General features: G+C 51.9%; 2 protein-coding genes across 2 annotated transcripts; both read left to right on the top strand.

Annotated features, from left to right (window-relative positions):
• The first annotated feature begins 64,045 nt into the window (after nucleotides 1-64,045).
• PRMT8 (protein arginine methyltransferase 8) lies at nucleotides 64,046-142,180 on the top strand. The gene is given in 13 exon segments (XM_032645543.1): nucleotides 64,046-64,162; nucleotides 64,256-64,388; nucleotides 97,201-97,386; nucleotides 104,669-104,824; nucleotides 106,820-106,883; nucleotides 119,958-120,100; nucleotides 120,670-120,757; nucleotides 127,969-128,055; nucleotides 128,058-128,083; nucleotides 133,260-133,409; nucleotide 133,575; nucleotides 141,212-141,333; nucleotides 142,097-142,180. Coding segments are annotated over 12 exon segments (1,182 nt in total). The 5' UTR covers nucleotides 64,046-64,162; nucleotides 64,256-64,313.
• Nucleotides 117,834-118,460, top strand: LOC116760442 (forkhead box protein R1-like). The gene has a single exon (XM_032645292.1). It carries the CDS (start codon nucleotides 117,834-117,836, stop codon nucleotides 118,458-118,460), a length of 627 nt encoding a protein of 208 aa, XP_032501183.1.
• Nucleotides 142,181-142,404: the final 224 nt, after the last annotated feature.

Here is a 142,404-nt window from a genome sequence, read left to right as displayed (position 1 = left end):
GATTTTTGGGGTCCATTTGTCAGCTACTGAGAGAGATGTATTAAACTCTCTCGCTACGAATGTGGATTTGTTGTCTCTCCTTTAATTCTGTCAAGTTTTGCTTTAAATATTTTACAGTTATGTTATTGCATGCATATAGATCTAGTAGCTTTCTGGTGAACTGACCGCTTTGAAAGGATGAAATCTTTATCAAGCAATGTTTTGCCTTAAGGTCTACTTTCTCTGATATTAGAATAGCTACACTAGCTTTCATTTGGTAATGTCTGCACGTATTTTCCACTCTTTCCTTTTCATCCTACTTGTGCACTTAAAGAGTGTCTCTTATAAGCAGCACTTAGTTGGATTTTAAAAATCCATTTTTACAACCTTAGTACCTTTATATTTGCATTTAATCTATTTATATTTACTATTCTGCCTATTTGTGTGTAATGCAATTGCTAACGTATTTGGGTTCACGTGTACCATTTACTATATTTGTGTTCTATGTGAGCTACCTGTTTTCTATTCCCTTTTCTTTCCTTTTATGCCGTCTCTTTTGAGGACATAAATATCTTGATTATTTCATTTTTTTTCTCTGCTTTAACCTGATAGCTATACATTCTTTTATGTCCTTTTAGTGGTTACTCTAAAATATGCATCCTTGACTTACAGTCTAACACAAACTATTATTTTCACCACTCTTCTAATACCGCTAAACTTTATAATATTTTATCTTCATTTACTCTTTCCTACCTTTTGTGTCATTGTCTTCATGTATTTTAATTCTACGTATACTTTAAACCCCATATTATGTTCATATTATTATTTTTTGTAAAGCCAATATTCATTTATATTTTCCCACATTTTTACCTTTTCTTTTATTCTTCTTTTCTTCTTACATTTCTGTATTTCCATCTGGGCTCCTTTCTCTTGCCTAAATAAATTCCTTTTATATTTCTTTCAAGGCAGGTCTGATGGTAACAAACTCTCTGTTTCTGTCTGAAATGTCTTTATATTGCCTTCGTTTCTGAGGACAAGTTATGGTGTGTATGGATGGTAGGTTGCCAGTTATTTCATTGTAACACGTTAAAGCCAGCTTTCCATGCTCTGTGGCTTCCATCATCTCTGTGGGAAGTCATGTGTAAGTCTTATCATTCCTCCTTCGAAGGTAATGTGCCTGCTTTTCTCTGAATATCTGAATTCCTCTGAATTACCTGAGATTTTTTCTCTTTTGTTTCCAGTAGCTGTCCTGTGCTGCACCTCGATGAGATTCTGTTTATACAGGCACACCTTGTTTTATTGTGCTGTGCTTTGTTGCAACTTGCAGATATCACGCTTTTACAAATGGAAAGTTTGTGGCAAACTGGCATGAGCGAATCTGCTGACACCATTTTACTAACAGCATTTGCTCGCTTCATGTCTCTGTGTCACATTTTGGTAATTCTTGCAATATTTAAAATTTTTCATTATTATTATATTTGTTATGATGATCTGTGATCAGTAATGTTACTATTACAAAAAGTGTTTTTAGCAATAAAGTATTTTTAAATTAATGTATGGACATTTTATAGACATAATGCTATCTGGACATAATGCATACTTAGTAGACTACAGGGTAGTGTGAGCATAAGTTTCACATGTGCTGGGAAACCAAAAAATTTGTGTGACTTGCTTTATGTGGTATTTGTTTTATTGCAGTAGCCTGATACTGAACCTACAATGGCTCTGAGATCTGCCTGGACTTATATAAATACTTCTTGGGATTCACATATCTTCTGGAGTCTGTGAGTTGACATCCTTTAACCATTATCTTTTCAAAAATTGTTTCTTCTTTTTTTCTTCGTGGGACTTCATTTTCATGTATGTTAAATCTTCTAACTGTAACTCCCAGTTGTTTTGTGCTCTTTTGTATGTTTTCCCATTTAAAAATTATCTTATTTGGCATATTTTTTAATTGCTGTGTTTTTAAAAAATTCATTTATGTATGTATTTGTTTATTTTTGGCTGTGTTGGGTCTTCACTGCCGTGTGTAGGCTTTTTCTCTAGTTGTGGTGAGCGGGGGCTACTCTTCGTGGCGGTGCACGGGCTTCTCATTGCGGTGGCTTCTCTTGTTGCGGAGCACGAGCTCTAGGCGTGCGGGCTTCAGTAGTTGTGGCACTCGGGCTCAGTAGTTGTGGCACGCGGGCTCTAGAGTGCAGGCTCAGTACTTGTGATGCACAGGCTTAGTTGCTCCGCGGCATGTGGGATCTTCCCAGACTAGGGCTCGAACGTGTCCCCTGCATTGGCAGGCGGATTCTTAACCACTGCGCCACCAGGGAAGTCCCTATTGCTGTGTTTTTAAGTTCATTACCTCAATCTTCTCCTGTGTCTAAGTTGCTGTGAAAAAGTTTGGTGAGGTCTTCATGTCAGGTATTGAGTCCATAATTTCAGATATTATATTTTTTCAATATAATGTTTTAGAGTTTCTATTTGATTCTTTAAAAAAATAGATTCTATTTCTCAGTTGAAGTTCTTTATCCTTTCATTTATTTTCACCATCTTCGCCTCTGTTTTCCTAAAAGACACTAATTATTCTTATTTTGTGGTCGTTGTTGGTTAACTTCAGTCTCTGGGTAGCTGTAGTTCTGTTTCTTTCATTTGTTTTTATTCATGGTTTTTGGCCCTCTGGTCCTATTTCTTGGCATGCCTTATAATTTTTTATTGAATTCTGGACTATTATGTATAACATTTTTTTAGAGACACCAGAAGTTGTTATCAACATTAGAGGGGGTTCACCCTTTCGTCTCTTAGATGGATAGAGTGGGAGCTGATCACCTTGGTCTCTTCAGGGACTCGGCTGAGTCAGGACTGTGCAGCTCTGGAAGGCTACGTCTACCTCTGGTTCCCTCCAGACACTGGGGCACAGACCTCCAAGATTTTCTCTTGAGTCTCTGGAATGTTCACTGGGCCCCCTTTCCCTGGCAGGTCCCAAACGCTAATCTCTGTCTCCTCTGCACCACAAAACTACCAGAAATTACCTACTTGGAATTTTGGCCTCCTGCCCTGTGCAGTTACAGAATCTGGCAAAGGTACTGAGGCAAAAGCCAGGCGTATTTTTAAGGCTTCTCAGGTCTCCAGTTTTTGTCACTTAAATCCCATGAGACTTCTGAAGCTCTGTGAGGTTTCTCAGTCCCCTGGCGGTGACGCACCGCCTGGGCAAAGCATCCTCAGCCTTTTTCCTGCTCGCAGGATTGACAAAGGCCCCCAAGGAGCAGTAGCTGTGGGTCCTCAGCTTCCTCTGCATTTCTCCCCTCCCTGGAATCACATCCTGTAGGGTCCTGCCTAGCCAACAGGCTCTCTGATGCCCTTATGCAAGGTGTTTGCATTTTATCTGCTTTGTTAATTGCACTCTTTGGTGCCTTGGTCGGCCATGTCTACTCCATCCCACTCGCTACTAAAAGTCCTCTAGGCCTCACTGTCCAACATTGTGCTTTGAAAAAATTATAGAGATAATTTGAGGAGAGGGAGAGGTTACCTTCCTCCAGAGAGGACGGAGGCTTGCTGGTAGTTAGCTAGTATCGGGGTAGGTCATGTTGATTCCATCAGGAACTGATACCGTTTAAAACTGGGCTTTACTCTTTAGTCTGGTTAACTCTTGCGACCAGAGCCTAGCCCTTTGGGGTCCCATCTGAATTCCTGTGGTATTTACTGGACCCCCTCCTCCCTGGAGCTGCATTCAGGTTATACTGACCCCATGAGACTGCAGAAAGCTCACGGGTCGCTCAGCCTCTTCGTAAATGCCTGGTTTATGGGATCCAGCTTCTGCTTTGAGGGGTAGAGAGGCGCCCGACTCTGGGTTAATTTCTCTTGGTTTCCTTCCTCTTTTAGATCATGGCAGCACAAAATTTCACATCTTTGACGGCTCGCATTGGGTGCCTGAGCAGAGGTGTGTAACTGAACGGGGAGTCGGGAGACTTGTAGGCCAAGGATGTTTGAATGAGAGATTTGGAGTGCATGCATCTTGGGGTCTCTTCTTTGCAGCACTGAGGTTTCTTTGGGGGAAAGGGTTTGGAGTCCATCACGTTAGGATTAGCTGATGCAACAATCAAAAGCCAGACAGTAGTGCAGGGATGGGGCGAGAGAGGGACTCTGGTTTTTGCCTTGGCCGGGGGTGTTGACAGATTCCCGGAGGCGAGGCTCAAAGGAGTAAACTTTCAGGAAGCTCATCGTTAAGGCAACATCAGCTAATTCCAGGAATTAGGGAATGCAGACCATCCAGTGCTCACGTAATTTACAAATAAGGACTCTGTGGGTTTTGGAAGTAGCTTTCAAAGGGGCTCTTTAAATGTCTCATTTTGGATATAAATGTTTGGGGAGGGTGGGGGAAGAAGCGCTAGAGCAGGATGAACTGTATGTGCCACTGAAGTAGCATCATAGACCTTAAAGGGGCTGATGATCTGACCCCAGCTTAAAACACACCTGTGCTCAGAAGCCACGAGCTTGGAGACTTTACCACCAGGCGTTCACTCCACCTTCTCATTCCTGCTCTGCTCGAGAGAGGCTTACGGGATCCTCTTCCCATCACTGCAGGGGCTTCGAACAGCACCTGCTGGGGAGAGGTGGGACGAGGAGACAGAAACTCCACCCACATGACTTCTTTGGCCCTGGACGTAGACCCCCAGGTGTGTTTGTCTCCAGAGAGGCCCTGGTAGAAGCCGCCTGCCTGGTTTCAAATCCGGGCTCTGCCGCTTCTACCTCGGGGATTGGGGGCTGGTGCTTTAACCTCTTGTGCTTTGATTTCCCATCTGTAAGATGAAGGTGATAAGAGTATTTACCTCATAGCGTTCTTGCAATGCATGTAGCTCACTCCGAACAGCTGCTGGCACCCAGGAAGGGCTCAGTCCCCACTCTGTCATTATTCTTCTTAGCTTTCTGGATGCGGGCAGCTGCTGTCCTGAGGGACAGAGCCTGGGCGAGGCTGCAGGTTCCCTCTGCTTCTCAACTGCAGACATTCGAAATGCTCTGCGGCCCTTGTGATTGGTAAAACAAAAGGGGGACTTGGGGAAGGTAGTCAGAAGGGGGAAGGAAAATGAAATCCACAAACAGGTCGCAGGAGAAGGGAAACCCGGGCTGAGTGTTCTTTAAGAGAAACCTCGTTGGAACAAAATCTTACACGTTGGATTCGGTCGTCCGTTAGGAGGGGTTGTTGAACCTCTGCTCTGCGGTCCCCTTCACGGCTCACCCTGCAATGCCGTGGCGTTGCTGGACGTTTTAGAGGCAGTCTCTGCTCAAAAAAAAAAAAAAAAAAAAGCAAGTCGTGCAGATTGAGGGAGGCATTTCCTGATGAGCTTCTGGTCCAAATGAACAATAGGATGGGCTGGGACTCCAGGCTGGCCCAGCCCCACTGCTGATGGTGCCAGTGGTCTAGCCAGTGACCAGAAGGGCTCGAGATGGATGCTGACACTGAGACCTTCCCTGATCCTGCAGCTTCAAGGGGACTCGTGTGTGTGTATGTGTGTGTGTGTGTGTGTGTGTGTGTTTACTTGGTCCAGTGTGAATCTAACTACCCCACCCCTCCCTTCATTAGGTCCTAACTTCTCCTTGCCTCCCCCGCCCATGGTCTTTTTCTTTTAGATGCTCTGCTGGTTTCTCTTTTGGGCGGTGGCTGGGCAGACCCAGCGAGGCAGTGTGTCTGGTGGCTTTTGTCTCCTGTGGAGGGAGGATGGGTGGTGCTGGGCTCCTTGCTTGAAGAGGAAAGGGATGAGGATGTGCTGGGGCAATAGGTGATGCAGAGATGGTGCCGTGGTATGGAAGACGGAGGAATTAAATGTTAAGCGGTGGGTATAAAATGTGACAAGACATTTTGAGGGCTAGATTTGTTCCACAAGTTAAATGCATAGGATGTGATGCATTGGAAGAACAAGAGCCACTTATGATTTTTAAAGCTGTTGGGTTGCCCAGGCGATACGTAGACGTTTTGTGGACGGTGTGTCATTAGCAGAAAACATTTACGTGGCACTTCACCTCCTGGAATATTCATCCATGAAACCCTGGAGTGTTAGCGATGGCCAGGAGGACAAACAATTTGCTCAAGGTCATAAGTCGAGTTTGTGGCAGAGCTGCTGGGAGACCCCAGGTCCCCCTGCACCGCGTGGCTATCTGCAGGGACTGTCACTTGGCTCCGTCCACTTGCCTGTCGATGCCCCGTGCAGGGCGCTGAAGCCACCACAGCCTTCAGACACTAGACCCGAGAGGCCGGCAGGGGAGCGACCCACGCGGACCAAGAGGCTGTATTTGACCTTCAAGCTTCCAGCTTCCTGCCTGGATTCTCAGCTCTGAGCCTCACAGCACACTTTCACCTGCTTGTCCTGGAGAGGGCCACCATGGACCACCCACTTGCCTGAGCAACTGGCTTTTCCCTTTTCCCCCCTCCCCACCCACCCTGTGTTTAATCCATCACTGAAACCTTTCAATTCCACGTTTTAAAAATTCCCAAATCCCTCCATTTCTCTCCATCCCACTCCGAACACCCGTAGCCACATCAGCCTACTGCTTGGCCTCCTTGCACCCGCTCTTTATTCCCTCTGATTCCCCTGCTGCCTGGAATGTCACCATGTCTCTCTCCTGCTGGAAACCCCTCTGAGGCTTCTGAAGCCCTTATCGCAGGCCCTGCCAGTCTCTCCAGACCTGGCTATGCTCTGCCTCGCATTCTGCTCGCCAGCCAGAATGCGCTTCTGTCCGCTGAGCACATTGTGCTACGGGCACTCTGGCGAGGGGGCTGGAAAGGGGACAGAGAAAGGTCACAGGAACCTGTAGGGAGACAGAGAGAGGATGGCCTGGACCCTGGCTCCAGTCTCTGCTGAACCACTGGACAGCATGAAACCATCCCTTCGCGTGGGGTATTCTCAGCCTATAGAGCACCGCCATTGGGCTCGGAGGTGGGTAGGATCTACCACAGGGAGGCTGCAAACTCAAAGCCCAGTCTCTCCAGGCAGCATGTCCTGATTCGGTGAGTAGACCACAGGGACCCTTAAGAGTCTGGACATTTCTCCCCGGCCGTGTGACACCGAGCTAGTCACTTAATGTGATGAGGCTGTGAGCCTCAGTTTCCTCATCTGGGAAATGGGACTGATAGCTGTCCTGTTGTGTGGATGTCTTTTTCTCCTTTCTATTTGGGGGAATCCTCCTCTGTGTGAGCCTCTGCCTCTCCCTGGGAAGCTGAAAAGGCCGTTTACTGTGACCGACCCCCGGCAGCAAGGGAGCGAGATGCTCCTGCCTTGGTCTTTGGATCTCGAGAATAATGCAAAGATGCAGGTCCAGTTGAGGTAGTGGAGTAGCAGTGACAATGACAGCGGAGGCTGCCACTGGGGTGTCCAGGTCAGACTCTCCCTGCGACGGGAACTTAGTTCTTTTCTTCCCTGCCTTCTATAACGGTGTGGGAGCGGCACCGTCACCTCCCAGTAAACCCCATTCATGCTCTTCTGTTGGCCAGTCTGTTTCTGGAGATGGAACCAAGAGTCTTGGCTGAAAACCCCACGTCCTTCATAGGTGGCTGGGATCGAGCAGGACGTTTCAGTGGAGCTGCCTCAGTGACCTCGAAGTGCAGCTCAGCGGGAAGGGGCGGGGGCCTGGGATTACAGCGCACGTGCTTGACAGAAAGCTGAAATCGTAACGGTCAAAATCATATCAAATATCAGGCATCCTTTGGGAGGTGGAGGTATTGTGAAAATGCTCTGTACGCCCAAGGAAAATGTAAGACGTTCTCCTCATCTTACCAATTGAGGGCCCTCCCACTCCTCTGTGCCTTCAGTTTAGCTTAAAAACATAATTGTTCCAAAAAAAAAAAAAAATGCAGAGTGGTACGGGTCCCTCTCAGTAGACCATTAGCACCCAGGAGCAGGGATTTATTTCTGCACCGTGTCTCACAGGTTTGGGTCCAGTGTGGCCGTCTCTGTGTCACTTTTCTGTAGCAGAGTACAGGCCGGAAAGACAGTCCTGCAATCAGCGGGGCCCGGCTTCCCCCAGTGCTGGAGCCTTAGAAGCTGCCCACCACGGCTTGGGCTTCACCTGGGGGGCAGCCCCCTATGCACTTGATCTCAGCCCTCCCCACACCCAGGGAGGGTCCTGAGCTCCCTCGGTTCAGTTCCTGGGTCCTCAGAAAGCAGGGCTATTGTTTCTTCCCCTTTGGACAAGGTTGGGCACAAGAGCCAGAAACCCGCCCCGGGGGACAGAAAGGACACGCCGTTGAGCCCTCCCCCAGGGACCCATGCCCCTTAACTCACCTCGAGGAAAGAGGCACTTTGAAGGCACAGTGCTTGATTACAGTATTTCCAGACTTTTTACATTTTGAAAGAGCAAGTTGTCAGGCAGATGGATGTGAAAGCGGAGACTAACATCACAGAGAAGGAAGGGAGTAGCCCAGGGACCCAGGCCCAGGCTGCTGCTGGGAGGCTGGCCCACGTCTCTGCCTCTGTGGGAGGCGTGGCCTCTGCCGGCCTCTGCCGGCCTCGCCGGGGTGGTGCTTTTGCCCAGGGCATCTTGGCTGCGTCCTCAGCGCTTGAAGTCTGCGTGGAGCCTTCGGGCCCTTTGCGGGCAGAGGGTTGGTGGGGCTATGGGGACATGGGCTCTGAGCTGGGGCGCTGGAGGGGGCGTGTGGCTGCCTGGGGGTGCAAGCAGCTCGTAACCGGCTCTCCCTTTAGCTTTGTGGGGCTCAGTTTCCACATCTGTAAGACGAGGGGACAAGATGCAAAGATGGCTTGTGGTCTATATTTCCCATGATCCTCTGAGGGGTCAGACTGCCGGGCTGCGGTTCTGGGGTTTGGGCCAGAGCCAGTCTCTCCGTTATCAACCGTTGGAAAGAACAAAAGCTGCGCCATCCCCTGCCCCACCACTGGACAGAGGCCTCCTCCCTGGAATCGCCTGGGTTTATCTCAGTGATAAACAAGGGGAGATGGGGAAGCAGGTCCTTGTGTCCTACCTGGAAATGAACTGGCCACCCGCTGTGAGCTGAGATCAAATGGATAAGAGGAGCTGGGCCAGGTCACTGCCTGTGCATCCCAGACATCAGACCATCCAAGGGCGAGGCAGACAGTGAGCACAGCTGGATGGCTTAAAATAATTAGTCAATAAGAGCAGAAGCAAAAACCCTAGAAGTGGGCTTCCCTGGTGGTGCAGTGGTTGAGAGTCCGCCTGCCGATGCAGGGGACACGGGTTCGTGTCCCGGTCCGGGAGGATCCCACATGCCGCGGAGCGGCTGGGCCCGTGAACCATGGCCGCTGAGCCTGCGCGTCCGGAGCCTGTGCTCCGCAGCGGGAGAGGCCACAACAGTGAGAGGCCCGCATACCGCAAAAAAAAAAAAAAAAAAACCCAAAACAGACAAACAAACAAAAAACCCTAGAAGCTGTCCCCAAAATGTTCCGTTTTAACCAAATAAGTTTATCTGATTACACACAGGGTACCACTGAATTTAAAGGAAGTTAATACGATAGTTTGCATGTTTCCTTCCAAGCAAAAAACCAGACAATATAAAGTGGGTTGTTGGAGCCGCGTGGTGAAGGGGGAGGGAGTCAGGGCCATACGTGCCTGTGAGCTGGAAGTTCCACTTGTAGGTCCTTCCTCTCCACCTGCAGTAAGCCCCGTCCTCGTACCCCTGTGCAGGTTGAGGGAAAGCTGAAGAGACAGCGCTGTTTTCCCAACCCCTTCAGCACCTGTTGGAGTGGATCAGAGCCACGGCTTCAAGGGCGTTCCCTTCAGGCCCCACCTTATTGACCCTTGTGCCCACCATCCCCTGTGTCCCTGCCAAAGGGCCCTGAGCCCGTGTCCGTCACCCTCCACTTCTGTCCCCTTTCGTCCCGGCCAGAGAGTCCGTCCTTGTAGAGAGCAGGAATCTGACTCCTGTCATGTCGCTCTGAAGGTCACAGAAAACAGATCTTTCTCTGCTGGGACACCTTCGTCCGTCCAGTTGCCCCAGAAATCATGTCCACTCTCCGCTCTCTCGTCCGCGTGTCCAACTGAGCATGACGCTGTGTGATGCTCCTTCGAGGGAGCCTTTAAATCCGCATCCGTCTCCGAATTCCCACGGTCACTGTGCTGGTACATCCGTCTCCGAATTCCCACGGTCACTGTGCTGGTTCATCCGTCTCCGAATTCCCACGGTCACTGTGCTGGTTCGTCCGTCTCCGAATTCCCACGGTCACTGTGCTGGTACGTCCGTCTCCGAATTCCCACGGTCACTGTGCTGGTACGTCCGTCTCCGAATTCCCACGGTCACTGTGCTGGTTCGTCCGTCTCCGAATTCCCACGGTCACTGTGCTGGTTCGTCCGTCTCCGAATTCCCACGGTCACTGTGCTGGTACGTCCGTCTCCGAATTCCCACGGTCACTGTGCTGGTTCATCCGTCTCCGAATTCCCACGGTCACTGTGCTGGTTCATCCGTCTCTGAATTCCCACGGTCACTGTGCTGGTACGTCCGTCTCCGAATTCCCACGGTCACTGTGCTGGTTCAGGTGGTTGGCGTCTTTCACCAGGACACTCACCGCAGTCTTGTCATTGGTCCCCACCTCCTCCCCCCTCATTCCAACCTTCACTGTTGTCTGGGCAGATCTTGGTGGAGAGAACACAGGATTTGGAATGAAACGGAGACCTGCATTTCAGTTCGGATTTTCCCACTTAGATGTGTAGCCTCCGTCATGTTGATGTTTCTGTGCCTTAACTCCGGATCTGAAAAAGGAACATGAGATTGCTTTCAGGTTATTCTTGTGGTGATTAAATGAGATCACATTTTAAAAAGTGCCCACTAAGAAGCCATAAGTAGCTACTCAATAAATATTAGGTCCCTTTCCCTTACCCCACTTCCACCCCTCTAAAAATCTTAAGTGACATAGCTTCAAGTCACTTCATTGCACTGGTTGACTTTATCTGAACCTGTCCATTTTGGTACCAAGAACCAACCATAATATAATATACTTGAGGCAGGGTTTGACCCACAGAGAGTAGAACATTTTGCATCCAGCTACCTGTCCATCCACCCAACGTTTCCGGAACAACCGCTGGGGCCCAGGCACTGGAAAACACAGAAGCAAAAGGTGAGGTGTTTATAGCCTAGTGGAGGGGGCGCGGATAATCCCACACAGCACCAGGAGTGGTGGGAGGTCGAGGAAAGAGAACCCAGCCGGGAGCAGGGGCGTGGGTGCAGGGAAGGTGCCCGGGGGTGGGTTGCTGAATCCTGAGGGATGAGGGGAGTTAGAGAGACTTAGGGCCTTAGAGACCAGGCCTGGCCAGATCCTGCAGGGCCCTGGGCGCCACGCTGAGGAATTTAGACTTGGTTTTGAAGTCCGTGGGACTGACTTAGATTTCTATTCTAGAAACATCCCTCCGCCTGCATTTCAGAGAACGAGTTGGGACAAAGTCAGACCAGAAGCAAGGCCAGTTGGGAGGCTCAGCTTGAAAAGGATGGGGGCCTGGTCAAAGCAGCACCTGCCCGTGGGCAGGGGGCCAGGGCCGACCTCAGAGAGGGTGCAGAGGTGGAATCACCAGCTCTGGTGACCCTCTGAATGTGGGGCTTAAGGAGGAGCAAAGACCCAGACAGAGTTCCAGGAGGCAGAGGCCTCTGAGTCAGGGTGGCAGGTGATGTCATTCACCGCAGGGGGTGGAGTGGGGGTGGGGATGACGGTGTCGCGGGGGAGGGAAAGGGGAAGCCGTGGAGGTCAGGCTCAGAGAATCAGAGGGGCCAGGGGCAAGTTTGGGACTTGGGGAACACTCCAGTTTAAAGGTTGGCGGAGGGGAGCGGACCCCAGAGGATTAAAACCACGAGGGAATGGAGTCCCAGCGATCAGGGAAAGATGAGGCCTCAAGAAGGAGGGGTACGTAGAATCAAAGGCTGCAATCAAGCAAGATTAGGGCTGAAAGATGTTAATTAAATGAGCAAAGTCAAGGTCACTAGTGATATTGGCAAGAACGGTTTCCCTTGAGAGTCTGAACCACGGGACAGGGAGTGGTTGGGGATGAGCAGGTGGAGGATTTGTAGTCTGCTGTTTCCAGGAGCTCAAGGGAGAGAGAGGCACAGGGTCACAGTCGGGGGGCTGGCTAGGTGGCGGGGGGGGGGGTGCTTTAGCGCGTTGGTACACCTGGGGGACAACTGGGAGAAATGAGGGACCTTACGCACGACAATGACCATTGTCTGTCTTGACCTGGAGCACGACAAACTCTGTGTCCCAGAGGTCCAGATCGTAAAAAAGTAAACCACCACTGTTAAAACCCATTCGGGACGGGAGGAGAAGGCTGACACCGACGTGCCCCAGAGAGACCCCTACATTGACGCCACTCAGCAAGGAAAGATCGTAGGGAAACGAAGAGTTTTGTCAAGTAGCATATTCACTTTGTAGTTTCTCACGTGCGCAAAATGAAAAGCAGGCCCGTGTTCTCCTTGCCATTTCCCGGATAGACTAATTTTAACATAACCTGAGCGAAAGCTCCCCCTCCCAGCACACACACCCACACCCACTCATGCCCACACATACACCATAAAGTAGCACTGCGTCCAGATTCTCGGTGGTTTCATCCGTGTTTTCCCCTCTCACAATGGGACAGGTCACAAAGGAGCTTCCAAGAAAATTTAGCTGAAGGAATTTCCAGACACTGAAGCATAGAAGCAGGTGTTCAGGTGTGGCATGGTGTGTGTGTGTGTGTGTGTGTGTGTGTGTGTGTGTGTGTGTGTGTTGGGGGGATGGTGAGCATGGATGAATCTCTGTCTTTTTTTTTTGTTTAATAACTCACTTTCCAGCTGCGATTTCCGCAGGGTCTGGAGGTTTACGTGATCCATGATGAAAAGGCAGGACCAGCTGGGGGGTCCTGGGGAAGCGCCCCAGCTCAGCTGTGGCTGGTGGGATTCCTCGCTCTGGGGCAGGGCCGAGGTGTCCCAGGGAGAGGCATGTCTGGAGAGGTTTTCTTTACTTTGCTCTGTAAATGGTTCAGAAAGCGAGCCGGGCCAAGGGGTAGCAGAGTCCCTGGTCTGGGCTCTGCCTCCTCCCCGCTGCGCCAATGTCCTCCTGTATTAAATGGGGATAATTAGGCCAGTCCTGCCACCCAACAGGGGAGGGGCTTGTCATACAAGGTTCATGAGGTTCCACCTGCAGAATGCTTTCAAAACCGCACAGTGCTGTATGGCTGAAGAGGATGAGTTTTTCCTTCCTGTGATAACATCACATGTTTTCATCTGCACCTTCTCGAACCTCACAGACTTGTGGGTTCTTTCCGTGTCCTAGCTGTGGGATTCAGCTTGTTACGTGTCACCTGTAGGGAACCCAGTGCTTGGTCTCAGATACCACTCAGTGTCAGAAAGGCAACAGAGGCCCAGATCTGACTGATTCCTTCTTAGGAGGAGTGATGGTGGTTGGAAGGAGGGGCGGGGACGGGATGGGTCCGGGACCAGGGTCCACACCGTGCTGAGGTTGGTCTAAGGCGAGGCCGTCGCTGCCCTATGACTTTGAGTGAAGGTTATTGGGCTCCTTGGGTCCCCTTTACCCACCTGTAAAAAGTCACGAATTGGTGAGGATGGGCGTGATCCGGCTACGCGGTGAGTTCGCCTGGAGTCCTGAGATATACTAGGCTTTCCTTGCCTCACGGCTCTGTCACATTTGTCATTGACACTCACTTGCTTTTAAAACACCTTAATACGGTTTCCACAGGAACGCTGGGTAACTTTCAAGTTCATGCCTTTGAAAGGCAAAAGCTCTCCATCTTTTCAACGCTGGCAGCCCCAGGTAAGCCGGGGGCTGAGCCACTGTGACAAAATTCCGGTTTCATCCATTGGAACCCATGTATCGGCTTTCTCTTTTTATGAGCTGCTACTGTCAGAGTGCGGGAGATCTCTATTAATAGACTAAAAGATTTCAGGCTGCCGGTGGTTTTTCTAAGAGGAGGCAATGATGCAGGCCAGGCTCGGCTGTCCCATTTTGCACAAAGTTTTGGCTGGGTGCGTGGCCGTAATTGGGTTATGAGGCTGCTCATGTGATCAAGCGGCCTGGAAATGCAAAAGCCATGAGTCAGTTAGACATCAAGCGGACGTTATTTCCAGCTGATGGGTTGCAGCATTGAGGCCCGGGTGATGGAGAGAAGGATTCAGCAGGTGGGGCTGCCCGCGCTCTCCACCGCTGCCCTAGCCTCTGTCTCTGGGAGTACAGCTTCCCTGTTCCTGATCTGAGCCACCTGCCTCACTGGTGGGGGGTCCAGCAGACTGGAGGGTTCAATCCTTGATCCAATTCAGCAAACATTTACTCAGCTCCTACTGTGTCCAAAGTACACAAAAACAGGGGTCTTCCTTTTGCTTCTAAATTATGGACCTTAAATATTCGTGTTCTAACAATTCAAATGGTAAACATCCTCTTCCCCTTCAACCACCTCCTTGAGGTAGCCAAGGTTCCTTTGCACCGTATACTTCCGTAGGGTTTCTGTGCCTCTGCAAACATAGCCACACGTGTAGGAATGTCATCAAAACAAAAATGGCAAAATACAATATGTATTTTCTGTAACTTCCTTTTCCCCCTCTTAACCATATAACAAAGCGTCTAGGTTAATACATAAATATCTGGCTCACTTCTGTTCAACAGCTGCATACAATCACATACTATTTTTACTGAACCAAGCTTGGGTCCACTCCCCCGAGGGAGCAGTAAAGCCAGTCTGCTGACACCAGGTTTTGGTGAAGGAGAGTGCAATGTTTATTGTAGGCGCCAAGCAAGGAGTCCAGGTAGTTAGTGTTTAAAAGACCGGAAATCCCCACAGGCTTTCAGGGAAAGGTTTTTAAAGACAGGGTGAGGGAAGGGTGTTGTGGGATGTGTCATTGGCTCGTGGACATTCTTCTGATTGGTTGGTGGTGAGGTAATCGGGAGTCAGCATCTTCAGGCTTCTGGTTCCAACCGGTCTGGGGTCTATGTGCTTGTGGGCAGCATACCGTTAACTTCTCCCGCCCAGTGGGGGCTTCAGTATCTGCAAAACAGCTCGAAGGTCTTGGTTCAGGATGTTGTCTATAGCCCTTGAGGAGGAGCTAAAGGTCCTTGACTTTGTTTAATGGCTAAACTATTACTATTTTGTCTTGCTTGACTGTTTTTCTTTCTTTCTGCATTTTCTCATTTCTCTGATCAGATTTACTCTTTGGAACGCAGGAAAGGCCTAGGAGGGTAAAGGTTTTCTACAGACAAGAGGCAGGTGGAGGACATAGGGGGTGGGTATCTGGTCCGGGAAGGCCCCATAGCATCCTGCTCTGTTACACTCTGGGGACTGCACGGTTTCTTTAACCATTCTCCTTCTAATCTACTTTCAGGTTATTTTTAGCTTTTACTCGCAGAAACACTTTTTGGGAGTGTTTATGCCTAAAACAGGGGTTTTGGGAGTAGACAGACCTGGGTGTGAATCTCAGCTTTGCTGTTTACTGTGTGAGCTTTCGAACTGTCTCTGAGCTCTTCTAACCTCAGTGTCATCTGCTGCAAAATGGGGCTAGTGAACAGCCTGAAGTGATTCGGTGAGGTTCACAGGACGTGCTCCAGATCAAGTGCTTACGTGAAGGGCCTGACACGTGTGGGTGCTCAGAATATGTCAGGGGTACCTGTGGGTTTGGAGGTCTTGGTCTGTCTTGCCTGATTTCTTACTGCTGTCATCAAAGGCTAGGACTCTCCAGGGTCTGGGAAATGCAGAGCTAGCTATGCCAACCCTTTAATACCTGCAGATAAAGACACAGCATCCCCTGGGGGAGTGGAGCCTGGGGACACCCCAGGGAGGAGCTGGGCCTTCTGCCTCTGCTCCGTGAACTGAACACCTTTGAGGCTCCCTATCACCCCGGGTGAGTATGTTGTGTCCAGAGAAGTAGAGGGGGTCTCACACAAGTTCCCTCCCCTGCTTCAGCCCCGGTGCTGGGCACCCACGTGGCAGGCGAGATCCTTCAGCTGCAGTAGTGACTCCCACCACCTGTGTGAATGTCACTGGTACTTCTCCCCAAGGGCTGTTGTTGTTTATCTAGATTTATCTCAATTCTCAGTGGCTGCAGCTGACAAGTGCCATAAAGCTGGTCTTGAACCGTCAGCCTCCTGTGATGAAAAACTGAGGAAACACAGGGTCTGGATGTCAGCCCCTTGTGTCCAACAAACAGGTCTCAAGGCAGAACATTCTCCTGACCACACCTGCGTTCATGGGCTGCCCCCCCGCTGCCCGCCAACCAAGAGGTTGACATGGTCTTTTGTAGACCCTCTTCATTCTAGGGTCCTGGGGCCACTGGGGTCGTTCCTGAGTATTTCCACTCCTTCTTTCTGGAGGCTCCAGGGCCATCAGACGCGTGCACCCCAGTGGCCCCCTTGACAGCCCAGCAACCCCTGGGTGTCCATGCGGTTTGGGACCCTCCTTCAATTTTGTACAGGCTCACCACGTACTCAGAATTTTCTAGGTCAGAGATGCAAATAGTGGCCCCCACCCTGGTTTGCGTCATTGGTTCATGGTGAAATAAGAAAAATAAGAAGAGTGGTGAGTTTTCATAATACTAGGCATAGTCAGTTTCAAGGACTGTTCTTTACCCTCTGAGATGGAGCGATTACCTTTTTGGCATTAAAATGTCCTTTTGAAAATGGTGATCATTTCTTTTTCGACAATTGGAAGCATTTAATTTTCAGTGATATTTTAATTTCTGTGATTTTTCTGTTCAAGAACTTGACCCATATGTCCACTGGGCATTAACGTTTTTCATGTTGATTTGTAAAATAGTCTAGAGTTTAAAAACATCAACCCCTAAGGAAAATATTCACAAAAGTGTCCCAACTTGTCATATGTCACTTACTTTTATGGTTCACACTTTTTGATGTGTCGTTTACATTTTATATACTCATTTTGCAATTTAGATAAAGCAGTGAAAAACAAGTCTCTTTTACACTTTATCTCAAATTTGTATGTTAATTTTTCATTTAAATTTCAATGTTTTAAATTCATTGGTTTCTCCCCTATTTGTTTTTTTTTTTTTGGCGGTACCCGGGCCTCTCACTGTTGTGGCCTCTTCCGTTGTGGAGCACAGGCTCCGGACACGCAGGCTCAGCGGCCATGGTTCACGGGCCCAGCCACTCCACGGCATGTGGGATCTTCCCAGACCGGGGCACGAACCCGTGTCCCCTGCATCGGCAGGCGGACTCCCAACCACTGCGCCACCAGGGAAGCCTGCCTATTTGTTTTTATGCCCTTATTTGGACAGATCAAAAAACAAGCAATCCTTTATGGAGTCCCAAACTTTCAGAATTTTCCTTATCTGCTAAATCCCAATGCCTGGAGACACTGCTCTAGGTGGCCTCTCCTGCCCCCTCTCCTGGCTAGTGCTGGTCTCAGTGGAACAGGCTCATCGGCCCCAGCGTCACACCTCATTTAAGGGTGATGTCACCAACAGAGCTGAGGGCATTGTCATCTGTGATCGATTAAAAAAAACAAAAACTGATGTATTTTCTGATAACTTCCTTATTTCTCTAAAATGTTAGATTCGCCTTTTCTCAGCTTCCATCCCAGCGTCTTTCCTGATTGACTTGTTGGCGTAAAACTCCACCGTTAGCTCACGGTTACAGCCTTCATTCTCAGCCACAGCTACTGACGCTTACACTTTGCAATAGACGCTAATTCAATGTGTTATCGTTTCCGTTGGCGACAGCTACTGTTACCATCTGACTCAGAGTGATCTACATGGGAAGTAAAGGTGGGGGTGACCCTCTGGGACCTCACATTTATCCAATAGTCATAAAAAGTGGTGCCTTCTGTGTCACCCAGATAAGCTTGCTCTCATCCACCCATTTGCTCTCATGCGTGAAATTATTGCCTTGATTTTGCAGCATTCATTGTTCTCTGTGGGAATTCGGCGTCCCAAACAGGGCCAGGAATGGAGAGGGTGGTGTGGCAGAAGATTCAGGTGCCATGTGGTGTGGAGAGAGCCCTCGGTGTTTGGTGTAGCCAGCTCTTCTTCTGACCGTAATGTTTGTGTGACCTGCGTGTGCCTCGTCTTTCTGCATCTGGAAAACAAATAGGGTGGCCTCTACCGGGATGCCCACACAAACCATTGAGGCACAGGACGAAGATATTAGACCTCGATTCTTACTTTACCTTTAAAAATAATCTATCTGGATAGTGATTGGAGCCCTGTGCCAGCCCCTTGTATGGCGACCCCTGTAGGGTGCTGAGGGAAGGAGGAGGTTCATTATGCAAAGGTGTTGGCAGTGGCCTCCCTACTGGTTTGTGAGCTTCCAGCACGCTGCAAGGTTTTGCCATTTCCCCAAGCCACGTTAAAATGTATTATCTAGCTTGAACCAAACTAACCGTTAAAATGGGTGAGTGACTTAAAGATTCCTCGAATAAATGCATGGGTTAAAGACAACAGTGATTTTTCAAAGGCAAGAAAACAGCAAGAAAAACAGCAGAATCAACCCTTCTTCTGTGCCTGGAACAGTCTCTCCATCACTACATTATGAGCTAAAAAACAATGAGAGACTTAATTGGATAAGAAGTTGACTTAACCCCCCGCCCCCCAATTCTCTAGGCTTTAAAAATACAGACTTGCTTCCTCTTGTTAATGATGCACTTTGTGTGGTGTGTCTCCCACCCAAGTACCGGTTACCCAAGTAACCAGGCCCGACCCTTCTTAGCTTCCGAGATTGGGCACGTTCAGGGTGGTATGGCCATAGACTGGGTGGTGAGTCCACAGTGCCCTTGTGGGTTACCTTTCTTAGCTCTGAGGATCATAAAAGCAAGCATGGATTGATGTATTAAAAGTTTTATGTCTGAGATATTTGAATTGATATATGTCAAGGCATAATACCAAAGTTCTTTTCAAAAAAATTAAGCAAATTCCACCACATTGCTCTCACTAAAAACATGGTTGTGGCTAGCATTTTAAGGAGAGCAGACATTTTGCATAATTAATAAGTAAATTTAAATATATTGGGAACATTGAAAAATTTTCATGGCATTCTTTCAAAAAACATTTTCTGTTTGCTTTACAATAAATATATTAATACAGAGGTACACACATAGAACTTATATACAAAGAAATACCTGTTTGGGGGTGTGACCCAGGATTTTCATTGATGGAGATATCCCATCAAAGAAGGGTAAGGATGTGAATTTGGCAATTGTGGAGCAATCTTCTGGCTGTGATGTTTTCCTTGGGATCTCCTTCAGAAGCCAGGCCACATTTACAGGAAGAAACATCTGGGAGGGGTATATCAGGATCTAACATCTAACATTAATTTTTAAAAGATCAATCGTAATTCATTGAGATCAACAAATAACTTCCACCTTTTTGTCACTGAAGAGCACAGAAACATTAACAGAGGGATACGGGTTTTGCTATTTCAAATGTCCTTTACTGCTGAACCGCTCAGACATGCTATATATTTTCAGCGAGTAGTGGAGTGAATCATTAAATGAAAATTTACTACTTATATTTTCTAGAAAAGATAATAAAATGGGAGCATCTTAAATGATCTCTGTTTTCTAAAACTGTCCTGAAACTTATAATTCTATCAAGATGCAAGTAGAGCAAAAGCACAGTTGCCATTTAGAAGTTCTCTAAATGAAAAATATATGCAGATAGTACAAAAATGTTTTGAGAAACAAACAGTGTCTTAAGGTCCTCTTGGTCTTTCGTGATTTTGACAAGTGTGGCCTTGTGGAGGCTTGGGGACCCTGGGAGGGAACTCACTCCTGTTTTGAGGGAGGGGGTCCAGGGGAGACCCAGCCCCAGGGGAGGATGGGGTGAACCACTGAGCCTGGGCAGGAGCCTGCTTGGGGGAGGCAGTGGTCCACCCAGCTTCCTTGAGTTTGTATCCATGGAAACATAGGATTGGGGGATAAATGGAGGGAAGGAGGAGCAGGAGCGGGGAGGGGGAGGAAGTCATGGCAGCTAAGAGGGGCTTCTGGAGGGTGGGAGCCAGGCCTTCTACCCTGTGCCCAGGGATTGGGGAGTAATGTTCTCTGTCAGATGCTCCACCTGGATTACCAAATGCATGAGGACTCTCTTCCAGGAGCTTGACTTTAATCACTGCTTCACTTACTCATTTTCTCAGATCAGCAGCCCCCTGTGTAGGGACGAGGAGGTGTCTGTCAGCCTCCCGAGCCCTCAGTGGACCATCCAGAGCTTTCAGCTCACTTGACAGAATTGGGCTTTTGAGAAGAAGAAATGCTTCTTCTCCGCTTTTCTTCAAGGTCTTGTAGTCACCCTCTGTAAGTCTCCAACACTTCATCTGCATGGCTCACCTTGCCACTTGCTTTGGAACAGTTCCCCCTTTTGCTCCAAGTCATCATCTGCTTTGAATATTCCCAGAAGCTGGGTGATGGACCAAATCTCAAGGTTGGCATGTCTAGGCTTCTAGGGACTCCTGGGCTGTGGTCTTTCTCCATCACAGGGTGACACTCTCACTGTCCCCTCTACTGGGAAAGCCTTTGGACTCATGACCATGTGGTGACCATGTGTCCATCCATAACCATCAGGCCTCACTCCTGTGTTCCCAGGGCCCTGTGGAAGTCCTAGCACAAAGTGGGTGCTCAACGCTCTCCATGTTTGTGGAATAAATGCACAAAGAAGGGGAAAATCTATTGTTGGTTGTCCCTGAGGACTCAAATACAAAGCTCTGCTGGCTCAGCAGACGGTTCTGTTAAAAGAGTTTAAAATTCCCCTGGATATAAAACATCTGTGTAATGTAATTAAAAATATTTAACAAATGTTCAACATTGGGTGACCACAAACCATTCCTCAGAATTTACCCTTTGAAATACAAAGAAGACCTCAACATTGTTTGAAAAATAAAATTTTCTATAATCACATTTCAGTAAATTTAGAAAACAAGTCACAGAAATCTAAAAACAGCTCTGGAAATCTCAAAACTCTTCTAAATAAACTTTGAATCAGAAAAAAAAAATCACAAAAACCCAGATTGCACAATTATTTGAAATACTGACAGTGAAAACACTTTATATCAAGATCAGTGGAATAGAGCCAATGTTATACAAAGAGGAAAATTCATAGCATTTAATACTAAACTAAAAATGAAAGTGTGGTAATGAACTGGACACGAGTATCTAGCTAAAAAAGTTAGAAATGGAGAAAAGAAACACAAGGAAAGCAGCACAATGGAAATAATACTGAAACAAACTGTTTTGGAGCTCGGAAAATCTGAAGACTTGATAAAATAATTGAAGAGCAAATTGTAGGGTGGCTATTATTTTTTTTTTTAAACTGAGAAGGCAGAAATACAAAAGTGAAAATGAGAAAGAATAAAAAACCAAAGACAGAGAGGAAAATGACTTTTCAGAGCGTACCTTCAAGAATGCTGTGCGGTGGGGGAGAGACGGGAACCGGTGGCAGCTCTGACCGAGGCTCCTGAGCAGCAACCCACCCCGACCTGTTCCCCTCCCCCAGCACGTGAACTGCCCAGTCCCTGCTGGGGGGATGGGAAATAGGAAATTCCCATTTGGACCTACAGTGTGGCTGGGATCCCAGGGTGGGTCCTGGAGCTGTTGTGAATCCCCTCGAATGCACTCTCTACTGGGAGATATGAGGCCATAGTTTGGCCTCATCTGTATTGTTCTGTGCCTACATCTGCTACCAAAGATAATTCTTGAAAAGTAAAATGACAGATTCTAGATCCAAAGTCTTTTATGGGTTGGATTATTTTGAAGCTTGAGGAAAGTGTAGACCTTCTCTCTGGGACATACGTGTGTGTTTGTGGGGTAAATGAATGAATGAATGAATGAGTGGTCCAAGGACAAAGCCATTGTTTGATGACCTTGAGGATGATATATAACCCTGTGGGCCCTGCAGGTGTTCCTCCCTGTAGACCTTAAAACCCCAGGGAAAAAGCCACAGCTCCAGGGAAGCGTTATGGGTCCTATGATAGCATTACATTTTATAAGCTATTAATTCTCAAATTCGACATGTCCAAAACCAGCGTTCTTAATGACGACTCCCAAACCTGCTTCCCCTTCCCCTCCGTCTAAGTGGCCCACCATCCACCTAGGATTGCTCAAGGAAAACCCTAGGGGTCGTCCTCGGTTCCCTCCTCCCCCCACTCACATCCAGTCTACCATAAAGTCTTGTCAAGACTGCCTCTAAGACATTTCCCAGACCGGTACAGCTTTGTCTCCCACCCTGGTCAAAGCCCTCATGATTTCCCACCAGGAGCGCTACCATGCGGAGTTATCTTTAACCATAAACTGACCACACCACCCTTCCTGGTTAAAACTTTCCAAGTGCTGTCCATCCGACTTGTGATAAAATCCAGACCCATTTCCCTGGCCTGGGGGCTCCTGACTTATACACACAACCCGGCCCTTCCAACCTGGTCAGTGTCAGCTTTGCCTTTCTCCCCAACATCTGGTACTCCCCGGCCACAGCTGCCTTTGTTTCTGTTCCCCAAGTTTGTTCCTACCTTAGAGACTTGCATTGGTTTCCCTTCCCGTGATACACTACCCCAAATCTTCTTATAACTGAATCTATTTTAATAGCCTGCTCTCAGCTTAAACATCATCGTTTTGAACCCGGTTCAGAGTTCCCTCCCCCTGCCCCACCCGTTCACTCTCACATCTCCCTGTGATATTTTCAATATATTATGTACAGGGTGATCTCAAAGTCTTTGTGCTTTTCCATACATCTATGGAAGTGGCCAGGAGTGAGATGGCTGTTGTCCCATTCCTCCTTAGCCTGGAACCCAGACAAGGCTTTGGGTTAATTTCCTTTCTTATCAGATGTGCTATGGAGCTCTGTTTCCCGGCCATTCTGGGTCAAGGAGAGTGCAGTTCCCAGATGCTGGGAACCCCCTTCTCCTACATGCGATGCCTTCCTGGACCTCATGGCGATCACCCTCCCGGGCACTTCTCCCTTCCGGCACCTTGCTTCTTGTGCTCTTTTGGCCTGTTGATGTCTAAGGGGATGGGAACAAGGGGAAGGATGCCTGGTCCAGACAACAGCCTTGGGACCACGGTCTCTGGCGGCCCTGGAGCTCACTTTCCCAGGGCAAAGTCCCAGGGAGACCAGCACATTTCCCCCAAAGTCGCCCCCTTTTAGTCTTTTTACAAAATCTGATTTTCTGAACACATTCTCAGTTCCCTCTAGATATTTCTTGTGATCAGTGTGTGTTGAGTGAATGTCTTGGTCAGAGGGGAAATGTAGAGGTCAAATCTGCCTCGGCGGGAAGGGCTAGGCGTCCAGGTCGTGCCAATAGCACCGTTTCAATGACAGGAGCTAGGCTGGTACGTTCAGGGCAGAATGTGGGTGCCGCTGCAACTCCTGGGGCAAGAGAGCAAAACAGGGAGAAACCCAGGCGACGCAGCGATGGGCTGGCCTGCTTCCCAGGGTGAGAGCAGGGGCACCGAAGTGGTAGCCTGGCACTGTTAGCTATTATTTGAGTCTTCATTGTTATTGTTATAGCAGCTATGGTGTTTCAGCCACTAGCTTCTGATAAACTGGGTAAATGAGCGCATCTCGGGGTTACTTGAGGGTCATTGGGGCAGCGCTGATGGTTCCGTTTGCTGGTCTGATGGCTCTGATGGGCTGGGAGGTGGAAGGTGGCCATAGTAGCTGGCACACACAGCTCTTTGTTCTGACCTAACACCTGACATTGGAACCTCCTGTGGATGAAATGCTCGCCAGCCTGGAATCCCCCCTTAGCGATGGCCCCAGCACACGTCCATCCGTGGGACCTGTGATGGTGGGTGTTTCCTGCGGTCGGGTGTGAGGTCCGTCGGTCCCTCAGGACAAGCATCTCTGAGCCCTGCACCTCCTGGTCCCACCAACAGGGGCTCCTGTATGATTCCACCTGGATTTAGAGACTCCATTGATAAGCCTTCACTCTAGGCCTGCATCCTGGCCCGGGATGGTGGGAGGGGCCGCGGCCCTCCTGGGGATGCACGGCCCCCTCCTCCTTGCCGAGCTCACCTCCTCAGGCACTCACGCTGCCCGCAGGCCTCCCGGGCCTGGGCCCATAGACGTTCACGAAGTCCAGAAGTGCTTCTCCACTCCTGGGTTACTGACCAGAGGGGTGTAAGCGAGGCCTCTAAGGGTGAGACCCTTGCAGTCAGGCTGTCTGTTCATAAGTAAGGACTCGCTCGTCACCCACTGCTGGCATCCTCACGCCTTTGCTGCTCGCCCCCAGTCTGCCCCAAATGCCCCATCTCAGCTGCTGCTGGGCCTCTGCCCCGCGTGATAGCTTCCTGCTCCTGTTCGTGGAATCACCGGCCCTCCTTCCCAACACCTCACTCCCCCATCCCGACCCCCTACACAGCCTCACTCTGGCTGTGTTGCATAGGCTGCCTGCTGTTCTGGGCAGACAGATGCCCATCCTGGTTTGACCCTTGTGGGTCGCCCCGTGCCACCCTGCCTAGGCCCTCTGAGCGGGTTCTGCGAGCCGAGGCTCCGGGCTGGGGACTGGCTAGACCTCTTTAATTCAAGGGGGACCAGTCAGACTTGTACTGGAAGCAGTGTCCCAGATGTGTGTCAGAGAGGCTTCTTGTGCAGCCAGCAATGTCTGTTGGAAAGGGCTGGCTCTCCCCCGACGCTGGGGAAATGGGAAGCTATGCGCTTCCCATCAGCTCGGCCTCTGATGGAGGCTGTTGGTGGGAATAGATGGGCAATGCCGCTGTTAGAAAATGGTGCTTTTCTCTTCCCGTTCCTCTTTTATTTTAAGCAACTAGCAGGGCCTCCTCCCACCTCCGTGTGCTTTAGTGCAGTGGGCTGGCCCCATTTTCTAGAATGGTGTTGATTTACTGCTTCAAAAATAAACGTGCAACCACCTCGACTGATTCCTTTGGTAAGAAAAACAATTGTGCGTGTCTTTGAATGAACTAACCAGGAGGACCCTTTCTGAAAAATGGGGAGTGAACTCTGGGGCGTCCGTGCCAATGAGCTGGGAGGGTGAGGGCTGCCCTTTCCCAGCAGAATCTGATGGCCCACAGTGAACGTTCTGGTGAGCCCTGGTGGACCCGAGATGGAGAGAGTGTAAAGACAGAGAAGGGTGTGTGAAGGGGGTGAAGGGCGCCCAGAGCATTTTATGCTGTGTCCAGACAAGAGAGCAAGGTCTCATTTTTGTTTTCTCAAATACGTACTTTGTATCAGAATACCTAAGTGATGAACCAGCTGATTCTCTTCTAAAAATAGATATTTGGTATTATCAGAGCTGTCCTTTCTTGATTTACTAATGTTAGTTTTATTGGTGGCATTGCATTTGTTTTGTGGGGGGGGGGGGGCATATCTAGTCCAGGTTTCGTTTTCTCCTCATCCTTTCGTACCTTCTCCAAATCTCCTGTACCGTTTCGTACCTGTGCGCCTTTGCTTGTGCTGTTCCCAGTGCCTGGAACGCCACCTCCTCCTGCAGGGCCCCTGCTGCACTGCCCCCTCCCACGCCCAGTGACCAAATTCCTACTCATCCTTCAAGACTCAACTCAGACATCACTTTCTCGGGGGAGCCGTCCCTGTCTCCTTTATCTCCACCCCCGCCCAGCCCCTCCCCGGCCCCGATGCCAACCCCTAACCGTAGGCTCCTGCCTGCTGATCTCACTAACCCAGTGCATATGTTTCGCTTCTTCCTACCCATATGTTAGTTACAATTGCAGTTCATGTGTCTCTCTTCCCTTCTAGACAGTAAGCTTTTGGGGAACAGTGAATGCATTTCAGTCCTTGCTGCTTCCCTCGCAGTGATTCCAAACCCTGACACGTCACAGGGTACCCCGATGTCGGTACCCTTACCCTTGCACTCGCCTATTCACCTGGCCTTGCTCTAGAGGTGTGACCTGCCATGAAGGGTTCTTATTTTTATGGTGGCCGACGTGTAGACCTGCTCAGCAAATTTGGTTTTGTAATCTGTACCCTCTCCTGCCTGTCTCGGGAATCCTCAAACGTTTTGGCTTCAGAACCCCTTTATAATCTTGAAAGTCACTAAGGACACCAAAGAGCTTTTGTTTAGATGGGGTTACATCTATTGATGGTTCCTGTATTACAAATTAAAACTGTGAAATTTTAAAAAATCTATTAACTTAAACATAACAATAATATGCCCATTACATGCTCACGTAAATATTTGTGAAACAAAAAACTTGAGTGAGGCGGTAGTGTTATTTTTATATCAGGGTTTCTCAACCATGGCACTCTTGAAATCTTGGACCAGATAATTCTTGGTATTGGGGGGCTGGCCTGTGCATTGTACATCATCCCTGGCCTCTGCCCACTAGGTTTCAGGGGCACCCCTCCTCTCAGTTATGACAACCAAATGTCCCCGGGGGCAGTGGGGACAACCTCACCCTGGTTGAGAACCACTGTTTTACATTTGCAAATCTTTTTGATGTCTTGATTTACAGAAGACAGCTGGATTCTTTTATTTATTTATTTAAAAAAATTTTTTTTTAATTTATTTTTCGGTACGCGGGCCTCTCACTGCTGTGGCCTCTCCCATTGTGGAGCACAGGCTCCGGACGCGCAGGCTCAGCGGCCGTGGCTCACGGGCCCAGCCGCTCCGTGGCATGTGGGATCTTCCCGGACCGGGGCATGAACCCACGTCCCCTGCATCGGCAGGCAGACTCTCAACCACTGCGCCACCAGGGAAGCCCCCATGTGAGATTTTTGGATCATCACACATTAAACTTCTCTGGAAAACGTTTGTGCACGTCTTTTCAAGGTTGACACATCTCTTTATAAAAGACATTATATGTGTTCATACTAATCTTATTAGCAAAGTTTTTAAGTACTGGGTAGCTGTCAGGGTCACAACGACAGATCCAAGTTTTCCAAAATTCTAGTTTCCTCTGGAAAGATCCAGTTTCGTCACTGGCTAGAAAAATACTGTGAATTGTTCTTGAAGTGACCGGCTCACTGATTTTTGAAAAAAATGGCTGTCAAGTACCAGAGTCTACATAATTGTAGTATAAATTGTTCTTTTGAGTGAAAATACTGCTCCGTGTAGAAGGCGGCTGCTTCGGCCCACGACTCACCGGCACGTGGGCTTTTGCTCCTGACGCCCCACCTCGTCCTGCTGTGCAGCCCAAGTGCTTTCTGGGTACCTCCCTCAGCATCCCAGAGAATACTGTACAAAGTGTATCAGGAGTCGAGATGCAATAAAATTCACGTTTGCTGCTTCATCAAGGGCATTCCTAAGGGAAACTAGCTATTTTTCTTCTGCCATTCAAGGGAAACTAGCTATTTTTCTTCTGCCATTCAAGGGAAACTAGCTATCTTTCTTCTGCCATTCCCCCACCTTCAGCGCCCCGTGCCGACCGCAATGACCAGCCCTGCCTTGGCTGGCCCTCGGGCCCAGCAATGCACCCACCGTGCACTCAGCGCCATCAGTGCAAGTATGAACACGTCGGCAAAGGTACACACCACTCAGCTTTACGATGACGATAGTTTTGATCCTGCTGAGCCCTGAGGGGTTTGGGGGACGCCAGGGGTGACCAGTGGATGCCCTCTGGTCTGCACCAGCCTTGTTCTGCTTTGACGGTGAAGTGAAACCACTGCAGGAGTCCGTCTTGAGCAAACAGGAGCTGTTCATGTGTTGTGCTGGGGAAGTGCCAAAGAAGGGCCCGTGGAGGTGATCTGAGCCAGCCCCTTCGGGTTACAGGTGAGCGTTCTGAGGCCCAGAGAGGGGAAGTAACTGACCCGGAGTCTCACAGCTACTTGTGGCAGAACCAGGCCTAGAACCCAGGTCTTCTGATTCCCAGTCCAGCGCTCTTTCTACCACACCCGTTGGTTCTCAAGCACTCGTGGGGCCTCTAACACGCGTCCACCAGCAAAAGGACGCTTGCAAAACGCCGGGTGACCGTACTTCCTGATACTTGCATATGGACTGTCCCTTTGTAAGTTTCCTTTTGCCCAGCAGCATCTGGGAGGCTGCATGTTATCTGCAGTTGCTTGGCCTACCATGGCTCTACCTGGCTACAGGTGGACAGGGGGCTTCGTGTTGCCTCTGTGCTCCGGCAGTCACGCCCCCTTCGGAGCTGATTAGCCAAGAGAACCCTGTGGGGTCTTCTGCTCTATTAGGTCACATCACGGTATGATTACTTGAGGACTCCACCTTGCACCTTGGCTCACTTAAGCCTCTGGAACGCTTTCCAGGGGCAGCTGCCCTAACTCCTTCGCCTTGACCTTCTGCTCATGTCCTTGATCCCGGCCATCACTTTGATCTACCGTGCCTCGTGCCGTTTCACTACAAAACTGTAGCCGTTTTTCTCTGTCCGGCAGGTGGGGAGTAGGGAAGATAGCTGGGGCTTCTCCCCATAAGTAAGCTGCAGGACGCCGAGTCAAAATTATTAATGAGAACATCCTCCCGGTGACCTGCAATCTTCTTTAGGAAGAAAGCACCAGGCCTGCGTGGCCTTCAGGCGGCTGAGCTGAGAAAATGGGGGCCCCCCTTCCTCTTGGCTTCATTCAAACACCACGGAGAGAGGATGAATACATCCTCTCTGGCCAGATGCCAGAGCACAGGAAATTTTAGGAGAATCTGAAACGGAACTTGAAAATTATTTCCAGCCATGCGTGTCTTGACTTTTCCCCACCAGAGAGCTCTAAGAGCTCATGTCCCGAGTGGTCTCCTCAGAAGCTGCCCTGGGCTGGGGTCCCCCTGTCCAGGGCTGGCGGGGGGGCTAGGTAGCCTCTGCTGGTCCCTTCTTGCAGTTCGCTGCTGGCAACTGAGGGCCCACATCCAAGGATGTACCAGAAGGGCAGCTGTGTGACCTGGAAGCCCCTTGTTTCATAGACAACCCTGTTGCAGCCTGCCCGCACCCCCAGGCTTAGGAACGGGGCTTGCTGTCTTCTGGGCCTCTTCCCAGGACATCTGCCTCCCTAGGGTGGGATTCTGGGGTCAGGCTTCCCAAGGTGGAGGAGCCCTGGATTGCAAGACTGGTTCGTCTTGGGGCCCCTGAAGGGCTGGGGAATGTTCAAGCCACAGCCTCGGTTACTGTGGGAAGGCTGCCCCGCCCCGCCCCCCCGCCAAAGGCTGCCATAGAAACATCTGAAGACCCGAGAGGCAAGCATCTCTAAGACATGGTGGGGCACGAGGAGGGTACAAGAGGGGCCAATCAGAGGACCGCTCAGCAAACCTTATGTATCTGTGGGCAGAGCGCAGCTTGGTTGGCATTTCAAGAGAAAAAAATCAAACAAAAGACATTCCAGCCTGTCCAGAGCTTACAACCTGATGGGGGAGACACGTAAGAACTGGATGGGGTCATGTTTTCATGTGATCAGAGAGCCCCTCCAGGACTCCTGGGGCCTAAGCCTCAGCGGGCGGGACCACAGGCCTGGCGCTGCGACCTGAGGGTGGTGGTTGGCACGTGGTCTTGGGTGGAGGATCCGTAGGTGAGGTGCAGGACGTGGCCTCTGACCGCCGAAACCTTGCTTTCTGTTGGGAAAGCCAGAGGCTACGCTCTCCACACCGAGGTGACCTCGAGGTGGGCCTGGGGTGATGTGTCTGGCTCAAACGACTTGTGGGGGGGAGCACAGAGTAATGGGGCATCCTTAGAAGCGAGCTCCCTTCTCGGAGCCACCCCTGCACAGCTGGAGAGGGACCGGCCTAAAGCAGCCCACCCCGAGGGCACTGCACCCAGTCCTGATTGGGTCAGGCCTCCATACCCAGCTGGCTCAGATCAGCCCCGCTGGGCTGCCCCCTGCACGGCTCACATCAGGCCCCCCCATGACCAGGTCCGGATGTGGCTCAGCTCGTGTGGTACCCTGGTGCTCTCGTTCATGGAAACCCCCTTCTCAGGCCCAGCCCCCAGCCTGGGCTCCCGGCGGGGAGGGTCCTCCGGCCTCTGGTGGAGCACGGTCTTCAGGGCTGGGACGACGGGGTCGCCCGTGTCTCTTGCGGAAAGTTTACGACGGGCTCTTCAGCTTTCCGGAAGCAGTGATAGGCTCAGGTGACTTGATGTAATGGGGGGCTTATTGTAAGGCCACATGAGGACATGGCCCAAGGCGGGCGACCTCTGGCTCTCAGCCGCGTGGAGCCCTGGACGGTCACGGGGGCCCAGCACCTGATCTCGCCTAGAGACTGCTTCCTGCTTCCAGCATTTCATTTGCATCTCTCTCAGCTCCTGAGGCCACCGCCTGCCCCCAGGAGGCTCCGGCTTCTCTGTCCTTCTGTCAGTATCTCCTTAAGTTTCCTCTGAGTCCTTAAGAGGGAGGACACGGCTGGGCCCTCGGGGCTGGGGCCCCAGCAAGCCCACGTCCTGGGCCGCTGGTTGGCCTCAAGGTGGCCACTGTTGGCTCAGGCACTAATCCCACGTCCAACATTTGCGGCCAGGGTGGTGGTGTCACAGGGTACAAAGCATGGTGACCCGCATGTGAGGCGTGGCCTATGGATGCCCTCTTGAGATCCGGGCACGTGCATGAGGGGAGCCCGTGGCGGGGCCTGGGGTGAGGCGAGAGCTGCAAGCTGTGGTCAAAGGCCCCGGGCAGCGCGGGAAGAGCCTCAGGGACACTTCGCCACGTTATTAGAGGTCCTCATACATGCCCACCAAAGGCCCTTCATAGACCCCTATGAGGTGGGGGCTGGGAAAGGACTGTCGGGGGGCCCAATGCAGCAGCTGCCTCGCCTCCAGCTCAGGTGCTCAGTCTCCCGGACCCCCGCCTGCATCAGCCCCCTCCCCTGCCCAGGCACCAAGGCATCTCCCACCTGCCCCTCCGGGCTTTAAATGGGAAAGGCAGGCGGCAGCAGGAACCAGGGACCAGGCTGCTCCTTTCAGAGCCAGGATTACTCATTTTACTCATTTTAGAGGGGAGTATTTACAGTTTGATGGGACGTGAATCACCAATCTTGATGAAAGACCACATTATGCGAAAGCTCTTTAGAGGAGGGGTGATGGGGGCTGGAAAGGAAGGGAAGCCACCGCAAAGGAAGTTGTTCATGGCTTAGCATCCAAGGAGGCGTAGGCCAGGGCCAGGGAAAGCTGGGTCCCAGTCCCTCACCCAAACCCGGCCATGATTCACCCACTCGCCTTTGCCTTTTGCCACCGGCAGGTTGGCAGGGGAGAGCTGGAGCGGCACTGGGCAGGGGCCTCCAAGCCTGGGGGTGGAGGTGTAGAGCCAGAGGACCAGGACCCTGAGATGGGACAGGGGAGCAGGGGAGCTGGAGGAGGGGTGGGGCGCTGCCCTTACTTCTGCTTCTGTGCCCCCTCCCGAAACTGGACCAAATCCTCCCGCACCCCCAACAAAGACAGGGCCATTCACTGAGGTGTGGGTGCTTCCATGCACACCAGGTGGGAGCTGCTCGGTGGGGGCTTTAGGGCAGCAGCCCCACCTGGCCACCAGGGGTTCTCTCCTCAATCGTGTCTGAGCTGCCACCCCAGGCGACAGAGAGGACGCAGAGACAGAGCTATCCCAGCATCCTCAGCGCAACCTCAGAGCTAACTGCCGGCTGCCACTCACCTGCCCCAACGGAATTAACGGAAGCTGCCAACAGCCCCGCCCTGACCTCATTGGACAGAAGCGCGTCCTCAGCGTACATGAGTTTCTCTTTCTTCTGAGACAGCCTCCCTCCTGTCTTGGAGCAGGAAGTGCTCTCGCGAGCAGTCCATGTTGCAGACAGAGAAGGGAGTTGGGCCTCTTATTTTTCCTCATGACAAAGCCCATTGTGTGCTCACGTATGAGTTTCAGGACTGGTCCTAGGAAGAGCTGCTGGCAGGGCCAAAGACAAGCCGAGGAGAAGGCGCGCCAGGGAATTAAAGTGCTTGAGGAGGGCCAGCGGTCCCCTGACTGCAACCAACATCAAAAAGCATGGTCACTTTGGGCTGAACTGGTCTTAAGCCAGTGAGGTCACAGAAACGTATCTGTTAGAAAGATCTGACTGGTCCTTTCCCCTGAGATCTTGTAGCATAGATACAGGCAGATGGAAAAGACATGCGAAGCATACATCACTGCCTGAGTGTAGGGGTCAGTACCTACTGGAGAGTGGAGAGTGGTGAGCGGTGGAGGCCGCAGGAGTGTGTGTTGAAGGAGTGAGATTAGCAGAAGAAAGGCCCTAGGATTCGGGGTTTGCTTATGGTAAAATCAGAGACATCTGGAAGGATGGAGCTAGAAACCCGAATCAGAACTGCCCTTGAAAGTGAGATTTATGACTGAAACAATGTTATCCTGAGAATTTCTAGTTTCTGGTTTCAGATGGAAGATTATGGCTGGTGGGTGAATGTATACACCTACAGGTGTACACGTGTACCTATCTGTCTTGGACTTTTGGAAGATTTTCTCTGGCCGAAGATTGTTAGCTAGGTTAGAATATCAAGGAAGGTTATAGTTGCTTTTTCTCCATTTCTCTAAGAAGTTGGACTTTCATGAACTCTAGTGGAGGTTTGCAGCTGCATAGAGGGAAAAGCATTGGATTTAAATTTGAATCTTGGCCCTGCCAGGCTGTGTGCTCTAGGACAAGCCATTTACCATTTTGGGCGGTGCTCTAGAGAGTAACAGCTATCTTGCAGGAGACTGTTAACGATCAAGAGGGAGTACAACCAGGAAAAAGATATGTAAACTGTAAAGAGCTGTCGTCACCTGACAATGGTGACGGCGATGATCTTTATGCCCCTGGGATGTCGGTGCACGTTCTCGCCTAGAGCAGCTGTATGTGCGGGATGATCCTTCCAGCTTGAGGATTCTCATAGGTTAAAGATGCTGCTGTCACCTGGGGTTTAATAACACACCGGGCCCTACCACCTACTGCTTTATCCCAGGAGATGTGGGGCTGGGGGAGCCTCCATTAGCAATACTCAAGACCTGGGTTACAAATGAGTGCCATGTACAAGGGGGAGGGGATGGTTAACAGCCTTCGAGAGCCATCTGAACGGCAAGTTATTTTTGTTCAGAAACACAAAGCAAACATTAGCGGTGAAAGGATGCAAACCGCATCCTGCCTATTTAAAGCAATAAAGGAAGGGAGCACACTTACACAGGCAAAGAGGCTCTTTCGTTTCCCCAGCCATGAATTGTGGTTAAAAAGTGCACACAAGCCACAAAGATAGCCGATACCGTCTCCTCAACTGCTAATGCAATGTGTTTCTTCCGTGTACTTCTTTAAGAAAGAAAAAAATACCCTAAAAATAAAGCAGCGTCACACTTTCTCCAACTTGCTATCTCATTTGAGCTTTCTGTTTATATTCTGTTGAGAAAATCTCAAGACATTATCTGTTTTCTCTAAAGTAGCAGTTGATTTTTCCCGGGCGTGGAGAGGGAGGACAAATGTAATTTTTCTAAGCACACACTCATTCATTTACTCACTATTAAGACCTGTCACCTCCCGAGCTCTCTCCTAGGTGGGGATTAACAAAAATAAACTAAAAAGACCCTGCCCTCGGGGAAGAAAAGGCATACACCCTAGCATCTCTCTTTGATTTGTCAAGAGAGAGGTAAGAGGTTTGGGGGTAAGAAAAGGCGCAGTTGTTTCTAGTATATCTGGGCTTCTAGGGGTACATTGAGTGCCTGATGGGGAGATAGGGGGCATTAGCACTAGAGGTAGGCTTAAACCAGATCACAGGTGGCCTTGGATAATGGGTTAAAGCTTTGTGACTTTATGTTTAAGGCACAAGGAGTAACAAATTTTTTGAGCAGGGGAGTAGGATGGTCTGGCTATAAATAGAACCTGAAATTTGGAATCTCAGTTTTGAGAATGAACCTAGAAGATAATTGCACGGGTGGATTTAAGGTGACTTGAGAATGTTTGAAAGGGAACAGCAGTTTGGGGTTGCCCGCCCACTAGTGTCATACTTGCTGCTTCTTTTTATTTGGCATGGAGAACTATGCATGTGTACCAAGGGGAGCTGGATTCTTTTGTAATTCACTCTGTGGCCGAGATAGACAATTGAGAAACCTAGAGGACTTGTCTGAAATGCTGAATGGGAGGAACTGGTTCCCCCAGGGGGGAGATGTCTCTTCCTGTGAGGGGGGTGGGCACAGAAGCCAGACACGATAACAGGCTCTGGTGACCAGGATGAATGCATGTTGATGAGGGAGGCGAGGGACGCTGCGGGGGCGCCAAGCTCTGGTGATCTCGGCTCAAGTCTCAGCGTTGCCACTAATCTGCTGTGTGACCTTGAACAAGTTGCTTTTCTTCTCTGGGCCTGAGTCTCCTCATCTGTAAACCGAGAGGTTAGACTGGATGGTCTCTAAAGCTCCTTTGAGCTCTGACATTCTGTGGGTCATGCCACTGAGCGAGGCTGTGGTCCCTCTGGCATGGCATGTGGGGTCCCCAAGTGTCTCTTCCCCCTCTTTGGTGCTGAGGAAGACAACTCAGCAGGGTGTACTTTCCCCCAGATCCCCAGCCAGGTCTTACATCCTGAGTTCGAGTTCTGGCCTTGCTATCTGTCAGCAGTGTGAACTTGGGCAAGTCACTTAATCTCTGTTTCCTTTTCTAAAAAATGGGTAAATTCATGTATCCATGTCCTCCAGCCAAAGACTCTTCCTTTTGGCCAAAGGAGATAGAGCCAAGCTGTACGACGTTCATCTCTGACATCCAGATCTCGCCCACTGCTGAATTTTTGCAGGTCAAGATTAGGAGGGGGTCCAGACAACGTAGTGTGTAGTTGGCCTAGGGGGTCAGTCTTCTTCTGGTTCCTTTGCTGCAAGGTGAGTTGCTGGCTCCTGAGACTTGCTAATGACTGCAGAATAGCATCAAAGATCCTGGACAGAATATATCAACCCACTGCAACACAGGCAACCATTGGAAACAAAAGGATGTTTAGTTCTCGTGACTGGTCTCAAAGCCAGGGGGCCTAGATAAAACTCAGACAGTGAAAACATGTCCCAGAATCCATCTGGGTCTGCTTTAGAGAGCCAGGTGGCTTTTTCTTGTACCTGGTCAGATACTGTCCTACTTGTCCTGAAGTATTGACGTATAGGGATAGCAAGACCTGTTTGCTGTAACATCAGTTTCTCTTTGACTACCTAAGAAGAAACTGAGGGGTCTGTGATTATCCAGCATGAACTAACTCTGGCTAATGACGTTTGAACTGACCTGCTGGATTTCTAGGGCAGAGGGTGCTGTTTTTTATGATGTCTGTTAGGGTCAGAGACAAGTTTGGACCACCTTTCTCAGCCGTGTTAACCCCTCCCGTGGGAACTGTGGCTCTCAGAGTGCGTGATGTGCTCTGTGCTTGCCTCTTTTGGAGGCCTCTGAGTACACTCTTCAGGGAAACTTGGAGGGGTGGTCATTTGAAGCATCTGAAAGTCTCCAGTAGCTATGCTGAAGAGATAGAGATCGAGTTAGTGTGATGGCAGGTGGGTGTAAGCATGATGTCCACAGGAGAAATAATCCCCTCGTGGGGCACATACCGTACTAGGAGAATATTGTTTAGCACCATAGGGGTGAGCCAGCTTTTTGTCCCTCAAGGTGGACAGATTCCTTGAGTGGATTCAAATAGTTCCTGCCAAGCAAGAACAGATGGACACTTGCAGCCGGAAGAGCCGCAGTATTAGTTCCCCTTCCTGGTGAACTAGGTTTTGCTGATAGGGTTGTAATAACCTCAGCAGAAACACCTTGTTGAAGTGCAGGCAAATTTCAATTTTTAAAGACTCCAATTTGGAATTAATAGTGTGAGAGAAACTTAAAAGCCAGAAGGGCCCACAGAAGGAAATCCACCTTCTTAAGTGTTTAAAGAAGTATTATTAGAGTTTGTCAAAAATCAGTTAAATTCAGAGCAAGAGCTAAGTTTGAAGAAAAACACGAGTTTTGGGTTTTCCTAAGTGGCAGAAGAACATAGGGAGTCAAGTAGCAGGAGGAGGAAGGTAAGGGAGCTCGTGCTGAGGAAAGAGAGCAAAGCACAGCGATAAGCAGTAGATGACACGCACATGGGCGAGAATCTCAAGGGCTTTGCACACCCCCTACGCGAGCCATTATCACTATTCTATTTAGTTGAATATAATACGGCATATATATAATTTTTCTTTTTAAACAAGTTATGGAAACAGCAGAACTTACTTACATCATGAAACCAGTATAGAAAACTTAGGAAGGTTGAATTATGAGAATTTGAACCGTGGCCTCATTGAAAGCATTGTGCTGGCATTATTTGGACAGGGCAACTTATTTTTGAAGACCCAGAATCAAGCCCAAGACTCTACCTCGGAGCTAAAGCCTTTTCTAAGTATCTCAACAATGTAGTAAAAATAAAAAGACTATTATGTAAGTATACTTCTCAGCGTCCACGCAAAGAAACACAACCGAATAACTTCCCTTTCAGACGTTTTTGACTGTTCATCTGGGCTCTAGATATTCCTGGAACGTACACACAACTACTGAGGGATATTTTTGGTCAGTTATCTTTAGTTTTCCAAGAGAGGGAAAAATAGAGGGCTGGGGACCAAAGAATTAGAGGAAACTGGTTTCCAATAACATGAAATGATCATTATAAGGCTAACGAAGTCTCTTCTGCATGAAGAGCTAAGGAAGGTGAGATATAGAAAAGCAGAATTTGACATATGCACTCGAAAGAGTGGCCTCACACTGTTTTAGACAATAGCATGGGCCCTTGACAGTTGTATCGAGCTGTATGGTAAAAAGCCAACACTTATTTATCCCCAAAGTATGGAAACTAAGGTGGGGGGTTGTGTCTCCTGTATTACATGAGATAATCTCTGTCTTAGACAAGACAGATCTTCATGCAGTTTCCTCTCAAATGAACCACCTTGTTCTTGCCAAAATTCCCCCAAGTGGCCATTGCAATTCCAAACTGTTTCTCACGTTGTGTTAGAGAACTGAGAAATGGGTTAAGACAACAGAGAATGTGGAAGCAGCAGGTGTGAGGCCAAGAAGTGTGTCGTTTCAGGTTAAGAAGAAAGACCCTGTGAAAACCAGAAGACTCAGGAAGGGGGCTGTGTGTCTCGGGACCATGGTCAGAGGACAACGGCTGGTCGTCAGCAGTCAGGGGCTGACCCGAATCCTCCAGATTCCAGGCAGATGGAACTTTAAAGAAGGCAGTTCCCTAGAACGACACAAAGACAAGATTGGGCAAGGGGGCTTTGGAAGGCTTCGAATCAATAACCTGAGATAAAGTTGGTCCCAAAGGATGCTGGTCTGAGGAGATCTCCTGAACTCCTGCATCCCAGAGACCAGTGCCAGGACAGACTACTTGATACCGTGTCTGTGCTCTTCCTGTCGGCTTTTCCACAAACAGCACTTAAGACATTAGACAGACAGACAGACGTAGGAGCAGCAGTTAGAATGCTAGACAACAGTTTCCCCAGGGAGCAACCCAAGTCTGACCAGACAACCAAGAATTCCCGCAGCATCTCATTCCTAGGAGAACAGAGTGTGCTCAGAGCCAAAGGGCCTCAAGGTGATCCTGGAACGCAGTTTGGGCCGAGCTCCCCTCCAGCCATGGGCCAGCTGGTGGGAGGCCTGGAGGCGTCGGATGTGAGGTCCACAGCAGAGAACAGAGTCTCTGGGTTCCAGGAAACAAGGCTTCTCGGCTGTGGCTAAGCTCACTCTTCAGGGGAACCTCCGTTTCTGCCAATTGCCTCCAGTCAAAACCCACCCAGAACGCGCCTGCAATAGAATAAAAATGGGTTTTTTTGACTTGTTACAAGAGGGGAAGAACGCTCACCCGTGGAGGGGTTGTCAGAAGAAACTTTGGGGTTTGGGCTTGTATTGGGTGATTCTGGGGAGGGTGTAGTTCAGTATGGCGGGGTCTCTCTCTGGGTTGAATATTAATCAGGAAGCAGGTGGGAGGTTCTGAGTGTGGATCTTAGTAATTGTCGCCTAGAAGTTGAGACGCTTGGGCGTATACCTAGGATGGGGAGACGCCTGACGTGTGTACGTCTGCTTAGACCAGATTATGAAGTAGTCTTGCTTTTGTCTCCCTTACGGTCAGTGACTGTCTGACGTTGGTGTCCTGGGAGATTATGTCCAACAGAACACCCTGGTCCAGCGCCTGCCCTACCCCTGACAAACCGAGGCCGACCTGTGGGCAACAGGGCAGTTCCTGAAGGTCTGGGGCTTGCGTTTCTCTTGTCATAGAGACTAATTCTTCAGTACTGCTGGGAGACTCAAAACAGAGAACTGCGGAAGGATGTGTAAAAATAAACAGCACGAGGGAAATGAACAATTCTTAAGTTGATACTTTCGTTATCTGGGAGTCGCTTATGCAGAAGCCTTAGCCACTGAGAAAACAGCCAAGAGATTGGAAGCAAGCCGGCCATGCTTCTAAGCATCTGAAATAGGTCCCGCCATGCCCTGCATTTTTACAGGAGCGCAGGGTTTTACGCAAAACCGATCCGTTCTGTCTGGCACACATTCTAACTAGTTTTGTTATCATGCTCACAGTAGGTTAGAAATGCAAGGGGGAAGGGCCGGGAACGGTCAGACGCGGGTGGACCCTGAGGACATTATGCTGATGAAAGAAGCCAGATACTCAGGGCTGCATTTCTACAGAAATGTCCAGAAGAGGCAAATCCAGAAGGACAGAAGGGAGAGTAACGGTTTCCAGGGCTGGGGGGTGGGGGGGAATGGGGAGTGACAATTAAACGGGTATGGGATTTCTTTGGTCGGGGGGATGAAAATATTTGGAATTAGATAGTGGTGATGGTTGTGCAACTTTGAGAATATACTAAAAACCACCTTAAAAGGGTACATTTTGGGCTTCCCTGGTGGCGCAGCGGTTGAGAGTCCGCCTGCCGATGCAGGGGACACGGGTTCGTGCCCCGGTCCGGGAGGATCCCACGTGCCGCGGAGCGGCTGGGCCCGTGAGCCGTGGCCGCTGAGCCTGCGCGTCCGGAGCCTGTGCTCCGCAACGGGAGAGGCCACGGCGGTGAGAGGCCCGCGTACCACAAAGAAAAAAAGGGTACATTTTGTGATAGGTAGTCTATATTTCGATTTAAAAAAATGTTATATTGAAGAAGATCTGGCAGCCTGGTAATGTGATAGCAAGGAGGATTCAGACACAAGGAGATCTTTACTCAGAAGCAGAGCCACCTAGAGCCCCAAGCTCTGCCTGCAGCCTCTGCCGGCTTCACCAAGGCCACCCCACAAATGGGCACCACGTCCCTGTTGGCCACCTGCGGCCCTGGGCGCCAAGGGATAGAAAGACGACTAAGACATGATCCCTGTGCTCTGGAGGGGTGACACCCCACACAGCAGTGGGCATCCGTACTGATGACCCCCTCAAGAGAAGGTTGCCTTATTTCCAAAATGTTTAGTTTAAGAAGCAGGGGAGCAGGTCATCGGTAATAAACTTGTAAAAAAAATAATTTCTTTTAAAACCTCCAACCTTTTAAAGAAATATGAAAACTTCTGGCGTCCAATGTCAGTGAGCTAGAAAGATAAGGCATGTGGAATGGCTCGTTTCCCAGAGAAGCGGGATGCTCACTGTGTTTGCGGAAAGGCAGACGTCCCCACAGACCTCGGTAACCCCGGACAGCCGGTGATCTCCATGTATTCCGAATCCGCCAGCCTCCTGCATCTGGGATCTCACAGCAGCTGCCCCCGTTGTACTAACTTTTGTTATTTTGCCAAAAGACTCCGTGTGCCTCTCACTCAGGGGGCCAAGAACACAGAAAGCTGTAGTGGAGGGAAAGAGGACCCAGGAAATGGGGGGCTGTGTTTGGGGGCCGCTCAGGGGAGGCCTGATTAAACTCCCCCCAACCCCGTCCTCCAGGCTCTACATCGTCAGTTTTGCTCAGCGAGTGGAGATCCGTGTGTGCCTTTACCTCCAGGGTTTTCCGGGGGAAGGAGGTGGGGAGGTGCAAAGTGAGGGCCCACCTGGGACTGGTATCTCTCAGAAGGAAGGACCGTGCACTGCTATAAATCACTGCCTCAGGTGGACAGCTGTGGCCCGGGTGGCTTAAGAGGGGCCCGTGGAGGCAGAGGGAGAGGGGAGTGATTGACCCCGGGCTCCTGCCACTTGCTGGGCTTTGGGCAGGAGTCCGGGAGGGCAGGATGGGGTGAAAGGCAGCAGGCGTCTGAGTGTGGAGACTCACCCAAGCCCCCAGCCCTCTTCCGTCCTCTCCCCGTGACCCCCCGCAGGTTTAAGGAGCTTGGGGGTCAGTCAGACTCTCTCAGGGGCACAGAGGCCCTCTGGGGTGACCTTCAGTAATGGGGATTTATTGTAAGGATATTTCTGGAAATTGGAAAGATTCCATAAACGCTGAGGGCAGATTGGCTTCTGGGAGTTTGAACAGGATTCTGGATCTCAAGCAGCTCCAGGGATCATGCTTATCCTGGCTTTCTGGCGAGATGGAGCCCCCGGACCACGCCACCTGGTCCTTGGGCCCCTGCCCCGACTCTGCCACTCTCAAGCACCTGCTTCCGCGTATTCTCGGCCCCGAGAGGCTCACTTGCGCTTCTCTCTCTGTGCCTTTTAGCTTCTAGTCACACTACCAGCTGCCTTTTCTCTCGAATTCAAATCTCTGGAAAGAGTTCGATTAGACCACTGTCACCATGACCCCTGTCAGTAGCCACTTTCACACGAGGCCACCTCCGGGAATGATACACTGGCCATCGTGAAGTGAGATGTCCACCGGTCCTGTCGGCTGTAGCTTGGATAACAGAATGGCAGCTGACAGCCGGGTGTCCTAGGTGGATGCAGACTGTTTGTGTTGGTGGTGGGATGGGTGTGTGTGCGGGGCGTGCCGAATGAGGGAGTAGCAGGTCTCCTAAGACTTGGCCTGTCTGAACTTTGTCCCAGCGATAAAAACTATGAAGCTAGTGCACACGCGAGACAGCCCTGCCCGCAGAGCTCTTTCTCCCCGAGTCAGGTCTCCCCGGGCGAGGCTGGGAAGTGCCGTCTCGTTCCCAACTCTCTCTCTCTTCCTTTTTTGGGTCCTGTAAGTGAGAACAAGAAGAGGCGACTGGAAGGTCTGCAGAGTTCTTTCTGGCTACAGGAGATAATTCTCAGTTTGCCCTAAGGAATGGGCTCCACTCTGCCCCTGCTTCCCTGACACCTCAGCCCATCCGAACCTGTTCCTTTTTACACCAAACTGAACGTTTCTGAATCCCAAAGTAGGATTTGGAGGCTAGTGAGTCCTTAAATGTTGGGTAAATGAATGAATGGACGAATGAATGAGAGCCATCAGACCCTCAAGGAGGGCTGGCTGGGAGGGGGTCGAGGCGTCTGACTTTGGTAGAAGAAAGGCCTCGCTTTGAATCCTGGCTCTGCCCCTTGCCAGCTGTGTGACGTCAGGACAAATTACTTAACTCCTCTGAGCCTGCCTTCCCTCAACTGTAAGGTGAGGATTATACCCACGGCTAAGTGCTTGGGGCATCGCCGTGACCATAGGGTTCCCAGCACAGGGCCCGAGGCGAGGTGCTCATGTTCTGAGAAGTGTGATGACCGGGCTGGCTCCAGGGGGCTGGTGGGCAGGGGCCACTCACCCACCGCATGTGGGCATGGGGCGCGAGCCCACCAGGAAATCAGCTGCCCGGCCACGTCTGTGGATGGGGAGGGAAGGCCAGGCCCAGTCCCAAGCCGCTTGAACCCTCCTCACTCCCAGGGAGTTAGCAAGGCCGCCAGGACTGCGCTCCACTTCCAACCAGGGCTAGGCTAACAGTGTCCCAGCCAGGCAAGAGCTGGATCCAGCATAGGGGTGACACCACCAGTGGTGCCATGGGGTCCATGAAGGCTTAGGGGCCAGAGACCCATTGCCATGGGTCAATGGGGGTGGGGGTGAATGGGCAAATCGAAAAGCCGAGAGCCAGCAGGATCAGAGAACAGCAAGCCCCGGGGCTGGGGGCTGGGGGGAGACACCGGCTGCCGGGAGGGTGACTTCTGATCGGAGGCTGGGAGCGCCTCCTTTTTGTCTGCCCCTTGAGTCCGCCAAGCACCAGCCTGATGCGAAGCGGGCTCTTACAGTCTGAGTCTGTGATGCAGTGCGGACGGGAGATGGGGGAGGGCAGGGTCTGGGCGGGGAAAGGCACTAGGTGCCCGGAGAAGCCCCAGCGGGGGAGCCCCTCGCTGCCGGTGGCTGCTGTGTGCTGGCACTGGTGGAGACAAGCCGTCCCCATCACCGTCCCCTCCCCCCCCCGTCATGGGCCCACCTGCCCGCGCCTCTCGCATCCCGACTTCTCATCCCTCGGTCCCCCAGCATCAAGGGCCTGGGAGTCTTCCTCCCAAGACTCCTAGTAAGTCCCCCGCGTTGTCACGTGCTTTGCTATGACCCGCCGTGTCAGCCACTCCTGCAATAAGCATGTCACCTCCTCGGCCTCTTCGTCTGCCCGGCTGAGCCACCGCTGTGGGAGCCACTTGGGCTCAGTCTCGCTGGGTGGCGGCTGTGCTCCTACTTGGGCTGGCTGAGAGTGGCTGAAGGCCACACGAGCTCCCGGCTTCAGGCCAGCACGGGGCTTCCCAGCTGTGCTGTCCCTGATGAGGCCCCGAGGTCCCACACACCCTCATCCCTGGTCCCCACAAGTGCCATCCCAAACCCTCAGCTGTCTCCCTGAGCTCTGTTTCTTGCTAACTTCCCTTCCCCAGCCCCAGCTCCCGGCAACCTCACCTTGTACTTCAAGGTGAAAGTGAAGTTCAGTACGTGGGAGGACCCTTCTGCCCACTCCTCCTGGCAGCCCCTCGTCCCACTACACTGGTGGAGGGCGCTTGCGCCCCGCGCCTCGCCTCTGAGTCCCCTCCCCTCCCTGTTGCCTGGGGGGCTTATTCCGTGTCTGGTGGTTCTCTCCCTGCCTGAATCTTTTCCTCACCACCAGCTCCTTTCCCTTGGTGTTTAAACTCGCTCCTGGCTCTTTCAATACAATTTACGACAAAACCCTCTTTCAGCCCCAGGTCCCTCTGAAACTGGGGCCTGGTCGCCGCTCCTCTTGACAGTTCAGCGTTCTTGAAAGTACCGTCTGTGTTTACTGCCTCTACCGGCATCCCCTTCTGTTCACCTGCCAACCCTCACAATCGAGCTCTCATAGACTGCCCACCTCTGCCCTCGAAGATACTGTGCTACCATCAGCTGAAGTCACTGCTGACCTCCGCTTATAAAGCCCAGTGGACACCCCTCCCAGGCCCCCCATTCCTCCAAGGCTCCTCCGAGGGTTGCCGTTGACCTCGCCTCCCCCGAGATGCCCTGCTGCCCTGACTTCCCTGACTGTGCTGTCTCTCGAGCCCTGCTTTCTCAGTCTCCTTGCTGAGATCCTCTTCCTCTGTTCACCCCACTTAAAGATCGGGGTCTTCCAGAACTCCGTGTCTGCCCTCTGCCGTTCCCAACTGTCACGTTCTCCTTGAGTTCAAATGTTATCGTGGTGCAGGTGACGGCCGGCTGGCGTGGGCACCCGGCCAGAGGTCTTTCCGGAGGACCGTCTGTCAACGGGGACCTCCTCCTGCCTACCCCCAAACTGAATTCCTTCCCTGACGCCCAGCCTGCTCCTCCTTGGCTCCCTATCTGGGTAAATGTTGTCTCCAGCCACCCACTGGCCAGATCAACCACTGCACGAGACCCAGCTGTGGCTCAGCCCACCCGGGTGCCTGCTCTGCGCCGTGGTTCCTTCTGCTCTGCACCCAAACCCGGCCCTCACCCTGTCGGTGGAGTTCATCCTTCATCTCGGCTGCCACGGTGTCCTCCAGACCCCCTGACATCTCTTGCTGGGGTTTATGCAGCCTCCGTCCCCCGCCCATGCCCCCTCCCATTCATTCTCCACGCAGTGGCCAGGATGAGCGTCTACAAATGCAACACTGCGTCCTCCCACTTAAAATTCTTCACGGCTTCCCAAGTGCCTTCGGGATAAAGTCCAAACTCCTTAGCAGGGTGTCCAAGGCCCCCCACATCCCGTGGTCTTGATGAGCGTGGCGAGTGGCACCCGGAGACTGGTGCTCAAGTCCCGACAACACTTTTGCTGTGTGACTTTGAATAAGTTACTTAACCTCTGTGAGCCTCTGTGTTCTGTGTCCAGCTGTTGGCGAGGGGACAGGCGACGCCTGCTCTTTGGGGGCTGAGTCTGTTTCTGTAGCTGTCTTTTGATCTTTATCTCAGGGCAGGTGCGCCCCCAGTGGAGCCCGCTGTTTCCTGCCCTGGACCAGCGCCTGCTCTGTCTCTGGACCATTAGCTTATCCCCACTGACAGTCGCCCGGTGCCCCCGCGCTGGCTCCTGAGCTGTGCCCTCCCCAGAAGCCGCCCCTATCCGATCCTTTCCTTGTTTCCACGCCACTGCCACTGTCTACAGCCCGCGCCGGGTCCTGGCGCCTTCCACTTCTATTTCCTTAACACTCCTCACCACTGTTTAGGGTTCTTCTCGGGAATCACCGGCTGGAAGTTTCTCCTGCACACACCTAGACTAGTTGCGGCTCCCAAATGTTTCCATAGAGTCTTTCCATCGTCCCGTCAAGGCCCTCACCTCCCGTCTCTCTCGAGGGCTCTTGGCTGAGTGATGCAGCCCCGGAGGGTAGGGATCATGTCTTCGTTATCTTTATATCCCTAGTGCTCAGCCCGGCACCTCAGGTTGTCCATAAACCTTTGTTGAACAGACAGCTTAAACTTGGAGTTGTCTCCGGGCGGTATTGGAATCCTCACTTTAATTATTTATCGGTTTATAATGCTGTCCTTCTTGTTTGTTTCTGTTCCTCTGGAGAGTAGGGGCTGTCAGTCCATCAGATTGTAAGCTCCCTGAGGGCAGGGTCCCTGTCTGAGTGGTGCAATCAGCACACAGGTGACCCTCATCAGTACTGCCGACTGCCCGGCCTCGGAGAGGTGGGAAATGTCACATGGGGAGACTGCGTCCTTCTCCCACTTTGTGCAGAGCAAACCCAGTGGCGTGGAGGGTCCAGGGCTGTCCCCGAGGCACCGGCTCATGAGAGGTGGCAGTGGTGGTATGGGGCCGAGCACGTATGGGGGGTGTGCAGAGCCGAGGCCTGGTTGCCTGGGAGGGCGCTGGACATTGGACCTGGGGACCGTCAGCCAAGGACTGACCTTTCCCTACCCAAACGGTTTCAGCTTTTGTTTTTTTTTTTTTTTTTTTTTTGCGGTACGCGGGCCTCTCACTGCCATGGCCTCTCCCGTTGCGGAGCACAGGCTCCGGACGCGCAGGCTCAGCGGCCATGGCTCACAGGCCCAGTCGCTCCGCATGTGGGATCCTCCCGGACCGAGGCACGAACCCGTGTCCCCTGCATCGGCAGGCGGACTCCCAACCACCGCGCCACCAGGGAAGCCCCTCAGCTTTTGTTTTAAAATCAGTTTCAGGCCGGTCAGAGCATCTCTGAATGTCACTTGCCACCAGGCGAACCAGTGAACTTGCCTGTTTGTCTTGCGAGGGATCCCTGGGGGTTTCTTCTGCCTGATGACCTGGGCTGAGCTGCCGGCCCCCTGCCGGCCAAGTCCTCCTTGGCTCTGCAGCCTGCGGCCACCTCCCGAGTTGCTACACTCCTGGGGTACGCATTGCTTTGGTCTCTAGCAGAGGTGGAGGTGGCACGCAGGCAAGCAATCTGCACGAACCTCCCTAAGTGTGGTCCTGCCAGGGCGAGCAGCGGCTGTCCCCTCCGGCCTCCCTGGGAAGCTGAGCTTGCCTCTTCCCCCTGGCCAGGGGTCCCAGCGCTGGGGTCCCAGGAGGCTGATGCTGGGGTGGGGAGGCACAGGCAGCTGCTGTGCTCAAGTCCTGGGAGAGCCCTGTGTCCCAGAACACTCTCGTTTGTAACGATCACCCTCTTCCCTGTCCTGTGGGTGTGTGATGTGCGTGGAGGCCAGGGGTCTGAAGGGCGATGCACTTTGTGCCTCTAGTTCTGTGTTTTAGACATATTTTCCCATGTTAGAGCTTTTAAAGTTGGTTTTCTGATAATTTGCCAAGAACGGGGTTGGGCTGGGTACTCAGCCTAGCTTCAGGAGTCACGTGCTTTGTCTACTAAAAACCTAGGCATGTTGGTAGAGGGAAGACCTCATTTAGCTCACTGGTCCTAAGACTGATTTAATAAAAATTCCTTTATCTTCCCTCCCAAGACTGCAGTTTCCAGAGCAGAGGCCCAAGAGTTTTCTGGCCCCGTTGGGAGCCAAGCAACTTTGAGGGGAGCTTCAGCCGGCAGTGGGGGTGGGTCAGGCCAGGCACACAGCAGCCCTTCTTGCTAGGAGGTGGGGTGTCTAGGAATGAGGGAGCCTGTGGCCTCGCCTCCAAAAGTCTTTGGAAGGGGACAAGCCCTCCTCCACGTGCAGTGACAGAAACGGGAGCCTGTCGGGCGAGGCGGGCGGAAATTAAGACGTCTTCTTTCAAGTCTGATTCTCCGCGTGAAAGAGGTTCTGCTACTGGCAAGGTTTATAAACAGTGAATCAGGCGAGTGCCTGCGAGCGCGTCTGCACTCACAGGCCCTGGAGGACTCCCGTCGAGCCCCAGCCCTGGTTCGGCCGCAGACACGTGTCCTCCCTCCCTCTCTTGGGGTAGGCTTCTTGCTCGGGGCTGTGCAGGCAGGTCAGGAGAAGAGGCAGACTGGATGAGTCCCTGCAAAACAGCCTTCTCCGGTGGAGCCCTCCCGGCCGGGTTTGTCAGGATGGTCGCCCTGGAGCTCTGACGGCCACCTCTTGCCCTCTTTTCTGCCTGACAGAAGGTCAGCAGCTGTTTGCAGGTTCTGACGTGAGCAGGGCTGTGAACCAAACAGGGACAGGGCTTGGAGTCTGTCCACTTGTGGATGGTGGAGGGAGGAGGGGCCCTCAGGAACTGGGCTGACCAGGCCTGTGTCTTGGAGAAACCAGGCAGCATCTTGAGCGAATCAGCATCCTGTATGTGTATGTATATGTGCAGGAACTTGCATTTGTAGGGTTCGCCTGGAGTGTGATTGGCTGTAGGTGGGAATCAATTTTCCTCCGGTGGTGCTGGATGTGAGGAGGTTGGGGAAAGGGGGTCACGAGGGCTGTGGGGCTGCAGGGGTCTATTTACGAGGCTACCTGGTTGTGCAAAAATTGTTTAAAAAAACCTGCTTCCTAATCTTGCTCCAGAATAATGAAAGGCAGTGAGCCTGAAAATAAGGGCTAGGGGGATGGGCCAGAACTGGGGTGTGGCCACTGATTCATTCACTCACTCGCTCATTCATTCATTCGACTAGTGTGTACAAGCACCTTCTGTGTGCTCAGCACAGAGTAGGGCCAGGCACAGAGAGGGGGACACACAGAAGGTCTGGCTCCGTGCTCTTGGGGCTCACAGTGGGGAAACCGAGAGGCACGGCCAGGACACGGCGGAGCCCCCGTGCAGCACAAGACTGGGAGGTAGCTGCATTTTGTTCATCTTGGACTGGAGGGTGGACGTGGGGTGCCCCGGGTACCTGGATTTCCCTGTGGTGGGTATTCCTATGGCCTTTAAGTTCGGAAACATCTCATCTGAGCACTTTTGATGGAGATCTTTAAAAGGACACCACCCTCTGCCTTAGGAAACGGAACCCAAGGAATACAGCTTCATCTCTTTTTAATGGTTTGGTCCCGACCTTCCCTTCCCTTGACTGTTCCCCAGCCTGTTATTGCTTTGCCGCTGCGGTACCCTAATCGGCCGTAACCCTTACCAATCGAGGACCGACTGGAGGAAGGACAGAAGCGATTTTGTTTAATGAGCAAAGCTGAGCCTCGTATTCAACCTAAGGGTAATCAGCTTTGGCTTGGTGATTGGGGTGTTGCAGGGACAGCGCGATGACAGTTCTTGAACTCTTCTGAGAGCGTTTTCCTTGCCTTAAGCTGTGTTCTGCAGACTCACAGTGGCTGGATGTAACTTTTGACTAAAGTAGGACAAAACTCTGTAAGATGCTCTGTCAAAGTGAATGACATGGTGTATAATACTTTGAGAGTTTAAAGAAAAGAAAAGATTCCCCTGGGGCTGGGAGGCCACAGGAAACGTTTTATGGGACGGAAAGTTAGCTAGACCTTGGGAATGGGACGGGGCCTTGGTGAGTCGAGGGGAGGCGGCCACATTATTGAGAAGGGGTAGACTGAACTCTCCAATGGAATCAGGATATCTTCATGACACGTACACATAACTCTTCATGAGGCTGTACGTGATGCCACATCCTCCATCCCGCAGCCCATGCAGGAACTTATCCTATAGAACCTGGGCCCCTCCGCGTTCCACAGGAACCAGTGGCACATTTGCTGGCCACGGGTGGTGCCTGGATTGTGAATGTGAATCAGAGGAGAGAAACTTGTTCCCCCGGCTTTGACTCCAATGACAAAAAATGGGACAGCATCACTGAGCTTCCATGTGTGCTTCAAAGGCAGAGGAGGAAGAGGGCTGGTTTCATCTCCTTCTTGTGCTGTCAAAGGCCCACCCCTTTCTCTAGAATCCAACTTTCCCTAATATTTCGGAAGGATGACCAAGTTGCACTTGGAATCAGGAGCCCCCAGCGGGTATTAGCTCATGTGTACACCTGTTATTGATGAAAAGCGTGAGGGTCTTTTTTCAATTTATAAATCCTTGGGAAATCCAGAACAATAGGGAAAAGCGAAAAAAACAACAGCCATTCAACTGGGCCTAAGACCCTTCCAACAGATGGCCAGTTGTCCATCCACTTAGAATGGGAGGGGGAGCTTGTTGAAATCAGTCACTGTCAATGAATCAACAACTATTTTTCAAACGCAGGAAAATTTAGAATAAAATGCAGAGTGAGGCATTAGGATCCATTCATTCATCTAACCACTCTTTATTGAGAGCATATCACTTCTTTGGTTCAAGATGAGGGTTTCAGCAAAATTGGCAATCTCACCCTTCCATCCCAAACTCCCAGAAATGACAGAATATATACTTAAAAAAAAAATATCAGCGGTGCCAGAAATCAAAAAAGGATGTCCCTGGTACATCAGAAATGGACGAATCCCTGAAGGATGGAAAGTAGTCAAGGTCCGACTGATGAAGGAAGCTTCAAATGTCCCTACGGAAGGATTACTAAGAAATGGGCTCTGGGACTGGAAGTGGCAGACATGGGGCAGAGGGAAGGCAGGAGTACATGAGAGGGTGAGCAGTTGGGGTTACCAGGAGGATCAGGCAGGCAGATGAATCCCTCCACACCTCCATATCTGACCTCCACGGGGCAGGCAGCGGGCAATAGAGATTGCTTGGATGCCTGGGTGAGAGGGGCAGGGCAGTGTTCCGGGTGACTGACACAACCCAGGAAGATGTCCACTTCTACACTCCCTGCTCACTCACTCTACCAAGAGCAGGGGCTTTCCCTTGCTTATGTTGGAAAGGCTGGGGTAAAACCTGCCCCACCATATATCCAAATCCTTCCCTCTGCTGACCAGGCCCACATGGACTTTCTGATACAAAAAATGAGCGTGCCTCCAGGATTCACCAAAAAGATGTGCAAAAGGTGCTGATGGCAGCAAACAAAAGTTCGCACTCAGGGAAATGCTAACGGTGTAAGCAGAATAGGACTTTTCCAGAGCCTTTGGAATAAGTACAGCTATCGGATCTGTAAAAACTCAGCCAGAGACCTTGGAGACTAAAAATGTTCACAACGACCTGTAAAAATCAACAAATGGGCTGGACCAGCAGAGTGGATGTAACTGAAGAGAAATTCGTGCACTGGAGGAGTTCTCTGTAGCGTGTGGTCTAAAGGACCACAAGACGGAGATATGGAAAGAAACACTGAGACGTGGAGGACACATTCTGTCCACAAGAAGTTTCCAAAGGAAGGAAAGGATGGAAGGGAAAGAATAAAGTAGAAAAGAAACACTGCTAGAAAATTTACCAGGAGATAGAAAAGAAACAATTTAAGACAAAGTCCCAAGATTAAATAGGATGACCAAGGGTCAAGTAGGGAGAGTGACAAACACCTATAACTAGTTACAGCACAACCGCAAAGTTAGAGGAAGACTACTAGAAAAAACAGAGACAAAAACTTAACAACTTCCAGAGAGAAAGAGGGGGGGAAAAAAGATGATCTAAACAGGAGAAGGGTGAGAAGGACAACAGACCTCTCACTGGCTACACTAGATGAAAAAAGGCAGTGGAACCAGGAGCATGAACCCTCGGGGGTGGGGAAGACAGTGAGCCGGAATCTGTCCCCAGTAAAACTCTCCTTCAAGTGTGTAGGGGAAAAAGAGTCGTTTTGGACATTAGGGATTCAAAGAGTTTACCATCCACTGGCTCCCTCTAAAAAAATGAAAACTGGTCACAAAAAGCAGGATAAAAGTGGGAGTGAAGAACCTCCTTTTGGCCCAACTGCACACACTTCTGTCTCAGAAAGAGACAGTCAGTTTGCTCCTAGCTGGGGGTGAGTGGACTCACTCATCATCTCCCCAGGACAGCTGGCTGAACAGAAGCAGCTACTGCTATAGAAGGTCTGGCTGCCTTTGCGCGGTCACCATGGTAAAGTGTGCGATGGACCTGACGCCGGCGATCTCCTCTCAGCCCCCATCAGAGCCTTCGCTTTTGTCTCTGGAGCCTAAAGAGGCATGGCTACCTGGCTGGGGCTGCCAGCATCCCATGAAGTGTTTGCTGTCTCTTAATTCTCAAATCCATCCCATGAGTGTTCAGAGGGGATGAGGCTGGGAGAGTCTCTCTCTCCCAGCCTGACGCTCTGGGTGGCAGTAGACACACCTGTGTGACCTTTACCCATTGGAAACAGCGCGATGGCAGAGTTAGGTTGCTAAGAACATCAGGCATATGCCTGACTGGGAGGTCTGCGCGGTGGCCTGGCCAGTTTGAGAGACTGGCAGCTGTGCTGGATGGAGGGGGAAGATCCGTCAGGAAGCAGCCCTGAGGGCTCTGGGGAGGAATGAAGGAAGGAAATAAAAGTTGTTGTAGGAGGTTACAGGTACTAGGAGTCCAGGCCAAGCCACGGGGTGCTGCTTTAGGACGCCTGGCGGGTGGGAGGGGAGGCGTAAGTGGCTGCCCCAAGGTCCTCGGAGTCTGAGCTGGTAGAGCCAGTCCTGGCTGGAGCCCCCGGCAGGCCTCTCCACAGAGAAAGTCTTGGAAGCTCTTTAAAAATTCATGTTATTAAAGTAACCTTCTCCCTCCAATTTCTCTCCTCCGTGTGAATGTGTCTGAGAAAACCAAGCGGGGTTAATGTTCCAGGCATGAGTTTGTGCTTCCCTGGTGGCCGCTGTTCGTGGCTGGGCCTGGTTCCCTGTGGGCCAGAGCTGGTCCCAAGACTCCTTCACCCGCATGGGCCTTGGACCGGGTTCTCCCTGGCTCTCCAGATTGGGGGAGGCTGGGAACCAGCCGTGCCCAACCGGCTGTCTTCAGGAGGGCCCCAGGAACTTGGCTAGTGTTTTTATTATAGTCCTAGACCGTGCAACCTAGTGGGGGGCCCTTGAAGCCCTATGTCCTGCCCCCTGGCTCCAGGCATCACTAGACTTAAACCGTTTTCCTTAGATAACTGGCTTCATTGCTTAAAAAAAAAAACCTCCAAAGACACAGCTACCGTGACATCTCTTGAAAAGGCTTTCCTGCTTTTCACTTGCTGATGGCCAAGAAAGGTTAAATCACTCCTGTGCAAGCCCACTGGGCTCAGGGGAAGGACCAGCCTGAGGGCTCTCCCCACCCCCCGAGGAACGCTGGACACACATGGTCTCGTGGCATCTTTGCCCCGGAATGAGGAGGCCTCTTGGAACCTGCTGTGTGTGTTACATATGTTACGTATTACATGTGTTTACATGTTACCTGTTGGTGTCGGGTTCGGCCCTCCGGTTTCTTTATTTATGCTTCAGGCACTATCCACTCATTTAAAAGCATCTCAGTGGAAGTGGAGGACACTGTGGAAGTGGGGGCAGAGAGGAGGAGGCAGTGGTGGTGGGGAAGATGGGAGAGGAACAGGAAGCCGTTTGTGGCTGCCTTGCAAATAGACGCCCAGCGGTCCCAGTCCACGGATGCTTTGCGTGGGCACGGAGAATGCGGAACCCTGGCTGGCATATTTCTCCATAAATTCCCAGCTAGAGAGACCCTCTCTGCAAGCCTCACTTGGATGCAGTGTTTTAGAATAGATGATTCCTACTGGGAGACCATGAGCATTTGAGGTCCTCAGGGGGAAGAGGTGGCATTTAAGCTTTCTTTTTTTTTTAAACAGAAAAACCACTTTGAAGATAGGCAGGGTTGGGTGTTCTTGTGGCCCACGTGCTGGAGCCCTTGGAGCACACGCTTTCCCAGTACTTTTTCTTTCCTTTCCTCATTTGTTTGGAGCTGGGGAAGCACCTCTCCTCTGGATGCCACCACGGGTTCCCAACAACAGAATGGAGAGTTGAGAGTGACCCACGGATTCAGCTCGTCGAAACTCTACAGAGGAAGATGACCGGGAACGCCAGGGACTTGAAGCGCCGGGACAGATCTTAGCCACGCCCTCCCACTTCTCTCTTGATAACTCCCTCCCCAGGGTCTTCAGCAACTTGGGGCAGAGCTGGGATTAGAATTTGAGACTCCTGATTTCAGTTCAGTGCTTCCCCGCCCCCCCTCCCCAGAACTCCATGCTTTCTCTGCAGCCCGCCGGCCAGGGCACAACTTATACTGTCAGGCAGGAGAATGAAACCCTGGCGTAACCTGATTGGGAAGCGTGCGGGGTGAACTTCCACCCCAGAACGATGCTCTCATCAGCGTGGAACTGATGCTTGACCTTCCACCATTAGAGATTCATTCCTTTGTCACTTGGAGGTGAGGCCGGCTTCCAGAGTATCCTCCTGAAATTTACATACCTCTGGGAAGGCCACCCATGGCTGACAGCTAGCAACCGCCTTGGGCTGTTTCTCCAGGAGAGGTGATAGCTGATGGTGGTAGGGGTGGAGGGGAAGGCGGGGCAGAGAGATATGAAACTCGCTGAAGCAGGAGGACAGAGCTGGGACTGGTGTGAGAACGGGTCCTCCCTGTTATGGACCTTCCATACGTGCTACCACCCACCTGCCCACTACATGTAGGGCAGAACATGACCAGATACACTGGTGGGAAATTCCTGTCACCGAGGTGTGAGCAAATGTTTGGAAACTGAAAGGGAAAGACAGGGCTGCCCACCCATCTGCCCTCTGAGTACACCCAGCCCGAGCCATCGACACTGGGGCGGGTCCCCTCTGCTCCCCCAGGGTATATCGTTTGCATGGACTGACCTGCATGGGCGCTTTCATCCATGGCTGAAGAACAGAGGTGCTTGTGCCGTTATTTTGTGATTGGAAGACAGGCGAAGAGACCGAGGTGGCAGAGGGGATGGGGTGTGAGCTCTGTTCCACCCTGACACGGGGCCTCGTGTCCTGGCAGACGAACGGAAGGGTTAGGGTCAGAAACGGAAAGGGCCGTTTCCCCAGAAGGCTCAGTGAGACTCAGAGCACGAGAAGTGAGCTTGGGAGCTCGCAGATCTGCCCTAGCTTCTGCACGACATCGGGAATTGCCAGGTGCACAGGGAGACAGCAGCCTCCACGGCCATCAGCAGCTTCCTGAGGGACGTTGACAACACGGGCCACGGCAAGGCTCCGGAAGCAAGTTCAAGGTCACTGGATGTTGACCCAGGGGAGCAGAGACGAAGAAGAAGACTCAGCATGAGTGCACGCAGTGTGGTCCTGCAGGGTCCCCTAGAGACCCTTAGGAGGGTCTGCGGGGGGCTAGGGCACTATAAGGGATTCTCTGTCACATGAAGTTTCAAGAAGAGGAACTTTGGACCCTTGTTACTCAGTTGTGACACAGGGTGGAGTGGCCTGGTTATACTGGAGTTCCTCTTACACCAGCCGAGCCCTGCCTGAGATGCTGACAGACAAAAATGCCTCTGATCCCAGGACAGGAAAGGAGCCCTTGGTCCTGCTTAGAGAAAGTCCAGTAGTTCATGGGTGCGATCTCCTTCTTCCCCACCCAAGTCATGGCCATGATTCTACAGGACTGGAAACTTTGTCCCAGACTTGGCTTGGGAAAGGGCAGAGTTTTCAGGGACTGCATTATCCAATCAGGAGAAGAAAGGGGGAAGCCTACCCTTGTCTTATGAACTTGAGGGTAAAATGAGGCGGAAGGAGGGGGATGAGATTTGCTCAGAGCCTCCCAGCTGGAAACCGTGACCTGAACCTTCCAGGGCTGGTTTATGGGACGGCGGGGAAAGATACAGATGGAGATTTGTTTCAAAAAGAAAAGGCCATCTTCGCAGGCTGTAGAAGAGCCAGGGTGTATAAGCAAAGTTGTTCTGATGTCATTCTCCCCCTCTTCCTCAGCCATCCACCTGCCAAGGTGCCGACTCCTTCCTTCCTGCCTGTGATTAATCCCAGTTTGTTCAGGATGCATTCACCGAGTCCTGAAGATGTTGAGTGGCAGATTTGGCCACTTGCATAAGCTGAGTTTTCCAGAAGTTAAGGGAAAAGGGCAATGTCCTCCATACCTGCCAGTATGGTATGCGACCCAGGGTGACACCACTCAGAGCAGTTACTAAGCAGATGTGACAGAAAGAGCTGCAGCAAGAATACGGTTTGATAGGTGCCATTTAGATGGAGTGGCCCTGTCTCGAGCCATCACCCGGTTGACAGATACTGGGCCTCTGGGGGTGTTCTGTTTCGGAGAGTCGAACATAACAGCAGATGCAGTTTTGCAGACTGAAGTCGGTCACATCCACACCCAGCACACCGTCGCACCCGTTTACTGAGGTGTGCAATGAGCCTGGCTCTGGGTCAGGCCGGATGCACCAACCTGACCCACCTTTGTTTTTTTTTAATTAAAGTAGAGTTGATTTACAGTGTTGTGTTCATTTCTGCTCTATAGCAAAGTGATTCAGTTATATATATTTTTTTTCTTTTTAAAATTCTTTTCATTATGGTTTATTACAGGATATCGAATATAGTTCCCTGTGCTCTACAGTAGGACCTTGTTGTTTGTCTACTTTATATGTAATGGTTTTCATCTGCTCAACCCAATCTCCCACTCCGTCCTGCCCCACTCCCCCTCCCGCTTGGCAACAACAGGTCTGTTCTCTATGTCTGTGAGTCTGTTTCTGTTTTGTAGGTAGGTTCATTTGTGTCATATTTTAGATTCCACATATAAGTGATATCATATGGTATTTGTCTTTCTCTTTCTGACTTACTTCACTTAGTATGACCTTCTCTAAGTCCATCCATATTGCTGCAAATGGCATTATTTCATTTTTTTTTTATGGCTGAATATATTCCATTGTATATATGTACCACATCTTCTTTATCCATTCATCTGTCGATGGACATTTAGGTTGCTTCCATGTCTTGGCTATTGTAAATAGTGCTGCTATGAACATAGGGGTACATGTATCTTTTGGAATTACGGTTTTCTCAGGGTATATGCCCAGGAGTGGGATTGCTGGATCATATGGTAGTTCTATTTTTAGTTTTCGGAGGAACCTCCATGCTGTTCTCCATAGAGGCTGCACCAGCTTACATTCCCGCCACCAGTGTAGGAGCATTCCCTTTCCTGCACACCTGCTCCAGCATTTGTTGTTTGCAGACTTTTAAACGACGGCCATTCTGACCGGCATGAGGCGCTACCTCACTGTAGTTTTGATTTGCGTTTCTCTAATAATCGGTGATGCTGAGCATCTTTTTGTGTGCCGATCCGGCCCACCTCTTTCTGCAGGTGGGGATTTCGGGGCTCAGAGAAGTGAAGCGATGTGCCCAAAGTCACAGAGGAAAGTATCAGAATCTGGATGTAAAACCAGGTCTGTGCTCTTCCTCCTGGTGGAGCTGTGGGCAGGCACGGGCTCTAGGCTATGTTCAGTCCCCCGTTAGGAACGGGCTCACCTCTGGGCTTGGTGTGGACTCAGTGCCTGGCCTGGCACTGCTTGGCCTGCAGTCACTGCTCTGAGGTCCCCAGGCTCCCCCTCCTCCCGTGAGGCCCTAGGAGAGAAGCGGCATGTCCACAGGAGAGGCCCTTAGCTTTTCCAGAATATTTCTATCCCAAGAGAGGGAAGCCCTTCCCTCTGGAAGCCACAGCTGCATTTGAATTAAACGGATACCCGGACGGTCCACGGAACCGAAGCCACTCTTTCCTTGCTGTGTGATTTTTAAATGTCACCCAACCTGTATGCAATTTTTCCCATGGAATAACCCTGAGAGATACGTGAGGATGATAACTGATTTTTGTTTTCCCCACAGGCGAATCAGCCCCAGAGTGGACCGCTCCTGATAGGATGAGAACTCTGGCCGGCTTCGCCAGCAACCCAGCTGGACGCTGTCTGGACCACCGCCCGTGGCCAACGTTGTGTACTGGGGACAACACATTAATCTGAACAGATTTTGAAGCCAAGACTCATGAGACAGGTATAAATTCTATTTGCACGCACCTGGAAACATAAAATGGGGCAGACAAGCGATTTTTGGGTAATCTGCCAATTTGCACGATTCATGCATTGATATGGATCACTGAGACCTGATAGGGTTGTAATTGACCAGAGCCCCGCAGCCCGGGCTGTCAAGGAATTCACTGGTTTTCCCATCGAGCTCTGTTCCTTCGTAAGCGTCTGGGAAATCAAGTGATGACTATTTATAACGACCACTTGGTGATGACTTTGAGACCGCTAAAGTCAAACAGGACGGTTTAAAAAACTGGCATCTGCCCTTTGACCTCTGGAAAGCCCTAATCCTGGCCCAGTGCTGGAGTGACCATTGTAATGAACGTTAGCTGCAGGCCCCCTTTGTAAGTCTCCGACTCGACAGGAGCGGACCTTCCATTTGATCACTCTGACACGTCAGGGGAGAGTGTGTCCCACTCCTCAGCCTTTGTTTTGGTCACCAGAGTTGAGTTTTGGTTTGAGATGCATGTGACCGGCCTTTGTTGTTATGTGGGTGTGGTTAGAAACATAATTCATGCCAGACATAAAAGGGACAAAGCAGAAAGGGGGTGTGGGGCTTGTCTCATGCAAACCCCTTCTTTTAAAGAAGAGGCAGGGGGCTCAGAGAGGGAAAGTGACTTCCTCGAAGCCACCCAGCTATTGAACGACAGAGCTGGGACTAGAGCACAGATCCGATGGCCCCCGGCAGTGATGCTGTCCCTGAGCGTCACGCCGTTACTGTCCCACGTGGATAGACATGGTCCTCTCCGGAGAGATGCTGGGAAGGAAACTCACTTTTCTTAGAACGCTATTTCCTAGGAAATGTGCTTAATGCTTTATCTACGGTGGTTCATTTTATTCTCCCAATGCATCTGCCAGAGAGCGATCACCAGGAAGCCACTCTTGTACCGATGGAGAGGCTACCTACCGGTCTGCAGGACCACAAAGCCCAGGCCCTTTCTCCCAGGCTCTGGCCAAAGGTCTCTCCTTCCTTTTGCTTCTTCTTCCCTCGGCGTCTCTCACACTTTCAGGCATCCTCTGATAGCCTGAAATGGGAGGTTTTAAGTGGTGTAAGGTTTCCTTGGGTTAAGGGGTCACGGGTGGGTCACGTCTTATGGGCAAGTCTGCAACACGACAAATGTTATCTCAAAAGGGACCAAACAAGACTCCTCTGGGAGGTGGAGGCTGTGGTTTTCCAGGTGGCGGGTTTCTATCAGGCCCCGTGAAAAGTGGCAGTGGCATCCTGCCTCCAAGCCAGGCTCTCCTTCCGGCACAGCCTCCTGGAAGGAATGGGAAATGAAGGTGGCCCCGAAAGCCTGAGTATCCCAAGTGGCATGTAATTGATGCCTACTTTTTTTTTTTTTTTTTTGTCTTTATTATTTTTCAGACTATAGAGCCTCTTGGTAACATCCAATTCATGCCTGGCTGCCTAGACTTGGAATCAATCTGGTTTCCCTCTAGGGAAAAATACCCCATGTCTCAGCCCATCTCGTGAACACTTTGCCAGGCTGTAGAGCTCTTGGTGTCGAAATGCGTTTTAAACAAGGATCGTGTCTTTTATTTCAGGGATCTTCCCCCTCAAGTGCTTACTCCGGGGTTTTGAATGCAGTAAATATTTTTGTACTCGACATCGGAATAGCAGATGGGAAGGGAGGCTGGATGTGCACCTTCCAAGGGTTCAGGCTACACTCTGAGGAAGCACATTTTGGAGAGGATCTGGCAATAAAAATTAAAATGATATCACTTTTGGGAAACTATCTTATGGAAGCAAAGCTCCTGTTTATAAGGGTGTAAAAGAACATTTATTGCAGAATTCCTTAGAGTGACATTCAAGATACTTAGAATGACTTGAGAATCCATCAGTAGGGTGCTGGTTTACGAAAGCATGGCTTATGCACACATTGAGAAGTTTTACAGCTTTTAAAAATAATAACTTGGGGGCTTCCCTGGTGGCACAGTGGTTGAGAGTCCGCCTGCCGATGCAGGGGACACGGGCTCGTGCCCCGGTCCGGGAAGATCCCACATGCCGCGGAGCAGCTGGGCCCGTGAGCCATGGCCGCTGGGTCTGCGCGTCCGGAGCCTGTGCTCCGCAACGGGAGAGGCCATAGCAGTGAAAGGCCCGCGTACCGCAAAAAAAGAAAAATAAAATAATAATAACTTGGATTTACATGTAATAACATAGAAAGGAGTCTATAATACACTGTGTAACAAAGAAACCGAGTTGCTGAGCCATGTGTACTATTCCACGTCTATACAACACATATACAGAGTTTCAATGTACGATTTTACAGCTTTACCATGGTGTGAAAGTGATCCACATTCAGTAGGAACCATACTTTGAATGTTGAGTTTTGATCCTTTCCCGGGCTAGCGATAGGCAGGGAAACCCTCCCTCGTGATGCCGGGCAGTGGCAGCGACCAGGTCTCCCCGTCAGCCCCGAGATCACAGTAAACGACCGACATACTTATAACCGTTCTGTACTCAGACAGCCGTTCTGTGTTTCACTTTCAGTTCAGTACGCAATACATTACATGGTGTATTTGACACTTTGTTATAAAATAGGCCTTGGGTGAGATGATTTTGTCCGACTGCAGGCTAATGTAAGTGTTCCGAGCATGTTTAACGTAGGCCGAGCTAAGCTGTGATGTTTGGGAGGGTTAAGTGTGTTAAGCACATTTTTGACTTATGGTATTTTCCATCTGGGAGGGTTTTATCAGGAGGTAACCTGACTGTAAGTCAAGGAAGGTCTATTCATACGTTTGCATGAGAAACAAATGGAGGATACACAGCAAAATGTTAGTATCACCGTAGAGGGGTAATATTGTACATTTAAAAAAATCTAGCGGAGGTTTATATTAAAGAAAAAACCCTTTGGGAATGGAATGGAAGAAATAGATCAGGGTGGTTAACTGGTCCAGAAAGGAAACAGGTGGAATCAAGCACAGCTTTCTTTGCCGCCTCCATTCTCTGTGCACCTTCAGGTAGGGCCACCCGTGAAACTCCAGAGATCAGCCCTGTGCTACGGCAGGTCACAGTGTGTTATATGCCCCAAGAGGCATCAGTACTTAATGCTTTTGGGGGGCCAAGGCTGCGAAACTTCCCATCCATAAAAGTTTTGGAAGCACACAAGAACTTTGGTATCTTGATAAAGAAGCTGTCCCCAACCTTACCTGAATGGAGGCTACTGGTCCAGGCCTTAAAGCCTCCAGGGTCTCCCTGTCCATATCAATAGATAGCTCTGGCAGGGCCTTCCTGACTATAAGCCATTTATTATAGCTGTATTTAACCTCTAAGAACCAATCCATATGACCTCTGATAGTACCTTAATCCCTAACCAACTCCTCCTGGAAGACAGGTCATCAGGGTAGGGCTGTCTTTTGATCTTTTAGTCCAGAATGCCTGGCACAGTGCTTGGCTACTGTAGTAGCTGTGGTATAAGGGCTAATGGAAGAAAACGTGTGTTAAGTTCCTGTACCAGATAGCCTGAGTTGATTTCTAGCTGGCTTTGGGTGGACTCAGGAGAGATTTTCCAGAAAAGGGGGAGCCTTTATGAGAGGCTTGAAAAAGAGGAACGGAGTAGCGTGTACAACTTCCACCAAGAAGAAAAAGCTGCTTTTTGTCGCGATAGCACTGTAGAAAGAATATTTTAGTATCTTTAAGGGCTCTGCCACTGTGTCCCTCTTCTGCTTTCTCCAGAGAAGTTTGGGTTCCATCGTAGGCCACTGAGAAAACGTCTGGGTGTCTTTGGAGTCCTTCTCACCCTGAGAGAAAGGCAGGTGAAAATAGTCTAGCTCTTCAGGGGCCTAAAACACCAAGGATTAAGCTCTGACTGCAGACCTACTAAGAAAATGCCTCCCAAATACAGTGAGAATAGACAGTCAAACCAAACAGTATCATATCCAGCACAAAGCCACAGTGAGTTGATTCAATCAGACATTATCCGAGCAAGGAAGACATAACATTCCGGTTTTAATGGCAAGAAAAAAAAAAAAAAGGGAAGAAACCCAAATTACTTTGCAGGCGTTGGTGGCACTCTTACAAGTTGTTTTTCGGAACACAGTTTAAGAAATAATTCAGCCTTGGGTTGGGGAGAATTAGGACGGCAGAGGCTCTTGTGCAGGAGAACTTCCCAGGTGTGGGGCCGTCTGGAGGCTCAGCCAGGTAGTCGGCTGACGCAGCCTTGGCTTGTCTCCCATCTCCCAGAAGACACGAAGCGCACTGCTGGGTTCGCTGCTGGGAGGTGGTGATGGATAACGGCTGTGGCCTGATTCTTGAGGAGCCATGGATTCACTGCAGCGTGTCTCGGCCATATGTGAGCCCTGGCCACGTGTGAGGTTCCCTGAGGGGGAAGACACACGCTATTTCTTACACAGCCCCTTTTATTGAAGCAAGCACACGTGAACAGGCTAGAATCTGGGCTTTCCCAGGCAGTATGGTCTGCAGGTCGGAGAAGCGGCATCCTGGCCCCCCGGGCACTGGATTTTGGGAGGCAGCAGAGGAACGGTTGGTTGGCTCCTGGAGTAGAGCTACTACACACAGTCTTCACCTTCTGGAGGCCTGGGAGGAGATGATTACGGGATGGAACTTCAGAGGCCTTGCTCAACCTTCCAGGGTTTGCAGCTCTGCTGCAACAGCTACACCAAATCGTTAGTCCAACTGAAACCTTCTAGAACCACTCCCTTGTTCCTGGAACCTGGGTAACCTCCTGGATTCGCAAGCCGACTCTACCACTGGGGCAGTTCTCTGTGTTTCTGTGTCATCTGTTATGATGTGGGGACAGTGACAGCATCTCTCTACCTCAAAGAGTTGTCGAAAGAACTTCATGAGGACACATCTCCAGCACATAAGGGCTCTGTCAAGTTTAACTCAGAGCCTAGCACAGTGCCTAGCAAAGGTTAGCACAACGTCCGTGGTCTGACCATAAGCCGGGCCTTGTTTTAAGCATTTTACATGTACTCTTCAATACATTTTGTGGCACTGAAGATCTAGCATAAGAAAAATGACATAAGCAAAATGTGTCTTCGGGACCTCTGTACCCAGTAGGACCTACTGTGCAGACCACTTATTTAACTCACATCCTGGAGAAGTCCCTGTACTCCTTGTCATACGTCCTTTTGCCTCCCAGCAGAGTCCTTTCCAAAGCTCTTCTACAAAAGTTCTCTCTGTGTCAAAGCCTCCAGGGTGATTAAATTAAGATCTGTTCAATGGTCATTCCAGTATCTTTTGTTGCCTGTTGCTAAGCCCAGGGCCTATTCATGAGCTAGGTATATAAGTGATGCCCAGTAAGTTCTTTGTGGAATGACTAAATCTTGCAAAAGACTATGTGACATACCTATACAAAAGAGAAGGAGAAAGACCGAATTCTTGTGAACAGCGGGGATGGTGAGAAAATGCTACCGCAAAATGCCTACTATGTGCTAGGCACTTTTCATGCATCGTGAATTTTCACAACTCCAGGAGATGGGTATCCAGGTAATCTTTTGCTGTGTAGCAAATTACGCCCAAACTTAGTCTCTTAAACGTAACAGTTATTTTGCTTGTGAATTTGTAAAGAGGTGGGAGCGTAGAAGGGGCAACTCCTCTCTGCTCCAAGGTGGCTCTGCAGAGGACAGGAGTGTCCACTTTCAGGACCGCTCAGTCTTGTCCTCCAGCCACTCTGGAGCCACCCTGGTGGCCTGGCCTCCCCAGGCTGGCTCGGGGTTGGATGGGTCGGACTAGAAAACTCTTTGCTATGAGAATACAGCTCTCCATCTCAGCCTCTCCACTCCCCCTTCCAAGGGGAGCCGTGCTTGGGGAGAAGCCAAGCCAAGCAAAAGATTTCAACAGAGAATGGAGGAAACACACCCACTGAGGTTCTCATAGCAACATAATCACGCACAGGCAGCAGCCTATTTCGGTGGGAGCTTGTCTGAGCTTCCCTCCCCGCCCCGGTTAGTCACAGAATGGACGCACTGCACAGGCTGCAGCAGTATGAGGTGGGGCAGGGTGGGGACAGAGCGCGGGACTGGAAGCCAGGGGGCTGGGGAGCTGCTCTGAGATGCTCTGTCCGCTAGCCGATGGATCACAGACACGTGTCCTCTCTCTGATCTCGGGCTCCTTATCCGTAAAATGAGAGTATAGGACGGAAGAACTGGGAAGACCCTTTCTGGTTTCTGTTGACTGTACAAGTACTGAGCCTCTCTTGGTAGGAGATCAGATGTCTCAAGATCTTTCGTCTCTGAGAAGGATGCTTAGAGAAAATGCGGTTCAAGAGGGTAAAGGTCACTCCTTAGATTCAGCTCATTTGCCCACCACCACCTTCTGCGCGTTGGCAGGATGTGAAAGGGAAGGAGGATGACCAGGTGTTGCCAGACTCTGCTGGCTCACCCTGAATACGCATCCAGGTTTGTGGTCTGAGAGAGGAGAAGGTTAAGGAGGTTAAGGTCATTCTTTCATTTAAATGTACTCCTTCCTCAACACACACACACTCACACACACTCACACACACACACTCACACACACACACACATACACACTCACCCACTAACTCAAGCCTCTTGCCCACTCTCCATCCCCTCCTCCACTTATTGCAATGTATCCTCTCTTTCCCGAGGACCAGGTGATGGAAATGTCTTTAGATCCTGGCCCATTTCTTCAATGGACTCCGGTTAGTTGAGGGCAATCAGGCTCACACCTCCTGGCTGTCAAAGGTGACGTTAAATAACAAATAGGGCATGCGTGCAGGACTGCTCTGCCTAGGTAAGCACAGGGGGGAAGGGAAGAGAGCCAGGACGCCCAAGGAGCCCCTTTTAGGTCCCTGCCCTTGACTTGTGAACTGAAAGCTTGAAAGTGCAGCTGTCTTCGAAGGAGTCAGCCCCAGAGGCCTGTTGTAATGGGGGACACAGAGCGCCCCCCCCAGCCCGTTTTAATCCCCACCCGCCTGACAGATGGCCAGTAAGACAGAGAGAAAGAAGCTCTCAAAGTGAAGACAGGAATGCATTGTATAAAAATTCACACCTTCTGCTGCCGCCCAAACTCCCTTAAAAAAGGATCGAGAGGATCCTAATGGGTACGTGACATCCTCCTCCCCTCCCATAGAAGGGACTTCAGAATCTGGTGATGCTGGGGGAGGGGTGAGGAGGGAGAAGAGAGATGTGTGGGCAGGGGGCTGCCAGGGGAGACCGGGGCAGGGGGAGCGCGGCGGAAGGCTCACCCATCTGACTTTCTCCCACCCTCTTTCCCAGGCCACCTCTGGCTGAACCTTGGTCCCACCCTCTCGGCCTGGGCGAGGCTTGGAGCCCCAGGTCCTTGGAGAGGGAGAGTGGGAGAAAAAAGGGGTCATGATGCTACACGTAGTCCTAGAGTTGAAAGAGTTAAGGACCCTCCCTCATCCAGGCATCCACCCCGTGGCTCCCCAAACCCCAAACGCGGAGGAAGGATGCATGAATTGGCAGCGGAGCGGGAGAGCTGGGGTGGGGGGGCGCTGGGATGGGAGCGAGGTGACCGTGGCCCAGCCTTGCCCAGGGCCCGTCCTCGGTGGGAAGACGCACACCGGGTCCGAGGACCTGCCGGAGCCCAGCCCCGGCGCCTGCCTTCTCCGAGCATCACGCGTGGCCCGGCTGCGTCCGCGCAGCCCTCGCCCCCCCTCCCTGCCCCCCGCCCCAGCAAGTTGTCCACGGCGCCCGGGAGTGGAGGCGGCCCAGAGACCCCCGGAGCCCGGGCGAGGGGGCGGCCCGGGGCGCGGGGGCCCTCTCGGTCTGCGCCCAGCAGCAGCCTCCCGCCCGGCCCAACCTCCTCCCCGCCCCCACTCACCGGCTCAGCCCCCGGGAGGGACGCGCAGGAAGCGTGTTGCTTCGCCCGCTGATCGGCAGAAGTTGAGAGGAGTTGTCGACTGCCTCGGCCGGCCGGACTTTGCGAGCAGCCGGCGAGGAGCCGCCGCCGCCGCCGCCTCCGCGGAGCCTTCGGGGCTCCCTCCCTCCTGCCTGGCCCGCAGCGCGGGTGGAGAGAGGCGGAGAGGGGGTCGCGGGCGCCACAGGAACTCGAAACTGTGTGAAGGAATCCGAAGCCGATGAGAAGGGAGGAAAATAAAACAAGTGGAGACTGCAGGAAAAGACTCCACCGCGGTTGATGGTACCGGGCTGATGCTCCAGCAGAGGGACTGGGTTGGGCTTTTATTTTATTTTTTTTTTCCTCCCATTTTCTCTTTCTCTCTCTCTTTTAAAGCTACACCAGCTCTCTCTTTCGGCACTATCTCCGTATCACCAAACCCTTGCTGGCTCTTATGGGCATGAAACACTCCTCCCGCTGCCTGCTCCTAAGGAGGAAAATGGCGGAGAACACGGCCGAGAACACCGAGGTAAGGAGGCGAGAGGCCGGGCTCGGAGACCCCGCAGCCCGCCGGGACCCCCGCGCCGCGCGCCGCCGCCGCCGCCGCCGCCGCCGGCCGCCGCCGCCGGCCGCTCCGCACCTGGTGCCAAACTTTCCCAGCTCCATCCCGCTTGCTTCTGCCGGCCGTGTGCGCGTGTGTGCGTGTGTGTGTGTGTGTGTGTGTGTGTGTGTGCGTGTGCTGGGTGCGGGAAAGACAGTGCCTGTCTCAGGCCCCCTCCCTCTTGAAAATGCAAAAGAGTCGCTCTCACCCCAGCTCCCTCTCCTGCCCCCCGCTGCTCGCTTTCCACCCTCCCCCACCCCACGTCCCAAACGCCGGGCGGCCGAACTCCCCTGCCCTCCCCTCTGGGCTCCGTTAGGGCTCCAGGGTGCCGGTTTCAGCCGGATCGGGATGGGTGATCCGGGGGCCACGTCTGCTCCCTGCGGCGCCTTGACCGTCTCCGGCCGGCCGCTCCCTCGGCGTTACCCTTCAAGCTCGAGCTCTCGGTCCCCGCGGCACCGCGGAGAGCTCCGGGCCGCGGGGATGGGGGTCGGGGAGGGGGGCCCCGTGCGCCGTGCCGGGATGGCACTTGGGCACCACCAACAGACCCTCGCGCCCAGATCCGGGCCGGGGAGAGGTCTGCCCTCCAGCACCTACGAGCCGCCTCTGGGACGCTAACCCTGGGGAGGAAGCTCGGGCCGCGGCCACCTTCAGGACCAGGGACAGCGCCCGCTCCTGCCGCAGCCGAGCCCACGCGGGCCGTGGGGCCTGCGCGCCGCGCTGCATCGGGAAATGGGTCCGCAGCCGCTCGTTCCGCAGCAGTTCCCAGGAGGTCGCTCTAGCTCCGCAAATTGCGTTCTCGTCCCCCGCCTCCGGCAGCCAGCGGCTGCCCTTTCTGTACTCTGGAGTTGGCTCGGAGCCGCAAAGACTGGAGGCTGCGTTCCTTGGCCTCGCTCTGACCCTGCTGTCATTACAACTGGGTTAGCCCGTAGGCTCTGGGCACCTGTAGTCACGAAGGGGATCCCGCGTGGGCAGCCCCCTTACCTTCGTGGAGGAACGGTGCGCCGAGGGGGGGGGGGGGCGGAGTGGGGTATGTGTGTGAAGATCATCCCTTACTCGGTGGCAGGAAAAAGGCAGAGAGCAAATTCCCGGGCTCTATTAATAGCCGGGTGTCTGGTGGGGCTGCCGTGCACTTCACATATGGTTACCCATATGCAGCGTGGGGCGGGATGGAGGTGTGGCACGGGGATTGTCCCTCTGTCTTGCTGGGTTGCAGAAAGGGACAGAGACCCTTCCCGATCTTCTCCCCTCGAGGTCTGAACTGCAGCTGCCTCCTAACCCCACCGCGTAGGCAGCAAAGCTTTGAAAATCCCCGTTCTCTGAGAAACTAGAAGCAGCGTGCATCTGGCAACTGTCGATTTCGAAACAAACACGCTCTGGGGGAGAACAGTGGGGTGTTCGGGAGCTAATGCCGTCGCCTTGAGTTAGGGCAAAGCATGCGCGCCTGCGGTCCCCTCGCCACTTCCTCTTACGCCCCCCCACACCCGCCCCCAGGCAAGCAGACACTCAGAATGATGTGTGGTGCAAGGCAGAGAGCTAGCCTTACCAAACCCCTCGCCCTCCTCCCTCCCATCGCCCACCTGCAGAATGGGTTTCTAAAACTAGCTCAGAGTCCAGGCTTGCACTTCTGTAATCTGTTGGACCAGCGGGCACGTAGCAGTCCCTGCAGCCGTGTGGCTGGAGCGCTAGAAGCAAGAAACAGCTTCTCTCTACCCATCCCCCTACCGCTCGGCTTCTAAAAAAAAAAAAAAAAAAAAAGGTTTTCGCAGTTCTCTAGCCCCCCGGCCCTCCGGTTGTTGCGCCGTGTCTGGGTGCAGACCCCGGCCGGCCAGGTTCCGCACTGTGCACGGCGATGTGAGCTTCCCCACCTCGGCCCGGGTTCAGGGAGTCCGGAGCAGGCAGAACGAACGACGCGCGCCAGGCTATTTTTACATGCTTCCCCCGCAGCTCCGCACTCCCCCTTCTCGGCGGTTGCACATGCCAGCTCTGCTCAAGCATCAATGAAAACAGCAGTATAGGCGGCCGAGCTCCTGCGAGCACAAAAAGAAAAAAAGAAAAAAACCCATGTCGAACGCCTGGCACAAAGTGGGAGGGGCAGATCCAGCTGGGGCTCCGGGAAGGGGAGTGAGTCTGGGGTTCAGTTCTTCACAGCTTCCCCTGAGAAGGGGAAGAATTCAGACTTGGTCAAACGTGGCAATGGAGGCATCCAGGCAGCGTGACAATCACTTGGTTTTCTTCCAGGAACTGGCTGTTTTTGGAATGAGCCAGGACTAGAGCAGTACTTCCAAAAGTGGGGTGTTGTGGGTCTGCCTGCATTTATGGTGAGAGAGAGGGAGGCAAGGATGCCTCTGTGGGGTGGTGTGTTGTGTGTGTGTGTGTGTGTGTGTGTGTGTGTGTGTTTGTTCTATGGTGGTAGCGCTCCTTGTTTTTAATTCAACACGTCTTTATCAAACACTGACTCTGTGCCAGGAATGATTAGCCTCTCGAAGATCCAAAGATGAAGACACCAGGCCCCTGCCCTCAAGGAACTCACAGTCTGGGGGACGGTAGTGCCAGGTGATTGCAGATAGTTCAGTAGCACCTTTTCCTGCCTTTCCTTGGTGTGGTTTACAAGCACTTTATCTCATTTCAATCCTCACCATAATCCTGTGAGATAAGCAAAGATTAGTTTTCATTTCTTAGCCCCATTTACAGGTGGGGATGCTGAGGCTGAGAGGTTCAGCAAATTCTGAAAGTTACCTGGTCAGCTAGGACAGACAGCCTTGGAGCACAGACTGCCCCTGCTTCTGATTCACTGCCCTTTGCCCTACGTTGCTACTTCTATTCTTTTGTTATTATTATTATTATTATTATTTTGGCCGCACTGTACAGCAATGCGGTAATCTTAGTTCCCCGACCAGGGATCGAACCCCTGCCCCTGCAGTGGACGCAGTGATTCTTACTCACTGGACCGCCAGGGAGGTCCCTACGTGACTTCTAAAAAGATGCCACGTTCGGATTGGGAGCAGGAGAGAGAGGGATAGGGAGAGAGGGATGTTTGGGAAGGGAGAGATGCGGTGGTTGGGACAGGCAAGGGTGACAGGGAGAAGGTGACCTCTCACAAGGTTCTTAGGGAGAGATATTTCTAATCCTTAAGCAGGCAGGAGAGAGTGGGGAACAAAAAACCTGCTTGTGAGCAGAGCCTCCCTTGACCGGTGAAGTTTGGAGCTGGGGCGGGGGCAGGGTGGGCATGGTGAGCTCCGTTTCTGCTTTTTCTGGCTCTGTCCCTCAGATGTGCTTCTCCTCCTCAGCCGAGGGCATCATCCCCTGCTCCGCATGTGTCATCGGAAACCTTCTACTGCCTGGTCTCCTTCCCAGCCGGCTGTCCGTGCAGAGGCCACCACCCTCACTAAGGCAACAGCCTCTCTCCTGTTGTCCTCTTCTCTAATCCAGCCCTCGACGGGCTTTCAGAAGTACAGATCTGCTCATGATCAGACATTGCTTTCAAAACTTACCATGTCGCCCTGTTGCCTTTAGGACACAGGATAAAGCCCATTTCCTTAGCCCTTCAGTACCTGCCCCGTGCAGTTCTCTGCAAACACTGACTTCATGCCTGAACGCCTTTGTGCTTCCTGGTTCCTCTACCTGGGCTACTCTACCCACCCCCCTTCTCTCTCGAAACAAAAGGTCTTCCTCACCCAGCAAGACCCAGTTCAAAGGTCTCTTCCTCTCAGCAGCCTTCCCAGATCGACCATTTATCCTCCACTCCACGGAGAGTGAGTTTTCCTTCTCCTTCTTCTGTGTTCCTAACACCTGTCTCTCACTTTTCCTATTACAGGATAATTGGCTTTTTTTTAAAAAAAACATCTTTATTGCAGTACAATTGCTTTACAGTGGTGTGTTAGTTTCTGCTTTATAACAAAGTGAATCAGCTGTACGTATACATATATCCCCGTATCTCCTCGCTCTTGCGTCTCCCTCCCACCCTCCCTATCCCACCCCTCTAGGTGGTCACAAAGCACCGAGCTGATCTCCCATTGGCTTTTTACATGTCTGTTTGTTCAGTTGGATAATGAACTTTTTTGGGGGGGAGGGTGTCTACCCTGTTCGTAACACTGTACCTGACACGGAGTAAATTTAAAATGCTCACAAATGTTGACTGATTCATGAGATTATGAACAAGCTCGTGAGGCTTCTGGGTGTTAATCACTCACGGCTTTCTGAAAATCGGGCTTCCCATCTCCCACTCCTGTGCTTAGGTTATTGTGGACCCTGAAAACTCAAAAAATGAGTGGAGTTTCTGGGAAGCGAGGTGCTGCAAAGCTCGAAGCATGGGTGCACTTTGGTTGCCTGTGTACCTGTTTAATGGTCCATCATTACTGACTCTTCCCCTGGGGTGTTTGTCTGAAGAGCAGATAAATGGATGAATCACAATGCCCAGTTATGAACCCTGGGGGATGATGGACCCTTCTGAGCCTCTGCTTGCTTTACTGGTTCTCGGTGAAAGCCTGATGCATTATTTACCGTGCGACTCCCTGATTGGGGTTTTCGCACCTCAGAGGAGAAGCCCCCGGGGTGAGAAAATAGTTTTAGCACAGGAGTCATTTTGGAGACTGGTTTTGGAATGTGCTATTGACTTACTGGCCTGGGGAGAGAGAATAATTATGGGCTGGGAAAATTCCTACAATAGGACCGTGGGGTTAGGGTACCAATGGGTGCTGCCCTGTGAGTTATGGGGAGAAATGGGCTGAATTCCGACGTCGCTCATGGTTCCCTCTTCTCAGGGTTTTTGGCTCAAGCGTGTGGTCCTATAGCACAAAGGTGAGGGGAGGAGAAGAAAAAGGGCAAGAGGAGGCTGGACCCAGGCCCACTTCTCTGGGGTCTGCATCGTGTCTCTTTCCGACGCGCGTGGGGCTCTCGAGCCAGACTGCCTGGCTTTACACTGAACTCAGTGGACGTGCTGTTATGATGAACAAGTCCCCGAACCCCTCTGGGCCTTGTACGACTGCTGCGATGATTGAATGAGTTAATTCGTGCAAAGGGTTTAGAGCATGGCGAGCTCCCGAGGCCTGCAGGATCGTCAACCTGTCAGCTTTTAGGAGTCGCGCCAGAAAAGCACCAGCTGGATGGACTCTCCTACTTCCTTATTTCTCCAGCTGAAATGATCGCCAAACCACAGTCTACATCCCTCAGCAAACACGGATTTCAGCCCTGAACTGAGCTCAGGAGAATTAAGAAGATGCCCACGTGTCCTTTGCGCCCCCCGCCCCCGAGAGGTGTGGCTCTGCAGAGAGTCCCCCGCTGGCTTCTGGCTGTCAAAGAGGGTGAAACCACACACCCGTCTCTGACTCGGGAGTGGGTTTCATTTCCTCCTCGGTGCTAACTGTGATGTGAAGTGATTATCACATTCCAGCACGGAACGTGCAAAAATCTGTAAAAACAGCATTTACACCTTGGAGTCTACGGTGCCAGCAGGAGAAAAATGAGCAGTGTGGCGAGATGTGAGCTGCCAAGGTAGCTGGAGGTGGGGTCGTGTTGAGTGACAGGCAGGCGTGTTGTCCCATTGTGCACCGACTTGGCGAGAGGAGGGGAAGCGCGGGCGGGAAGGGGCCTCCCGAAGGTCGCTCTGTCCGCGCTTCCAGCCCTGAGCCCACTTCTTGCTCGCACGACGCAGTTGGCCCCTTGGTTGCTTGTTACAAAGCTTCACAGGAGGCAACTTCCCCAAACCCCTTGTGCATCTCAACAGTCAGGAAGTCAGTTCTTCCTTAGGTCTGAGCTCCATCTCTTCCGGTGCAATTGGAGTCACCTTGGTTTATGTTATTCTAAAAGGAGATTAAAAACCGTCTGGTTGCCTTTGCATTTGGGGTTGCAGGAGGGGTGTCTCACCCTCTTTACCAGCCTCTGTTCAGAGCGTTTCCAACCCCTTCCTCTGAAATTCTGGATTAGCCAGGAGAAGCGTGTTTGAGAAGACATGCCCCTCCGGTGGTACCCGGCCCACGGGATACTTCACACCTCAAATGGCTTTTCTCCTTCACTTGTTATTAGAAGTCCCGCAGGTATCACAGCTTTCTCCAGATTTGTAATGGGTGACCCATAAGCAAAGATCTCTTTTTAAAGTGTAATTTTATAAAGTCATAGAATCTTAGAGCCGGATGGGAACTTCAGATCATTCAAATTAAGAGACGGGAAAACATTGCCAACATCAGAGCGCTTCGGTGTTGGCGTCGGGTCCATGTTTCCTCTTAGGTCAACGCCGTTTCTACCCCCTTTAGCACCGACTTGACTGTTTTTACATTTGGTGCTAATTTTCTGGTATATCCTGATATGTAATATCGAAAACCAGCGTTTCCCTACGTAAGATCTAAGAATTGTGCATAGCAAGATCTCTGTCCTTTTCGTACGACACGTAAAATGCTTCGGCATATATCATCTCGTTGAATGGGTGCCGTCGTACGTTACATACATAGACACATATGTTACATTCTGTACACCATACATAACACGTCAAGTTACATATTATTCCCATTGGACAGATGAAGAAACCAAAGCACGGAAAGTTAGTGTTACTTGCCCGAGATCCCACGGCTAGTAAATGATGGAACTCAAACTCTGGTTTTCTAGCCACTGAGACCTCTGCTTTTTCCAGTCCACCGGGCTGTGAAGACAGCAGAAGGAACAGAGTAGACACTTAAAATACAAAGGGAAAGAATGGAGAAGTTAACAGGAGAAACAAAGAATGGTGGATTGGGAAGAAACCGAGGAAAAGATACCAGCCCCGGCTTTCTCCTCCTGCTTTCAGTTCTCACTGCTATGCCCCATGGGTGGCGGGGACCCAGTATAACTTGTGGCCAGGACAGTCCTCGTTCCTCCCGGATGTCCCTGGGTCTGGGAGTCCCGGCTGGTGGGCCAGGCAAAACTCTTGACTAACAAAGTATACCCTTCTGGAAGCTGGACCGAGGCCACCGTGTTAAACCTGAACTCTCATCCAGCTTCTTGCATGGGATGAAATGAATAGCAGAGACTTCAGGACAGGAACTTGGTTTCCTAAATTTATCTTTGTAGTTTTATTTCATCGTCTAGGGCTCATGCAACAAAGTGCCACAAACTGGGGGCTTAAATAACTGAAATTTATTCTCTCACAGTTCTGAAGGCCAGACGTCTGAATCCAGGCGTCAGCAGGGTGGGCTCCTGCTGGAGGTTCTTAGGGGGAAATCTGTTCCCTGACTCTTTCTCCGCTTCTGATGCTTGTCAGCTCTGCTCTGGCTGGTAGACACAGCACTGCCTCTCTGCCTCCGTCTTCACGTGGCCTTTTCTCCTACGTGTGTCTGTATCTCTTCTTCTTCTAAGGACACTAGTCGTATGGAATCAGTGCCCACCCTGTCCAGTATGGCCTCATCTTAATCCGATTACATCAGCGAGGTTCTTGTTTACAAACGAGGTCAAATTCACAGGTAACAGGGGTTAGGGCTTCAGTACATCTTTTGGGGGGACTTGATTCAACTCATAACGTCATCTAACATGGTGCCCACACGTAGTAGGTCTGAGTAGAGAGTGGCTGGCAGATGGCAATGAATCTGTAGAGAGGGCTCGGAATAGTTGCAGAGTCAGTGAAGGTTGTCTCTCTCCTTTAAGTCTGTCTCCCGCTGCTTGCGCACTGTCCAACTTGCCCACTGTTGCCGCAGAACCTTGGTCAGGCCCCCTTTTCCTTGAGTTGCAGCAAAATTATAACAAGAGCTGCCATTTTCACGTCCCTATTTTGTGTTGGGCGTGTGTTCAGTGCTTCGTATGCGTTGCCTTGTTTAATTTACGCAACATTACAAAGCAACTCTTCTTATTCGCATTTTGTAGTCGAAGAAATGGAAACTCACAGTGGTTGGTTGTCTTGACGAAGATTACAGGACCAGTAAGTAGTCTTATACTACAGTCCTGCTGCTGACTGGGGCCTCTTCCCCCTCTTTTATTCACATCCCCAGTGGGAAGCGTGTCCTCACTTTTGCCCACACCAGGTCCCACCCACTGAGAGCCTTTTGGGGACTGGAAGGAACTGGTAGACGTCCGTCCGTGTGTGGGAGAGGGTGGAGGCTGGCTGGAGCCTCTGCCAGCCTGTACCCGGCTCCACGTGTTCAATCCCCTCGTCCTCCCAGGCGATTTGCTTTCTGTCGTTGCCAGAGAATTATCGTAGTGGTAGCATTGTGAGCCCGTTCCTAGCTTCCGTGAAGGGCTCTTCTGGAGGACAGGAGCGGTAAGGACTTTCTCGGCCCCTTCCAAACAGTTAAGCCACGTGGGTTGCTGGCTTCTGGGCCTGAGGCAGTTTTGTGCAGAGGTTCGGGGTGCAGGACCTGGGGCTCGTGCCTGGGTGCAGACCTCAGCCGGGCTGGGTCCTGGCGTGCACGCATTACACCGTCATCTGTGCCCGGTTTCATCATCTGTGTCGTGGTGGTAGCACCTTATCCCGCGGAGCTATTATGAGGGTTAAATGAGTGACTTCGTGTGAAGCTCACGTAGGTACACGGCAGATAGTCAAGATGAGCTATGATTTATCATCCGGGCTTATCCGGTGGTGTCTCAAAGGGGCGGGGGGCGCACAGGTGAATAAAGGGCCTCCACTGGTGACGTGATGGACTCACTGATCCAAACATTCCCAGAAGGGACAGGGTTCTCCATGCCTCGCGGGCTGGCCTGCCCCACTCCACACGCACACTCAGTGTTGGGGTCCAGGGCTCCGGTGTTCGCAATGTCCACAGCAGGAAAACAAAACCTCACGGAGCCCCTAGGGATGGAGAGAAGTAGGGGGGTGTAGATGGGCACCCACTTCAGACCTCTTGGCCTTCTCCGGGTGCCCCCAAGCCCTGCTGCTGGGACAAGAGCCACTCCTACTGCTCCATAACTGGATTGATGTTCCCCATGTTCTCACGGCGGGAGAACAAGGCCTGGCGGGAGGGGAGGAGGACAGAGGCATCACCCAGGCAGGCACCGCAAATCGGGTGTTAATTACCGAGTTAAACACCCTGTCCTCTTGGCCATGAATCCAGTAAAGGACATTCACGGTGGGTGAGGCCCAACCAGAGGGTGGTACAGCTGAGACCAAACCACTACAAAGGGAACTTCGATGAGCACATCCCTCCTTCAGGTCCCCACCTGTAGCTCTACGGTGAAGGATCGTCTCTTGTTAGCTGAAGGGAAGGAAAGGGGTGGCCTTTAACAGCTGGGGCTGCCAGAAAACGAGAGGCTGCAATTCCCCCAGGCGCATGACATCCAAGGGCTTCATCTCGCCCTGATAGGCAGTTATGACAGCACTTCTCTAAGGAGACGCAATCAGAGAATCCCACAAAAGTGATTGCAGCCCATCGCAAGGGTAAATGGGATCCTAATTAAGGGATGTTCGCTCTTAACGTGTATCAGTGCAACTCTTGCCTTCAGGCACCTAGCAGGGAAGTGATGAATATTTATTGAATGAATAAAGGAGATAAACTCGCACATCACACGTACACCAGCCAACTTCCTTTTGTTACGGAGTCTGTCTACTCCCAGCTCTCCAGAGTGAAAGCTGCGGTTCCCAGGGTACCGTCGGGGAGGGTTTTGGGGGCAGACGTGAGTTTGAGTCTCATCCTCATGCCTCTGGGATTAACACCCATTTTTATAATCCGTGAAGGTTAAATACAATCACAGGAGAAGACAGAAAAAAGAAACTCGACGCGCGTTCTCACCTTTTTCCTCCTGTCGTAACTTTGCGTTTATTTGCTTAGCTTTTGTTTGGCTTTTGGGGGAAACTTCGCAGTGCAAAGTGGGAAGAGTCCTTGCGGATTTCCGCGCGGGTGGATGTAAACGACCTCCTTGCGGATTTCCGCGCGGGTGGATGTAAACGACCTCGTCCAGGCTGCGGGGCGGCGGGCGTGTTTACGCGTGGGGTGTGGGCACGCACGTGAGTCTGCGGGGCCGTCACGCAGAAGCACGTGCTCGTGTGCTTATGTACGTGTCACGTGTGGTTTGCAGTTCAGAGCAGGTAACGCACAATGAGGTGCACATTTAACCGCTAGCCTGGAGCTCTGGGGTTGACCCAGGGACTGATGACTCAACGTGGTGGGGTGGTTGTATGGGGGCACATGGGGGCGGGGGGGCGGGGAGTGAGGCCCTGGGTGGGAATCTTGTAGAGCGGATCTGAGGGTCAGGGTCAGGAAGGTTAGCAGCCCTGGCTTTGCAGCTGATGTGCGACCTCGGGTGCTGTTTTCCTCAGGTGGGGGCTGGGTGGCCACCCTCTCGGGCGCGACACGCTCTCCCCAGGCCACCTCACGCCTCCTCCCTGATGTGCTGAGGGTTCCCAGCCGAAGCCCAAATCCGGCCCTCGAGCTTGGGCTGTATGTCTGGCTGCCCGCAGGACGCCTCCGCTCAGGTGCCACGCAGGGACCTCAGACCCCTCAGGGCCCCTCCTGGTGTCACCGCTTCCCACCCCTCTGCCCCCTCCTGCTGGTCGTCATCTTGCCGAGTGTGAAGTTGCCCAAGGCACAGGCCCCATCTCCTCTGTCCCGTCTCCAGGGCTCTATCCTGGTGATTCTGCACCTCATCGGCTTGTCCTCTGCCCTGAGTTTGTCCTCCTCTTTTGGGTCCCACTTTGGCCGTCCTGGGCACGCCCCCCATCTCTTGCCTGGATCTCTGCATCACCTCCTGGATGCCCCCCACACAGCCGCGCCTGGCTCTGGTCTGTCCTCACAGCGGCACGAACATGCCTTCTGAAGTGGCGACCTGACTGCTTCTCCCATCCTCAGACGCGTTCAGTGGCTTTTCCGTTACCATCGGAGAAGGACCCACCTCCTTGCCGTGGCTTAGCTGGCTCCGCAAGCTCATGCCCCTGAATGCTGTTCTCTGAAGTCCTTCCCTTCTGCTCCAGCTACACTCATCTCCTTCCCTCCCCTCCTCACCTCCTACTCTTCCTTCAGGTCTCAGCTTAGATGTCACCTCTTCCAGGAAGCCTTCCCTGGCTCCACCCCCTTATCTAAGTCAGGCTTAGCTCTCCCGCCATGTGATCCTGCAGTACCTGTGCATCCTCTGTCACAGTGTGTATCGCTTTGTACTCGCTGGCTGACTTCCTCGTCTGCAAGTCCACCGTAAACTCTGTGAGGGAAGGGGCTCCATCCGTGCTGTTCACCATCGGATCCCAGCACCTAGCACAGCGCCTGGTACCTGTTAGAGGTTACAGACCTTTTGTTCTACGAGTGATCATTGTGACATATACCTTTCCTGCACTGAAAATGTTCTGTGGATGCTGGCGTTTAAATCATTATCTATGGCTCCCTTCCTTCTACGCTGGTTGGGACCGTCAGTCACCCAGCGTCCCCTAAAAAGGAAGTCTCTGAGGTCATAGCCATCATCTGCCAACCCAAAGCAAGGCTGCAGGTAAGCTGCCCCAGACAGATGTTCACTGCTGTGCGACAAGGGCAGGACTGCAGAGAGAATGGTGACACTCAGTGCAAACTGGGTAAGAGGAGATTTTTCAGACAAACGAGGGCATACGTTTCGTACCCTCCTGAACAAGGCAAGCCTTAAGTCTCAGAAAGGGCGGAAGGGGGAGGTCAGGGCTCTGCCCGGGCTGTGGGGGGGGGAATTCCCTGCACTTCTGCGGTGGGAAGAGGGGGCAGAGAGACCGTGGAGGTAGCCCTGCGGAACCTCACTCGAAGCAGGGCAGTCTCGGGGTTTATATCAGGCAATGTATTTCCTTCCCACTAGGCCTGATGCTCCATCGTCAGCTGATGTGAGCAGGGGCCGTGGTGGGGTGGGGGAGGCAGATATGTCCAGACAAGGGGTCTGAACAGCCCTGAGGCTCTGGCTCCTAGCTGCAGGCTCTCGGGGGCCCCAGCCTCCTGCTCTGGGGCCGGCGCTCTGCGGGAGGATGTGACTGTCTTAGGCCGGCGCTGTCACTCACTCTTCTATTTATAAAGTTAAAAATAAGATGCTCCATATTCCAGGAGGGAAAGAAAAGCAAACCAGTGGCTTGGGCTGCCGGTACAGCAGGGCCCTGGGCTTCTGTCCACACGGCCAGCTCTGGTGGCTTTTCCTGGAGGCGTCACTGAAGCTCGGCCAAGCCTGTGCCCACCTCCCTTTCTTCTTCCAGCTCTGCTTCAGCATCAGAGACCAGAGCTCTCAGCCCCGCCCCCGCCCCTGGAGGGTACTGCACACGCCCTAGTCAAGGCAGCCAGGTTCCATCCTGAGCACCAAGGGGGCTCGGCCTCGGCCTCCCTGGATTATTCGCTCTGGTTCCTCGGGCCCTCGGCGGATACCAGGTAGCCTGGGAAGAGCCGAGAAGCTTGAGGCAGAACCCACAGCCCTGACTCTGTTGCCAACTGCCCTCTGACTCTCAGTCACTCGTGTGAGAGACGCCTGAGTTGGTCCTTGTCTATCCCACCTGATAGGGCGGCCCTGAACTAGATGGAGGCCAGGGCATGAGGACCTTTGGAAAGCGGGGAGGCTTTGTGCAAGCCTTAAACTTCGCTGTGACTCCCCTGCTGCTTCAGGTGCCTTCCAGGCCAACTTTGTGCCTGTTTCCCCTTATCGAGCTGCCAGAGGGGATGGAGACAGCTCATCACCATCCTCCACATGGCTTCCCCTTCCAGACTTGCCCACGTGTGCTAAACTTGTGCTGTTGAGCGCGCGAGATGCTTTCCCCTCGAGGTGGCAAATGGTGTAGAAAGTGGAGGTTTGGGGACAATCAAAGAGGTGCCGCCCGTCTGGGTTTGGCGGGGAGCTGACCTCTTCCAGGGTCCTGACTTGAACAGGGCGGAAGGGGAGGAGGCTGGCAGGAGAACGAACCTCCCTCCGGAAACCTCTGCCTGCGCTTCTGCTCTCCGCCTGCTGGCTCGGGCTCTACCCTTCCCCAGGCTGGGCCCTCTGCGTTGCTGAGAGCGATGGCTCTTTCCTTTTTAGGCAGGAGAGACGTGCAGGGCTCGCGGTTCAGCTGGTGGGGCAGGCAGCCTCAGCTTCTTGGCCCCGGGCTCTGGGGACCTACGTCTTGGAGAGGCTCCCGTCTTGGGCAGTGGTTCCTTTAACCCCCGCATGACCAGACACTTGATGTGCCATGGGTCTCGCCCGTTCCGAACGCGTACGGGGTAGAGGGAACGAAAGGGAAGGTTTGAGTTTCAAATCTGTCAGTGCCATACTTCTTTGTCTTCCGCAGTGTGCACTGCTGGACCATCATTTCTAAAGTACTGGGACCTGGCATGTCTCCCAGGATCCAGGCCGAGCCAGGATGTTATATTCCTTTGGTACCGTGGCTGGTGCCAGCAGCCGAGCGCTATGCCAGGGGCCCAGAGGAGGGGTGATGCGACGGCCATCCCTGGAGTCACCGTCCTCTGACATCTTCTCGCCCCAGGCCTTGGAGCCCCCCTTGTTACCGACTGCAACGGTCTCTAATCTCACCTGGTCAATCGACGGCATCCGACGCTGTTTGTGTTTCGTTTTTCCTGATTCCCTCTCCTCTTCGGGGTCCTGCGTCCTCCCTCCTCCCAACTCTCCCGCACCTGTGGCTGTTCTCTCTCCAGCCCTCCCGTGGATCCTTCTTCCTTCCCGCTGGTAGTGACGCTGACCCCGGCTTCCCGTCCCTGGATGACCTCATCCTCCTGCACGTCTTGTGACGTCCAGACCTGCACTCCTGGCTGGGTTTCTCTTCCTCAGTGTGCGGCAAGCACTTCAGGTCCACCACGACCCAAACAGAGCTCCCTACCTTTCCTCCGAGCTTGTGCATCTGTTCCTGCCCCGGGTTCCTGCCTCCTTGAAGGGCACTGGTCAGCAGTCATACCAGGGGCCTTCCCAGAGAATTTGCAAGAGAATCCTGCCAAATCTACCTTCTTCCCATCCTTTACTTGCATCTCCTTCTCCTTATCCCGCTGCCTCCAGTCAGACCCTCATCATACTTTGTCTGGATCACTGCAGCCGCCGCCCTGCTTCTGTCCCTGCCCTTTGCCAGGTCGTCCTCTTCACGACAGCGTGATGCCTGCACTCCAGGTGGCCTCAGTGGATGCTGGCTGAGCGAGTGCATGAGTTATGGGTAGAGACGCTTTGCTCAGAGGAGCAAAGGCGGGTGTTTGTTCTGCAGCTGCTGGACGTTGTGAGTTAACATCAGGGTCACCGTTCTCCTTCTCTTCTGGCCCTGGTGGAGATGCCTGGGTGTTAAAGAACTTCAGGTTTGAGCTCATGGGGTTCAGGAGACCTGGGTGATAGTCCAGACTGCAGCTTGCTTACTAGGGGGCGTGTCTTTTCTGAGCTGGCTTTGACCCTGAGAGCACAGCAGAAAACAAAATCAGGGAGTTTGAGGTTTACCAAGGAGTCTTATCCTTTAGGAGGAAGAAGGACAAAGGTTATGACAGGGAGTGAACCTGGACAGGTGGCTGAACCCGTAAGGAGAGGTGCTCTGGTCGTTCCTTATGGGAAACGTCGTTCAATCCGCCCGGCATCACCCCACCCTCCCAGAAAGTGCTAATGGGAGGCTTCCAGGCTGTCCTTCTTCCCCTTGCCATTGTGACAAAATGGGCTGGGTCTTGGGGGTTCCAGAAGCCTCTCTGCAGAGCTCTGATTCCTAACCCGAATAGGGCAAGCCTTGGAGCCTTTCCTGTTGAGCGGATGACTCTTATTTAAGTTTCCGTATGTTTCGGGGTGAGTGGGGATTTCGTATTCAGGTTGAGGGGCTGGCTGAGTGACCCCCAGGGAGCCCCTTGGACCCTTTGGGCTGTTTGATCACATCTTACCTGAAGCCAGGGGACGGGACCAGTGAGTCACTGAGACACCCTTCAGGTTTCCAGCGCTAACTCTGCTCTTCCTGTCGCAGTGTTCAGTGCATGAATGGTGCCCGTGACAGGGTGCATACCATCTTCTCTCTTCAAGGTAACCTCCCTGTCACAGTGTCTACACCTCACTGTGCCTGGACCTTTTCGGAAAGCCGGCCATTTGCGTCTTACACGTCACTTTCCCGTCAGTATCAGGGAAGCTGTGGTACCCAGCATGTGAGTAAAGAGAACACCACAGGTCACCAGTGGGAAATGTTTAACAGCGATGGTTTTAATTCAGTCCGTTGCCTCGGCAGAACATTCCCTACAGTGTATTATTTTGCAGTACTTTATCCCATCCAATTTTAGATAATGAATAATCACAGTCATATCTATGACTGTGGCTAGATACGGCTCTAGCGATTTCATCCAAGGAGCCTAGTGTGACTTAACACATCTGGGAATCCTTTTCTAGGCCCCAAATCCTGAAGGCTAAGGAGGAGCTGGGAAGAGAAACAGGCAGGACTGATAGTGACTGTCCTTTGGAGAGGGAGGCTCCGAGGAGAGGTCCGCTGTCAAGGCCAGAGAGTTGATTTCAGGGCCAAAGCCGGGCTCTGAGCCCTGCCTGTTCCATGTGTCAGGTTGCTGTGTCTATTTTCCGGTCTCGGCTAAATCCATCCTCTCTCTTCTGCTTCCCGCAAGGTGGTCTCTTGTTCCCCACAGAAAGCCAAAGAGCTCAGTCTCCTTCGAGGTAGGTGCCTGGATGGCTCAGTGCCAGAGCCCTGGCCGGGGCTGGAACCAGGACCGTCCCGCTCACCTTGCTGGGAGTGCCAGGGACCAGATCCGTGTTGGGGTGTGGCTGGTATTTCTAGCCGCAGGATGTGGTTTGGAGAGGAGCTGCTCACCCAGAGCCTTGGAGCCTTTCTGAGTCCCCCAGCTCTTGGCTGGATTAGGGGGTCGCCCTGCCCCAGGGGGCGGGGTATGCATGACACGATGTGCAAGCATGCTGCTGTCTTACATCTGCTCCTCTAACGTGCTCTCCATCCTTCTCCACCCTGCTCTCTGCCCCAGAAAGCTGAACTGCATGGACAGGCTCCCCTCCCACCCCAGCTCCCCCAGGCTGCGGGCTGGCAGGGTCCCATGGTGGGGTGTTGTGAGCTGGGGCGCCACCAACGGAGCAACAGCATATCAGAGGAGGGAGGGGAGTGAGCTCAGAACAGTTATTCCTCCAGCTCCTTCCCTGTAGGCTCCACCGTCGACTCTTCCCCTCAACTGAGGCTTCCACGCGAGCCCTCACCACCTCTGGGCTGAGAGTAACTTCTCTCTTCCTGAGCCCTGACACCTAGAGGTCACCGTGGGGTCATCTTACCAGCACCGGGGGCTTCCGCTACGCTGCCCTTACGAACAGAAATGCTTGATGGTGTTCACCCAGCACTTACTCTGCCCCAAGCTCTTTCCATGCATAATCTAATTTCATTCTTAAATAACCCTGAGAGCAGATACTAATAATGTCCCTGGCTTGCGAGAGAGGGAGCTGCGACTCAGAAAGATGCAGTGAATGTCCGAGGGTCACAGAGCGAGGAAGTGGCGGACGCTGGTTCCAAACTCGAGCAGCCACGTCCCAGGACGCAAGTTCCTGCTGGTTACTGGTGGGATCCCTGGAGCAGCCAATCCCGCATCATCTGGGAACTTGGGAGAAATGCAGATTCTCAGCCCCACCCCAGACTGACTGGATCCGAGGCTGGGATCCAGCCTCAGTGGAGGTGGGATGTCCACCAGGGTTTGAGGACCACTGCTCTCACTGACCCCAGCTACCTCAGCCGCCGTCCCTTTCCCCCCCAGCCTTGTGTGGCTGGACTGCCGTGGCTGGTTCCTCCTCTGGCCTGCTCTGGGGAGCAGGCTCCGTCAGCACTGGCCACTGCCCCGGGCTCCGGTGCTTTCTGTTTTCTGTGTTTGGTGACTGTGACCAGCCCAGGCTCTCCTCCCAGCTGGCTTCTCAGGGCTGTGCACCTATTTTTCTGGGCTCATCTTCCACGGATCTTCTCCTTTCTCTGGGCTTCGGTGCCCCAGGTGTGAGCACAATGCTGATAAGTAACAGCAGGACATGGGCCAAGCCTCCCTGCACAGATGTTTCATTTGGCCTCCTGGTTCCTGCTCCCCACAGAGGTGTCCGCATCCACCCCCTCCCTCCGCTTGTCCACGCGGCCCACGTGGTCTCCACATACATGCCTGCTTGGTCCACAGTCTCGAATCCGGTGCCGCCACCTTCCACGGATGGGAATCCAAGACCAGAGAGGGTAAAGGTTGGTCAAGGATGCCCAGAGAGGCAGGGGCAAAGCCGGGGCTGGAGAAAGAGCTCCCAGGTCTCAACGTAGCCTTCGCTCATCGCGTGGTCCTTGCTCTGGGGCTGAGGGTCGCTGAAACTTCACCGGCTGCCCAGTCAGACGCTTGCCTCTCCAAGATCTTTTACGAACCTACATAAAGGCGGGCCCTCGCCAGTTTGTTGGAGATGGGGTCCAGGGTGGGGTGATTCACGAGAGGGACAGATGATTGTGTTCAATGGGGAAAATGACCACGTGCTTAAGAGCGTCCAGGGCGCCGCACGGTGGGACCTAAGTGGGATGACTTTGCCGGGAACGTGTCTTCGTGGAGGCAGGGCTGTCACTATTGGTTTCCTGCCCGTCAGAGTCTCGGCCTCGAGGCAGCACTTGCCTCTCCTGAGTCTGACTCCACCTTCCACCAGTTTCTGACTCTATGACCTTGAACCAGTGACTTGTTGTCTCTGAGCCACAGGTATGCCCTGGGAAAATGGCCTCTTGGGCTTGTCTTCATCCTCTTTCCCATCATTATAACAATATACTTTCTTCCTCCTCTCAGGAGGGAATGGACCTTGAGAGTGAATTTGCACTAAAGTGCTCATTTGACAAGTAAACGTTTAATGTGTTGTGTTCACCACCACTCCCAGCCAAGTCTCTTGATTCAGGAATTTTGAAAGGGATAGAAAAGATAAAATGGGAAATGCTGCATCCAGATTTCATAGGCTTTAAATCCAGGGATTGCTGATTTTTAAATGCTTTTCAAGCCACCAGAATAATCAGGTTTTGTCTGTTTTTCCTTTTGCTTCTATCAGTTTTTTTCTCCATTTTTTTTCGTGGTGGTCAGATGCGCATAATATAAAACTTACTGTCCTAATCATTTTTTTTTTTTTTTTTTTTTTTTTTTTTGCTGTGCGCGGGCCTCTCACTGTTGTGGCCTCTCCCGTTGTGGAGCACAGGGTCCGGACGCACAAGCTCAGCGGCCATGGCTCACGGGCCCAGCCGCTCCGCGGCATGTGGGATCCTCCCAGACCGGGGCACGAACCCGTGTCCCCTGCATCGGCAGGCGGACTCTCAACCACTGCGCCACCAGGGAAGCCCCTGTCCTAATCATTTTTAAGCGTACAGCTCAATGGTATGAAGTACATTCATATTTTTGTGCAACCATCACCACCATCCGTCTCCAGAACTCTTTTCGTCTTGCAAATCTGAACTTCTGTGCCCATTCAACAGTAACTCCCGTTCTCCCCTCCACCCTCTGGCCACCACCATTCTACTTGTCTCTATGGATATGACTAATCTAAGTGCCTCATGTAGGGGGAGGCATACGGTATTTGTCTTTTTGTGTCTGGCTCATTTCACTTAGCATAATGTCCTCCAAGTTCATCCGTGTTGTAGCATGTGTCAGAATTTCCCTCCCTTTTCAGGCTGGATAATAGTCCATTGTATACATAGACCACATCTTGCTTGTCCGTTCCTCCATTAATAGACACTTGGGTTGCTTCCACATTTTAGCTATTATGAATAATGCTTCTATGAACACGGGTGCACAAATATCTCTTCAAGACCCTGCTTTCACTTACTTCGGGCATATACCAAGAAGTGGAATTACTGGATCATATGGTAACTCTAGTTTTAATTTTTTGAAGAAGTGCCAAACTTTTCCACGGTGAATGCACCATTTTTCATTCTCATTGCAAAAGGTTTCCAGTTTCTCCACATCCTTGCCAACACTTATTTTCCCGTTTTTTTGCTTTCTTTCATTATTAGCCATCCTAATGGGTGTGAGGTGGTGTCTCCTTGTGGTTTCCATTTGCATTTCCCTAATGATTCGTTCTGTCGGTTTTTGCTTCATATATTTTGCATCTCTTTTATTAGATGAATAAACATTTGAAATTGCTGTGTCTACTTGATGAAGTGACCACTTTATCATTATGAAGAGATCCTCATTTTCTTGATATTATTTGCTGTGAAATCTACTTTCTCTGATACTCTTATAGCTACTCCAGCTTTCCCTTTATTCAAGTTAACATGGTATATTGTTTTTCATCCTTTTTTAAAAACTGTTTTTGTGTTAAAAGTAAGTTTCAAACAGGGAGGCATGTAGTTGTTTAGAAAATCTAATATGATAGCCTCTGTTTTTTAATTGAGGTGTTCAGACCATTTATAGTTAATGTAATTATAAATATTATATTGATCCTGTAGGGTTTAAACCTACCATCTTGCTATTTGTTTCTATGTTACTTATCTGTTCTTTGTTACACTTGCGCTCTTTTTACGCCTTTTTTGGGGGACGATACTTGAGTGTTTCTTAAGATTCCATTTAATCTTCTTTGCTGGCTTATTATGTATAACTTTTTGTGCTTTTGTAAAGTGGATGCCTAGAGTTTGTAGTAAGTATAATGAACCTATAGTCTCTCTTCAAGTAATATTACAGCACCTCACATGTACTATAAGAATGATACAACAGTGTACTTCCGTTCCTTCCCTTCTGGCCTTTGTGCTATTGCCATCATACATTTTATTCCTACCTATGTTATAAATCCTAGAAGACATTGTTTTTATTTTTTAATTTAAACAGCCAATAATCATTTAAAGAGATTTAAATAATAAGGAAAAGGTCTTTTATGGTTATCCATAAAAGTTACTTTTCCAGAGCACTTCATTCTTGGTGTGGATCCAGATTTCCATCTGTTATCATTTTCCTTCTGCCCAAAGGATGCCCTTTAACATTTCTTATAATGTGGACCTGTGGATAATGAAACCTTTCACCTCTGTATGTCTATAAAAATCTGTACTTTGGCTTTATTTTTGAAAGATATTTTCACTGGGTATAAAATTCCAAGTTGAGAGATTTTTTTTTTTCCTTTCTGTATTTTAAAGGTGGTGCTGTCCTGTCTTCCTGTGTTGTTTCTTATGCAAAGTTGGCTCTCATTCCTATATTAGTTCCTTTGTATGTAACGTATCTTTATCCCCCGTCCCTGGATGCTTTTAAGACTTTCTGTTTATCAGTGGTTTAGGCAACTTAATTGTGATATAGTTTGGTGTGTTTTTCTCCCTCTAATTTCTTTTCCTCAGGGTTTGCTGAGCTTTTTGAATCTATAAGTTTATGGTTTCTGTCAATTTGGAAAATTTCAGCCACCATTTCAATATTTCATTAAGTATTTTTCTGTTTCCCCTCCCTTTGGGTACCACAGTCACATGTGTACTAAGTCACTTGAAGTTCTTTCGCACCTCACTGATGCTCTGTTTAGCTTTTTGTTGTCAATCTTTTTCTCTCTGTGTTTTATTTTGGGTAGTTTTTATTGCCTGTGTCAATCTTTTCTTCTGTGACATGTAATCTGCTATTAATCTAATCTGGTGTATTTTTAAAAATCACATATAGTTTTTATCTCTAGAAGTTCATTTTCTACCTTCTGTGTCGCCACATAACACACTTAATCTTTCCTCTAGTTTCTTGGACATGTGAAATACAGTTACAGTAATAACTTTAAAGACCTTGTCTACTGATTTCATCATCTTTGTCCTTTCTAGGTTGGTCTGGAGAGATGGATTTTTCTCCTCATTATAGGTAGCGTTTTCCCACTTCTTTGGCAAGCCTGATAATTTTTGACTGAACGCTGGACATTGTGGAATCCACACCTTGTTGGGAGCTGGATACTTTTTGGATATTTTGTATTTCTAAGCTTAGTTCTGGGATGCAGTTAAATCACTTGGAGAGTTTAACCCTCTCAGGTCTTGCTTTTAAGCTTTGTTAGGTGGAATCAGAGCAGTCTTTAATCCAGGGCTAATTTTCCACCACTGAGGGGGGATAGTAGTCTTCTGAGTATTCATGAATTCTGAGGTTTTTCCACTCTGGCTTGGGGAGACAAGAGCCCTTTACTGGCCCCGTGTGAGTACCGTAAAGTCGTCCCTTTAACTTCTTTGTCGTTCTTTTCCTGGTCTCAGGTAGTTTCTTCACATGCATAGTTTGGTCAGTCTCAGCTGAAGACTTGAGGGGCACTCACTCCAGACCTCCAAAGCCCCCCCCCCCCCCCCCGTAGAGTCTTCTACCCTCCAGCACTCTGTCTTTCAAACTCTAGCTGTCTTGCTTTCCTGATTCCCACCTCTGTCTCTTCCACCAAGGCAGATGCCTCTCTCTGCCTGGGTTTCCACTCCCTACAACCCAGCTCAGATTTACCAGGCAGTAAGCTGAGACGTCATGGGGTTTGCCTTGTTTGTTTGTCAGCTTTCAAAGGTACTGTTCTTCATTGCCCGACGTTCAGCGTCTTGAAAACTGTTATTTCACGTGTTTTGTTCAGCTTTTAAACTGACCGTCAGAATTGCCTGGGAGTGCTTTGAAAAATCCAGATTCCTGGGATCTGTCGTTGGCTAATGTGAGGCCACCTTTGGAGTAGATCTGGTGGCTGACGTTGTTCCCTTTCTAGCTGGAACACCAGTGTTTTCAGTAAATACATTGGAATCTCTGATTAAAGGAGTTACTCACTTCTGCTAAGAATCTGGGCGGAAAGATATTTATTTCGAGCAAATGGGTTTCCTAGAACTGGAGTCCTGGGAAACCAGATGGGAATCTGGATTGAGCTGATGTGGCTTTGGTCTTGGCCTACAACTTGTGATTTTCTTTCTGATTTATGACGTTGTAGCTCATTTATCTCCAGCCATTGGCTTATTGGACAGATGATGGGGCCAGAGACTCTGTGAAGGGCCAGTTCTTGCGTCCTGAACAGCCCCACCATGGGGACTAAATCGGCCAGTCAGTTTCTCTGAAACTCAGCCCCGTTCCCTGCAACACTTCGCTGTGAAGAGACTGTTGGAAAAGCGTCTACAAATACGCTCGAATCTGTACTTGAAGCCACTTGTAGTCTACATGGATGGAAATATGGGGGTTAGTAAATGCATCCTGTATTTGCAAGATATTTCCTTTTCCTAGAAATCCTGGGAGATGATAAGACAGTTCTCGGTAAAGACACTTGGGGCACCACTGACTCCTCCAAAGAGCGTTGAGTGTTATTCAGATCCTCAGGGTTATTCTTCTCAGTTTTGTCTTCCTTGCTGCCACCTCCCTCCCCGCCCTCTCAAGGGGAAAGAAAGGTCTCTGGTTGCATGGTGGGAAGGAACCTTGCATGATATATTTATGAAGGGCAGCGTTGACCCGGTAGAAGTGGAAGGATACTTTAATCATCACATCCTTACTGAGCCCCAGCTCTGTACCAAGCATTAAGGGGGAAACAGTGACACATCAGATCTGGGTACCGGTCTCTGAAGGAATTTACTTCTTGGCTGTAGAAGCAACACCTACAATTGTGAGAAAATTTGCATGAGACTGTCTGCCGGTAAAAAAGGGCAGAACGTACGTAACCAGTAGCTTTGGACCAGCAGATGCCACAGGAATACAGACTAGGAGCAGGAGAGACCAGGTGTCGGCGTCTGGAGAAAATGACTGAGTTTCCACGATGGGCATGTTCTTGAAGACAGCAACTGTATAGTTCTCAGAAACCTCTGGGGAAGAGGGGTAGCTCAGAGCCCAGGGAGTAGACGGTGTGGAGGGCGAGGACAAGGCTCAGGCAGCCAGAGGAACAGAGCGCTAAGGGCAGCCAAGGCCACTGTGTCCAGGGCCAGAGAAGGGCTCAGGCAGCATCCCCAAGTAACACCGGGGCGGAGAGTCAGTTGGCCAGAGATGCAAGTCTTGTTCTCCTCTATCACACCTTAGAATTGCCTCTGAATATTTACACACACAGCATCTTTACTCATCACAGAAGCCCGTGGAAGAGGCAGGACACATACTTATTGCCATTTGACAGAGGAAGAAACTGAAGGTCGGAAAGGTTAAATGGATTTTGCACCATAACCTGAATAGGGGGAGAACCAAGACCAGAACCCACAGGTGCCCCGAATGTGTGACCTCCGTCTGACACCCTCTGCCTCCTTGGTGACCCCGGCCGAGCATAGAGTCACCTGCCCAGCTCAGGTCCCACAGGGATGATGTGACCCATATCTGGGACGAAGGCTTCGTCCAACTCCAGGCAGGATGAGGGTGGGGGAAGAGATTGGCTGTATCTTTCTGCACATCTGTCCATAAAGGAAGCAGAGAGGGTGCTTGGTGACGTCCTTCAAGTCAAAGGAGAGAGAGGCCCCTGTTGGCTTGGGGAGGGGAGAGGGATGGCGGCGGGGGGGATGCATGGCAAGTCTGCTTTGTAAGCCCATTAAGGAGGAAGAGCCAGGAGCCAGGCACCCAATTAACCTGACATCTCTTGCAGCCAAAATATCTGAGGATATAAGAAGAGAATTCAGTATGTGGAGGCTTGGGGGGAAAGTGACTAATAGCTGGAAAACAGCCCCAGTTTATTTAAAGAACAGGTCAGGTGCAACAACTCCAATAGATTCCTTCCCAGCAGTTCCAGATCTGGGAGACAGAGCAGGTGCCGTGCGGCTGCAACGCCATCCCGATGTGAAGCAGGCATGGCCGTTGTGCCACAAACAGACTGCCAGGGGCTGCCGGGAAGCGCCGGGAAGCACCGGGACACCATACGCGGCTGCCAAGGGCTGCCCTTGGAGTTGAGCCACGCCGTGACCCTGGCCGTGACAGCAGGATAGGGACCGGCCCAGGTCACCCAGCCCGCAGGTGGCGGAGCCCTCACCCAATCCCGGTCCTTTTGCTGTGAGAGCCAAGGTGCTTTCTGTAACCCGTGGCTGCCTCTCCTTCAGGTGACCTTGGCCCGGCTCTGGCATTGTCTGGGAGCCTCAGTAGCACCGAGGCAGAGCCAGGGTGGCCTCTGAGGGCTGCACCAGGGATCGCAGAGGAATGGAGAAGGCAAGAAGCTGTCCCCAACTTTGCCTGGACCAGGGCTTCACAGGGAGCCCCGGGAGGGCTTGTTAAAGTGCAGGCTGGCAGCCCTCACCCTCGCAGGAATGGATTCTGCTGGTCTGGGGTGGGGCCTGATACCCACCCAAGGTGACTGACACAGATCGTAAGAGAGAAACACTGCCCTCAGTCAGAGACCTCAGATGGCTTCCTTCAGAACAGTAATTTCTAGAGATGTTTATAGCTCTCTCAGGGAAAAAGAATGCCACAGCTATTACACTGGTAGCACTAGACACCCTCATTCCCTCTTGGAGATTTACGATTCATTTTAGCAAATTAAAGCCTTAAAAGGATTGCAATTAAGAAATCTCTTTATATTTTGTAGTATACACATGTATCAAATCATTACACTGTATGCCTTCAACTTACGCAATGATATATGTCAATTTTATCTCAAGAAAGCTGGAAAAGAAAAGAAATCTCTTTAGCTTTTTGTTTGGCCCAAACTCACTTGACCACAGAACCCCTTGTTCCAGGAGTGTCTGTTCTGTGGGAAACAGTGTGGAAAAACGCAACTCCAGACAAGCCGTTCTCAGTCTCTGGGATGCAGCGGGAATCGCGTGTGTGGGCCTGTGTTGGAATGGATTGCTGGGCTCCACCCCAGAGAGTCTGATTTAGTGTTGCCAGCGAGGCCCGGGAACATGCATTTCTTACAAGCCCCCAGGTGATGCTGATGCTAGAGGTGTGGGGACCACCCAGCGAGAGCCACGGCAGGAGGCCCCTCTGTGAGCCCTAGGGAAAGAGGGAGGGTGAGAACTGAGAAAGGTGCGTGGCAGGACCCGGGGGAAGAGGCTTCCAGGGAGCACAGCCTTGGGAGGGGCTTGAGTCTGAAGTAATGAAAAAGCATGTGAGGGCGGGCTCTGCTGAGATGCCAGAGTTAGATTCAGGGACACAGTATAATAGAGAGGTGCCAGCTGGTGACAGCAGCTGACGCTCTGTGACATGCATCAGTGTCTGGCCTCGCCACAGGGGGCTCTAGAGAGAGTCTGTGCCTTTAAAAAGCCAACGCTAGAGGGGCGCATGAGGGTGACAGTTGACAAATGAGCAAGCCTGGGAGCGATGCACAGGGAGACAGCTCCAGCTTGTAGGACCAGCGGTGTCTAGACCCTTCTCCCCGTCCCCGAGTCGTGCAGGCTTCCGACCCCCAGGGGGAAGAGCAGTGAGCCAGGTCGTGGCATCTGCTCCAGCACCGTGCTTCCTTCTGGGGAGGCTGACTGCAAGACTGCTTTGCTGAAAGCTCCTCTCTCAGCCCAGGTGATAGGAAACACGGGTGCAGGAGAGTGGATGGGAGGGTGGAACCAGGCTCATCTCTGGCCAAAGGCAGGCATGAAAGCTTTGTATCTGTGGTGTGGTCATGGGGGACAGGAGAGTCCCAGGTGCCCGACACAGCCATGCCTGCCTTGCTGCTGCCCGACACCCACCCTTAGAACGTTCCCCCTTCAGCTGAGCTCCGGCCCCTACCTAGAGGCAGACAGATGGTGCTAGAAGATCTAGCTCAGGTCACTACCGACTGCATGGACCACGGTCAAGATGGGAGAAAAGGGTGATCCCAGGCTGGGTGGGGAGACGGTGAAGACAGCTGGGAAGGAACATGCAGTGAGACCTAGGCCGGGAGCCCCCCTGCTCCCACGCCCTCCTCTGCTCCCCCTGCGGCCCCCGCTACCCCCTACAGGCCCCTTTCTGTCCCTCTGCGGGACCTCAGCATGGCAGGCCGATGCTGAGGACAGACTCAGGTTAGCAAAAGCTGTCTTGACATTTGGAGACGGAGCAGGATTTGGCTCCTTCAGGGGCGCCTTTTGTTCTCAGGAAAATCATCTGTACAGCTTGGGCCGGTGCCAGGGACTGCCATTTATAGCCCAATGGGCTTGGGGTGGCTTCGGCTGCCTGGTGCAGAAAGCGCTGGCTGCTCTCCGCCCCCAGCCGTCTGCCTTCCCCTCGGGTCTCCCCCACTCCTCTTCCCCCTCAAAGCCTCTCCTTCCTCTCCCCATCCCCTCCCCTATTTTCTTAGAGGTCCCAGTTCTAGATTTGCCCACGTGACCCCAGACACCTTCCCTTCCTCACGTGGACCTCAGCTTCTCCTACAGACTGGAGCCCCCTGTCTGCTCCCCTTGGAACTCAGTCACCTTGGCGAGGTGCCTACCTGTGCCAACCTCCACCGAGGCATTGTCCACATTGCCTTTGGCCTTCATTCTCCCCTCCCAGGGCTGGGCTTCCTGCCTGGCCTTGCTTTGCCACCCACTTCGGAGCACAGGGCCTGGCTCCCAGCAGAAGCTGTCAGGCTTGGTGGGACTGAACTGGTCCAGCCACGGTGTCAGGCTCAAGAGCACAGCTTTGCTGTCAGATAATAAATGGTTCACGCCTTGGCTCTGTTACTTGCTAGCTCTGGGCTTAGCAACTGACTGAATTTTTGAGCTTCAGTTTCTCTGCCTGTGAATTTCAGTACCTCACTTATTATTAGGCTTTTATGAGATAATATTCGTGAAGTGTTTAGCACAGTGCCTGGCACTCAGTGGGCCCTCAGTCACTGTTAGGGATCATCGCCATCACTATCATCACCATCACCATCATCACCATCATCACCACCACCATCACCATCACCATCATCACCATCACCATCACCACCATCACCATCATCACCACCATCATCATCATCACCATCACCACCATCACCATCACCATCATCACCGTCATCACCATCATCACCATCACCACCATCATCACCATCACCACCATCATCACCATCATCATCATCACCATCACCATCATCACCAACATCATCACCATCACCACCATCATCACCATCACCATCATCACCATCATCACCACCATCATCACCATCATCACCACCATCACCATCACCACCATCACCATCATCACCATCATCACCATCACCACCATCACCACCACCACCATCATCACCATCATCACCATCACCACCATCACCATCACCACCATCATCACCATCACCACCATCACCATCATCACCATCATCACCATCACCATCACCATCATCACCATCATCATCACCATCATCACCACCATCACCATCACCATCATCACCGTCATCACCATCATCACCATCACCACCATCATCACCATCATCACCATCACCACCATCACCACCACCACCATCATCACCATCATCACCATCACCACCATCACCATCACCACCATCATCACCATCACCACCATCACCATCATCACCATCATCACCATCACCACCATCACCATCACCACCATCATCACCATCACCACCACCACCATCATCACCATCATCACCATCACCACCATCACCATCACCACCATCATCACCATCACCACCATCATCATCACCTTTACCATCATCACCATCACCATCATCACCATCATCATCACCATCATCACCACCATCATCATCATCACCATCATCACCATCACCACCATCACCATCACCACCATCACCATCATCACCATCATCACCACCACCACCATCACCATCATCACCATCATCACCATCACCACCATCACCATCACCTTTACCATCATCACCATCACCATCATCACCACCATCATCATCATCACCATCATCACCATCACCACCATCACCATCATCACCACCATCATCATCTACCCTCATTTTTAGGTGCAAGTGGGGTTAGGTAAAAAAATTCTGTCCCTGAATCTCCAGCCCTGCCCATGGAAATCCCACCCACCCTTTGAGGACCAGCTGGACACCCCTTCGGCAGGGAGCCATCCTCCCGTCTCCAGCTTTGGTGTTTCCATAGCCTTTTATCTTATCTCAGCATTTAGGAGCCTGGGCCTGTTTGCTGCAGTGGGATGGGGTGGACCAGGGAAATCGCAGGTGAAATACTGGGGAGAAACACTGTGCTGAAGATGCCCTGGGAAAGGCCAGGCCTGGGGGCAGGACACAGCGTCTGAGGAGTCCTGATCAGCAGTTGGTACTAAGAATAGAAGACAAATTCACAAATCCTCTCAGTGGAAGGTGACCCTGAGCGGATTGGGGGGCAGGCAGCAGCGGGAGGTTTTCCACCAGAGTAGCGCCCTGAGCCCTGGGCCCTGGGGAGGAAGGGGGAGAGCAGGACAGAGCAGTCCAAGGCTGGAGACAACCATGTGGATATGTTACCAGAACCAGACAAAGAGTCTCAGGGGACCCTGTGGAAGGGACCTTGGACTCAGAGCTGAATGGAGCTCAGGGGTGCAGGAGGCCCCTGTGACCTTGACCGTGCAACAGCCTGGTCCAGCTGGGACTTTTTCTCTCTTTAATGTATTTAAATGGAGTCAAGATTGGGGTGAGCTTCACGCACAGAGCCTCCTCCAGCTTTAGAGGTGACTGCACAACTTCCTGACCACAGCGTCCTCTGGACACATGAGGCTAGACAAAGGTTGGCTTTGTTTTAGTGCCGCCATCTAGTCACTGGAGTACAACGCCTGGGTCACACATCTTTAGAGGAGGGGCAGTCACAGAACTGGAGGCATGAGGACACATCCTCCCAAGCCTCTCCCCCCAGGTCCCCTGGTACCTCCAAGGTCCTCAGAGAAGGATGCTTCCTGCTTCTCTCCCTGCCCCATCCTCACTCCCTCTACCCCCTCTCTGGGGGTCTCTCCCAAGTGAACCCCTCAGCTCCGCTCTGCAGATGGTTTCCAAATCCAGAGAGCCAGCCTCAGTTTCCCATCCGAGGTCTGGGATCACATTTCCAAATTTCTACTTTTGGCTGTTTACAAATGTAGTACTTGTTAGTGGCATACATTTAAAAAATATATATAACAAGCACAAGGAAGGAAAGTGTGCACTGTTCACAGCCCCGTGAACAAGCACCGTGACAATTGCGGCCCATCCCAGTGCCTTCCCCTCAGTCACAGGCATGAAAACGTTTTAATTCTAAAAATGCGATCACACTGTGTACTCATCTCCCACTGGTTCTCCTCAACCCACAGTTTGTCACGATCACGTTTCTCTCATTAAACACTCTTCTGCGACATTTGAAGTGGCTGTGTAGCCTCCAGTGTGGACGCACCGTAGTTTGTACAATCGGTTCTGTTTCATGGAACCCCCAGGTTGACTCTTTATTTTCTGCCATGACGAATAGTGTCGTCACAAAATTCGTACAGCTACGTGCTCAAGATTATCCACGATCCTTACTTTAGGATAAATTCCCCAAAATGGAATGGCTGGGTTAAAGGATTTGTGCTTTTCAGTGCATTTTGTCAAACTAGTTTCCCAGCAGTCTCACTAAAGGTATATGTCAGCACCTACTTTTCTGCAACCATTACAAATGCAGTTTTAGTCTTTTTGGAAGGGGAGGTTTGAGCTTATTTGGTATTTAAAAGTTATAACTTTCTGTGTTCATTTGAAGTTACCCGATTTCTAGAGAGGTTAATATATTTGCAGCACGTTAATTTGCCGTTTGCGTTTAGCCTCATGTGAATTGACTGTAAGATCCTCTGTCCAGTGTCAAATTGGACTGGCTTGTCAGGGCTCTCTCCATATTAAGGTTATTAACCTTTGTCTGCCATGTATGTTAGAGATGTGCTTCTCACTTTGCCATTGACCTTTCGGCTGTGTTTATGGTATTTACCGGCTGGGACGGCATCACTGCCTGCCGGCCAGACATCTTTCCTTATATGATGCAATGACACGTCCAACTTCTCAGAGCCAAACCGAAGTTCATTATTTCCCCCCGCCCCACATGGCTCTTCCTGCTGACTCACTCATTCCTGTTAATGTCACCACCACTTTCCTAGCCACCCAGGCTTGAAATGTTGAAGTCATCTCTGATTCCAGCTTCTCTCTTCTCCCCTCCGTTCCGCCAGTTGCCAACTCCTGTGGGTCTGTTTCTGCTATTTCTCTTGCAGGCAGCCCTTCTGACACCACAGCGGCTCGTTATCTCTTGACTGGACTTTGGAACCAGAGGCCTCAGAGGTCATACCTTGCCTCCCCAGCCCGAGTGCCCCCCTCTTCCTTCCCCCTTGCCCCTCCTGCAGGCTACCAGCGCATCAATTTTCCCGAACTAGAGCTCAAGCCTAGAACTCCCTGGTTACAAAGTGCCAACAGCTCCCCGTCGTCTCGTATTTAAATACAACCTCGGGGCTTCCCGCAATGGTTGAGAGTCCGCCTGCCGATGCAGGGGACGCCGGTTCGCGCCCCGGTCCGGGAAGATCTCACATGCCGTGGGGCGGCTGGGCCCGTGAGCCATGGCCGCTGAGCCTACGCGTCCGGAGCCTGTGCTCCGCATTGGGAGAGGCCACGGCAGTGAGAGGCCCGCGTACCGCAAAAAAAATAATAAATAAATAAAATAGATAAGTAAAATAAATAAATCAATCAATACAACCTCTTAGCCTGGCTGTAATCTCTGACAGCCCCATCTCCCACTATCCGGGCCGAGTTCCCCAGACACACTCACTGCTGTTCCACACTTTTCCTGGTTGTGGAAGCCACACCCTCCAAGAGCTCCCTCCCACTGTCGCCCCCCCACCAAAATCTGTGGAGAAAGCTCCCAGCAATCCCGGGCCTCTCTGACTCTTTCACTGAAGTGACTTCTCTCTCCTTTGAACCCAGAGCAATCTGCTTGACCTTGTCTTGTAAAACAAGTCTTTCTCCATCATCCAGTGGAACCTCAGGGGTCTTCCACTTCCACCAGACAGCGTCCTTTGAGGGCACGGTTCCCGCACGTCTGTTTCTTCCACGGGACCATACAGCACTCACAGCCGCCAACGTTCAGTGGGTATTTGTGGAATAAAGAGCACCAGCCCAGGTGGTGATGCCTGGGGATCATACTCCACTGCTGTTCCCCACCCCAGGCCCAGCCTCCTGGGACAGGGCACCCTGTTAGCCGATGGGCAGAGCGCAAGTCCGCCTCTGCAGGAGGCCGAACTGGGCTGACAGCCTCCGGCCCCACGGCCTGGTTCACAGTCACCTCTTTGTCCCCGTGACCGGTGGTTATTGAGGTGAACGGACCCTGAATCCATCCATCCTTTGCCCCGTGATGCAACGCGTGATGCGTGATGCATGGTGTGTGGTGGGCGCTTCGTAAGTTGGCACCGTCGAAAGAATCTCAGGGGACCCCGTGAAAGGGACCTTGAACTCAGGGTCGAGTGGAGCTCAGTGGTGCAGGAGGCCCCTGTGACCTTGACCATGCGAGAGCCTGGTCCAGCTGGGACCTCCTCTCTCCTTAATAAATTTAAATGGAGTCATGACTGGGGTGAGCTCCATGCACAGAGCCTCCTCCAGCTTTAGAGGTGACTGCAGCCAGCACGGGAGTGTGCAATTGGCGGTCTATTTTTAGCCTCCTGGAGACCGTGACCAACATCCCAAGTGAAGGGTGGGCACACCTGCTGCATTCTAATGAGGCAGCCCGTTGCCTCTGCTGCCAGACAGCCCGGGATCGTGCCGACCTGAAACCTGACGTTGCTAAACTGGGAAGTCTGCCTATTTCCCAGAGGCTGTAGCCTAGATACACCAGGAAAACAGGACCATCACCCCACCCTCCCCAGCTTGCTCCCCTCCAGCCTGGGACTCTGGGCACGATGGAGGGGATGGACTCGGATTTCTTGATCTTGCTCTAGGACCTCCCTGTTTCCCTTGCTAGAAAGGAGATGGTAAGTCTGCACTGACCCAGCTTACAGATGAGAAAGCTGAGGCATAGAATAGGGAGATGTTAATGTACTCTGAGTACTGCTGATGAGAATAGCAATAATAGAGCACGTACTCCATGCCAGAAACCGTTCTAAACTCTTTACAAATATTAACTCATCACTGAAAACAGATTTTTCAGAATTCTGCCCCCTTTGAGGCCTTTGCTGTGCCGTGCACATCTGGATTTCCTACACTTCAGGGAAAGGTGTTTCTTCTCCCGGCAGAACGATGCTTCTGCAGTGAACGCTGAGCCTCTGGGGGTCCATCTCCTCCTCTGTCCTCCCGTTAGCCCGTGGAAGAGGAAGCGCTGGTCAGTGCCGGGCAGCAGCTGTGGTGTGTGGAGCTGAGCTGGCTGTCAGGGTCGGGGAACCCAGGAAAGGGCAGTGCGCTGGCAGGAGGCTGGCTCTCAGTGTGGGCGCTTGCATTTCAGAGGAAACTTCTGCTGATGTTCAGAGTAAAACTGTGAATCAGAAACCGGGGGTGGTGGAGCGGCAAGACAACAGGTGTGAGAAACCAGAACCTAAGAGACCTGCATTTTGGGGGCCAGGTGCTGTTTGCGGGGTGGAGAGAGGTCCAGGGGCTTGATCTGCCTAAGGACGCAGGTGGGACTCATTTTAAGAACTCAGACTCACGATGCGCTGAGCCCTTTTCTAAGCACTTTCCAGGCACCAACTTGTCTAATCCTCAAGATGACTCTAGGACGTGTGGACCATTTTATTCCCGTTTTAGAGTTGGGGAAACTGAGGCACCAAGAGGTGAATAACTCTGTCCAAGGTTGTGTAGCTGCGAGTGGCGGGGCTGGGATTCACGTTTCGGGGGGCTGGCTCTGGAATCCATACTCCAGCCACTCTGCTCTGGGATGCTGTGTGATGCCATTACATCTTTCCCTTTATTCGCCTCTAAGGGATGGTATTATTGTCCCCATTTAACAGATAGGCCAACTGAGGCCCAGATCTGCTCAGGTCACCCACTCGTAGGAGACGGAACTGGGTTAAATTCAGGTTGGTTGGGCTCCTGGGTAGCACACCACCATCCCACACAGCACAGCCAACAGCTTGGGGACACCATCGCCCCTTCCCTGGGGCTGCTGGGGCTGATTGGAGCCGGCTTGGGGCGGGGCGGGAGGGGGAAGGAGGGAGGGTGGAGTCTCAGAGGGCAGGACCTCATGGGTGCTGTTCACACCTGCCCCTCCTCTTCCCCGCAGGTGAGCAGCCCACCCTCGCAGCCCCCGCAGCCCGTCGTCCCAGCCAAGCCTGTGCAGTGTGTCCACCATGTGTCCACTCAGCCCAGCTGCCCGGGACGGGGCAAGATGTCCAAGCTGCTGAACCCGGAGGAGATGACCTCGAGGGACTATTACTTCGACTCCTACGCCCACTTTGGGATCCACGAGGTAAAGCATTCTGTGTTGGTGGACGATCGGGGCAACCCCAGTCCCGCTGTGGCCGCCCCGTCTCCTTGGACTGCATCGTGTGTGCAGCCCTCTGTTGTCATTAAGGGAGTTCTCCCCGTCGCTTGAGGGCCCTGGCCCTGTCTCCATCCGGGGGACCCACAGGCGGGGGGTCAGGGCCAGGCCTGGAGCAGGTGAGCAAGTGAAAGCACGTGTTTGGGTGTTCCTCAGCCGAGAGCCAGGGGTGCTTCCGTGGTCCTTGTTTTACAGTCTAGCACCCTCGCCTCTTCCTGACCCTGAGCCTGGCAGGTCCGGGAGGACCGGACGCCCTTGGTCCTTTGCTACAGGAGCTCGGGTGCTTTGCAGCTAGCGTCCCAAGGCCACAGTGACCTTCTGGCATGATGTCCAGTCCTCAGTCAGGCACGAGCCCTCAGGTTCATCCTGGACCAATGAGCACTTCCAGGGAAGAGTCAGCAGGCTTCCTTGGAAACCTGGCTCTGTCTGACACCCTGATTGATTCTCAGGAAATTCTTATGTCTAGATGCTGTCTTCTTCCATAGCAGGGAAGATTGATGTTAGCTGTAGAACAGAACAGAGCTACCCAACTAGAGGCTTCCTGGCTGCAGCGGGGGCCACAACAGTATTTTTACCTCCCTCCCCACCATCTCCAGCACTTCCTCACCCCAAATAAACAGCTGACATGAGCCAAGTGCTTGCTCAGGGCTGGCCACTCTTCTGAGTACATTATATGTGTCGTTTCATTGATTTCCCAAGAGCTCTATGAAGAAGGTACTTCTGTTATCCCCTCAGTGTGAAGACATATCGAGAAAGGAACAAAGGCTCGCTTGCTATGCAAATGCTTTTTGAAAACAAGTCCCAAAGCTCCCCTTTCAATTAGATGCTTCTGTAAACCCTTCCTGTATCCTAACGGTGATGCGATTGCCAGAAGTGTGTTTACTAAGTAATAGGCAACAAGTTTTTGAGTGCCTGCTCCACACTGGGTATTGCTCCCAGCATTTTATGTTACTGGCTCATTTATTCCTGAGGTCAACCCTGTGAGGTTGGTATTATTATTTGTCCCCATTTCACAGATGAGGATATAAGACCTTACGAATCTTATCAACCTTCATTCATCTCTGCTGGTTCCTCTCCGTGCAAGGTCACGAGCTGATACACAGAGCTAGACGTGAAACCTGCACGTTTGGGGGCCCCGGGGCTTCATTTCCTAATTTCCAGGCCATACAGCCTTTCTTTCTTTATGGAAACTCTGGCTTTGTTCCTTTTGCAATTTCCCATGGAGGTAGAGGGTGGAGGGGTTTGGCCCCAGAGGACTGCTCTCCCCGTCAGAGCATTAATTAGGCCTGGGGCCCGCAGGGGGAGGGGCTGGGCCCTGTGTTTAGTTCTGGGAGCCCGGCCCAGGGGGGCCTGGGCAGCTGAGGCTGCAGCTTTCGGTGGCTTCCACTGGGGTGCGGCTGCGATGGTGCACGGAGCCCAGTCCTAGGCCTGAGAGGTGAGAAGGTCTGGGAGGCAGGAAGGGTGGTTTTAAGAGCTTCCCTCCTCAAGACCCTGCCTCTAATTGAAGGACAGTCCTGTGTCCTTGGGCACCTGTCTCAGAGCAGATTGCTGGGAGGAGACAGCAGTTCCAGGGATCCTAAAATGGCCCCCTTGGGCCTGCCTGGACCCCCATTAGGGACCAGCCGAAGGCAGTGTGCCCCTCCCATTTGCCCTCCCGTCCTCAGGCCCCAGCCCCGCAGCGCCCCCTCCCATCGATTCCTCCCACCCCTCCCTGCAACACACGTAGGCACCTAGGATGTGCCCTCCGGTGCTGTTATATCTCTATGATTCCTTCAGGACAGGGTTCCCCGGCACTCGGCACATTGTCTGATTCGTCTGGGTTTGATGAAACAGCAGCTCATCTCATCACTCAGGTACTGCCTGGTCCCCACGAAGGCCGGGCATCCGGAGGGTCTGATCTCCACTGGGAGAAGATACCCAGGGTCACCAGATACATATAGTATGTACCAGGCTCCCTCCATTTCACGTATTGCTAGAAAAATCAGACCTGTTCCTGCACATACACAAACAGTGCAGACTGAGCTAATGAACTTGGAGTAAAGGGTCTGCAGGTCACCATCTCATTTCTCTCCTTAGTAACCTGTCCGAGAATAGTTTTAGCAGCCCTTCACACTGGGAGGTACTTGTGATCACCCAGCTTAAATCCTTCTTGCTGCTGCTGGGGACCAGGCCTAGATCCTGGCTCCTGGGGAAATGCATAGGTCTTTAACGCTGGGGCAGCTAGCTGGCCTCCCTTCATCCCTGAGCTTCCCCTCCGGCCTGTTTGGGCTCCACGATCATTGGGTGTAAAAGGAGGTGAGGGCAAGTAGATGGCCTCCTACCGTCGTTCTCTGCAGACAGGGCCTGTTCATTTCTCGTTGTCAAACACAAGGGATCTCCTTTCCATGCCAGACGGCTCGTGGCGATGCCTTTGCTTCCGCAGTCTGGACAAGACCCACGTCTCGCCATCCCATCCGGAGCCGAGCTGGCCCTTTGGCAGCCTCTTCCCGTCATTAACAAGATGCTCACACGGGCGGGCAGCGGCACTGCCAGCTCGCTGATTAACAGTGATCACTGAGTGTTTGGGAAACATGGTGCAGGCTGGATAGGGGTGGTTTAGTCTATAAATACAAACAAGAAGTGCCGAGTGGCAGGGGGACAGTGCAGGGAGCTGGAGAGCACAGCAGGAGGTGCTTCTGGACACTTTTCTTCTTGCATCCCATGGCCTCTCCTGAGATGACTCCATGCTCAGCCTCCGGAGGTCAGGGGCCTGTGCATTCCAGACCAGGGCCTCTGTGAAAAGAAAGGAGTCCTGAACAGGAGCAGATGTGACAGATGTGTCCTTGTGCACAGAGGGGAGCGGCCCAGCCCCATGACCTCTGAGATCCTAGCTCTGAATTCTCAGCATCTTGAATGGTCAGCCTTGGGCATGGGGCCTCAGCTGCCAGAAGAATCCACCCCAGTGGGGCCCTGTTCCCAGCCCCCCAGCCCTGGGCGCTGAGCCCACTCCTGGCCAGCTATCTTCTTTTCACAATCTTACTGCAGGTTTTTTGGAAATAGATTCTTCAGGGCCTCATTTCCCAGCAATTAGTCAATGTGCTGCCATGTGTTCAGTGGGCAGCAGATAAAGTCACCCACAGCTGGGGGTGGGAATTGTTTTCACTGAAGAGTGGCATGCTCCTGGCTGAATGTCTGGAGACGTCTTTGGGCTGTTCTCCTTCAGGGGTGATTAAAGCAGGGGTACAGGAAGGGTGGGGAGAGACTCTTTCTTTGAACAGGGTGAGTAGGGGAAGCCTTGCTAAGCCACAACTTCTCCCCCGCCCCCAGAACTTGTGCCTTCGGAATGAACTCCTGTGGTCTAGAGCCTTAAAGAAGAGAAAGGGGGGCCGAAGAAGTGATGAAAGATAATGAATTAAAGGGGGCCCCTTGGGGGGATCCCTTTTAGCAGCAACAGGACCTGCAGAGATACTGGGCCAACCTAATTCCGTCAGGAAAGGCAGTGAGAGCTCTGAACTACGAGTATGATTGAGTGATTTCTGAACCTTTGTCATTACTCTGCCTCCGTTCCTTACTCACCCTCAACAATTTCTTCACAGAGATGAAAAGGTCACAGTTTTCACAAAGAGCAAGAGCTAGCACTTTTGTAACACTAACTCTACCTGTTTAGACATGACAGCAGCCCTATGAAATAGCTTCTCTTTTTACCCCATTCTCCAGATGAAGAGATTGAGACACGGAATGCTAAATGATGTTCTGGGCTGGCCGGAGAGCTCGAAAACTTCGGAGCTATGATTCGTGTGCAGGAGTTGGGCTCTGTCGTTACAGAGCACCAATTTCACACCGTGCCCCGTGCCTGGTTCTAGGGATACCGTCTTGCAGTCTTGTGGTCTCACAGTTCTGAGGCCTTGTCCTTTTGATGTTGAGCAGTCTTGCAGTGTTTGGTTCCAGAGAGCTTCTGGAGGGAGAGGCTTGAGCTCACTTTCGAAGTACTTAAGAGTCAGACATGAACTCAATTTAACCAAACCCTCACCTTATTCAGTTTCTAATATGACCAAAGATATAAGCCCTGGGGCAACACAGGAGGCAGTGCTGGGCTGAAAAGCAAACACAAATGTTTTTAGCCCCTGTGGGGCCCCAGGCCCTGATACAGGAACTAAAGTCCCGCATCCCAACCTACCCAACTCCTAAACCTGCTCAGCCCCTGATTGGATTGAACTGGCCAGCCCATCATTCCAGCTGCCTAACGAAAGAAAGGCTATTCCCTCCTGGAAAAAGAACAACAACAAACTAACTTCACCACTGTTGATCCTTGGACACCATCTATGGTATAAAATAAAAATGATAAGACCTGTGAAGAAACAAGAGAATTTGGTTCATAGTCAAGGGAAAAATCAGTCAATAGAAACAGATCTATAGACAGCCCAGGTGTTGGAATGATTAAATAAAGATTTGTAAATAACTATAATAAATACGGTTTAAGAAAATTTCTAGGAGGAGATGGATATAACAGGTGAAATTGAAGTCCTACAACTGAAAAATGTAATAGCTAGACCAAATATTCGCTGGATGGGATTAATAACAGATAGGGTACATAGAAGAAAATATCTATGACCATGAGGACAGGGAAGGAGAAATCATTGAAACTGAAGAATAGAGAGAAAAAAACTGACAAGTGAACAGAGCCTCAGTGACTTTTGGACAGAATTAAGTGGTAAAACATGTGAGTAACTGGAATTCCGGAGGAGAAGAGAAAGAATGGGACAGAAAAAAAATGTTTGAAGAAATATAGAGGATAAATGTCTAAAATTGATAAAACAAACAAACAAAACCCCAGCGACTCTCTGGATTGATTTGCTCAAACAATGAATCCACATCTGAAACAGCCTCTGCCGTTGTGGTCAGCACCTGATTACGTTTACGATGATCCGTAGCCATTCTCTAAGCTCCGTCTCTCTTCTGCACAGGCCACATCGGCAAATTGGATGTGGATGTGGGTTTCCTGGAATTAGTCCCCTGGATTAATGGGTCTCATGGAGCTAGTGTTCCAATAGTTCAGAGCCAGTGTCCAATTACCCTCAAAAATCTGTTTATTTTCCTTTCTCCAATGCACACGTGCTGGTAAATGCCTGCAGGTCATCTTGGGGAAGACTTGGGGAAAGATTAACAGTACACATTTTTGTCAACATAACAGAGTTTCTCCTCATGTGACATGGCCTCCCCTTCATTTAAGGGCTCCTACATCTATAAATTGGCTCAAGTCTGGGAACCCACTGAGGGGCCATGACTCCCTGTTTTGGTGATTCAAGCCTGACTTCCATTCATGAGACCTATAACTTTTCTGCTTAAACAGATCAAGTAAGAATTTAGTGTGTTTTCCACTGTTTGTTTTCTAGAGGTACTTTACTGAACTGGCCAGCACCGTAGGTCTTGGTGAACCTGACTACTCTGAATACTGCTTTGGCTCTCCTCTCCTTTACAGTAACCATGCCCACCTCATCTTTGGCGATTACACACTACAATTTGGTCCCCGATACCCCAGGATCCTAGTTGGATATTGTTCCCATGGCAACTAGGAATCTCAGTTCCCAGTGTAATCTCTGATCTATAGAGAAGGGCACACAGAGCTCTTCAAGGCTACTGGGCTTCCCTCATAAACTTCTTCCTCACAGCTGCGGTGAGAGGTCTGTTCTCTGGCGTTGGGGAGCGAGTCTCATGTGACAGATGCATTTTAACATTCCAGTCTCCTGAAGTCTTTGGATACCTTTCCCTTCAGCAGATCAAGGAAGTTCTGGCATTTCCTTTTCATTTAGTGTAGACTAACTTTTGGTCCATGTTTCAGTCAATCAACCATGCCAACTGTTAGAGGCATTCCAAGACCCTGGAGGTAAAACAGTGAATCCACAATCTTTGCTTAGTGGACCTATGTCAATAGACTTGGCTCAATCCAACTTTATGTTCCCTCCATCTTGATCCCTCACCCTTACTATACATCCCCACATCTATTCCCTATATTTTAATCTATCTGTTAGAAGTATCATGCAGTTCTTTTGGTGTGTATCACACTTCCTCATGGGTCACTCTTTGTGCCTTGTTCTTTGGGGTCTGCGTGGAGTCAAATCCAGTTATAGGGTTGTTGGGGATGGGTCCTGAGGAATATTAACGTTACCTGGCAAGCAACTACCTCAAAGGACACCGGTATGACTCTTCAGGAAAAGGAAAACGAACTTTCTTGGGCAGGGGTAGAAGGTGTTTCTACTGGCAGAGAATAGGGTAATTTAGGGACTTGAGGTCCCAGCTTCATCAGAATCTGCCTGTATGTTCCTATTCCAATTTTCAGGACCCTATTCTTTCCCAACAGATGACTCAACTTTAACAAAAGAGGCCATGCAAGGATGGGAATTCAATTTGTGTTGTAATTCAGGCAGGATTAGACTTTGGCTTTGGTTTTCAGAAATCTTGACCCTGCAAGAAAATAAGGTTTCTGTTCCTTTCTTTTATTTTCTTCCTTTTCTTTTCTTTTTTTCCCCAGAAGTCATAGAAGTTCTCAGGTGCTATATGAAGACCTTGAGCTGGGAATTTAAATCCCTGAGCTCATCATTCTCTTTTTCTAAGTTTTCTAGCACAATTAGCAATAACCAACCAACAAATCCACCCCATTACATTCCTTACTTTGACTAAAATGTTCTAAGGTGGCAAATACTTGGTCATCCAGAGTGGGTGCCATGTGTTTGGGAGCCCCTCGGGTTCACCACCCAGTGAGAGGCCCGCGTACCACAAAAAAACAAAACAAAACAAAACAAACCAAGCGAATAGAAAAAGTACACACACACACGCACACACACACGCACACAGCCTCCTTTAATAACCTGTTTCACGACAATTCTCTCACGATGGCAGAAAGTTCTGCTTCAGGTCTAACTTAAATCTCTCACGCTGTGTTTGTGTTGCTCCCTTCTTTGGGTTTTGGTTAAGTTGGAGCTTTCCCAGGTCTGGACGGGAGTTTCTCCTTTAATGGCACAAGGTGCTCTTTCGCCTTGTAAGGGGCAGAGTTTTAGGACGTTGTGTGTACTGATGCGGGAAGCCCCTCGCGCAGCTGTACTCTTCCGTGGCTCTACCTCATGACAGAACTGAGGTCCCTGAGGAATCTGTCGGGACAGCCCTGGGCCCGTGACCTGACAGGTGTGCGCCCAGGTGCCCCGAATACGTCAGCTCTACCTTTCCTTCCACACAGGAGATGCTGAAGGACGAGGTGCGGACGCTCACTTACCGGAACTCCATGTATCACAACAAGCACGTGTTCAAGGACAAGGTCGTGCTGGACGTGGGGAGCGGCACCGGGATCCTCTCCATGTTTGCCGCCAAAGCAGGGGCCAGGAAGGTGTTTGGGGTGAGCACGCCACTCCCTCCACCGGCCTCTGCGGGGACGCTTCCTTGCTGGGGTCACACCCTCCAGGCGGAAGTCAGACATAGCTCTCAGGAGGTGGGCAAGCTCCCGGGCTCCCTGTCACCTGGGCATTGCTCCTGGCCTTGTCCCGGAAGAGCTGACGTTTGTGGGGGACTTTTGACTTTTCTGAAACCATTTTGGTGTCATCACTACCTTAGAGTCCTTAGCCCTACTGTGGGCTGTGGTGGCGGGGCAGGGTGGCTACACCTGTGAGCTGTGGTTGGAATCTCCACTATTCCACTCCCGAGAAGCGTGTCTGGACAATTCACTTCTCCTCTGTACCTCGGTTTCCCCCTCTATAAAATGGGCATAATTACAGGACCTTGCCCACGGGGTGACTGTGGGGAGTGAGTGATTTTAATACGTAAGCCAAGTGCTTAGAAAGGCGCCTGGCGTAAGTCAGATGCTCAGCGTTTATTAGTATAGTCGGGGCCCTAGGTGGTAACAAGACGGTCTTCTCTCTCTGTTCTTTAAAGGCAAGTTGGTAGATTTAATTCTGCTGTTCTGGCCGCTGTTGCCTCTCCAGCTAGAGGTGGCAGTGGTGGACCTTCTGGGAAGGCTCCCTGAGGACGGGGGGCTGGGAGGCTCCGGAGCTGGGAAGAAACTGAAACAGAAGAGCTCTGAGCTTCCGACTGACATTTGAAAGATGCAGTGGGTCTAGGGCTGGAAGATGGGAATTCATCTTGATCAAAATTCAAGGCACACTGCAGTCAGACAATACAGAACACGTGCACAAGACAGCCCGGCGCAGAGGCTGGCGGGGAGCTTTCAGTGGGGCTTCGCAGGAACGGCACCCTCCTCCATGCCTGGCCCGGAAGGTCCCGGGGCCTTGGCTGGAGGGGGTCTCTGGGACCCCTGACCTGTCTCAAGACACCTCTGTTGTAGCCTTGACTGGGAAAGCTATGATGTACTCACCTGAGGTGCGTGTTGAGGGCACGGCTCCAGCCCGGATGCCCAGGGTCAAGTCCTGCGCTCTCCACGGTACCGTCCCTCCCCACGGGCCAGCCTTCCTTCCTTCACAGGGCCTCCCCTCCAGGATGGGGGCTTCTGGCCAAGGGACCGACTCCCCTTCCAAGGCGCTCGCAGAGCCTCAGGGCAGGACGTACACCCCCTGTAACGCCCCACCCTCCCTCCCAGGGTGTCTCTGAGGCCCCAGCTCAGCTCCGGAATCGGACGGGAGCCCAGGGCTGAGCCAGGCTAGGCAGGGCTGCCCGTCCTCCCCTTCCAGGTGCGGGGCTCCAGCCATAGGTCTTGGCAGCTGTCCCTCTGTTTCCAGCAACCTGGCCTCCCCGCCTGTCCCAGGCCTCCTAACCCCAGGCTGGGGCTTGGTCTGCTGTTCCCACAAGGTCCTGCTCTCGGTGTATCATCAGCGAATTTCTCAAATACCTTGGCCCTTTGCTTAGGAGATTTGGGGAGCCTGGAAAGACTTCTAGATTCAAAAGAACCAATTCCTTCAAAGGTGGAGACTGCGGAAGGGATGAGAGTTAACAGGCGTCTGCCCGTGGGGTGGGGAAGGATCTTAAGACGCCCTGAGGCCCTGATTTGCCATTTTCAGATGGTCCTTCTCGTGGACCGTGCCGTTTAACCAGGGAGGGCTGGGGGTGGGAGGATGACCTCAGGGAGGCTCACAGCCACTCTGGGGGTCTCTGCCTCCCACCTCCTCTCCTGGGAGGGCAGTGACTGTGCCAGGAGAGTGAGGCCTGCCAGCCCCTCCCAGATCTCCCAGCTCAGAGACTGGGCCCTCCGTGGTGGGGCAAAGGCAGACCAGCGGAAGAGCCCGTGAGTTGGGAGGGCCGCGGGTTAGGTTTTCATCTGCCACGAAGTAGCCGTGCAGCTGTGGGCAGGTCACCGCACCCCTCCAGACCTCTGCCCCTCCGTCTGTTACACTGGCCCTGGACATACGGTGATTCTTCCTCCTTTGCTCTGTGTCCTTTCTAGATTGAATGCTCCAGTATTTCTGACTATTCAGAGAAGATCATTAAGGCCAACCACTTGGACAACAGTAAGAGTTACCTCTGCGTGCTTTCCCGTGGATGGAAGGGGGTGAGGGGACTTGTACTTTCTTGTCTGGGTGGCAGAGACTGATATAAGAGCGCTTGGCCTTGGAAACGTGGAGGCCAGCTGAGGCCCTGTTAGCAGGACTGTGCCCACGGGGCTCCGAGGGTCCCAATCCCGGCCAGGTCGGCCAAGGGCACGTCTGTCCCAGCGCAGCCTCCGTGAGCCCAGCCTGAGGCTACATCCTTCATTTCCAAGCCCTCTACCTGGCCCCCAGCTGTAGGCATCTGCTGAGTTTTGCAAAATGGCAACCATTCCTCCACCTCTTCTCTCTCCACGAACCCTAGCCCCACCTCTCTTGACACCCACCTAGTGGCGTCTCCCCAGACCCCAGACTCTTCCTTTGGAGAGATGCAGTCCTCTCACGCCACAGCCCCTGCTGCCGCTGGGACAGTCTTGGCAAGTAGGTTGCCCTCGGGAGCGGGACCTTCTTGCAGCTGGAGTCTGAGTATAAAGATATGTGCGTTCCCTTCCCTTCCTCTCCTCACTCCCTTCCCACGTGTTCGTGACATCCCCGGCCCCTCCCTCTGGGACCCATCCTGAACACACTCACCCCCGCAAGCGTCCCCGATCAGAAGAATTTCTGTATCTCCCATCAGTCAGCGGGATGAGATTTAGTCCCCAGGCCTTGTGCTGAGCGGGGCCACATCACTCATTTCCTAGTTTATAAACTAGGAAAACAAGGTTAGACTTTTTTCCTAAGGATGTTGAAGACTTTTTGAAGGATTTTAAGCAACGGAGGAGTATTCTCTATGGTGAATGGGTTGGGATAGGCTGTAGGCATCAGTGTGCAGGTAGAGGCTACTTCGTAGCCCCGGGGCCGGGGTGGGGGGAGGCGGTTAGGCCTCTTGTGTGGCCAGGGTGGCAGCCGTGGAGGTGGGAAAAAGTGACCTCTTGGGCGATGCTGGGAAATAGAGGCCAGAGGACCCGCTGACGGACTGCCTGGGGCCAGAGAAACAAGACAGGAGCAGGGCTGGCTTTTTGCCTTGAGTAAGAGTGGATGGTGGAATGTTGAGTGACAGGAGGGAGGAAGAAATCAAGGGTTCTCCTTGGCATGGGTTAGGTTTGTGATCCCCGGGGAGATGCAGGTGGACGTGTAGAGTGAGACTCGGATATGAATCTGGAGTTCCAGGGAGGGTCAGGCTCTGTGGTTGGGGGTCTTCAGCGTATAGATTTATTTAAAGCCCCAGAACAAGTTCCCTCAAGGATAATGTAGAGCTACAGGAGAGAAATGGGCCAAAGATGGAGCTCCAGCGCATTTCAACATTTGAAGGTCAAGCAGAGGAGAAGAGGCCGCAAGAGGCAGAGAAGATACAGTCAGTGAGGTCAGTGGACCTTCGGGAAAGAGGAGTAAAGGAGGAGGATGCCAACGGATCAAGTAAGATAAGAACAGAGACGTGACCGTTGAACGATTGTGACGATGGAGGATATTGGGGTTCTTAACAGGTGCAGACTGGATGGAGGGTGGGGATGGAAGTCCAGGTAAAGTTGGTTAAGGAGAGACTGTGAAGGAAGGGCTGTAAATAACTCCTTTTGCTGTGATGGGGGAACAGAAAAACGGAACTGTAGCGACAGGGAGACGTGAGGCCAAGGAAGGGAGTTGGTTTTTAAGGATAGGAGATATGAAAACATGTGTACGATCCCACTGTCCTGTAGACAGACAGAAAAAAATTGCAGATTTGGGAAAAAATAAATTCAGAAGCAAGGACTTTGAGAAGGTAAGAGCGGGTGGGATCCAGAGCACAGGTGGAGCAGTGGGTCTTCTTCTTGGAGAAGGGACAGCTTAGCCACGGTAACAGAGGGGACGTGGGGAGTGTGGGTCCGATGGAGGTGGGCTGCTGGAGGGAAGCCCCGATTTGTTGCTTCCATTTTCTCAAGGAAGAAAGAGGCCGTCGCTGGTGCGGGAGACGGGGAGGGGAGGGTGTGAGGGTTTTGGAGGGAGATGAGAAGTGATGGGACGGTCTTGCAGAGAGAGGGAGGGAGGGCTGGTGTGGGGGAGGGTCAGCGCCCGCTGGAGATGGGCAGGCACAGACCTGCAAGGGGCCCCCACCTCCCTGGTGTGCGGCTGTTCCCAACCACGTCCAGCAGCCCCAGTCGGAGCGGAGGGGAGGGCCAGCTGGATCTGGGCGCCGCTGGGGACACAGTGGAGGGAGGGAGGAGCCAGTGGTTGATCACAGTAGTGGACCACAGAGTCTAAGCTGGGGGACGAGGGGACGAGGGAGTGAGGGGCGGTGGTGGGCAAGTGGAGGGGGCCGTGAAGAGTCCAGAAGTCCTTCCAGCCTAGGTAGGGGAAACGTGGCTCACATCCCCCCACCCCGCCCTCCGGCTTGGTGTCCACTCTCGCTTGTTTCGGGGGAGCAAGGTGTCTCTGCACACTCGTCGGGAAAGTCCTCGACCTGGGCAGAAGGGACAGAGAGGGTTCCTCTCGACTTGCGTACGAACGATGGAGAAAGAAAACCGGCCAATTCTGTCTCTACAAGGGAGACGGAGCCTGGCGTCCTCGTGTTTTCACCTGCCCTCCCTCCCCCAACTCTGAGAAATACGGCAAGTGTTTCTCCCCACTTGAGAGATGTGGAAACTGAGGTTAGGAGACGTGGGGCAGAGCCTCTGCTCTCGGCGGCCGTTCCTGTGCTCTTTCCCAAAGTGTGTGTTTTAGTTTGACGAGGAAGCACCGGGAGTGCCTGCCGATCTTGAAGGTGAAAGTTCAAACCTCTTAGGACGGGAGGGTGTGTGCAAGTACCTGTGGGATCAGATTCCTCTCGAATTACTGAGTCTCAACCCTGGGGGCCCTCAGGAGCCTCCAAAGAATATTTGGACCCTCCCCTGCCTCTGCCCTTGTTTCACTGCACAGTGATTCCCGCCCTCCGGGGTCTGTCCAACCCCCTTGCCCTGTATCTGTCTCTCTCGCTTCCAGCTTTTGGGGTCTGGTGGGCCAGCCTCCCTGGCTCACCGCGGTCCTCTGCAGAGGGTGATGGCCCTGCAACCACAGCAGAGTGGGGACGGGCGCCCAAATGGGAGGAATCCCTGGCCTTCGGGAGGGGAGGGGCGGCACCCTCAGAGGCCCCTCCGGCTCACAGCTCGAGGTCCCTCCTGCCCTCCCCTGCCTCCAACTCTTGTAATGTTTTTATTCCCCTTCCTTTTTCTCTTTCCTCCTTTTCCTCTTATTTCTTTAAACCTTCGGAATATCCCAGTTTACAGAAAAGGGGCAAATACAGCTCTTTTTTCCTCTGAGTCTTGGAGCAGGCTGTTGACACGATGCCCTGTCATCCCCGAGCGTGTTAGTGCGTGTTTCCTACAAACAAGGGCACTTCCTACGTAGCCACACGCAACCATCCAAATCGGGAGGCCAGCTTCCACCGCCGTCATGGTCTTGTGCTCAGGCTCCATCTGAGGTGGGCTTTTGATGCAACAGCATCCTTCTGGGCAAGAGGACTTGGTTCTGACCCGCTCGCTGCACTTTGTTGTCCTGTCCTGGTTTCCTTCAAGCTGGAACTGTCAGACTCCCATTAACCTTCGTGGCCTTGATGCTTGGCAACCACAGGCCAGTGTTCTGTGGGATGTCACTCGGTTTGGAGACGTGGGACACCTCCTCGCGGCTGGATTCAGGTCACCCGTCCTGGAGGGGTGCCTCGGATGCGATGCTGCATCCTCAGGACATCCTGGGTGGCGTCCCCGCAGTGCAGCTGTGTCCTGTTGCGACGGCGTCTGCCTGGATCCCTGGCCTGGGTTATGTCCGCCAGCCGTCTCCCCGCTCATTAGTGATGAGTAAGGTTTTCTGGGAGAGGTACTTTGAACCGTGGAAATACTTCCTTCCTCCCCGTTAATTGCCTGTCTTATTCAATCGGTCATCACTGTTGGTGTCAGTACTTAATCTGATGCTCAAATTCTCCCTGACTTGGTTCCTGGGAGCAGCTTGGAGCTGCCTCTATGTCCTGTCCACGTAACCCCTTCACTTGACGTGAGCTTCCTTATCTTGTGGGACAAATGTTCCAGGCTCATCTCGTACTTTCCACGTCTCTGTTCTAGAATCAGCCGTTTCTCTGCAGAGTCTTGAATCCCCTCAGTGGACGATGGCTTTTAGAAATGAGGACATGGGGCTAGGTGTGTGCATTGATTTTAGGGTGTCGAGGCTCCCAGACTGTCTCCGTGGGAAAAATTTGCGTGTGTGCTCACACATGCTCACGTCTGTGGTGTCACGTATGTGGACACGCATTGACGTAATGCATGTTTCCGCATCTATGCACGTTGTCCCGGACCCCTTCATGTGATACCCCTGCTTCTAATTCAGCACCTCGGGGTTTCCTCTCATCTTTCCCCCCTCTCATCTTTCCCCCTTTTCTATGTGATTCCGTCCTCTGACAGTGAAACCTTGGCTGTCATCCTTCTTAATGTGTTTACATACTGGGTCAGCCCCCGTATGTGAACAGTCGCCCACTGTCACCACCTCCTGCGCACACACCTGCCACCCTGTGCTGGGCTCTGACCCCCATGCTGGGCAGCCCCCACATATGACCACTTCGTCTCTGGGCTCAGGCTCCAGTGGGTGCAGCCAGGCTGCCTCTGCACACAGCACCCCCACCCCAGCCAGGTCCCTCCAGGGGGCCTCAGATACCCCCTGGCCTGTCGTGTGCTAGTGGCATCTGGTTTGCTCAGCCCCCCTCATGACTCCCGGAGGGAATCACTCCCTGCTCTGTATTTTGATGGCTTACACTTGATCCTGTGCCAAGGAGGTGACGGCCCAGGAGGGACAAAGTGTTGTCCCAGGTGAATAGTCACCCCCGTGCCCCGTGCCTGTCCTACTCCTCACACGGTCCTGGGGGCCTTTTCAAGGCAAAGCCACCTCTATTTCTTCTTCCCCGGGGGTAGCAACAGGTGGGTGGAGCTGGCGAGGCCCCCAGGGCGCTGTCCTCGGCCCTAGCTCGCTCTGCCTTGGCACGTGTACTAGAAAGAGGACAGCTTGGCTTCCATGGAAATGCTTTTGAAACACTGCAACAGCCAATTGTGTGGGTCTCGGGAGCGTAGGTGTAGAGACATAAATAACAACCCAGGACATAAAATACCTGCTACCCAGAATCAATCAATCTCCCTCCCTCTCCACCTCCGTACGGCTCCCGGGATGGGTTTGTTCCCAGGCAGACGCACACCTCCACGCAGCCACCTGCAGACGTGCAGCCTTCACGTGGCTCCTGCCACCGAGAGGCCCACACACGTGCTCAGACTATCCTCTTGCACTTCAGCACCGACAGCTCCCGTTTCCTCTGTTTCCCTGCCCAGGAGACCAGTGGGCTGCCGGGGGTGCTTAGGAATGCGGATTCGTTTGTGAAAAGTGACAGAGGAGCTCAGGGACTGAGACAGTTCTCTTCTTCTGCCCTGGAGCGTCAATGCCATAGATGGAGAGGCCTGAGAAGAGCACGATGCAGAGAGAGGCGGTAGGAAGGGCTTCGTCAGGTGGCTCCCCACGGAGGAGACACCTCCATGCACAGCTTGCAGGGCTCCTGGGGGATTAGATATAATACACGTGAGGCGCCTCGTAGCACAAGCGTTAACTGTAGGTCCTTCCTACATAAAGGAAGGACCTTTATGTAGGAAGGACCTACAGTTCTGCGCTTTGCTCATTCCTGGCCACTCGCCCCAAGCCTCTTATAGACGATGCTTGAATTCTCCGTTCCTGTGACATCCCTCCATACTTGCATCCTGGGATGATTCCCCTGATGGGGACCCCACTACCAGCCGCCTGGGGCTGTGACGGTTCGAAGCACTTCCTCCCACTGAGGTGGAGCCTGCCTTCCTGCAGCCTCACCGATGCTCTGTGTCGTCACTTGGGGACCACAAATGAGGGGGACGCCCCTTCACCTGGCAGCCCTTCTCCCACAGATGCAGGCGGCACACCCCCAGTTCCCTCACACTTTGCTTTGGTCTCAGCCCCCTTCTCCTCTGCCATGTTTCAGTGTCCCTCTCACCCCGCCCAAGGACCCAGCCATACGGCTGGAGGGGCCCAGATGCCTCCCTGCTAACACCTCCAGCTTGCTTAGCAGCTGCGGGGAACGCCGTGCCACACGGGCACTGAGCTGACATCAGCCACGACCTGCAATCTACCCTCATGTGGCTGCCGAGCAGCAGCTCCTAACCTGTGTCCGGTCCGTGGACGTTTTGCATCCAGACTGAGAATCAACTTTACATTCACATCAAACCTCATGTTGTGAGATTTGGTCCTTCCTTACAAACTACTTGGACTCCCCAGAGCCTTACCCTTTGGGGGTCACTGTTCTCTGTGTGGTGTCATCCACACACTGATAGGAGGCCGGGGGGGAGTGGGGCAGCTCCCATGGGGCTGGTCCGGTTCAGCTCTGAATCGGCACCTTTGAATACAGTCGGGGAGCAGCTTGCGAATCCACAGAATCATTGGTCAGCTTCCCCGCCACGAGGCTGCGGCGGGGCTGCCTTGTCAGGCCCCTGTGGGAGGCCGGCACGGTGGTTGAGAGCTCTGGCCGGTTCACACTCAGCTCCAGCAGATCAGCTTGTGATCTTGGACACCTGACCTCCTCTGCCTCCGTTTCCGGCTCTGTGAAATGGGAATAACAGCGGTACGGACCACAGAGGGTCATTGTGAGCCGTACATAATTACCCTATGTGAAATCACGGCGTGCTGGGGCCCGTAGTTAAATTTTCAGTGAATTTGCGGAACGGATGTGGGCATTTTGGTGGCTTGAAATTGGCCACAGTGGGAGTATTTACACGGAGAAATCAGCAGATGCTACAAATCAGGGCTTCTTTCCTGGAGAGCCCAATGGTTAAGTGTCTCTCAGCACAGCCCTTTGTAAAACACAACAGTGTACGATGTGCAGTTAGCAGCTAATAAATGTTAGCTATTGTTATGATTATTTCATTCATTAACTTGACTAATAGCCCTGTCCAAAGAAGGCAAGAGATTAATCAGATATAATTGTTTTTAATGAACCTGTACTAGTGGCTCCTGGCAATGGCTGCTTTCCTAACCGATCAGAAGCGGCCCATGAATAATCTCAGGACTGGGTTTTGTGCACCACTCCAGGGGAGGGGGGGAGTTGTCAGCCACCCTCTGGGCCCTGCTTCAGGTGCTGCGGAGTTGGCAGAGAACGGCACAGACGAGGTCTTTGCTCTCGTGATTCTTAACTGTCTCAGGGAGGGGACAGACACAAAGCAAGCGGACACACAGCATCACAATAGAATTACAAACAGTGATGGTCCCTTGGAAGGACAGGATGGAGTAGTTGAGAAAACTGGGGGTCTGCTTTGGATGGGGTGGTCGCCCAGGCATGCCGGACCCGACTCACACCACCCGGCGAGAGATTCTCTCCCGGCCCTGCTTTCGGTGCCATCATGGGTGAGCCGGAATTGGGTGCGGTGGGAGCGTTTACACTGCTGACAGCGGTGGGTAATCGGGTCGTGATTCTGTCCGCTCGCAGATGCAGGACAGGGGTCTCAGGGAGGTTGGTGACGTGTACCAGGCTGCACGACAGGCCTAGATTTGGGCTCCCCTTTTGACGTCCCAAACTCTGCTCCTCTTATTAGACAAATGGAACAATAAAACCAACCACACACGTTCTCGTGAAGACGATTGAGGTAACGTAGGTGAAATCACTCTGCCAGCTGCTAGTCAAACGCTACTGGTGCTTTACTCTCGAATTAGGACTAGTTTGAAGATCTTTTGTCTCTGAACTCCATGCCCTCTTTGAAAATCGCTTATTCATCCATCCGTTCACTCGGTAAGGATTTCAGTGAGCTGTCAAGGGCTCTGCTCCATCCTGGAACCAGGAAGCTGAAATAAACAATGGAGAGGAGGGGATCAGAGGCTGGATGTGGGTCAGGCCCTCAGGACGGGTGTGCAGCCGGCTCTGTGTCGCCCAAATAGGCGCGTGGGTCACGTGGCTTTGGGGCCACGGGGGCGGGGGGGGGTGGCATCGGGGCGGCTCCACGGCCCAGTAACCTGCTCTCCGTCTTCACGCTCACGACCCTCACGCCCACTCTTCTGTGGCACAGGGTCTGCTCTGCGAGCCAGGGAGGGGCCTGAACGGGGACACCATGAACTTCGGGCTCTGTGGGGTCAGCTGACTCTGGTGGACACAGTAGGGGCCCAAAGGGATGGGTCTGGGCTGATTTTTTTTTTAAAGTCAAACAAGGGACCAGGAATCAGAGTGACTACATTTCTGTAATAATCACTCAAGACAAAAAGAAAAAAGATCCCACTGAAAACAACTCCCCAAAATATCTGGGTGTCTAATTTGAGAACTTGAAGTTACAGGGGAAAAATCTCCAGGTTAGAGTTCACCGGGTCCCCATTGTACACGTACGTATGACAAAATCCTTCTAAAACTTACCAGCCAGGGTCCTGTCATAGCTGGTTGAACAAAATTTCATCATCCTTATGGAATAGAAGCACAGCCCCAGAGGATGACCTCAGTGCCATCCTGAGAACTGACACAGTCTTAATGATGTGGGATCCAGATTGGGAGTGGCGTTCTGCAGCCCGTAGCTAATCAGAGCCTAAATATCAGAGGCCAAGATCCCCCTTGAAAAGGTTGCCATGGAGACGAGATGCCCGGGGCTGCATGTGCCCACACAGGCCTCAGAGACAACCCAATGCCCTCACTGGGTTGCCATCAACCCCACCACAAGAGGCAGCATTTTGCAGATTGGACACTTACATCGGGGAGTTTCAGTGGTTGCTAGTGGCGACTACGGAAAGCAGGAAGAATACCCCTGATGATTCAGGGGGGCGATTGTATTTGGGTCCATAGAGAAAATGTAACCTCTTTTTCAAAAATCAGGATTGAGGAACTGCTGCAGCTTAGAGTCAGACTGGAGGTGAAGGCGCTGCTTCTTCATTGAGGGTCAGCCGTCTCCACTGGCAAACTTCACAGAATGCCTTACACATGCTCAATACATATTTGAAGACGGAAAGCATGTTGGGAGCTGCAAAGTATCTGTGGGGATTTCTAGGTTCAATCTCTCTCCTGTTTTACCCCGATAAGGAAATTGAGGAAAAAGAGGGGAGGAACTAATTTGATGGAGGTTACTTGTCAGGTGGAACGAGAATATAAGTCGTCTGCCTCCAGGACCCAAGCGTAAGGGTTGTGAAGGTTGGGGCACTGCACAAAAGCACCTGAACAAGGGGATGAAAGGGGTCTGGAATCCAGGCCACAGCTGGACTGAAGTGAGGTGTGCATTTTTCCTTTCACAAAGGGCCCATCTACTCAACAAGCCAAGTTGACGGGGGGTCATGCCTGTTCCCAGAAATATTTGGATGCAGAAGGGTGATAAGTGGACAGAGGTCCAGGCTGTTCAGCATTGCAGGGGGTTAATTGATTCCTTCTGCATTTGGTAGGCAGAAACTGTGATTTTTACTGTTCTGTGATCCATTGCACCTATGATATATCTTCTATCTATCTATCTATCATCTATATCTATCTATCAGTCGTCTATATCTATCTATCATCTATATCTATCGTCTATATCTATCTATCATCTATGTCTATCTATCTATCATCTATATCTATCTATATCTATCTATCATCTATATCTATCTATTGTCTATATCTATCTATCTATCTATCTATCATCTATATCTATCTGTCGTCTATATCTATCTATCATCTATATCTATCGTCTATATCTATCTATCATCTATGTCTATCTATCATCTATATCTATCTATCTATATCTATCATCTATACCTATCTATTGTCTATATCTATCTATCATCTATATCTATCTATCTATCATCTATATCTATCGTTTATATCTATCTATCATCTATCTACCATCTATATCTATCGTCTATATCTATCTATCTATCATCTATATCTATCATCTATATCTATCATTTATATCTATCTATCACTATCTACCATCTATATCTATCGTCTATATCTATCTATCTATCATCTATATCTATCATCTATATCTATCTATCATCTGTATCTACCTATTGTCTATATCTACCTATCTATCATCTATATCTATCTATCATCTATATCTATCGTCTCTATCTATCTATCTATCATCTATATCTATCTATCATCTATATCTATCGTCTATATCTATCATCTATATCTATCTATCATCTATATCTATCGTCTATATCTGTCTATCGTCTATATCTATCTGTCTATCTACCTACCTATCATCTGTTGCATCCATACAGATCAGGGTAGGCAGCTAGTGGATAGGAGCGCTAGGGCAGAGATCAGGAAGTGCATACACTCTCGCTGGGGGCACCCGAGGAGTATCCTGTACATTCCTGTCTGTTAGACTGGGTTAGAAGTTCTTGTCCACATCTGCTTCCCACGGTCCTGTGGAGTCCTGTCTATGGAATGACGGGTGAGTCTTGTCCTAGGCACCCAGAGTGGAGGCCATGGGGCACCCGAGGCAGGAGAAAACATCTTCCTGTTCCTCAGGGAGGTCGTGATTAATGCAGGAGGAGGGACCGACCCATAGCCCCACAGTCACGTGCAGACACTACGGAAGAGCCTTCAAGACATGTGCACAGAGAAGGAAAACACTTTCAAATGTTTACGAAAATCAGACAAATCAGGCTTTGCATGCAAATGATTAGGCAGGTGGATCCGGCATCTATCTGCCAGGTCTTCTTCGGAGTAAACTAAATTAGGTACTCTGTTTGCATTTTCAAAAACCCCATGCTTTGTCCCCTTGTGAATGATCCTTCTGCATCCTGGGTCCTGCTCTAGCTTGAGTTCCTGCCCTTGGGTCTCAAGCCCCCGAGGAGCAGAGCTTTGACAGCCCCCTCCCCTTCCGAGCCTTTTGGTGAAGACTAGCCCTTCCTACCCTTCCTTCCCAGGGGCAGGGCTTCTGCGCAGGAAGCAGGAGGACCACACAAGCCGGGGAGTGATCAGGGCCAATGTGCCCTCAGCCACCCCCAAAAGAAGAAGACTCTGCCAGATGCCCAGAGGCCACAGTGGTGGAGTCGCCATCGCTCTCTGGAGACCAGTATCCCCCTCAGAAGCGGTTTGCCTCTTCCCCCGGCAGCTGGGAGCTCACAGAGGAGGAGAAGGCTGAGGGCCAGGATGACAGCTCCGCTGTGGCTCTCCCGTCCCCTCATGAAAGGGCCCCCCTCCAGAGTCGGAGGCTTCGGCAAGCCAACAGCCAGGAGGGGAGGCTCTGGTCCCGGCCCCCTCTCAGTTACTTCCACCTAATTGCACTGGCATTAAGAAACGGTTCTCCCTGTGGCCTCAACCTGCAACAGATCTACAGTCTCACTCGACATTTCCCCTTTTTCCGGACGGCTCCTGAAGGCTGGAAGGATACCGTGCGTCACGATCTCTGTTTCCGAGACAGCTTTGAGAAAGTGCCAGTCAGCACGCAGGGTGGAACCAGCACACCGCCCCGATCCTGCCTCTGGAAGTTGACCGACGAGGGACACCGCCGCTTTGCAGAGGAGGCCCGCGCCTTGGACTCCACTCGGCTGGAAAGTATCCAACGGTGCATGAGCCAGCCAGATGTGATGCGTTCCCTCTTCGACCTTTAGTTCCACAAATCAACCATCAGCCCATGCCTTATTAAAGTTATCTGCAGGGAAAAAAAAAAAAAAACAAACAAACAAACCCCACTTTGGGCCCAAAGTGCCTGACACCTACTCCTTCCAGAGGGGCCTCATCTGATTAAGCTTTGATTAAACACCACACCCTGGAGAGCAAATCATCATCAGACACTGCTGATGGGCACCCAGCACCATCCACTGTGAGGGTGGGGAGTAAAGCCGGTGACCTGAGTGCCCTTTGCCATCTAGGAGTCTGTCATCGCATTAATTTTCAGGAAACTCAGATTCAGGACAGAGGTGGTGTTTTGTTTTCTTTTGTTTCTTACTCCTGAGTACAGGCCACTGTTTAGTTTTCCCAGAAAAGCTCAGGCATTGGGTGGTTTTTTCAGAGGATGGCGCAGACAGAGTTTCCTTCCAGAGGAAAGGTTCTGATGGGACCAGCCAACCAATACATCACCCTGTGTCAACTGCACAGCCAGTGGCATCTAAGATAGCTTTTGCTCTGATCTTTACAGCAGTGAATGCAAAACGAGATTCCCAAACTCTGTGTATGTCTACGTCAAATGATCAAAAACTCAACTGAGAAGTTTCTCCTGCCGTAGAGGGAGGGGTCTTGCAAGGGACTCAGGTGCAGAGGCCATTTAGAGAAGGGCCTTTGTCCCGATCTTACCCCCGTTACCTCTCCATCGGCCGGTCACCAAGGAGACGGTGCCAGATAATACTTGCCTTCTCTAGAGCCCCAACTGCGAGCCTGCACCTCACCTGTGACATTTCATTACATCAGTACAACCTCCCACTATGTAGATATCACTTCCCCCGGTTGTTCTCTGGGGAACTGGAGTTGGGTTGGGTCAAGTAACTTGCGGAAAGTCATATAGCTAGTGATGAGAAGATCCAGCACTTAAACCCAGGTTCCCTGAGTGCGAAGCCCAAGCTCTTGTCAAAACACCAAATTTCCTTCCTCTCCAGCTCTAGATGGGCACCCCCTGGGGCTAAGCCCAGGCTGTGAACAGATACAAGGGTAGGAGAGGCAGCCTCTCTTCCTGCTGTGGGTTTGAATCATCACAGTAGCCTGACGTGGGGTGGGGACTCTGATAAGTGTAAGAGTCGCTGCTTATCAGACCCGGGCTCTGTTTACACGGTCATCATTTAACCCCTCTAAGCCTCAGTTTCCTTAAAGAGGAGAATAAGAATAGAGTGTTTACTTCAAAGACTTGTTGAGCGATGACAGGACAGGTGCCTGTCTTGGGCTTGGCACAGTGCCAGCCACATAGCAACTGCTCGATACGTTTTAGAGGGAACATGCCAAGAGTTTTCAATCCTCTTAGGGTAAACTAGCTTGGTGAAGAGGGAGATATGCCACCTCCTAGAAGGAGAATCAGAACAGCGCTGACACCTGTAAGTCGATCGGGTCCTGATGTGGGGTGCTCATGGCTCCCGGTCGGGGTGCCCAAAAAGTGTGGCCATGGGGTTCTTATTTTCCAGTCATCACCATCTTCAAGGGGAAGGTGGAGGAGGTGGAACTGCCTGAGGAGAAGGTGGACATCATCATCAGCGAGTGGATGGGCTACTGTCTGTTCTATGAATCGATGCTCAACACCGTCATCTTTGCCAGGGACAAGTGGCTGGTGAGCCTGCTGCATGCTGTCCCTTCGCTGGTCTGCTGGCTGCCTCGCTGCTCTACCCTACCGCCTGCAGCCCAGGAAGAATACAGCCACTGCTTCCGGGCCCCTCTCTTTAAACTAGATTTGCTTCTGGGGACAGAATGAGCTTTCTTAGGTCTAACCTTGGCCTCTTTTGGTATAATTGACACCCATTCTTTGCTGTCCAAAGTCTATGCTGGTCACCAAGTGCTAGGGACTTGCATGGCTGCCAGAGAGCCCAGTGTGCTTTTGACCTTGGCTTCTCCAGGCTCAAAAGTTAAAACATCTTCCACCGTCCCTCACTGGACATACCTCTGCCCCTTCTCATGTGTCCCATTGACCCCATCTCGGCCCCTTGAGTTTTCCCATGTACCAAAGTCAAAACTGAGCTTCCCTGCCCAACCCTAGTCCCGGCCAAGGTGACAGACAGTCTGCTGAGTGAGAAATACTGGCAAGGGGGTGCCTGTCTGGTGACTCTATGTGCAGTTCAAAAATGTGATGTCTTTGTCAGGTGAATAGATTACGAGACCCATTTCTCCACAATTCATCAACAGAAACCTGGAGGGCTTATGTTTCCAGACCGGGCAGCATTGTACGTGGTAGCAATTGAAGACAGACAGTACAAGGACTTCAAAATCCACTGTAAGTTACCTTTTGATTCTCTGTTGGGCTTTTTTTTTTTTTTTTTTGCGGTATGCGGGCCTCTTACCGTTGTGGCCTCTCCCGTTGCGGAGCACAGGCTCCGGACGCGCAGGCTCAGTGGCCATGGCTCACGGGCCCAGCCGCTCCGCGGCCTGTGGGATCTTCCCGGACCGGGGCGTGAACCCGCGTCCCCCACATCGGCAGGCGGACTCTCAACCACTGCGCCACGAGGGAAGCCCTGGGCTTTTTTATTTATTTATTTTTTGCGCGTTTGGGGTGGACAGCGCTTCAGCGGGCTGACGATGAGCAGCTGCTCTCGCGGCCACAGCTGCCGTGCCTCTGGAGTTTACCTGTGACGCTTTCTGGATTCTTCTCTCTGGATGTTTTCCCCGGTCCCAAGAGTGGGGCTCTACAGAGAGGGAATGAGCAGCGTGGCTGGTGGGAGATAAAGTGGGGAGAGAATGAACACAGCGTAAGTGGACAATGGACAAAGCAGTAGAAGCTGAGTTTTTGCAGAGGTGCCCGGGGGGGCTGGAAGCTGTTAAGGGTCATTTATCCCCAGCGTCCACACAGTGGCAGGGACCACGGGTCTCCAGCCAGGCCAGTCGTTTTGAACCCTGCGTTTGTACCCTTCAAACTTTTCAGCGTAATATCGATTCTCTTTCCCATTAAGTAAAAGATGGGGAGAGATGGGGTCTGGCCATGTAGGTGCTGGGGGCAGGCAGGGGACTTATCCGCACCTCTGTTCATTCTGTCTCATCAACTGAAAACGTGTTGTCTCAGAAAAAAGCCCCCCAAACCCTCCAATGTTTCATCTGGTCCCCAAAGGGTTGCTGTGTTTTATTTCATTTAAAGGGTAACCATTCTCAGTGACACAAACCTGGTCCTCCACGAGATTAAACGGATTATGTTTTCATAAGGTTTAGAGACAGCCATGTGTCCTCAGCCAGAACTAAAACGACCAAGGGGCAAAGACCCCACACACACAAGCGGGCATGCGTGCGACGTGACCAGAGCACAAGCAGAAATTCCAAACGGTCTAATGGGCTCTGCAGATCTGAGGTCCAGCCCCTGCAGTGCTAAACCCCCTTGGCAAGACTACCTACAGTGGAGGGGTTCCCAGACGGGACAGATGGGCCTCCTGCCCCCAGAGGCTAGGCCTCCAGAGCTCAACAAAGTCTTGTGCCGTCTAACCATTGTTCGTGCTGCTGGCGATACCACAGCTGGGCTGTGCCACAGATTGAGTGCATCTGCGTGTGTGTTCACACCCTTCTGGAAATATAAACTCAGAGCATGAAGTTCAGAGACGGGTTCGGGAGAAGACAGAAATGGGACGATTGTCTGAGGCTCTGTGCCCTGTGCCTACAGCCCTTCTGGCATCATTTCCAACACTCGATAAACAATGAGAGGTGGGGGGGCCGAGGTTAGATGACCCTGCTACGAAGTTGGCCAGCCCTGGCTTCACATCCTATGGATGACCGTGAGCAAATTACCTAACATCTCTGAGCCTCGGTTGAGATGAAGTCCCCAATCCTATAGACTTGCCATGAGGATTAAGTGAGGTGATATATACTAAGGGACGTGAGAGTTGTTGGTGCTGCGTGCACCAGCCTGGTCTCCGAATGTATCACTAAACCCCTTCCTGCTCGTGGCTCTGGCCCCCGAGCCTGACTGCCGAGCTCGTTGGCCTCCAGTGGCTCAGAATCTAGGACAGATGTGCCCTCCTGATAAGTTTCAGAAACAGCTCAACAGTGAATGTTGATCAAATGCATATATAAGTAGGACATGTTTTGCCCTGGAGCTGCACGGTAATGCTGTTTTTGGAGTTCTTGCCGTAACTGTGTAAATCGTGTTTGGGGGAGAACATTCAGACCCATTCTTTGTTCTCACGTGCACTAAATATTGATTGAGCTCCGACCCTCGGCACAGCTCTTTAAGGAACTTCCTCATGGTTTAAAAGCAAACATACCTCACCCTCCTCCTTGCCTGGATCATGGACCTTGGCTAACGCATCTTGCAATGAGGACTGGACCCGTCCTGACAGGCGCTGGGGCACTGGCCGCTACTCAGGTGCCAGCCCAGGACTGGAGACCGTGGGGTGGAGTCTTGTCCTGCCCATTGCAATGTTCATACCTTCTGAAAAAGAAAAGAAAATTAAAAGTCAGCCCCATTTTTTCTTGTGGAAACTCTGTAGCCTGTCAACACCACTGCCCCCCAAACCAAAAATCTCACGCACCTTTACATTTTATTTAACATATTCTCGTTTTCTATTTAAACGTCGTTTTTTTTTTAATGCCCTGCTTCTGTTTTTAGTGAAGGAAGCAAGCCCATTTAGAAATCTGTTTTAAATAAACAGGGATTTTGATTGCTCTCAGGTCTTAATCAAGAGTGAAAGCATAAAGGTTAATGATTGCCAAGGGAACAATCGTTAGCAAATTCCGGTTGGCTCAAGAAACAGCTAAAAAAGAAAAATCTTAAAGTGGGGCAGGAAAGGGAGACAAGCCCAGTCCCTTGCAGAAAGGAAATTAAGAAAACAATTTGTCCCCTTCCCTCCCCCCTTCTCCTCCCCTCCCCACAGAAAGAGAGACGTGATTGTCATGTATGAGGCTCACCGCGCATGTTTTGTTGAATGAATGAATGAGAAAATGAATGAAGGAATAGAAGTAAACCAGCAGACGGATGTGCAAGGTGGACGGTTTAACCCTGAGAGAGGAGCAATCATTAAAATTTTTTTTTTAATCTGGGGATTTCTAGAATCTCAAAATTGGAAGGAAATTTGGTAGATATTCTATTTGATTTTTTTGCCCAGTACATGAATCTAGAACCTGCTGAGGGTCAGAGGATGGGCACCAGCTTCCCCACCGACGAGAAGGTGACAAGGAACCCCTCGTGTAGATTTGGTGGTGCCTGTAGCTGAAGGGTTGAAGGGCAGAACCTCTTGGAGGGCTCAGATGCTCTCCATGGGTTCCCCTTCCACCACCACCCCGACGTCCAGAGTTCTATTTCTAGCCTATTTTACACAAGGAGCTGACTTTGATCTGAGAGCCTGAAGTGTATTAAACTATTATGCACACCTTCCTTTCTGACTAGAGGAGAAGCTGTAAGTGGCACCTCGTGGAACTTGCTCTGGTTTTCTCTGAGGCAGTCCCATTTGCCCTAGCAGGGAAGCTCCAATTACTTGGGCCAGGGAAGGGAGGGATTATGTAGCTACAGGTCTCTCCAATGAAGAGTGAAATTTGTTTTCCGGTCTTTCGTATTCCTGTCTTTGTTTACAGTTTTATTATCTCCTCCGATACATCCATTCGCTCATAAGCCCATTGGAAGAATTCTTCATCTTTGATATTGTGATTTTCACTTCCAGCATTTCCACTGGCTCTTTTTTATAGTTCCCATCTCACCGATGAAATTCTTCATCTGTTCATGCATGTTTTCTCCATTAGATTCTTTTTTTTTTTTTTTTTAAATAGGCAGTCTCTCTCTACAGGTTACATTCTTTTCTTAAAATAATTTATTATTTATTTATTTATTGTCTGCGTTGGGTCTTCATTGCTGTGCGCGGGCTTTCTCTAGTTGCGGCGATCGGGGGCTACACTTCATTGCGGTGCACGGGCTTCTCATTGCGGTGGCTTCTCTTGCTGTGGAGCACAGGCTCTAGGTGCGTGGGCTTCAGTAGTTGCAGCACTCGGACTCAGTAGTTGCAGTGCATGGGCTCAGTAGTTGTGGCTCGTGGGCTCAGTAGTTGTGGCTCGTGGGCTCTAGAGCACAGGCTCAGTAGTTGTGGCACATGGGCTTAGTCGCTCTGTGGCATGTGGGATCTTCCTGCACCTAGGATCAAACCCGTGTCCCCTGCACTGGCAGGCTGATTCTTAACCACTGTGCCACCAGGGAAGTCCCTCCATTAGATTCTTTAAAATATTTATTACAGGTACTTGAACGTCTCTGTTAGATAATCCCAACACCTGATCTCTGAGTCTGTTTCTATTGACTATTTTTTCTTTTGGTGGTGGGTCATGTTTTTCTTTCTTTTCCATGTGTCTTGTAATTTTTATTAATGCTGGGCCTTGTGAGTAATGCTGGACAGTAGAGACAGATGCATAATTTATACCCAGAGAGGAGCATGCCTTTTCCTCTGCCAGGCCATTAAAGTGGGACTTTTAGTCCATCTGGTCTGTAGTTATGGTAGGTCTGGGCTTTGTTGCTGCTTTAGTTACATTCATTGTACCATAGCATGGTCCTTTTCAAGAGTTTGTTTTAATACATAAACTAAATTTCACAGGTCTTTCTGATGTTATTTTTTTTAATCCCCAGAAAATTAATTACAATATTTCCTGCTGGCTGATGACCCTCACCCCCCATTCACTCATTCAATAGACAAGACAGAATTACAACAAAAGATTAATATGCTTGATGTCTATCCTCTCCCATCCCTGCCTCGCGTATGGTAAAGAAGCTAGTGGGAAATGAATGGTCAGCAGAAAGGAGAGAAAAGTCTAATGTCCTGGGTGATCGGTCGTTGAATAACTGGAATTGGGGCGGTCTGGCTGGGGAGATAAGACACGAATTAACCCCTAAGAAGATAACTAAAACAGGAGGCATTGTGAAGCAGGACAGGCTTAAAAGTTTGGGAATACATTCCAATTAGAAAAGCGTTATCTGTGGACCTCTCCTGCGCCAGATGCTCTGCTGTAGGTGGTGAGGATACGGGAGGAGAGGCCCCATGGTTGAGAGTCGTTGGAGAAGGTGTCACAATGGCCATTTGAGGCTTTAAGTCCATTTGAAAGGGACTTCGAAAATTATTTATCCCAGGGATTTCTAACTGGTTGGAATTGCCTGTGTAGTTTAAGTCCATTTGAAAGGGACTGGAAGGGACTTCGAAAATTATTTAGCTCGAGGATTTCTAACTGGTTGGAATTGCCTGTGTAGTTTAAGTCCATTTGAAAGGGACTGGAAGGGACTTCGAAAATTATTTAGCTCAAGGATTTCTAACTGGTTGGAATTGCCTACGTAGACGTGAAAATTCCAGCTCACTGGGGCGCAAATCCGGAGATTCTGATTCAGTAGGTCCGATTGTGGTCCAGGAATCTGTATTTTAAAGAGTGTCCCAGATGATTCCGGAACACAGAACCACGGAACCAAACTCCTCATTTTACAAAACAAGCCAGAGGTAAGGGGACTGATCTGCCGAGGTCACACAGCTTGGATGGTGGCAAAGCCAGAGTGCAAACCACATAACGGCGGCAACAACTGTGTATCAAGGGCTTTCTATGGGCCAGGCACTGTCTTATGTACTTTACATATATTATCACATTTAATCCTCTTAACTCTATAGAGTAACTACCATGATCGTCATCTCCATCTAAAAGAAGAAACCAACTCTTTGGGAGGTTAAATTCTTGCCTGGAGTTGCACAGCAAATAAACAGCAGAGCCCAGATTTGAAGCCCAAAGCCCAGGACTTTAATCATCACCCACATAGACTCTTAGATATCTTAGATATCTGCCTGACTTTTTCACTGAACCTTAACTTAAAGCAGGGCGGGGAGAGGGAAAGAGCAGCCTGCGTGGCTGCAGGTCTCTTGAGAAGGGGTTTTAAACAAAGGCAGTGTGTTTTGGTGTGCGTGTTCTATCTGGGTGAGCAGGGACAGCTATTTCCAGATTCTAGAAGGAGGTCTTCTCTGAAGCATTTGCTGTTGACACACTTCCCCAAACACAGGTAGGTTCAGTTGGGACTTTGGCACCAGCCTCGTGTATGTAATGGGATCTGACTGGCATCTTATCCTCAAGCCAGAATTTCACAAGTGCTCACCCTCTGGGAGATGCTTATTTTCTCGGCCTCTTCTCCCCGAGGAAGGTCTTTGTGTGCCCTTGAAAAGAATCTGAGTAAAAGGGGCACAGCTTTCCCTGACCATTCACACCTCCCTCCTCCCACCCCCCTCTCCTAAACACATGCCATGAGTTCCCTAAGGTACCATTTGTTTGGTGAACATTTAAAAAAAATTAATCCTGTAAGATTTTAGAGAAAAGCGTCTCTACTGCAGTGTAATTCTAAACCCCTCTGAATAAACGGACAAGTGAGATTTCAGCTGGCCAGTAACTGAAGACTCTGCTAAGGTGCTCTCTCTGCGCTGTGGGGAGAGCAAATGGCATTCCTGGTTGCTGTCACGACTGAGTCAGTGCAGCTGAAGGATTAGGACCCAAGCTGGGTTTGAGCCCAGCTCCACGATTCCCCTGCTGTGGGATATTGGGCCAGATACTGCATGTGAGCTGGATGCCAGCTTCTGCAAGTCCCTGTTTTCTCATCTGTCATATGGAGGTGTCCTCACGGGGTTGCTGGGGAGATTCAATGAAGGGTCTGGCCAGGGCTAGGTGATCAATCAATGATTACCATCATTTAAGGGTGATCTTGGACCATCGGACCTGCATTCATTTACTCTCCAACCCTGCATCCTGAATACATCCCCTGCTTAAAGCATCTTATGAACAGCCCCAAGGGGCCAAAGAGCACTGTTGGGGTGCTTTGTGCCCCAACGGGGGGATATGTCCTTACGAGATGCATCCTTAGAGAGAACATCATGGCGTGTGAGAAAGTTAAGCCCTCTCCTGGACTACCCCTGCCCCTGCCCCTGCCCCCTCATTTCTTCAGTTGAGAAAATGGAGTTTCAGAGAGGTTAGGAAATTTGCACAAGGGCCTGGCCAGTAAGTGGTGGTGCTGGCATTCACGCTGCAGCCTGTTTCACTGAAAGCCCATGTTTCTTTCTGCTGCTTGAGAGGTTCAGCTGGCGGGGATGGGAGGAGGGAAAGAGATGGCCTTGTAGGTGTGGAGAATGACTGGAACAAAGGCTCCGAGGTAGAAATGTGGACGGCAGAGGAGAGAGTTCGTAGGAGGCCCTGAGGCTCAGAGAGGGGGCAGGAGAGCAGGTACAGAAGAATCAGGAGTGTGGGCTTCTAGTCCTGACCCTGTGGGAGTCTGCTGTGTGACCTTGGAGAAGTTTCTCAGCCTCTCTGAGCTTTACTTTTCCTAACCTTAAAGTGGGACCTGTACAGATCAGATGGTGTGAATGAGCGTCTGGCACATTGCAGAGCTCTCCACCAGGCAAGCAACTCTCCTGTCCTCAGGCAGGGGGACACAAGCTGCCCCCCACCCTCTAGGACTTCAGGAGGGTCGGGAGACTTCTGGGGGTCCTGCTGCCACTTCTCGCTCTCTTCCCACAGGGTGGGAGAACGTCTATGGCTTTGACATGACCTGCATCCGGGACGTTGCCATGAAGGAGCCCCTGGTAGACATCGTGGACCCAAAGCAAGTGTGACCAATGCCTGTTTAATAAAGGTCTGCAGACGCGGCTTTCCTCGGGCCTGGGTGTGGCGGGAACCTGGCTGTGCCACCTGGACGCTTGGGCCTAGAGTAGAGGCCGCGCCAGCTCCTGCGGGGCCCCAAACTGTGAGGCAAGGCCACCCTGGCCACAGCCTCTGGCAGCCCGTGGTGACCCGTCAAAACCGGCACTGTCACTGAGCAGAGCTGGGGAGAGAGCGCCACTGGACTCCACGTGGCACAGTTGGGGGGTGGGCGGTGCATGTCCCTTGGTGCTGTGAGGGGGGAGGGGTGTCGGGTGACTTGGAGGAATATCCGAGGGAGGACACCCTGGAGGCTCAGGTGGGGGAAGCCCCTCCATTCCGAGGGCGCTGGCCTCTTAGGCAAGAAAATCCCACACCTCAGTCTGCCGTGTGAGCAGCCTCACGCCCACACCTCTAAGCACACATCTGACCCGGCCGCATGGAGCTCCCTCCTCCTGAGTGCCCCTTGTTGGTACATCTTGTCCTCCAAGGCTTTCTTCAGCGCAGACGGAGAACAGCTCGCCAGCATCCTCGCAGACCAGTCCTTACCCAGTGCATTCTTATCACTAAATATCAGACGTGCCAAATTTGCTGGGGTACAGATAAAAGCCCCCCGAGACCTCCCCTCCCTCCCAGCCCCACACTCCTCCTAGAGGTGACCGCTGTCCACAGGATGAGCTGATCTTTCCAACCCTTTTTCTAAGTATCTGCATTTACATATGCTAATCTATCCTGTCCAACGATGGAAAACTCTTGATATTTCACTACTTTTTTTAAAGTCTAGAAAGACATCCATCTCATAGGCTTCAAGTTAATGTTTTAATCGAAGAATCTGGGTTCACTGTGTCCGTTGTCATCAGCCCTCCCAGCCCTCACCTTGCTGAAGCATACCCTCCTGCCCTGGTCCTGTGCACCTCACTGCTTTTTCGGGAACTCTGGGTGGACGCAACGGGGAAGAGCCCGGGGTGAGGGGAGGTTTCTGCAGGACTGATGCAAACGGCTGCTTTGTCCAGGTGAGAACGGTCCCTTGTCCCCGGTCACAGTCTTCCTGAGAAGAAACGCAAGGCTTGTCACCATGGCATTTCAAAGGGACCTCAGAGGACAAATAAAACTAGAGGTACCTCGTACAGGTCCCATCAGATAGACACCGCCTCCCTGCTGGAACATCCCGCCTGAGGGTTCTGGCTCCAAGTCTAAGCCTTGGCCTCGCCCCGAAGGGTTTTGCTGCCTCTTAACTCGGCCCTTTCTGAGTCCAGGCAGGGTTGATGAGAAACAAGCGTCCTCTTATTTCTTCCCACCAGCCCCTCTGTCCCCGAAGCCTCTCTCTCTGGCATCCCAAACAAGATCCAGCAAAGTCCACCCCAGATAACTCACCCGTAGTGCAGAGCATGGCTGCCAATACTGTAGTACGAGTGGAAATCGCCTGGTGTGACTGCATTTGCCAAAATGACGCACGGCAGCTGTATGGAACCGTTAGGCGTCTGCCCATGGTGGCGTGGGGATAAGATTCCTTCCATGTGCTTGGGCCCTGTGGCTCCTCTGACCCTGCCCTGCAGGTGTGGCCGCGGCACTTGTGCACATCCAAGGCTGGTCCCAGACATGGCCTGCTCTGTCCCCCCACCCCCACCCGCCTCCCCTCTCCCCTTCCAGCCAGGAACAGGCAAGGGTCTCTCCTTGGTTACACCTGAGTGCAGCCTGGGACTGTGGGTATGGCGGAGCTGGAGCTCTGGGCCCTCTATGCATGTCACCTTTCTTCCTGAGCTCTGAGAAGGGCAAGGACGGCTGTGTTTGCTTCTGCCACCAGGAGAGCCATCCGTCAGCTCTCGCTAATGTGTCAGCACCATCTTCCCTGGGAAACACTTGCCCTTCTTCACACGCTTAATCGCTATTTTCATCGCTTTTAACGTTGGGGCTTGTGACACTTTATTATAATTAAGACTGTTTTGACCAGGCTTCTGATCTGAGACATCCATTTGTAACATGATGTAGTGATGGGGACAGCATCGGCCGGGGCCCCTCTGAGTCACCGATGCCTGCGGAGCCCTGCGCCTGGTGGGGCGGCCTGAGGCCGAGCCAGGGGTCTCGCTGGGGTCTCAGGGATGCTGAGGCGGCTACTGAAAGAGAAAGCCTTCTGGCAAAGGGATCAGGGCTCTGGGGGCCAGCATAATGCGTCTGCCTCTGGACACTTGGGGCCTGAGAGGAGGGAGGGCCCTGACCAGAGGCCTTTGTGTCTCTGAGGCCCAGTCACAGCTGACGCACCCACACAGACTGCCTGTCCCCACTCCAGAGACCAGCGGTCGCCTCCCTCGCGCCCATTTTAACACAGATCATCCTTTCAGTCTGGACGGTTTTTGCTCCTTCGGAGGCCCCTATCAAGATGCAAATGTCCACAGGACCTAGAGAACGCTGTCAGGGCATTTGTGGCTGACATTGGTTGATGGACATCTGAGACCCTATAGAGACGGAATCCCCAATAGATGGGGTGCTGTGTGTGTGTGTGTGTGTGTGTGTGTGTGTGTGTGCGCGTGCATGTGTGCGTGCGTGTGCATCGTTGTTCTTGTGCAGGCTGAGAGTGGTGACGAAGTGAGGCGAGGACAGAGGAGAAAGGAACCAGGTCCAGATGAGTCTACTTCCCAGGCCCCTCTCTGAGTCCAGGCCAAGAGGCTTGGATCCTTTTAGGTAAACCATGGAAAGTCGTGGAAGGCTTTAGATCCAGGGATTGGCATGGTGTGCATGCATCTCAGAGAGATTAGCTGGTTGGTCTGAAGGAGAAGCCTGGGAGGGGATGGAAGGAGAGTCCTCAGGCAGGGAGACAGTTTTAGGAGAAGAGTGGTGCCTGTCAGGGGTTACATCGCTCACTGAGGGCGCACAGACCATAATGTCCAGACCCCGCGTCTAAAGGGCTCCAGTCTAATGGTGCGGACCGGGGCGGAGGTGGTGAGACCCTGAGATGAGCCAGAAGCAGGGTGGAAAGACCAGGCGAGGCCCGTGGCCGCGGGCGCCTGAGAGAAAGGGACGGGGACCTTGGAAGGAGCCTGGAGCCTGGCGGGCTGGCCCCAGTGGAGAAGGAGAGGAAACGTCAGTGAATGTAGACAGCGTGAGCCCGGCCCAGTGGACTCTGCTGAAGCCCTTAACAAAATCACAGTTAAGCACAGCTGCGCTAAGAGTCTGGGCTGGAGGGACCTGCAGCCACGTGGCCGAGAGGGGTGGCAAACGTCATAAGCTGACAGGTACTGGGGCTAAAAAGATTTCCCCACTCTGGGCAGTGGCCCAAACTAACAGGGTGACATGTAATGAAGGACCCTCCCCCCTGCGCTCGGGTCCCAGAAAGAAGGATTATGAGAGGGATGTTGTGGGGAGGGGCTTGGCCGGCTAAAGCGGCTGGAGCCGGCAGAGTGAGCTTCGAGGTCAGAGGCTGCTAGAACCGGGTCCAGATCAGGAGGGTGACGGCGTCAGAAGCCATGACTCAGGAGATGCAGTTTATGCTGGAGAAGAAAAGGTTTAGGGGACCCACGTGAGCACAAGCGGGCGGTGGCTTGTTCCGTGGGTGGAAGTTACAGAGGCTGGTGAGGGCCCTGCTCGCTAGTTTAGAAGCAGGACCTACCGACTGGAGACATCGGGGAAGGATTGGCTGCCTGGCTGGCAGTGAGCGCATCCTCCCAGGGGGAGCGCAGGAGCCCACGGCAGCCACTACCTGGGGATGCTCCCCAGGGCTCTTGCATTCTTGGGGTAAAAGGGGACTGGCTTTCTAACCCCATTGAGTTCTGCACGCCTGACCCCGGGCTCACAGGGACCTTTAGCCCTGTTCCCCGTCCTTAAGCTTGCATCTGAAGTGATGTCACCGACATCGAAGGCTCCCACGGTCCCCTGCACCTGCAGTCCCACCCTCTTCCCAACCGACAGGTCAGAGGAGGTCACAGCTGCCAGCCCGCACCGTAACAAGGCTCTGGGCTGGCTGGCTGCCTCGACCTCACCTGCGCCTCTGTCCACTGCCCTCCTGCGGAGACAGGACTTGGCTTTGAAGTCCCCAGGATGCTTTGCATCAGTTCTTCCTTTATTCATCCTAGAAACGTGTAGAGATAAAAGTCTCTGTCTCTTCGCTGCTCTTGTTTCCCCACCCGGAGACCCCTCTCTCCTAGTCACTCCCAACATCTTCATCATCCGGGTCTCAGGGGCGCCCCTGGGGACCGTTCCAGGCACACAGGTGTCTGTCTGGCCCGTACAGAGCTTTCAGGACGGAGGTCTCTGCCATACAGCCCGGCAGTGGGAGGGATGCCTCCTGGGCCTTGGGAGGTCTGCTGTGTCTTGCTGGAGCCGGCCGACGACGGGTCAGCATCCTTCTCGCAGAAAGGGCACCATGCTGCAAACCATTGTTCATTTTACTCCCGCTCCCAGCAAGACTGATGTGCAACCACTCCCCAGCTGAAACTGTTAGAACGATGAGTTCCTTGTGTTGTCCATTCCTAGCTGGAACTGAAAAGTTCTCACCTCTTATTTCCCCCTTTCATTTGTTTTTAACTGTCCGGGCTTGTGGTAATGGTCGGCTGACTTGCCAGGCTCAGTCTGTGACCGTGCGGGCTCCGTCCTCACTCCTGAGATAATACTCCATACCTCGCATTGCTGGGAAGGGAGCAGTCAGGTCCGCCGGAACCTGGGAGGGCTTTGACAGGCACGCACTACTGCCTTGATTCAGTAGGTCTGGGATGCCCTCCCCACCCCACCCCACCCTTGGAATCCCCGCTCCACCCCGCCGCCGGTGATGCCGACGTGCTCCTCCAGGGATCACAGCCTGAGAACAGCTAGATGCACTAGTGATGCCGAGGGGGAACTGCTCTGAGTGATATTTGGGTTGGGTTTTACAGATGCTCTAATTCATCCTCTTCTCCTCTCCCCTCCCCCGCATCAGCACTCATCCCCAGAAGATTTACCTTCCTGATTCTGTTGTCCTCAGGCTGTGACTCAAATCTCTTTCCAGCATTGCCTTCGCAGACTCCACCCTAGAAAGGATGGAGGAGGTCATGGTGGGGGGGGGGGGGCCTGGGAAGTCCCCCGAAGAGCCATGACACCCGGGGAGTCTGCCATCCATAGTCTCCCTGGGGAATGAAGCTGAGGACGGCCCAGAACCCGGTGGAGGCACTAAGCGTCTGCATTCTCTCTTCTCTGGGCTGCAGGAGGTGGACATCTACACGGTGAAGACGGAGGAGCTGTCCTTCACATCTGCCTTCTGCCTGCAGATACAGCGCAATGACTACGTCCACGCCCTGGTCACCTATTTCAATATCGAATTTACCAAGTGCCACAAAAAATGGGGTTTTCCACAGGTGAGCCTTCTGCTGGCCTTCCAGACCCTCCTGGCCTCGTGCTAAGGCTCTGCGGGAAGTGACCTCCCGGCTTGGATATGGGGCAAGGGCCGGGGGCATCAGCCAGGGGCCCTCACTTAGCACCTCCTAAGCCTCTCCAGCCGTGGAGGAATCGCACGTACCCAGGGTTTTGGCTGCCCGAGGAGAAGGTAAAAAACTTGTGGCTGGTGTGGCCAGAGCTGAGAGCAAGTGTCGGGTGGGGAGAGACAGGCGTGGAGGCCACCTTTCAAGTGCACGTTTGTTCATTTAGTGTTTCCCGAGCCCCCTCTGTGTGGGTGGAGGATAGGGAGGCGCCTGATGACGGATTCAGTGTCTGCTTCCCTAGGCTGCAACCTGGCTCTACGTCTCCTTCCTGCCTTCCCAGCTTCTGTCCATCCTCATTAAGTCCCTGACGTGCTCCAAACTCCTTCAGAAGTGCCTCACTGCCTGTAGCAGATAAGCCCAGATTGCTTAGCCTGGTAAATGGCAGGGGGCTGGTCCCCTGACCGGCCCCATCCCACTTCCCCAGCCTCGTCTCTCAGCACCCTTCGCGCTGTGCCGCCCCCCCCACCCCTTTGCTGCCACACACGCAGCCCAGCACACGCTGGCCGGGCAGCTCTCTGCGCCCAGGCATCTCCAGTCCCTCGGCCGTGGCCTCTGCACGCCCCAACCCCTCGTCCATCCACAGGGCAGTGGTCTTCTGTCAGATTTGTCTCCTTCCCTGCTGTATTTGTCTGCTGGGGCCACTGTAACCAAGTATTCCTCGTGGTTCTGGTGGCCTCTGGAGTTTTCTCTTGAGGCCTCTCTCCTCGGCTTGCCAATGGCCGCCTTCTCGCCGTGTCTTCACATGGTCCTTCCTCTGTGCCCATCCCTGGTGTCTCTGCGAGTGTCCTAATCTCCTTGCTCTACAAGGGCACCAGCCAGATTGGATGAGGGCCCACACTAGGGCCTCGTTTTAACTAAAGACATTCTCTCCGAATACGTTCATATTCAGAGATCCTGGGGGTCGGGGCTCCGGCACATGAATTCTGGGGGGAGACGATTCAGCCTATGGCAGCTCCCCCATCCCTCTCCTCACCTGGCCACCTCCGGCTCAGGCTGCATCTCTCAGCTCAGGTATTATGATCCCCTCCTTCCCTCTAGGGTCAAGGTTAGGCCTTCTTCCTGGGGCTCCCTAAAGTCCTGTGCTTACGTCTGTCATGGCCATGCTTAAAGCGATACGGGTGCAGTCTAACAAAAAGATAACGAAAGGGTATAAAAAGGGGCATAAAAAGTTAAGGAAAAAGACCTCTCCCCCACCCGTCCCAATCCCGTGCCTGAGGCATATTTGTTCACGATTTCAGTGGTGCACAAGCAACTACGTACCTATATACACTCTTTTTCCTTTTTTTTTTTTTTTTTTTTTTTTTTATGCGTTACGCGGGCCTCTCACTGTTGTGGCCTCTCCCGTTGCGGAGGACAGGCTCCGGACGCGCAGGCTCAGCGGCCATGGCTCACGGGCCCAGCCGCTCCGCGGCATGTGGGATCTTCCCGGACCGGGGCACGAACCGCGTCCCCTGCATCGGCAGGCGGACTCTCAACCACTGCGCCACCAGGGAGCCCTCTTTTTCCTTTTATTTGAAATAATTATAGACTCACGAGAAGTTGCAAAAATAGTCCATAGATTTCTGTGAATCGTAGACCCAGCTGCCTCCGCTGGTGGTATCTTCCATGACCGGAGTATGACATCCAGCTACACTTTTCTTGAAAACACAGGTCGGCTCGCACCATACACACTGCCCCTGCTCCCCGTCTTTAGTTAACCATGTGTCTTGGAGACGCCGCCCATAGCCGCGTGGAGATATATCCAATCTCTTTTTTGTAAACAACTACCCAGGATTCCAATGTAGGTTGTGTCATTGTTCTCTGAACATTTCCATCGCCTTCTGCAGACCTGCGTCTCCCCCCCCCCCCCGCCCCCCGCTGGGCTCACGTCTCATTAATCTCTGTCTTCCTAGCTCCTCCCAGCGGGGGTGTGGCTCCGAGATTTCTAAGCAGATCTCTGTTCAATGCGTTTACGAAGCTAGGATTCCTGCCCTGAGCATGCGTTCATCCTGACCACTCGCGGGAGGTCTTCCTGGGAATTGGGAGCTTGTCACCGGGGCTGGGCGTGCACGTGGCAGGGATAGGTGAGTTCTACCAAGATACGATTATTCACTTCCTGCAGCCATGGTGCCAGTGGTCCTCTTTCACGTGGTGACAGCGATCCCACTTGCTCATGTTGTTTCATCCTTTGTCTGTGTTGCCCAGTTTTCTGACACCTCGTTGATGTATTTTACATCTATACAGATGAGTGACCCTGGGTCTGTAGATCTGTTTTCTTGTGAATCTCTCTCTCTCTGACTTTGCCAACAGAGTAATTCTGATCTCGTAGAATAAGTTGGGGAGTGTTTCCTCCTCCTTTATCTGCTGCAAGAGTTTTTGAAGGATCAGTGATAATTTCTTTTTAAATGATTGCTGGAATTCCTTAGTGAAGGCATCTGAGCCTGGAATTTTCTCGTGGGAGAGAACGGACAAGAGACTTCACTTAATCCCTCACAGAAGGGCTTCTTCCAGAGTTGGTGTCTCCTGACCATCAAGACTAGGGTCTTCTGGTCTCCGTCAGCCAGGCCAGCGCTGGTGCCGCCTCATCCTGGGGAAGAGACCAGAGAGCCCCGATCCGGGTCACTGTCAGCTGCTACCCTCCGTACGGGAGCAGCAGACGAGCTTATCTTCTCGGTGGGTGTGCAGGAACAGGCAGCAGGAGGAAGGGATATTTAACCTGGACCTTGAAGGATGGGTGAGACTCAGCCTTGCAATGGTGAGGGTTGGGGCAGTGAGGGCTGAGGAAGGGCCCGATCGAGGACGGTGCCTGTGACTGGAGGCCAGGGATGGAGCCACGGTGGCTGGCTCTGCTTCCTCCATCCCTGGGTGATGCCTCCCCCAGGGTCCGCCCTGCCGCAGGTGATGGGAAAGTCAGGGGGCAAGGGTACTCTGGAAAGAGTTCTGTGTCTCTAAAGCCTGGGCTCCAGCCCCGTAGCTCCAGGCTGCGTTTTTCTTTCCCTGAGGTGATCTGTTTCTGGCGATGACAGCGTGGTTTTGGTCCAGCACGTACCATCTTTACTTTACCATCTTGGCCATCTTCCAGCTGGCATGGCTTTGGTAGTGGGCTTTACTCAGACCCTCTGCACTCTGACCAGCAAGGAAAGAACATTTCTCCTTTGTTTTTAAGGACCTCAGATGCACGGAATTAGATTAATCCTAATTCGTGGCTCATGACGTGCTACCATCAATGGATCACGCACAGTTCACTTTTTGCTTACTTTTTAATTAATACAAGGGACACCTGTGAACTTGCCACCTAACTCAGTAACAGATCGTAAATAAAGTGTTATTAATTAGAATGTAATAGTAACTAGAATGCATTATTAACTAGAAGGTAATAATTCTAATTATTATTAGAATGTAAATACATTAGTTAATATCAAGAGATAAACTCTTGTTAATTAGAATGTAAATATTAACCAGAAATACATTATGAATAAATATGATTAGAATTAATACATGCAAGTCAAGTAATTCAGAGTCACATAATAAATCCCTGTGAGCTCACCATCTAACTCAAGGGCTTAAATACTACCAACACCTTTGCTGCTACCCGGATGGTCCCATCTTATCCCCTCCCTCCACATCGCCTCTAAATGAGCATTATCCTGAATGTTCAGTTCCTTATCCCCTGCTATTTTAAAAAGTTTTATCATGCGTATGTGTAGGCCTAAACAAGGTATCGTTTGGTCTCAGCTGGCTTTGAACTTCAGGCGAAGTGCAGCCTGCTGTAAGCGGCCCCTCGCCATCGGCCCCCAAGGTTTGCAGCTGCTCCGGGAGACCCACGCGAAAGCACGTCGCGGCTTGTGAGGCTTGCAAACAGTCCCCGTGAATGGTGCTGGTGTCTGCCTGCTGTGGCTCCGGGCAGAAGCCGCTGCAAACGGGCACAAGCGCCCAGGGTTCCAGGCTGTGCCAGCACAGCTGCCCCGCCCCTTGGACACAGCCTCGGAGGGCGGGGTAGGAAATGGGAACTGGGCCCCCTGGGGCTACTGCTGGAAGGGCAGTACCCAGAGTAGAAGCAGGCCTGCGCTAAGTCCTAGTTTTGCCAGGAAGCCCTTCAGGCCGTGGAGGTGCTCTTAAGTGAGCTCCTTTCTGGGCCTTGGGCTCATTATGAGTGAAATGACACGGTTGGACCTCGACGGCCTGGCACCCCTTCCCAGCTTTGCCACCCTGTGACACTGAGGCCATTTTCTCAGGTCAGAGAAGCTTCTTCGTGCATAGTCTTTAATTCTCCAAAAAGCCTGTGAACCCCCCCCCGGGGAACAGAGTTACAAATTTACAGCTAGAAAAAGTATTAAATTCCAGAAAGAAGTACCAGCCACTTAGCCATTGGGAGGAGAAAGAGGAAGCAGGACTCCACTCCCTCTCCAGAAGCACCAGGGAAAATCTTCCTGTGAGAGGCCCCAGCCATTTTTTCCTGCAGCCCCCTGTGCACCCCACCTCCATCCTCGGTCACGACTCCCACCGGACTTTATGGCCAGCTACCTGAGTGTCTTCTCACTTAGGCTGCAGGATCTCAGGGGGCGAGGCTGTACTGGCTGCTGTTCCCCACATTTAGGACCACATCAGGCACATGGCAGGCGTCCTGAGTGGATGTCTGCTGAATGCCCGAATGAGTGAATGCACACGCGAGTGAACGACGGTACGGTCATAACGAGGAAGCCTGAAAGCCACTTACACTGTCTTGAAGGCTGTAGTTGGGGCAGAGCGGGAGGGAAAGGCTTGTCCACTGACCAGAACTCTGGGTGTCGTGGTCCACAGTGATACTGAACGCTCACCCTTGTGCACAGCAACTGTCTGGAGAATCCCTAGAACATTCCAGACCACGACAATGAGGCAGCACTGCTTTACAGGCCAGAGCCATAGTTGATGGATAAGTGAAATGATATGCCACTTTTCACAATGATTAAATAAGCACCTAATTCAATGGCTTAGCAGTACCCTAACCTGGGCCTGCTATGTTACAGATAAGGGGACCATATAATTCATCTTTCAAATGAGGACACTTTGAGAGTGAAAGGGAGAGCTACAGATAATTGCACCAGGAAAACGGTCCTGGGCACAGCAGGAGGCCGGTCGTCCTCAGTGTTTCCTTTCCCCTTCCCATCACCTATCCTCACAGGGAGATAAACTTTCTGCAGGTGTAGAAAATGAGCCCCAGGGTCACAGTGTAAATGCTTGGCAAAGTGGAGACTGGACACTGGGCCTACTGTTGCCTCATTAAATGTCCCTTCCACTGATACCCACCCAAGAGATGTATTAGATGTAAATGATCGGGTCTGCACAGCAACTGGCTGTGTATCTCCAACACCTGGGGGGAGACTTTTACATTCTGGCAAGCCTGGCCCCATCTCACACCCCAGAATTACTGAATTCAGATCTCTAGGACCAGAGTCAAAACATCTGGACTGTCATCCACTTCTCCTGGACACCTTGATGGAGAACCTGCATTGAGAAAACTGATTTAGCAATGAGTCCGTGGACCCATCATGGAAATGAGATGTTTGGGGAAGTTCTTAACCTTTTGATGTTGATGTCAAGGGGAAATGTCACTCTCCTCCAACCCAAGGCTGATGTCTTTTGGGCGACCAGCATCAGAGGTGGACTTCTGGGCTCGCTGGCTGGCAGAGCTGAGCCAGTGAAGTCTCTGGGAGTCTCACAGGCATCTGATTAGGAGGCAGAAGGTAGCTGCTGGAATCTCCTTGCCTGAAGGTCTTTAAGAACAGGAGAGACACCTGTCTGGGTAGGCGTGCGTGGCAGCGGGGGCGACAGTGCTGTCAGTCATACGCTACCAGCCTCTGCACACCCCGGAGACGATCTTTTGACAATTCGTTTAGGTGTCGTTGGAAGGGAAGGTGCTGGGAGCAGGTGGACTTTGCCTCTGGGCCGCAGTACGCCTCGGAGGCCAGGAAGGCTGGGTGTGTTTGGGGATCCAGGATCCGAGCGGCACAGACTCTATGTACATGATCCTCCTTCAAGCCCTTCCAAATCCTCAGGCTGCCTCCCCTCCACTAGACCTTGAGTTTGCATCGATTTCCTAAATGCACACATCGAAGGCTACTCGAGTATCCAAACCACTGACATTTGATCAAGCTGGTTCATTGCAAAGGACACAGACAGACAGACTCTTCACCACCATTAAAATAGATCTTGGGGTTTGAACAATCTTGGTCTGACTGGGCATACGATAAATCCCCAGCCAGGTTGTGTGTGCACTCCTCCGGGCCGGACCGCAGGTGTGCATACACGGTCGTGGGGCAGCCCCAATCCTTCCTGTGATTAAAACTCTGCCTTCTAGTGATTCTGAGTGTCTAGCCTTTGTTCTGCCTCCAAAGCCATCTATAAGGCCACGTATAAGTCCTTCCATGTGACAGCCTTTGAAGTATTTGAAAGGCACTTACTACATCCTCCCTAAGTCTTCCCACCTTTAGCTCTGGTCCTAAGCAAAGAGGGAATCAGTGTTAATGAGTCCTGAATCCTGGTGGAGGGAGGTAAGAGCCTGAAGGGCAAGAGGAATTGACTGTAAGACGGGTTCTTCTACAACCCTTAGGTTCCAAAGCCGCGGTGTCACCGAACACCTCTGGGTACCTTGAAGCGTCACAACGCGCCCCCTCTGGGGCTTTTTACCATCGTTCATTTATTCGGTACTCACAGACCTAGCAAGGGTGGTGATGGGCTCTGAGGATAGAGCAGTAAGCAGACCCCGGCCCTCATGGAGATTGCAGTCTTGTGGAGGACACAAACACGTAAAAAGAGACAGAGACGGTTATGCAGGGGCATGACAGTCACCGTGGTAACATAAGCCCAGGGTGCCCTTAATCCAGCTGGGTCAGGCAAGGCTTGCCCAAGGTTGTGACCTTGAAGAATGAGGAAGGGAGAGGCTGGTGGTGAGGGAGGGAAGAGTGTCCCAAGGACAGCTGCTGCTGAGGAAGGGGGCCCATAAGACAGGACCCCTCATCTAGTTGTAGAATTTGTAGGGTGCCCAGAGGGATGGATGGGATTTCGTGGCAAATGCAGGGGAGGGGAGGTGCAAGCATCAGTCAGTGTGGCTTTGGATCATGCATGAGGTGTGAGCTGCGGATCAGCGTTGGGTCCGTGGAATAAGAATCTTCCCCTACTCCTATTCATCCGGGTAGGAAGGCACGGCTGAAACCCCAGGGCAGGCCTGGGCCAAGGGAACTAGGATTGGTTTTAGGACAGAGAGGCAGGCAGGGAAAGCTATTTGTAGGACTGGGGTATCAGTGGAATTGGCGAAACCGGCTTAGCCGTGGCGTTGGCATGAACGGTGTCATTTAAGCGGAGACAGGATGCGCCACCCTCCAAATCTCTCCCCTACAATGTCTGAAAGTCTTCACTCTGTTGAACTAATGAAAAACAGTAGCATTTTGAGATTCGTCGTTAATGCCGCCCCTTGTGTGGCTTTGTAATATCAGCTTGTTTCTCTTCTGATCCCCAGCGAAGACCCGCAGTCCCGAGGGGGTGGGGCCTTGACCCCGGGAGGAGTCCCTGGGCTGAGCGGGGCGTCCTGCGGGCTTGGAGCAGGCGCAGGGGCTGGGTGCCTGACCCAACGAGAGTGCTCGCTGCGGTGTTCAGTGAGTCGTCCGCGCGGGGTCCCAGCTCCTCTGAGACGTCTTCTCTAACTCTTCCTTGTCATCCTTCAGCCCCCGACGCCCCCTACACCCACTGGAAGCAGACTGTCTTCTACTTGGAAGACTACCTCACCGTCCGGAGGGGGGAGGAGATCTACGGGACCATATCCATGAAGCCAAATGCCAAAAACGTGGTGAGTGCTGAGGCAGCCTCTGTGAGGCCGGGGTCAGAGAGGAGGGGGGACCCGGGGGCCGGCTTCCAGGGAGCTGCCAGGACCCACTTGCCCCGGGGGGCCTGGCTGCCTTGTACAGAACCAGAAAAGTTACAGGGGCAGCGGTAGGAAGGCGGCTTTGGATGTGACGGCCTCCTTCAAGGACTCCAGCCTGGACCCCTTAAGACTGGGGAACTGGAGCCTTTCTGTAGGACACCCTGGACACCCTCCCAGCCTTGAGGACAGCTTCCCGCCCTTGGTGGGAGGTGTTTTGAGAACAGAGGCTGTGGCCATGGACTTTGCCTCATTTAGGACCAGCTGAGCCAGGAAAGAACAGTGTGAGGTGGCTTGGAAGACCAGGTTCGCATCCCTCAGGCTGGCCTGGGGGGCTGGAGGCCGTGTGATTCTTACTGAGCCCCCCGGGGTACGGGCACGTGCCGGGCAGGCGCCGAGGGTGCACCGAGGCTTCCGCCCCGGGAGACTCAACCGCCCCACTTCTCCCGGGATGAAACCAGAGGGAACACCTCTGTGTTCTAACAGGAAGGACTTACTTAGGTTAGAAATCAAAGGCCTCCCCGTGAGGGTAACGAGGCACCGGAAGAGGCTCCCGAGGGCTGTTGGTGGGGAGTGGAGTCCTGAGCTGGAAAACCCCAGCGGCGCAGATGCGCCCAGCCCTCTGCCTGCGGGGAGGGGGGCATTCCCCGCCTCCTTCCGCGCTGATGCCCCGGCTCCTCCTTCTTTGCAGCGAGACCTCGATTTCACAGTAGACTTGGATTTTAAGGGACAGCTGTGCGAAACATCTGTATCTAATTACTACAAAATGCGTTAGCACACGTGGGAGGCTGCAGAGAGCGAGCGAGCACGGAAACTCACCTCCGTCTGAGGCGCCGCCACAAGGGACCCTGTTTGCAGGACTACACGCTCCAAACCGGAGTCTGACACTCTGCCCTTGAGATCGGTGAACTCAGCCGGCCTCCTGAGGCCCCTGCCACTGGACAGAGGGCCTCCAGCTTCTCGGCTCTGCTCTGGGGGCCCTTCTCAGAGGCTCTGTCG

This window comes from Phocoena sinus, chromosome 10, assembly GCF_008692025.1.
Source record: "Phocoena sinus isolate mPhoSin1 chromosome 10, mPhoSin1.pri, whole genome shotgun sequence".
NCBI lineage: Eukaryota > Metazoa > Chordata > Mammalia > Artiodactyla > Phocoenidae > Phocoena > Phocoena sinus.
The sequence above is the reverse complement of the archived record's forward strand: the minus strand, read 5'-3'. Positions and strand labels throughout refer to the sequence as shown.

What these genes read in the sequence shown, in the direction of transcription:
- LOC116760442 (XM_032645292.1), top strand. Translation starts at nt 117,834, where the DNA reads ATGTGCCCTCAGCCACCCCCAAAAGAAGAAGACTCTGCCAGATGCCCA.